Consider the following 121,896-nt stretch of genomic DNA (forward strand, 5'->3'; position numbering starts at 1 on the left):
GTCTGACTTGAGTTAATCATTTGGTAAAACACTGACTGAGCTGTAGGATGTATGATGGTCACGACCTTAGAAGACAGTGATCAAGATTCATGTTGAAGATGGATTAACTATGGATGGATGGAAATTCTCTACACCTCTTCATAAAGCTTCATGTACCAGATGACGCCAGAGTTAAGATTCCAAAACTCTCTATTCTATTTGTAATGCTGACTAAAAAAAACAAAACATTTTTTTGTACTAATTATTTTCTCTTTGTTGCTGTAGAAAGTTTTTCAGGCAGTAAATGAAATTACAATTATAGAACTCAGATAGTTAAAAGAGATAGCGCGCAGTTTTATTCCTACGTTTTTGAATTTAGAAAAACTTAGATAACAAATAGCTTGAATTGTTAAATACATATTTATTGATTGCATTATCGATTCATTCTTTGACAACAGGGCTTGCCAGCAAGTGAGACCCTAAGGGAGAGACAGAACAAACATAGACAGCGGGATACAAAGGAGGATGTTTATGATGAGAAGAATAAAGGACGAGACTCTGCAAATACGTATTTGAATAAATTTGTTTTGTTTGTAAAAATCGATGACATCTACTCAGACCCATTATAAAATTGATAAATAAATAAACAGAAACCTTTTTCTAAATGAGAAAAATGTGTTAAAAATACTGCATAAACTACTTTGTTCTGAGGGTGCAGTGAGTAAACAGCGATGAACCCATAATTTTCACTACCAAACCTACCAAAATCAAAGCTAAACATCCCCTCCTGGATAGAAAATCTATCAATAAAACAGCAGTTTATGATCCTTGTGGTAACCACAACCTCTGATATGCATGTTTAATTTCCAGAAAGACCAACCATTGAATAAAGATAGAGAGCTAAAATAATCCAAACATAAATGCATCGGTTGTTCTTAAGGTTAATTTGATCTGTTTGGCATCAGACATTATCATTCTTGGCTGTGTAGTGCTCTCCAAATAGATTGCCCTCACAAGTTTCCACACTTTAAATGTATTCAATAAAAATCTAATCTCATTTAAATGTCATGGATAGCTAAGAGCATACTTTTTTTTTTCTTTTTTTTTAAGGTATTCACCACCCACGACATTCTCAGTTCTACTTACAAAAGTTCATAACACAGACTCTGTGTAAAACAGCACTGTGCAAAGTATTGAAATGTCTCTTGATAAATGTAAAATCAGGGTTAGTTTCATTTGTTCTCTGGAAAGTTGGACATCTGGATGTGGTCTCCCTGTAGTCCAGGGTTGTAGTAGGCTCCGCCACCAAAGTTCAAGTCCAAAGGCTGGTTGTTGTCTAATCTGAGGACTGAAAATATGAATACATCAGCTGTATAATCGGAACATAGATGGATATTTACACAGATTTTACTGACTGTTTATCTACAGCTCATCACCTCGCTGAAGGCTGATAATGAATGAAGTCATTGTACAATATTTCACATTTATTCAGGCATCATGGAAAATACCTTATTTATTATGGTACAAAGCAAAATCTTTAGATAATGAATTGGGAGTCTGATACTTAACTGACTGGGGGGCCAGTAGGTCTGGTTGAGATAGGGCCACATGTTGGTGGGGTTTGTATTGTGAAGGACTTACTGTATATTTCAGGCCTTTTAGGATTTTTGTGTTGTGACATTTTTTATTTCGAAAATAAAGTTCTGTCTTATTGGTTTTGATTTTTTTTTTTATAGGCTATAGCATTTTTATAGCAAGTTCTATCAATAAGTAACTTAAAACAACCTGAGTTTTTTTTTTATGTTATTTTGAAATCTGCAATCTAATCTTCTTATACAATTGTTCAGCTATTTAAATCTCTAAAATGAGGAAAAAGTAAGCGATTTTTTTTAAAGGTCAAGGGCGTTTTCTTAACCACTGCTTAGCCGTTCGGAATTCCCCTTAAAACTGGTTAAACATTAGCACCAACGTCATAACCTAAGAATGCTTATAAAATCATTTACGACCTTATCTACCTTCAAAATCTCAAAGAAAAACAATTGTATGTGGTATAGAAAGAGATTAACATTATTAAAATAATAGTGATATGAAGAGAATACTCGAAATAAATGGTCACCAAATTATAAATACACATGGTGCTTCCAGCCCATTAGATGTCTCATGGACATACATGTGTGATATTGAACACACCTGGATCTGAGGGAAACTCTTCGACCAGTTTCCTGTGGGAGAAACCGGTTTGATGCCTCCTCTTCAGAATAGCGTACGCCACGAGTCCAACGACTGCCACAGCCACTCCTATCCCCAACACGGCTCCCCAGGCACCGTTCCGTTTGCTCTTGGAATCCACATCTTCTGTAGGGAGACAAAAGGATCAAACAATTATCAATGATTGATTCTCCTTGATGGCCATTATTCTCATTTGTCAGTGAAAACGTTTCTATGGACTTTCCTACCTCTTCACATGTGTACAGTTTAACATTATGGTCTGTCCTGATGAATATTGTTTACATTAGTATCTTACAATGTAAAGGAACACAATCAAATGTTATGATGGTTGGATTATTGTTTTTGAGTACTAAATAACACATACGGTATATAATTATTATTTTATTTTTTTCTCTAGAACGACATTTTTCTTTGATTCACCTTAGAATTTATGTTAAAAAAACTGATACCATTTGTTAATGTTTTTGGCCTCAAACTATCCTAATAAACTGTTATTCTTAATGGTAATTCTACCTCACATCATGTTCACAAGATGTTGACTTTTTTTCAGATAATCACAGAAAATTTCAATTCTATTTTTTCAGCTTATCTAATATAACCTGAATACACTAACAAACTACTGATGGGCTGATGTAATGAAGCCGTGTATGTACAGTACTACAGAGCCACTTGAAGGCACTATGTGCTCTAAAATCTATTGGTTTGAAATGCTTTTTTATTGAAACTACAGATCGAACTGAGGGCGCCACCTACTGAGCTATGAAAAGAAAATGGTACACAGCATCGTGGAGCTTCATGAGAATACAACTCTAGAATGCAGGAGGTTTTAAATGATTAAAATGTGTATTTCTTTTTCTTACCTATAAATAAAATTTAACAAATACCCATAGTTGTTAAATCCAACAGTTAAATCTATTAAATGTCCTGTCATATTCTACAATAACAAGATTAGTCTCACACTTGTGCTCAAAGGCAATACAAGTACCGCGAGGCTGACAGTGGTTTTGAGGGATTTTCCCACTGATACAACAGTGCATTGTCCTGTTGAGAAGGTGATTGTAATCGACCCGGCCACTCAGCGCTGCCACATAGATAGGAGTTGAAACCTTAGCTTAACCTTTTCCCTTCTGAAGAAGAACAGTCAGTCTCTTCACAATGGGAATATATTTACAAGTGGGTCAAATGGCGAATTGAACCAACCTTTGAGGAAAAATGTTAAAGTTGAAAAAAGGCAAATTTAACAAAGAAAATGTATTATTAGCAGAGTCATTTTTGTCAAACAAAAGTCAAAAGGGATTATTATTTAAAAAAATAATAACTTTACCTCTCTCCGAGCTGCTACCTGCTACCGCATTCTTATCAGTCAGGTTTGATGTTTTCGGGTGGATTGATGTTTTCAGAATGCCAGCTGTAGTTGGTTCTGTATTTGCAGGTGTTGTCAATAAAGCTGTGACAATTGACTTCAAGGTTGTGGCGCCTGCTGTGGTTTTGACACCCGGGTCCCCGTGACTAGTGTTGCTCTGTAGTCGTGTATTGTTTTCCGGCTTGGAAACAGTCGAGTTGGTGACGTCTGGAGGAGAAGTTGTCGACGAGTGCGGGTTGTTTGGAGGGCTGGTTGAGTTGACCAACTCCGTATGAGTGGATGCATTTCTGCGCGTTAAAGTCGTGTCTTCGTTCAACTCTGTGGAGTTTTGACCTGATTCCGTTGAATTCTGATGCACGACTGACGGCGTTGAGGTTTCGTCCTCAGTCGATGTTGAATCAACTCTTCCTGAATTGGAGTTGTTAACGTTTTTCACAGTGGTGGTCATCAGAGGTCGGTGTGTGGTGGTCATGTTCTTCTCCTCCCATGTCGTTTCTTCTTCCGCATTGGTGTCGCCTTCAGATATGGACATGGATCCAGACGCTGCCCCACTGGCACCCTCTGAGTTTGTCACCATATTGCTTTCATTGCCACCGTCATGCCTGAGCATGTCTTCCATATTAAGACCTGGGATACCATTTTCAGGACCAACTGTTGTATCTTGAAGCTCTGCCAATGGGAAGCCTTGAAGTAAGACCAAGAGCGTGAGAATGATGACCCTGTGATCCATTATTCCTCCAATGTAACCTGTAACAAGGAGAGACAATTTATTTTCACACATTGTTTGATATGAAACACACAATAAGTTGTTCATATCTTAGAATTGAAATTTGTATCCAGAACCTTTAGTTCTGAAGTACCCGTCATTGCCCTGGCCATTTTACGATACAAAACTGGAGAAAATATTGTCACAACCAAAAAATGTGGTTGGTCAAGACTTAAGTGCTGTTTATAGATATATATTTTGGATTCTTCTGTACAAAATATCAGCTAGTCTTTGAAACCTAGACGGCCATATTGAAAGTTAAATATAGTTTAATGCGTCTACACATATCTATTATATCATTAACCCGTATTGCTTATTATTAATTATTTATTACATAAATCTCTATACTTAGAAAAAGAAAATTATTTCACAGCATGATCTGGAGTTTATAATCTATGCGTTTGTGTCTTCTCGTTTAGACTATTGTAATAGTTTATTTTCATATCTAAAAAAGAAGGAGCTGTGTCTCCTGCAGCCGTCACTGGCTGCCAGTTTCTTTCTGGATCAATTTTAAAATTCTTTTTTATACTTTCAGAGCTATTCATGGTCAGGCTCCTCCTTACATCAGTGATCTGATCCAGCCTTACACCCCAGCTCGGGCTCTGAGGTCTGTGGATCAGAATCTACTTATGGTTCCTGAACACGCTTCAGGACCAGAGGGGAGAAATCCTTCCAGGCTGTTGCTCTTAAGCTTTGGAACGATCTTCTTCTCCCTCTGTGTTTGATGGATCTACTGACTCCTTCAAGAAACATCTTAAGACCTTTTTATTTGTGCAGGCTTTTCCCGGATTTTCTGGGACTCCTGTGTTGGTCTTATGTGTCTTGGCCTTATACGGTATATATGTTAGCTGTATATTGTTTATGATTGTTAAAGCGCTTTGTGACCCTGGTCTAGAAAGGTGCTCTAAAAATAACCTTTACTTACTTACTTACTATTGCCTTCTATTGTATGACAAATATATTAAATTCTTCAGAAGTACAAAAGGTCTGGTAGCATCAGGAATTATTCCCATTGTGGTATTGCTAAGTAACCAATAGAAAGGGTTTTGAATGTGTATCCAATTGTGACAGAACCATCATCTTGAGATAAATCTTCCATCTACTTCATAAAGAGTAAAAAAGTGTTCAAAAATGATTTTAACAGCTGTAATGTCCTGTGTCATAGTTAAAAATCCTAAAATTCCACACTTCTCTGTTACGACACTCCATTGATGGCACTGTGACAGCAATTGTTTTCTCCAACACAGATTTTTGTACACAAAAGAGATGTTGCCTGCAGCAGGACACACATTTAGATAACCTGCTTTTCTGGTTTGACCTACAGTGAAGCTTCACTTAGTATTCACTTGTTTACTTTTTTTTTCTTGTATATATTTTGATTGGATTATCAACAATATGTTCAGATTGTGTGTATCCTCACACAATTTAAGTGTTATTGTATTGAACAATAAATATACTTTTAAATATATGTTCCCGTTTATTATCATCTCTGATGTAAGTACGCTGTAGTTTAGGCTTTTGGAGACCTTGTCATCTTATTATGGTACTAAAGCATATCTAAGTCAGGCGGGACTAAAATAATTCCATAGGACATCTTTTAAAAAGAGCTTTCAAAAATATTTCTTAGATGTAACTGTTGCCCTGGGTAACTTGACCCAAATGAGTTCTTGAGGTGTCAAATTCAAACTCAAAGGCAATGACTAAATTTCTTTTGTTTATCAGGATAAAATGTAAGTGACTATCAGGAATACACATTTAATATCAGTCTTCGATACTTTGACAAGAATTCAACTATTGTGGTGCATTATGGGACTTGTGGACATCTTCTTGGCAGCCTAGACTTGAGGTCGCAAAAGCCCAAAACGTTCATCTCCCACAAACGTCAGCCCACATTACCTGTTAATTCTAAATGTATGCCAATGTGCGAGCCACTCAACTGAGCAACCGTTTGGCTGTCGGTCTCCTGCTAACAAGTCTGTGAAAGAGGCCGAGAAGTTCGGCTCTGACCTTTAACTCTCAGTGAGCAAGAGTTCTCACCCGACTGCTTACGTCAGTGTCTGGACCTGATATCGTGTCAACAGCTCCGTCAGCCTTGACTTCGCAAACACACTTCAACTCAGGCTTGAACAAAAAAAACACAACAGACGTGGAATTTTAGCTTAGGAGTCACAGTTCTAGATAATGATCCATTTTCATTACACACTTTCATTCAAAACGCTATATTGAATAATACTGTATTAATTAACTTTTAAGGCAAATTATGCACATCGCCATGTTTTTTGTCTGGATGAGCAGATTAAAAATAGTCTAGAGGGAGTTCTAAAGAAATTATTTTTAATAAAGCAAATTTAGACGCAGTATTACCTGAGGAGCGCTGTTGAGTGGGACAATGATCAACCAGCCTTTTCTTTCCATAAGTGGAAATGCAGTTCAAGTATTTATTTATTTTGTGATGGAAACGAGGATATGACACTTTAGATCAGTGCGGCCCTTTTGACTTTATTTATGTAGCCCTCATGAGGTCAAAGATCATGTAGAAACCAACTATTTTATTTTGTTTTCCTTTCTATTTTTAATAGTGTCTAAATGTGATGTATATGTTTTTTTAGGACTTTTGTCTTTATATTTTGTCATTATTTATTAAGTAAATATAAAAATATATTTTAGGAGGAAAATGTGTTGTTTTTTTTTGGGTTCTCTGAAATGTAATAAAATTGTAATTTTAGCCGAGTTTTATTACTTGGATTTACACTTTTTGCTTAATCATTTGTTATTTTTATGGCCCATCACATCAGACACCATATAAAATGTGGCCCATAAGGATGATCCACTGATTCATTTTTATTTTTCATAAGAATTTTCTTCTTGTTTCACAAAACCAACGTATAATGTTAAAATAAAGCTGTGATACATTTGTAGACCTTTTTTTCTTCTTCTTTTTTTAAATGTGTTGAAGGGGTAAAGTAAGTCTAAAGTTGTTTTAATGTAATCTTGTTGTTGTGAGAATATCTACAGAATTAAAAATGTTTTTGCTTTAATGACTGTTTTATGTTTTAGAAAGAAAATACAAGGGGTTTGTTATGCTTCAGAAAAGTTTGAATATAATATACAGATTTTTACTTGGAATACATCTGCCTGTAGTTTATCCATGAAAGAAATAAACAAGAACTAATAAACCCAAACACGCCCTTGTTATCCTGAAAACATCAATGTGATGTTGGCCTCGAGGATTGTGCGCTTCAATCATCCTTTTATGTTTGAAAACATCACGTCTGTTCGCTATTTCCTTTCGCTTGTTTCTAATAACATTGAGCTCAAGAGGGTCTGGGTTAAGGCCAATTTCTGAGTAAGCCTTTCTGATCATCCTATTGATCGTGTTTTCATCCTCTGCAGTGATGCAGTCCGCCCGCTGCATTAAAGAGGACAGCGCAAAGACTCCCTGCAGAGAAAACGCGAGGGTGATTCTCACTGATATGAGAAAATTGAAGCTCCCCGGGGAAAGTGGTCTTGTGATTTCAATCAATGCAGCACCATCTCATATGAAGTTCTTTATTTCAAAGTTAAACCAATTATGGTTGCTATCTATCCTTTTAAATGAACTACAGTCATGACTGTGACGCCTCCCTCTTTACATCAAACGTCTTCACACATACCAGAAATACTTGTTACTCCTTAAAAACAAAATCTTGTTGACCTCACCACCTTGACATTGAATCATTCAACACTGGGTGAAACACGGTTTCTGTTCGTGTTTATAGTACAGTCAAAATTATTGATAGACTATGAAATAGTGGTGTAGGTTTCGTATTTTTCTTCCCAGGATTCATGAACAACATCCTGCCTTTTATTGATTAGTTGGAAGTTCTTCACTCTCGGGAATATTGGGAGCCAGGTATTTTTGCTCACGTACTCGATAAATCATCCACAACCTTTTTTCTATTGTATAAAAAAAGAAAAACCTTCTTCTCATACTAACTTAAGTTATGTAGGGAGCCTATTATTCCTTGAACTGTTTCTTTCAGTATCAATTCAGACATTTTTAAGATAATTATTTCCTGGTGCTTTTGATAAATGTGTCAATTGTAATGTCTCATAATCCAAAAATAGTTCTAAATAAGATGATTCACGATGATGACACACGTCTGTTATGTTTGACATGTGACCGTCACTAGAACACAATAGCACTGATAAATGTTGTAAAGCTGATATTGTCGGCATCAACACAAATAATATAAAAATAACCATATTTCAAACATGTTTTGAATAACATCCATATTATTAGATTAAAAGCCACAATTGGATGATCAATTTTAGAAACCTGTAATCATTACTTTATTTAATAATTTTTTATTTAACTATAGTTTTCGTTCATAACCTATTGACTAGCCTACTAAAGAAACATAAAACTATACATTGAAGGATAACTATGGAACGAATGAGTCAAAAACGAGCTTAAACAATCATCATTTAACTAAAGGGAAGAAAGAAAAAGAAGAAAAACTACAAAGAAACACTTTAAAGTACCTTAAATACCCTAGATCAGAAATGTGTTCAAATATTTTAGAAGCAAAAGTTTCCATCGGTGTAATGTCTTACCTTACTCTTGAGCTAAATCAGTTGTGAACAGGTGCACAGGCAATACAATCTCTTCACCTTCCTGCCAACGTATTAGGATGAATCAGCAATCAGCCCCGGAGAGAGGAGGAGGGAGGAGGGCTCGGACTCAGCCACATTCAGGAAGCAACCTGCCCGACCTGCTCGCACACCTGCCAAATACTTCAACACACCCTCAATTCCATCCGCCAGCGTTCTAATCGAGCTGACAAGAACTTGCTCTGGATGACAGAATATTCATTTCTAAGCCATCAGTGACATCTATTATTCACTTTTAATCTTGTTTTGTAAGGTTGCCAGGTTAGACATGTGAGGTTCCCTAGGTAGGCGGAGTTTCACACACAGGTCGCTCCCATGGGTCTTCTTTTTTTTTTTTGTTGCCTTCCACTGTTGTCGCCATGGCAACACAAAAGAGAACAGCAAGCTCGAGTTACACCCACACCTTTGTCTACTATGTCAGGCTGCCGGATGACGCTGGCGTGCGTCAAATGAGGCCGGTTTGTTGTTTCCCTCCTATGCTTGGAATGATATACCATAAAGAAGTGAGTTGTTTTTAATCCGAGGTCATAATAACAAGGACATTTAAACAGCCCCAAAGATCTTGAATGGCATAACTTTCTTGAACCAGTTTCTGAGGAAAGAAAAGGAGATTGATGACATCATGTTGGGTGTAACTCCAAGTGTCTGAATATTGAGACAATAGAAATCTGAAAAGAATCCGAGCTTAGGAAGGTCAACAAATGGATACTTTTGAAATGGATCTGAAGGAAACAGGTTGAGGTTCTCAGTGTCTGGGAATCAATTGTAACATCATTAATAACATATATTGAATAGACTGACAACTGTTTTACATTTTTTTATGCTGTAAATTTAACAAATATATTCAGCAATGTAAGTAAAGTAACTCTTTAATTGAAGGCACATGAACTTAAACATCTTAAAATGAGGTAAACAAAGATGTTTGACACATTTTTTTTATCATTATTCAGTCATGCCCACAACTTATTGCTGATCAATACATGACAAAAAAACAGAAAAGAGACAATTACTTCATGTGTATTTACTTGCGCTTGTATTTCAGTAAAAGTCAGGGCAGCTAGTTTACAGTGGAACCAACCAATAAAAACAAGTTTTAATGAAAGGTGAAAAAATCTATTTAATTGGTGGTCCAGAAAGTCCCAAAACTTTAGTCAAGCATGTTACAACGTTTTTTTGTTGTGAATAAGAAGTTTAAAAATATTGGAGTGAATAAACAATATAAAATTATATAGATAAACTCTCAAAAAATACTATTCAAACTCTCTCAAAAAAAGTAATTGAGTCAAAACTCATTAATTATAATTATATTAATATATATATATATATAATTACATGGAAATTACTGTACAAATAAAAATCTATTTTTGGTTTTCTCACCAAAGAAACAGCATTTTATTTTATTTTTTGTTGTCTTTATGTTTGCTGAACAGTGTCTGTTTGGTCAATCCGTGGCTAATGTTGTCAGAAACGTAAAGTATATCCATGTGTTATTCTCTTTGGATGCTTCATCTAATCTTCTAATGATGAATTCATCTGAAAGCGAAACAAGGAAGTTTTGGCTTGTGTAATGGCCAAGCCCATTTCTTTCAACCTGTATAGTCAGTGTTTACTCACCACAGTTTTGTATTCATACACGACATTATTGCTCTGCGTTACAATCCGGAAACTAAATGTGAAAAACATGCAGGAGCGACTGCTATAATCAGAACACAGATAATGACAAGAATACACATTAAAATTTAACGCATTCTGCACTTCCTCTCACTTATCATCAGCACTCGGATCCAGGGAGTCGACACAATCGATCAGGTCCCGCTTGAAAACATCATTTTTATTTGAATCGGTCGTAATAAATGTGTGAATATATGGTGAGGCACCAAGTAGAATACATAAAAGACTGACACAGAGCTTCAGGAAACACACTTTTATCTCTGACCATGTATCACTCACAGAAGTATTTGAATCAGAAAGTTTTTATTTCACAAACATAAAACATAAATATTGATTTCAGACAAACGGAAGAAGGATCTTATCCATGCACTCATGAAGTTGCACTCGTGTTGAACTTATTACCTTCTATCACGACTTGTCTGTGGGTAAAAATAAAAATAAAATTCCTGATGTTTGTCTATATTTTGTAATATTCGTCTGTGTAGAAAACTGTAGAAATAAATCACGTTGTTCTATTTGAACCCTGCTTCCCCTCATCACACTGTCAATTAACTTATTCTGATGAACAGAGAACACAACTAACTCCTAATCATCACAGCAAGAAACTAATGAATATGCAGTTTGGGGGCTTGACAATCACTTGAGCGTGCACACAGAGGATCAGGTGAAAATGAATAAATCTGCGTCATCAAGCCTTTTATTTGACTAATGAATGTGCGTTTTTACAATCAGTGTGACTTATTAAATTATTTAATTCCTATGATAAACACAAAACTTTTGTGGATAAACACTGTGAGGACCATTAGAGTCGAAGTGTTGAACTCTCTCAGTGCCAATGGTGTGTAGAAGCATCTGTTTATTAACACAAAGTGAAGACGTTGCAAAAGTGCAAAAAAAGCTGCAGTTCCGTGAGTGACCACTTGATTCTGGCTGCAGAAAGCCTGGCAGTTCTTCTGTCACACACTGTAAGGGTGGGGTTTTTATTTACATTTACCTATGATAAAATTCCCATGTATCAATTTTTCCAACATTTGTACAGTAACACCAGATGATGTCACAGATGCCACGTCTAGACTATGGCTACGTTCAAACAGAAGTTACAAGACACCTGAATGTTTTCTCTTATATATATAACCCATATCGGATTTGCTTTTCAAAGCATTTATCCATACAGTCCTACGTTGACAGTTGCCATTGCTGTGTGATCTGTGAACAGCCAAACAAAGAGTCTGATTTGAGCGATAAATCAGAAGTTTGTATCAACATCTACAGTACAAAATGAATATGTTTGCATGACCAACTTATTGAACCTTTTTTGTCCTAGTTACATTTGTAATAGTGAGGATAGATAACCGACCAATGTAATATATTAATGTTAATGGATAACACTGACCATACAACCTTGAAAAATATGGGAAAAGGGGGAAAAATATTGACTTTATCGCGAGAGAGAGTCAGGGGAAGCTGCTGGAAACAAGCTATAAACTGTAACTTTTAATTTCCCTGATCTGTTTGGGGAATTTTTTAGATCAAAGCGAGATGGACAGAAAAGTTCTGATGTGATTGAGCTCATGGTCTGAAATCAACGGTATGTCTGTTTCTTTTCTGGAATCTTTCATCAAACCATTTAATTTATCTAGTTCCAGTGTAATGAGGACTGAATTTGGCTTTCTACGCTGTCGTCCTCGGCTGCCTCTTGTCCTGTCGGCTTAGAAATCTATAGCTCCACACAACCTTGTACACCTGAATTACGCGAGCAGGCTGTTCGGTCAATAAAACCATTCATAAGATGGACAGAAATCAGTTTTTATAGATGAATATAATTAAGAACTGATTCCACAATTGAAGTCTAGAAAAAACTCAAAAGCAAATAACAAATAAGTATTGGATATTAAAAATGTTTTTTTCTATCTGTTTAGTCTTTAGTCTTAAGCATTTTTTAGGTACATGGTAGTAGAAAAAGGTGTAGAAATGAACCTAAGATACATTAACAAATATTAAGTAGCAAGTGTGAAACAGAAATTCATACTTTATTTGTGTTAACTTGTTATAGCCAAAAGGATTGAAGAATTTGCTCTGATCCTTTGATCCGGTGTTTTCAGAGAAGATTTAAGGATAATTCCGAATCTAATAACAATATATTTCTTAAGGTGTTTATAAAACTAAAAAAAAAAACCTCGAACAATCAAATGAAGCTGATAAATACAAGTTAATTGATTATAAAATGGAATTGATATAAAAAGTCTTGTTTGCATTGAGATCAAAGTACAATGCTGATGCACAGTAAATAATAAAACAAATCTGACTTCTTCTTGGGTTCAATATTGTGTTTTGCGGATACTTTAGTGAGATGGGAAAGGCAAAATAACTTAATGGAAGTCTACTTTCGAATCTTTGAAGCCTCTTTTCAGTCATTATTTGCTGGGATGAGTCATAAACAGTTGGAGAGCCAGTCATACAGTAAATGCAGAATCTTTCTTTTGTTCTGAGCCGAATGTGGCGTCAATATAGCGATGCAAACAGTTTCGGATAATGTTGTCTTCTTTTCTCCCACAAACATGAAGCTTTCAGATGCTTCTGAGCTGAATTATAAATTCATGAGTGTTTTCCTTGTTCAAAGGATTATGTGCCTCAGTTAGCCCAAAAATCATGTTGCAAATCTTCAGAGAGGTGCGATAAAAACACTAAACACTGCAATTTTTCCTTTCTTTTTTACTTGATTTGAAAAGAGCTGTCAACAGAACGTCTCTTTCTGGGTTTGTTGAAGTCGGCGAACATTTAATTTAGCTGTTAGTGCTCTTGTAAGACACATTCACTCTGGAAAAAGTAAATACTGGATGTACTTGTTTTTTCATTCATCCTCTATCCTTTCTTTGCATATACATTTTATCCATTAAAATGTATAATAAGGCCCTGGTCTATCTAAAGCGGGGGGGTCAAACACAACTGTTCAGGGGGCAACAGGCTGTTTTTGTATCGCTAGATATTTAATCCATGTACAATTTATACTTTCCTGTTTAATGTGTCATGGCTTTTCGTGTGAGTTTACTGAAAATGTGGAGTGAAATGAATGTATTTTTTTAATCTTGTGAAATTAGTATCTCGATTTACTTTATAAGTATCCCGAGACCAGATACTGGAATCGTAGGATATTAGCAAGTACCAAGAAACACTTAAGAGATTAGTAAATACCACCCGCTTTATGTAAAGGTAATATTATGGGATGTGAGTTTATTATCAGCATTTTTGTGGCACCCTGTACACTTTCTGTACATTTTTTAGTCATAAATATTTGTTATACATTGTCTACTTAAACATAATTATTCATTTTCGCCAGTATTTGGCAGTAATGAGGTGGACAGGGAAGAATCACTTTGTTGAGAGAAGACGACTTAAAGGGCAACTAGTTTGTTATTTCAAGGTTTGTCACTGTGCGTCATCAATCACAGGAGTCTTCACCTCAAAGGGACTCGTTGTATAAACAAAGCAGGGTGTGATTACAGCTGGTTGGAGTAGGAGTGAAGCCAGTATTACGTCATGATGGACGCAGCTCTCGTAACCTCTCGTTCGCCAAGATTTCAGACAGGACAGAACTTTATAAAGTAAGTGAGTAGGTAATTTATCATGATGAGGAGAGGAAGACTTCAACATTTGAATTTATCAGGAGAGTTGGGTTTTCACATTAGCTGTCCTTTAAACAGCAGTAAAGACTAGCAGAGCGTTCTATAATTAACAAATATAAGATATGATTATAACATAGGTTTTGACATCTGAATTACAGTTGTGGTCATTGAAATAAGGGCAACACTTTCTTTCATTTAAGTACGAAAGAGAGCTCGACCTTGACCTCTTCCCGAGCCAAAATGAACAGATGCAAATAATTAATGAATCCACCTAGTGGCTGAAGTAAAGAATTACAGTTATGAACTGTATGTTCTTAGACGTGTCCTAAGTCTGAACTAAGTCACTAAAATTAAAAGTTTTGCCCATCACTACATCACATGTCCGGTTAACCTTAAGGGTGGTAAACTGGTGAGTCAAAACAACACAGGATACAAATATCACAAGACACTAATTAATTCATTAATAAATAATTCACCGAGTATAAAGTGCATGTCAAGCATGAGGGAGAGATCTGTTGTAGTTGACGTCTGAAACATTGGTCTACAGATGTTTTGCTGAAATGCGTGAGTGATTTGGTCAAGCTTGTTCGTAGCCTCTGATTGAAGAGGTTTTCGTGGCAGTTCCGACAGCTCAGCAGTGCTTCATCAACAGTGACAGAGAACTCTGCAGTGTCTCCCAGGAGAGCCACAAGGCAGATCCAAAACGCACTGAGCAGAACCAAGCCGAGTCGTGACTCGGGTGGAGAGCACAGCCGGAGCGAAGCAAGAGGCATGACTTTGTGAGAGAGAGGACCAGCCGAGAGGAAGCTTCTGACACACTGAAAGCTGCTTTAATCACACTCAAGTTGGACAAAGCTGTCTTGGCTAGAGGTCACTGGACTCAGCGGGTCACTCGGACTCCGACAGGTTTACCGTGGACCAGGAGAACACTGTGCAGTCAGTGGTGCTGTGAGGAAAGTTGTTTGTGACCAAGATTTATTTTCACCATCGATTTCTTCTACTATAAGTTACAAACTCAATAACACAAAAAAGGAACTGACTTTTTAAATTGAATTTTTGTGCAAATATTGTTTTTATTCATCAAGGAGTTTCCTAATGGCTCAACATAACGCATTTTAAATGTTGAAATCTTGTTGCATTTCTTGTAGAATAAACTAATGTTCTCTATTCACCATGCAGAACAATTTCCCCAGTTTAGCACACATTGTATATGCTCTTGTTTTTGTACATTTGAGCTGGAAATGTGATGATGTTTAACATCAGTTTTTGTCGGGATTTTAGTTTGTTAAAAATGATTCTATTATTTTATAAAATATGATGATCATTGTAAGGAGAGTTTATTTAAATTGATTAATTCATGAATTTATCAAGGATGCAACTGATTTAATTAGAACGCTGGATCTAACTGTATTAGATACAAACTGATTAGTTACAAAAATAATCATTTTCCCAAAAAAAAGCAAAATCATATTAATATTAAGTTGAACGTTTAAATGATTGTTATTTTTTATACATTTATTTCCAACCATCTTATTAAATTGAGTGTTATAAATATTATGACATGATACGACATTATATGTATTATGTGTCTGGACCACCTAATTAAGAGTTCTGTGCCTGCCTGTCTGCCTGTCTGTCTGCCTGCCTGTCTGCCTGCCTGTCTGCCTGCCTGCCTGCCTGCCTGCCTGCCTGCCTGCCTGCCTGCCTGCCTGCCTGCCTGTCTGTCTGCCTGTCTGTCTGTCTGCCTGTCTGCCTGTCTGTCTGCCTGTCTGTCTGCCTGTCTGCCTGTCTCTCTGCCTGTCTGTCTGCCTGTCTGCCTGCCTGCCTGCCTGCCTGCCTGTCTGTCTGCCTGTCTGTCTGCCTGTCTCTCTGTCTGCCTGTCTGCCTGCCTGCCTGCCTGCCTGCCTGCCTGCCTGCCTGCCTGCCTGCCTGCCTGCCTGCCTGCCTACCTACCTACCTGCCTGTCTGCCTGTCTGTCTGCCTGTCTGCCTGTCTGTCTGCCTGTCTGCCTGTCTGCCTGTCTGCCTGTCTGTCTGCCTGTCTGCCTGCCTGTCTGCCTGTCTGCCTGTCTGCCTGCCTAATCTACCTACCTACCTACCTGCCTGTCTGCCTGTCTGTCTGCCTGTCTGTCTGCCTGCCTGCCTGCCTGCCTAATCTACCTACCTACCTACCTACCTATCTGCCTCTCTCACAGCTATTTTTCTAGAAATGTTCAGGTACGGTGGGAGGAAACAGGTGTGACTAAAGAAAACCCCCACAAACTCAGAGAGACACTCACGTCCACACAGGTTACTGTGAGACTGTGGCATGCATATAGATTTCTTCATTATTTCCTCATTTCCACATTCATTTCACTTTCCAATATGAATGTTTTTATTTGGAATCCTTTTCCCACAATTATTTCAATGTTTATTCGCCTATTCAACGTGTAGCCTTTATTTATTTGTGTTAAAAAAGTAAATCATTAAAATGTATTTTATCATTGCTGACACATGTGCTTCCACAAAGGATTTTTTTTCTGTGGGCTGGAATGTGTATCAGGGTTTATATACATGAGGGAACTGGAGAAGGGCAAGACGTATAGGTGTTCACAGGATTCACTACCCAACTGTCAAAGCTGAATTATCTTCCACAGGTCAATGTCTGTGAGTGGAGCCCGGAGGGCACAAAGACAGATGAGTGTTTCAACCTTGATGTTGTTGGGGAGCTTTTTCTTCTCAATGTACACAATTTTACATTTCCTCTTGTTCACGCTGATCTGGTTTATATCCTTACTCCGGGAAAAGAGTCCATAACATCTGATCGACCCGGATGGATTCATTGTTTGAACGATGGGACTTTTTACTTCATCGGTGTTGTCTCTCCACTAATTGCCGCATCAAAGGTTTCCCACAAGCTGTCTTTATTTTCTTTCCTGTTGTTTTAGATATGGTTTATTTTCAGTTTCTAAGGAGGGGAATTAGCGTATCTGCAGGCAGGTAAACATTCTGGTTGGCAGAGAAAGCTCTGCTCTTTTCATCCCTCTTCTGCTATTAAAAGGATATTAGCAAGCTGCTATACGAGGCCTCTTTTACAACCAACACTATATTACCATAATATTGGTCCTGGATCTCCCCGAAAAGAGATTTTGCTCATGATAATGTTTGCTGTGACTTTGATGTTGCAAAACAGGATCAAACTTCGTTTGGTTGTCAGGTATGATTTTCAAACCGAAACAGATATCAGATGGTGATGACGTTCAAGATCTTTAAACCCAATGTACCGTAATTTCCAGACTATAGAGGGCACCTTAATATAAGATGCATTTACGTTTATGATACGTTTCGTTTTTAAGGATTGTGACCTTGTGCGCCAAGCACCAAGGCAGCCATTCTGCAGCGCCAATGCTGTGTGAATTTGTGATTTTCATTTTTATTTTGTCCTCATCGAGGTTCCTTTAAAGACCTAAGGCGTAACAGAGCTTGTGGAAACAGCCTACCAGGAAAAGCCATCATCCTACTGAGGCCATTTACCTGTCATTTCCTTTGAAAGATTTGGTTGTCTTTTTTTTTATTGAGATAGCTCTTTACGCTGCCGTCTCCAACATCTCACTATCGTTTCATTGAAGTTAAGCTTACATGAAGGATACTAATTTCCTTCTTCAACACCTTTAACTTAAAAACTGCATATTTCTGTCTGTGTCTGCGATCATTAGGAATCAATAGCCTTCAACACAGTATCTTTCACTTTCCGCTAGAGCGCCTCCTGGAGGCCAGTAAAAGAAAGGAATTTCTGAATGATTGAACTGATTTAAAAGGAGTTCAACATTAGTGTACATTTGTATATTAAAAGGTCTTCTTGATGAGAACGTTTATCTGCCTGCTAGTGCGATTAATATTTAACTGTGACCTGATGCCTGTTGTGAGTGTTGCAATCATTTGTGGAATCTGAACTTCAACTCCATATATACTGCAGGTTATTCCAGAAAATACTTTCACGGCATCAGAGGTAGAGAAAGACTTGTCTTGGTCATACATATACGTTTCAGCTTAGCCTGTAGGACATGATAAGTGCATTCCTTGTGCACTTAGCAGGTTCGAGAAGTCCATGAGAGTGTTCATTGAACTGAAGAGCTTAGCCACAAATAACACGCAAAATAAGTATTCCAGTAACACATTGCTAATGTTACCAATAGCATTTAGCTCAACACAATATTCAGCTATTTTTCCCAAAAACACTGTTTTTACATATATATATATATATATAAAAACAGTATATATATATATATATATATATATATATATATATAATTTATTTTGTTTGTTGAGAGTATTTAAAGCAAGTAGCTCCTTTTACACTAGTCCTGTTCCTATTAGTAATGATATAATAATATTATTATTGTTGCTGTTGTTGTTGTTGTTGTTGTTGTTGTTGTTGTATAAATAAGCATGTATGTGTTTAACCAATAAAACCACCTGTAATCCCAACATTTTATCCCAATTTGAACCTAGCTCAAAAACATAACTTAATAATTAATCTTTCATTATAGCAATAGCAAAATGACTGAGAAATAAGATATTGTTTTAATCAGTTTTGCGTCATTTCCTCATATCACACTATCTTTTATAAATAACCTAATCCAATACATTCAACAGTTAGAAGTTTATTGGCATTGCTACTTTATTAGTTTGATGCTTGGATTTTGGTTGCGGTACACTTTAAAGACAACAACATGTCAAATATATTATGAGGATTTTCCTGAGAAACCGTCACTTTAACTAAATGGCGTTTAAATAATTCATGGTGTCGTCTATGCACCACAGCTCAAGAGCAAACCAAGGTTGCTGAATATTTCAAGAGGTGACTCTGTGAGAGGTAATCATTTATCTCTGGAGTATTTGGGAGGCCACTGAGGCTGGGAGATGGAAGAGAAAGAACGGTGAGCACGTTGATTGTCAATTCATTAATTGTAAACACACAGATATATATTTCATTATTCACGTCAGTAACGGTGTGAGACGGCTGGTGATGATTTCTCCACTAGATGTCAGTATCACTCAATACCCTTCTGCACGTCCGGCGCTGTAATGAAGTGAAGATTAATGATGAATTACTTTCTGTTGTATGTGTTTATTATAAATATAAAAACAGGAATAAACTGTTATTAACATGTAGTGTTTTACTTAGAAAGAAGATGACTCATAAAATCAACAGCTCACATGTTTCGTAGGGAGGGTTACATAGTATATTTAAGTCAAGCATAACTGCTATCTTGATCTCTCCATGGTTGCTGAATATGCTTTAAAAAAACAGTGGAAAAACATTTTACAAAAGGTTTGATGTGTTGAATAGAAAAGTAATTTGTGGTGAAGAAGAAAGTGCAGACATCCGGTGAAGTGGAGAAGCAGCAAACAGCAAAGCGTTAAAGGGAAAGAAGTAGAACATGCTTTTATGTTTAGTTCAGAGCAGATCAGATCCCCTCTTTAATATCATTTTATGGAGTGTTTATAAAGGATGTTATACTAAAATAAATATTTTCTAAGATCCATTTGCTTCATATCGTTTTTTTTCTCTTTTTAAAAAATCCTCTTAATAATCATTTAAAGGAGTATTCAAAAAGTGAGCTATTTTTTGTATGTTTTAAAGGTAATAATACACAATAGATTTAAATATACTTAATTTAGCGTTTCCTTTTTTCCTTAATTCTAGAAGTGAAGAGATCAAGATGAAAAAAGCCTTTTAAAATGAGCGATCATGGTGGACAAGATGAAAAATGAGAATATCAGACGGAAATCTCATTTGGAAAAGTTTGGAGAAAAAGTGAAGGAGGCTATACTCAGATGGTTTGGACAAATAAAGAATGTTTTGCAGTTTAGACTTAATTGGTTCCTTGACTAATTTGTTTTGGACCGGGTTTCCTCTGTGAGCGATTGTCTTATCTTTTCCTGGATGTCCATTCTTAATTACATTCAATTATGTTAACCTGGATTCCTCTGTGGCTTTGTGGACAGAAGGTGAATACATTTTTAATGAAGTAATGCCTGATGCTGTCTCCCTCTCATGTTTAAGTGACCAGATTTTAATGTATTTACCACAACTGTACATTTAAAGGGCTCTTTGGAGATTAAAACGAATGATGGTGCTCCCTTAATGATCTAGTGCTGAACTTAAGGAATACATAAAAGACACTTTGTTCCTGAAACACAAGAGTTATCTGAACAATATTGTTGTTCGAAATGTGACTGGGAAAAGAAATTGACGGATTAATTGACGGATTAATCAATCTTTATCAACCTCCTGAGCATCTACTCAAGGTGTAGTTAGTTTAGAGCAGAAGTTTTTCTTGTCTTTTGACTGTTTAAAAGTCCCATAGTGACGTTCATTACATCAACAACTACATCCACAGTGAAGGTAGAGTTTTGAAACAAAAAGTAGAATTAAAAGCAAACAATAATAATGATAAGGTAAATACTTTCAATGTATTCCTAACCTTTCCTGTTCTTTGTGTACAAAACAATTTTGTATTTAGAAGCCTTTTGCTTTAAAAAAAAAAACGTCCCTTTTAAAAATAATGAGTATTTACTTTGTTTGTTGTTGCTCTACTTGAGAAACTGCCAATAAATACACCGGACAGTTCGGTATGAGCAGATCATGACAAAAAAAATAGCTGAAATCACACCCGTGGACCCTTTGGAGGCTGGTATTAGTCTGCTTGTTTTCCAGACAGTCCGAGGAGAGTAGAAGCCATGAGTTATTGCGACGATATCCAAGCACCGATCCCCTCTACCTAGGGTCCTAATTTAAGTTGATTTCTGAGCAACATGAAAGATTTTTTTTTCCAATTCACCGGTGGATAGGTATTCATGACGGTAGTGAGGACAAAACATCGATGACACCTGGTTGTTGTTTCCTTGGTCTACTGGGGGCAAAAATATATTGTTGGAAAAATCTGAAAGGCTTTAGTAAGTCTGAGTTTTGCACATTTAGAAACCCAATAATCTAATACAGCATTGATTTCTGGATAAATATACTTTTTTTTTGTATACATTTTATTCTGTGAGCATGTTTCTTTTCAGCATCTCTTAAAAAAATCAACCTAAAATGTTGTTTCTGGGTCCCCTAGTGCCTAAACACCGTGACTGCAATGGCCTTAAATAGCTTTACTCGATTTCCTTAAGTGCATTTATTCACTAAATTATAGGGCAACTAATGTGAAAACAACTTTCCTGACTCCTGAGAACAGTCCATTATTACGTAATAATGGTCTTCACTCCGTCCTTTGAAGTAGAGACTTTCTGGATTGATGACGCTGACTGACAAACCTCAATTCTTGTTGAGTGTTTTTGGTGGGTGGGGCTGAAGCACATTTTCTAATGTAAATATTTCAATGAAAAGAGTGTTTTGAACACACTACATCAGGCAAATAAAAAAAAAGGGTCTGACCAACAGTAGTTTGGTGGTCACCTGACACTCAAAGACTAGTAGTAATAGAGTTCATGACTGTTTGAAATTAAAGAAATTATTACAAAAAATAAGAATATGATTTTTATTCTTTTAATTCTTCTTTGTTTTTGTGAACAAAGAGACCTCCACTGCTCTGGTATACCGTTTACTTTAATGTATGCTTGATATAATAATTCATGACATAAAAGTAGAAAGAAATTGGTTCATGCCAATGAATATGAATTTCTAAGGATTCCTATCTGATGCACGATGTAATTCTGCAACAATCACTGTCTATTCTGGTTGTGTCTTCCCATGGGGCAAGGACCATCAGACAGAGAAACCACGCCGACATCAAAAGAAAAACAAAAGATACACCTAGGGACTAAATAATGTTTTGAAAACGACATGGAATGTCAGTGCCTTTTAAACACAACACACCTCCACTGGGAATTTTAATGTAGTGTAGGCTGACACCTTTATAAAGAGAATAAATGGAACCCTATCAACTGCTGACAGTTGCAGTCCTCCTAATGTTTCCATCACTGAACTAATATCGGAGACGAAAACATTTTACATTTCCCAGGCGTGTTCTGAACATCACGGTACCTAATTAGACTTGATTTATGTGTGTGACCAGAGGAGATATAAAGATACATATGGCGACCAAAAGGATTCTCACCATTTAGTTTCACACCTATAACAATGTAACATAGTTGTAGCTGTTATGTCATATAAAGCTCTGCCCTTGTCGGTCACCATTTGAATAGATTTAAACTCTTATGACATTTGAAGGAGACTGCTTTGTTTGTTTGCACGTATGTATATTAGCCATCATTTAATCTTCACCTTCAGGGTCCAAAAAGCTTGGCCAAGTGGAAAGGAGAAGAGAAGAAAAACAGCTTTTAATGTCTCCTTCAAGGATGGCTTCCACAGTGATGATATCACTTCCTTGCTCACAGATTCAGACACTCAGACACTCAGACAGACCAGGAATGAACAGGGGAAAAGAAAACGTTAAAAAAAAAATCAACCAGTGGGAGAGTTTGTTCTGAGAAAGTTTGAAAGCATTGAGTTAAAACGTTGATTGCATCTCACACGAGAGGAATAAATAAAAGTCCTCCAACAATTATGCTTCGCTTTTCTTCCAAAATGTCACTGATTGCAAAAGCTATGCAGAATAGAGAAGTTACTGCTCATTATAACACTTAAGTGGGCGGTTTTTCCTTCGCCTGTTTTGCTGTCACTCTCCACTTGTGAAGGGTTTTGTGTCTTCCATCAGCAGTGTTTGTTGTAAGAATGTAAGAGATGCAGACACCAGTAAACATATTCACAGTTGCCGTAGAGGGAAACCTGAAAAGATTTTGTGTGAACGGGGAGGATGAGTTATGTTAGAGGAGGTTGACTTGCTGACAGGAAATTCTGAAAGATGGAGAGAGATTGTTTATCAGTAAGAGTTGAGGCTCAATTTATCCACAACCTCTTGAATTGTACATCTGATGAGATGAGTTTGATGATGAAGCTTCATGAAGCAGTGTCCTATTTTATAAAGCTCACTAGGTGGCGCCATCAGCTTTAATTGAATATATTATATAAGCAATTGTCAAATTATTGAAGATATCATCTTAGAGACTGCCATCTTCTCATATTGATAGCCCATATTTTTGGACTATTTTAAGATTATGTCTGTAGTTATATTAAGATTTATTTATTGATGCTCTCCATATTCTATGGTTCCTTTATCCTACACACAAGCTTCATTAGCTGTTTTATTTCTCGTCTCTGTCAGGAGAGGCAAGAAACTATTGTGTTCCACCGGATGTGAACTCAGGATATTGGAAAAGAACCGGCTGCATTTCATTTGGGACAAGGCAGTGCAGCTTTATCAAAAAATATGTTGCTGGGGCATCACTGACTCCTTAAACACTTGCCCTGGCTCTCACCCTGGAGAGGTCACCTTGATGGTATGCCTTCTATGACTCTGTGTGTTTATAGGTTTTTACACTATAACTTTTATTACATTTTCAAATTGAATTGATTGTTAGACATTACAGCATTGTTTTTAAAGATTCCAAACATTTGGAAAGATATTCTTTACAAATATTTCTTAATAATACATTATTTGATGGTATTTCTTTGCATAACATCTTTGAATTTTGTGAAATTTGCTATTGTGACTTAACCGGAACTAACACAGGTCAGTGTAACAAGACTTAACACAACAATTTAGGTTATCAAATCAAAGGCTTCCCTGAACCATGAAAAAACACAAACAAAAAACTGTGGGTTAAACCAGAAACCATAGCCCATAACCTTAAATTAGTTAAATCACAAAATATACAAATACAACACTCACAATAAAAAACATGAAAAAAATGACAGTGAACAAAACATTAGAGGAGAAAACAGTAAGTGTGTGGAGGCTTTAAATCTTGAATTTTTAAAGGCACCACAGAAAAACATGCGAGAGAAATGGAAAAAGTAAGAGGGGTCAACTTGAGTTGGTAAGATTTGACACCACGTACTGGAACCAAGAAGCTAACAATAAGTAGCAGCAGTTGGTGTTGGTTACCTTTGCGTTCAAGCCGGATGTTGCTTACTTGCCGAGAACACATAGGGGGGGATGAGACACAGAAAGAATAACTCAAAATATGTGTTTCGATATCTGTAAATTTGAAGATGAAGTGGTGAAGACACATGTATGTAACCTGCTCCGAGGTAATGTCACCGTCTGATAGACGCGAGTCAGATCTCAGCTTCAATCCATCTTTAAGAGTATGAATGTTCTGACTTATTTAGTTGTCTGTCACTCCGTCAACGTTGCACTGATCCTTAGCATGTGATTAAATATGAAGTGTTACTGACAAAGCAGAGAAGTTGTACAGCACTGTCAAAAAAACAAAGGTTTGTCAGGTCCCCGACATGTCACACAGATCCGTCTGTTCCCCACTGTTTGAATACATTTCCTCGAAATGCTTCGACGCTTCATTTGAGACACTCTAGACTCTCACTAACTAACACCATTGATGTAAAATCATCAATTATTCATGAGAATATCTTTTTGTATGAGTTTGGGGGTTCTTCAAATGTCCTTACATTTCCTGTCTGACTCCATTGCCCTTGAAGGGAAGTGCGGAATGAGAAGCAGTGTTATGAGGAGTTTCAGGAAACTACTTCAGAAAATAAAATCCTGCTCTGAATTTGCTGGAAGCGTTTAATCAAGCAGGTTTTTATTGTTGGCTCCACTCTTCGGCAGGTGATACGAACTTCATCCTGTTTAAAAGTCCCTGGGGTAAACCCTAAAATCGAGTTTTCCCATGTTCTGCTTGTATGATACACATTTATATTAAGCATTTTACTGGATGAGAAGAAGACTTTTGAATAATGTTCAATTGCTATCATTGAATGATTTTGCAATGACTTTCCAGGAACATCCAAAATGTCATTTATATTAACATTGAACGTGAAATTCACTTGACAAACAAACATGTACAATACTTAATCCACAAAACTATTCACTAAAAGGAATTCAACGTTTTTAACAATCATCTTTGTACTTCAAGCCACTACTTACACAAATGCTTTAAAACGTGTAACTTAAAAAGCTGTAGGTGGCAGTAATGCAACAAAAGCTGGATGCCAACAACCGATAAGCAACAAATAGAAGTAGGATTATAGAATGAATTTGTTTTTAAAAATGCTTTCGAAATCATGCACACAACCTGGTGACGGAGAAGACATGAATAAATGCAACTTTTAATTTAAAGGTCGTTCATCTGGCTGTTGAAGAATTGATGGTGAAACAGTGGAGACGGCAGCGTAAAGAACTGAGTGTAAATCATAAAGAAAATGACATAAAAACAGATGGCTGGTTCTTTTTTCGATCAGGCTTGTAATTGCTGTTTTATTGCTGTGTTGGAAGCAATTGAAAAGGCTTGAAAAAAAGCCAGTGTATATACTGTATATCGGGCAGCTTGTGAAGAAGATCAGCCTGTAACGGAATCAATAATTTGATTATTAGTTTTTAAAATTGATTTGGTGTTTGATATATTATGGTGAGCTTTGTAGTCCAGAAATTCCTGTAAACGCCTGGTGAGATAGATTTGCTATCATTACAATAATAGGTCTTGGAATCTGAGCCTCACAAAGGGAAGTAAAACAGTAGTTAATACTATTTTACAGTTGCTTTCTTTGAAGATGTTCCTAGTCTAACCACATGTTTAACAATAGTTAGTAAGTTGATATTTCTACCTCAACCAAATTTAAATTTTAGTTTATGACCTATTCCTGATTTTTTTTCAATAAATTGGGAATTTTGTGAAATCCTTATCTGCAGTAGTTATTATTGTTACTGTTACTGTAAGGATATAATTGAATATCTCAAATATAGACATAATTATAATTTCTAGACACATGATTTTGCTTCGGATTAAACATGATAATTAAATGAGTACAATAAAATGAAAGCCAGACAATGAACAGTCAATGGCACATACATTATAACAATGAAAAACACCAATAGCAGTAAAAAAAAAGGTCAACCTCCCCTCCCTCACCACTCTGCTGTCACCCTGATTTACAGCCTTTCCTCTCCTTTGTCTTGAAATCCTTGTGTTTGGTGTCCCTTTGAAAGTCCTCAACAAACTTTACAACACAAAAGCCATCCATCTATTTGGAGATGTTCCTTTTAGCAGCAGCTCCGCTGGTTGCCAATCAATTCACATCCTGGTATGAGATACAACAACTCAACCTAACCTCCATATCGCCTCCGCCTCAGATCCTCCTCATAACTGTCTCCTGCGCTCCTCCTGTGATGAAGGGCTTTGAAATTCACAGCCCTCTGAACTAAATGGTGTGCATCTGTATGTTACAGGCTGATGACGATAAATTCATCTCGCCTATGAAAAATGACACCTGTGGAAGGATAATATTATGAGATTGATGCGATTGCGAAATATCCTTTTACATGTTTCTTAACTAACGTGAATTCATTTAAAACTCATCCTTTTTTAAAATGAATCACATTTTTCTCTCATGGAGTTGTGCTCAAATTACTCCAATTGCCAATTATCAGAATGATATGGAATGTGATCTGCCAGGCAATTTAATTAAAAAAAGAAAAAAAATACAGTAGTTGATCGTGTGCAAATTCAAGTCACCGTTGAACACGTCGACAAAAGGAGTTAATATGACAGTGGACATGCAACCGTGAACAGGCGAGGAGATGAAGGCGTAGTTGAAGCTATTGAAACGGCTCTGCGTAGAACCAAAAGAAGTGCCTTTAGTGCTAGAGAAGAAACAATCTGGACCTATTTGGGATTTAAAAAAGAACGTACAGCACAAAGTAAGACATTGCGCTATAGCTGCCTCGCTAACGTATCAACATGTACGACGCTGGCCTTGCTACAAACAAACCCAGCTCATAAGTTTTGTTTGGTTCACTGTTTGTTCTCCCTCTCTCTACCGACCGTAGCCGCACGCACACACAGATTGTACAGAAATTCCAACATTACATATTTCATTCCTACAATCATTGTTTTCTCACTGTTTTGTTGACATCACTTTGCTAGTTGCTAAGTTTCTTCTTTGTTTTTATTTATTTACATTTAGTCCCGCAGCACCTTCTCTTGATTATGCCTGGCGCCACCATGTAGAGGTTGAAGAATTGACTCTGTGAATCACAATTTCATCAGAATCTGGAAAAGCTTTTTGTTTTTTGTTCAAATATCGACAATTAGCGCTGTGTAAAACTGGTCCAGAGAAGGTGCAGGTTTTTGTTCCAACCCCCTAAGGTTGATTGTATCAAATGTTTTGTTGGTCATTCTATACAATGATGTATTGTGTTATTAGTGAATAATACCAAACAAAGATTAACATAGAATAGAAGTTCTTTGTATCCTTGTCTATGTGTTTTTTCCTTTGAATTATGTTCTTCATATTTGCACTTTGTCATCCCTCGCACTTTATTTGCACTTTGTTCTTGTTTTTTTACGAAACTATCATCTGCTGTGGAACTGGATTGATAGAGTCTGTCCATCCATCCATCCATCCATCCATCCATTCATCCATCCATCCATCCATCCAAACATCCATCCATCGAACCATCCATCCATCTATGATTAATGCAGAATCTAATAGATTTCACGGACACCCTTCCCAAAATTGCTATTTTGTTTTTTTATAGCAATTACATTTTTTGAATGGTTTAACCCTACTTCTATGTAGTGATGGGCTGATGAAGCTTCATGAAGCAGTATCCTATTTTTGTTTTACCAGCAGGGGGCGCACTTAGTTTAAAAATAATGTGAATGTGTCAATAAAATAGCTGTTTAAAGCAATAAAATATAGTGCAAATAGTGCCATCAAGTGGGCTCTAAAGATGAAGACTCCGCTTCATTAAGCCTCATAAACACATCACTTCTTCTATGTGTCCTTAAGTAGCTTCCGTCTGCTCAACTTCATGATCCATAGTTGACCAGAAGTCATACTTGCTTTGTTTAAAAGAGAGTGAAATATATGTGAGTCATTAATTTAAAAGGATAATCAGATTGCATTTAGAGGTAACTACATACTTATTTATGTATTGCCCATCAACAACTCTTACAAGCTTGATGGCTGTAGTACTTCATAGTACACAATTCTACATGTGTTTTTCGTTTACAAATACCTGATGATGGTAATGGTGTTAATAATTTAAGTGGGTTAAACTGCATGCTGTCTTTTTCCTTTTCAATGTTCATGCCTTTAAATGCTTGTCCTCACTTTGTGTTGGGTTAAGGGATAGCATTATCAGCAGTGTTCTCTCTGTTAAATCACTGCAGAAGGGTGACAACGACGGCCACCACAGTCTGTAATCTGTCTACATTTCAAGTTCTTTTCCAGGAATATTTACCCGCTGATTAGATCATTGTGTCTAAATGTCTTCCTGACTTGCTGAGCAGCTACGTGCCCAGGAAATGTCTCCTGGGCTCCAATTCACACTGGTGACAAATGGAAAGAGTTATATAACCAGCATTTTTTTTTTCAGCCTCACTGTGGGAGACAGAATTGTTCCATGACACCAAAAACCAAAGCACTTACCTCATTCACCGTTTTTTATGGATTCCTTGAAGGTATTGTTGCTGCACTGTTCACATAAGAGACAATCACTGACAGTTTATAACCAATTTCATTCACTTCTTCCGTGAGCAAAAGCGGGGAAATCACCCACTTTAAAATAAATCTCACACAATAAAATGTAAGCCTTAAACACAACCCCAATGTAAATAAAACAGCCATATAGCCTATAAAACGTTCCCATAAAAAAGGTTCAGATAAAAATCAGTGGGGTGAGGCCAAAGATCTGAAATCAAATGACTAAATGTCAGTAAATAAAAACTTTATGGGAACTCTGGGCTCATTTTGAAGATCTGCCAACAAACTTTATAAAGCTTTTATTGAATTAGAGCGTTAAACCTCCAAAGCTCCGTGACATGCCAAAATACATTGTCAGTATACATACAAAGTCAGTTGTGAGTGTCAAAAATTCCAAATATACTTGTGATTTTTGGTGCATTTTAGTGGATAATAAAAACACATATACACTATATATTGGACTTCTAAGATGATATTATTATATACTGTATATTGTATATCATAGAAGCTCAAAGTAGAGCCACATATTATTGATATGAATAAAAGAGCAAGAGTTTTTCTTGTTATGACCATTTTAAACTTTGACCTTGACTTTGTTAAATTCTTGGTTAACAATATAATGGACAGTATTTCTTCAAGGCTCTTGTTTTAGCACAGGTTTCTATTACTATATGATAGTAGTGATTCTAGGCATAACATTGTAATACTTTTGAGAGTGATGATTCTTTATGACTTTTTATTTGACAATATTTAAACACATAGTAGTGATGAAAATAAATGACGAGCTGATCAAGCTTTGTGAAATAGTGTACTTCACCTTTTTAGATATTCTCCACTCTATTATATTTTTGAAAAAATGTTATATAGTTTTATATATATATATATATATATATATATATATATATATATAAGTTGGTTAACAAATGAAGGGAATCATGCATTGAATTAGGTATTTTTAAGATACTATAACCGGGCAATACATACAAATGACTTCGTAGAAAGCAGCATTTAACACTGTCAGTCTTATAGTGTTTGATTTACAACGTGCTATAAGATCTAACAACACCATTTATATTTGTAATCTCATTCATTCTAAACACATTATTTTCCCTAAAGACGAGAGCAACAGATGAGCTTTCTCATATTTCTCCTGGTGTAGCGTTCCATAAACATAACAATGCACCCTCTTGTGTCTTATTGCTCAGTTTCCATATAATTTAGCAGCTCAGTAAGTCCAAACATATGTCGAGTCAGATTTGCAAAGAGGGAAATTGGGTATGGGTGGCTTCTGTCTGTGTTTATTTGAGAAATATATATAACTGCATTGCAAGAAGTTATTGCAAGCCACAGTAAAGAACCACAATATTCCACAGATGATGCAGATATATTCGGCTCTAAACAGGCAGAGTTTGTCTGATTTAAGCAATATTTTTCCACAATAATTACAACAACCTTTGAATCGAAAATGATTAATTACTTAAATTCTGGAAGTAATGTATTAAGTCTAGTCTTAAAAATGATGAATTATGAATCCGCTGGTTATGCAAGCACTGAGCTGTTTAAGATGCATAAATGATGACCACACGGTCCTGTTGCGGACTCCGAGCTCGGATTCTTCGCTGATTTCTGGATCGGGGCTTATGTCTGAACGAGTTCAGCACCATCAAAGTTCCGAGTCATGTGGAACAGCAGGAAACAGAGGGAATGCTCAAGTAGGGAGCAAAGCTAAGCCTCAAGTTTGGGTTTCTTAGCAACTTATTGAGCAATGTGACGAGAAATTTTGACGAAACAGAGTTGGATGTCTCACACTGAGAAATAAGAAGTAAATGTTAACTCCCAGGCTTTTCTTCATGAGAATAGCCTGGTTATCCTAAAGTTATCTCACTTGGAGATAGGGTGAGAAGTTCAGTCGTCAACTACGTTTCAATTTTTTTAAATTGTTACGGTAATGTCTTGCAAAAGTTGTCTTGAGTCCTTGATAACAAAAAGTAACTATCATTTGCCAGTTGAACATGCGCTGAGTCGCTGACAGACAGACGTTTCATGGGAGCGCAGCTTGTGTTGCAGACTGGCACTCGGGCAGACAGACAGGATACTTACAGAGCCGCAGCCACCCTTCGTGTAGCAGCACCATCCAAGAAAAATGACCACACGCTGTCTTGCCAGACGCCGCAAATGTTTACGACATGTGGAAAGCATGCAAGTTAAAATTAGGGACTGAATGGTGGAGTTTCAGGAGAGAATCAACGGCTCTACTGTGAGTGAAGTTGAGCCCTGTTGACGGCTCCCATGACATTAATAATTATCTTTCAGCACTGACTCAACTTTGTTCGTCCGACAACTATATCCACATTTTTTTAACTGAAGTCCGGGGTGTCAATTCTGGCCATCCAACTTATTTTACACAACACTAAATACTTAAATATATATAGTTAGTAGTATAGTATAGCATAATTTATTATGCTGGTCTATTACATGAAAGGGAGGTTTTGAAGATATTAAATGGCCAAAAATAATCTAAAAACTTTCCGAAATCAATGCAAATGCAGGGAGATTATGTAATAGATTATAACACAGATCTGCTTTAAGTAGAAAAAAGGAGTATAATATCAAGTTCTGTTTAGACTTCCAGTTAAGATGAATAGGCCTCTTGTTTGTGCCCCTTGTGTGCCTGAGCTTGAGACTCCTGGTCCTAGAGGTCCAAATACATTGGTTGGTTGTTCTTAATGGAGAAACATACGATTATGACACACTCAATACCTTTGTGATGATTATCAAGGAGTCTTAGTCAACTAATGTAAAAACCCAACTCCCCTGACTTACTCACATGTTTCATATCTTCCTCTCCAAGATGCAGTAAGTCCCTCATTATGACCATGTTTTAAAGTTATAACTTTATAAAGCTCTCCCACTTCTGAAGTCTCTGCAAATGAGAGGTTACAAGAGCAGAGTTCATTATGACATTAAAAAGGTCTTCACTCCTCCTCCAGCCAGTTGTAATCACACGCAGCTTTGTTTATACATCAAGTCCCTTGGAGGAGGTGAATTCTGTGATTGATGACAGGCTGTGACAAACCTTGATGATTGACCAATCACAGCAGAGTGGGTGTGGTTATGGTAAACAAGATTTAATCTCCAGAAACCTAAAGTTTTTTCAGTGAGCAGGGTTTGAGCACATTTTCTAATGTAAATATTTCAGTTAAAAGTGTCACATTCCCCTTCCTTGGGCTATTATTTTGTATAGTCTTTTCCTGGCTTCCTGTGTTTTCGTTGCTGTCTTCACAGTCGTGAGTGCGGTGCTTGGCAAGATCCACGTCTGTCGACTTTTAGTCCAGACAGTGGTGCTGCATAAAGAGTCTGCTCCTGGCCTGAGTCGGCGCCAGCACGTTTTCTCTGGACCATCGGTAAACCTCTCAATAGTTCGCCTGAACCTTTTTGCCTACCCTTGATTAAGTTTTCTTGGACTTGAGGTTTTTAAAGTGGAAACTTGTAAAGACTAAGATTTGGACTCTGAGACTTTGTCGCCATCTTGTAGACATTTTGTGCGTTACATTGTATTTTTGTGGGTTTATTAAACTGTCTTTCGTAAACCTCTAGCTTTGCTAGTTAATTCGTTAAAAAAACAGAGTTTTGTACAAACAGACACATACTGATGAGAACAATAGAGAAGATCTATTTAAGAGACACTTTGATCCACACATTAGAGACCCTAAAAAAATAAATATTTTGATACAATTATGGCCATTAGAAAAGGACATTGTTGGAGAAACAAAAAATGAATGATCCAAACTTGAATCGCCTTGTAAGGTAAGTTAAGGTAAAGTAAAACTTTATTGATCCCTCAGGAGGTCTCCTTCGGGAAATAGTTTTTTTCCAATAGCCACAGAAAATACAGCAATTTTTCATAAAAAATAATAAATCAAAATAAAAAAAAAACAAGAATATAAAGAGAAAGAACAATCTAAGTCTAAAGATAAAGATAAAGAACATAGATCAAAGAAAAATAACAAAGACAAAGGATACAAAGACTAACATAGAACAGAACATTGTTAATGTCGTGAAAAAAATGGATTACAAGACAAAAAAAAGTAAATAGTAACTTCTTCCCAGACAAATAAAGCATACACGCATTTTTCCTTCGATTTCCTTCACAGCCTTATTCCATGTTTCTCTGTAGCAGTGCTGGTCCACACATCTGCACCTCCTCTCAGTATTAGTCATCACATCATGTTCTGCTTTTGATCTTACAATGTGAGTTCACCACTAACTTTCTCATCCTATTTGCCCACCATGAGTCGATTTTGACTCATGTCCTGCCGTCCAACGGCACAGATGGTGGCCATTGTAAAGTCTGACTACTGCCCATTCTGTATGAGGCCCTTTTTTCTGAGTCATATATTTGATTTGGCACTGCTTTCATGCTTGATGTTCTGCCTGACGCAACCATTAAACCACTCATGGAACCATCAATTAGACTTCTATGAGACCGACAGTAAAGCTTTGAAGTTTACTTTTTTTTTTTGTATTTTACCAGTTAAAATCATATTAAATAAACTGGTTTTCCAATTTTAACTATTTCACATTCTTTTATTGTTTTTTCAATTATAAAAGATTTTAATTATATCATTTTTAGACATATTTTTGAGCAGTGGTGTTAGAAAATATTGATATGGTTATATATATTGTGATATTATTTGCCATTAAACTGTATACATATTCGACAGCAAGGTATATCCATTATTAAAAAATATAATAATGTATATGATCATTATGTTTTATAGTTTAATAAGATGAGTAAAAAGATAAGTAAAAAAAAATTCTATTTTTTACAATAAACATGCAAATTTCATGCCATTGAACTTCCGGCCGCTAGATGGCAGCAGTCATTCTGTCTGGCGATGACTGAGGACGAGAGGATACATTCGACTCCAGCAAATTTGAAAGCAATGTATTGTATTGTTTCCCTGTATAATCATAAGTATCGTATCGCCAGATTCTTGCCAATAGACAGCGTGTGTTTGATGCTTAAAAATAGAAATAGTTGTTTTTTTTCTTGAAAAACTTTTCGTTACATGAAGCATAATATAATGATCAATGCTGTTGTTGTTGTTGTTCAGTGAAGTTTTCAAAATCATTACTGTACATACGTAAATAGAAGATTTCCTTAAAAAGTCTAAATTTGCACACGATTGGCTTAAAAAACTGTATTCATTTTTTAAGTAAAAAAAAAATATATATATATATATATATTTTAGTGTTAAAATAGTGGAACTGCAAATCTTTTACTGCATGTACATTTGATTACAAAACTCGATAAAGACTCTTGTGTCAATTACTCGTTTTATCTTCGAGGTACAGAAAATGTTAACCAATAATAATAATGTAAAAATATTGGGTTTTTTTGCTTTAAAGGTTTAGAATTTGACATGTTTGTTGATGGGTTTTTGGTGATTCATTCCAGTGGGCAGTGGTATGGAAGCGAAAAGAATCTCATTGTGCTCGAAGACTAAAGCCCGATAAACACTATAAATGAAAAGATTTGTCTTCTTTCTTTCATTTCCTCAGATGTCAATTAGCAAACGTAGGCCACAGACTTGCTCCCTCGCACAGAAGTTAACGAGTCAGAGGGGCAGCAGTTAATTTTAAGCTCTTCACACAGACTCCTGCCGTGACCTTTTCCGGGGGCTAATAAGCGTTCTGGTGTAATTACACACTGCAGACCATGCACCGCTGCAATAAAAGCACAGGCTTCATTACAGGCCGGCCATGGTTTGTTTCGGTGGGCTTTCAGTAGTGACATGACTGTGCCCCTTGTTCCATTAATACGGTGGAGATAACAAGTCCTTTGACAGTAGCCACAGTCTCGTTTGTGACAACATTTAATTTAAAGAACAATGGCCAGTAATTATGCTAAATATTTCACACAAAGATTAGGATGCTGTTGACTCAATTTAACTGGTGAGTTACATAACCACATTTTTTATTCTACTTTTTAAAGCGGCAGCCAAATGGATTCTTTATAACATGCTAGTTATTTGATATGTTGTTGACATTCCAAAATGGAAAATGTTTTAATTATGCCATTAATATTATTTATATATATATATATATATATATATATATATATATATATATATTTATATACACATTTTAAAATAATAATAATCTTCCCATAATAATAAATAAAAATGTGATTGAATAATCCAAATTACCTTTAAAAAAATTACATAAAAGTAGTTATGGAAAATTGAAAGTTTTTGTAAGTTCATTATATTAAAATTGTTCATTGGCCTGATGTTCGTTTATCTACACATAAAAATGAGTTGTTTTTTCTTTTGCTTTAATTTATTTGTATTATTCCTTATAATTCACTTTACTTTTACTTTCAACCAAGGAAGCACTCGAGGAGCAAAGACTTCTGACAAGCAGCTCATTTACATCCATATTTTGATTGTCACTCAATTTTATTGTCTTACATTTATTAGATCTCCATAGTTAAATCCATTTAATTAGGATTTGTAAATCGTTACCAGAATCAGAAAACATTTATTGTCAGCATTGTTAATACAACACAGGAACATTCCTGTTAATATTCTTTTTTTTCAGCACCCAAATTGCTTTCCACTAAGTTACACATTCCCCCATTTTCACACACAATCACTCAGTAATGGGAGTAGGCTGCGACCCAGCTTGCCAGCTCTTCTCGGGCCACAAGCCAACCACTCCATCACCTGAGCTATGACACAGAACCAGAGTAAGAAAGCCTGATCCAGATGGTTTTGGACTCCTTTAAAGTATAATCATATGTTCTTTGTCTCATCATTTGGATTTCCAGGAGATTTTACAAAGATTTGAGAAAGTTAAATGTGTCTTACTAGAGGCCAGACCGACAAATCCTGATAAACACATTGTTAGCTAGTTCATTTAAACAAAGCACCAATGGTAGAAGGATAAATCTGGCCTAATACAATATGCTGTCGACATAAACAAACCCAGCGTCCCTGTGAAAGTGTTTTGTCTCGCAATGACCCTGCGACACTGAGGACGCGCATTAATCACATACAAGGTTTTCCACATGCTGAATTAATGAGCGTTTGTCTGCAACAGATGCACCGGCCAGTGAATGAAAAGAAAGCCAAGTGCGAGATCGCAGGTGAGCATCGAGGGCATCTGGCAGTCTTGTAGCTGCTCGGAAAAAACAACATAACGGTGAGAGAAACATGTGGTCGGCAACAAAACCGGGAACAACAGATGAACCGATGCCCAGTAATGACTGGAGCTATGTGAGAGAGTATTTTTTTTATTGGATCTGGAACATTTAAGGGAGAACTTGTAGGGGAATGAGAGAGAGACTTTAGAGCGTAAGAGTCTCCATCCAGGTCATGGTGTGACCAGAGGCCGTGTGAAGTTCTTTGGCAGCCGCTGTCAAGACCCGTCGTTCTCACTGTCCAAGAAGAAATAATGATGAGACAAACAAGACCACGGTTTGTCTCTTTGTTCAAATTAAACATCAATTAGTTTCATCTATTTTTGTCATTTATTCTTGTTTTTTGCTGGGTCTCATAAAAAAAAAATAATAATAATAACTATAAGTAAAGCCTTATTTTCTCTCTTTTTAATTCCTTAAATTCAATTTCCAGAAAAATGCACTTAGGTTTGTGGGGAAATTATTTATTAAAAAGTTTTCTTAAAACCCCTTTATCTCCGGGTCAAGGTGACCCTGAGGCAACAAAAGGAATACAACAAACACATTTGTATCTGGGCCTTTGGGTCACCTTGACCCTGAGATAAAACAAGTTTAAGGTAGTAATGTTTTTTTAGGTCAATAATAAATCAGTTTCTTGTCTAAAATCGTTTAATGCATGCATGAATAAATTATCGATAAAACTAATCACCTTTAAATAAGTTTGTTTTACTCTTTTGCAATCAAAAAGACATGTTTAGGGGAGCAATTATGCATTCAGATCAATTCACTTAATCAGGATTGTTACTCAGGATTCAACAAACACATTGATCTGTTATTTGCAAGTGAATGACTGAGGGAAATGAGTCCCTATTATTAGAGTTTGTCGAAATACTAGTTAAGTCTTGAACAAAGGTTCTTAGACGAGACAAACAACAAGTGAATAATGCTTCTCTATACCTGTTTACTTTAATTTAGTTTAGTATCAATTTTAATATGAAGTCATATTTTATTTTTAAACGAAGATATTTATTTCATGTTACAAATCATTATCAAACACGCCAACCACTATTTCATCTACTGTTTTGGTTCCCCATTCCTTAAATGTAATTATTTTTTTCCTGAGTAGGAATCAAACCCACAATGTCAAACCCACACAGTGTGTTTTCCACTAGAGCACCAGTTTCATTATCCAGTTTTAAAAACTCCCATCATTTCTTCGTCCTAAAAAAATATTTTGCAACTAAAGTCACATGTAAGTATGACCGAAAATATTTTTAGTTTCTATTAGTTCTCCACTGTGCACGGCACATGAGCAGCGTCACGTACAAACGGATGAAGAATTCTTCATAAGTCTAGATAGAACTATTTAAATCTACCATCAATTTCTGAAAGTTTCATCGTTTCATCCAGTTTTTAACAATATATTAACAGATGATTATGAAACTTCATCGGCTAGAAAAATATATTTAAAGTTTATTAACACTATTCTAAAACGTATTCACAAAATTAAGTAATTATTAATGTGCTGGTCTTCATTGTTGTAGGTGTCTTGGATGATTTGGGAGTGAAATAAAAACAGAACAAACCCTATGGAAATACTCTTTCATTTCTGCATTGAGGGGGTGTAGTTGAGGGATTTGCCTTCTCCAAATTGGAAAGAGACAAAAAAATACAGAGAAGCAAACCAAGCAATGTCGCATCTTTGAATCACAGACATATTTTTACAGGCTAGCGTGGCAGTTTGATGGCGTATATAGTGGGACATTAGAACAAAAAAATACATAAAGGCTACTCCCACAGATTGTTCCATACCAACCATGGAGGAAAACCAGAAACTGTGATAGATCATTTCTCAGTCAAAGCATAAGAATGCACACAACACACACACATTTGTAGAAATGAGCAAAGACTGACAGTAACTGAGATGAATCATTGGAACAACAGACTCACTCTGGCTTTGTCGTGTGAGGGGGGAAGAAGCTTGTAAAGAGATACACTTGATGAGTCATAAGCTGTCTTCTTGGTTTTTTGGGGGTCTACATTCCAGATCAATAACTATAAACTGCACAACATAATCTTTATGTAGGTATACCTGTAGTTCTGGTGTCAGTTTTTAAGTAATTAAAGTTGGAGCCTAAGATGAGGTCAAAAGTTGAACCCTTAAATTAAACTTTTGCATCTGACAGATCTCAATCAACCATTCAATGGTTCAATGTTTGATAAATTGTTACAAACCACTTGTGACATGTAAAGAGCTTTAAGGTGGCAAACTAAGTGAATAAATGGTTAATAAAACAGATCAGATCAGACAGATCCTGTTCATGATGTAAAAAAACAAAACAAAAGTCGACTTCTCTTGCGATGTGACGCTCTTAAGCGACGACATGACGCTATTGAATTCAACTACTTTGAAGCTGGGGAAAATAAAGCTAAGTGCTTTTCAATGTCTTGTTCTCAGATAAAGCCTTGTTCCCTACCTGGAATGAGTGTCACTTTGCTCTCCACTCTTCAGATATAAAGCCATTACCTGAGCAGTTGCAGATGAAAATCCACAAAGACTGAACAATCCGTACAATAGCATGTTGAAGTCAAGCCGACCCGTAAAAGGATCTCGGGCTCAGCACAACCCTGGAAAAAAAAAACGAATAGATCTGAAGTCCCACTTGTATAACTCCCGCTCTCGGATGTAAAGAGATTGTATTACCAATAACAAGAATGAACTGAATCTGCATTGTTTGATCTTAATGGCACTTCTGGCAAATACCTGGAGAAAACCTGGCAATAAATCTAACGTGTCCACATGTAGGCATTTATAAAGCAGCTGAGAGCTACTGTTGTTTATCTTCAGGTAGCCACACAAATTCAAAACCTCTATCAATTGATACACAGGCCTAATAAAAAATACAATAGAACAATTCCATTTGGAAAACCTTGTGTGCAAAACAAAAACCCCACAGCGGTCAAATGTGGCTCTTGAGACTCGCAGCGTACTGTTTCTGAATTAAAGTGCATCTTGAAATTGAGCTCTGCGAAACAATTACGCTGCTGTGTGCTTATTTTCCAGATACCATTTGCTATGAATGCAAAAAAAAAGAGTTATTTACGCTTCCCAAGTCAAAAATCCCACAAAGTCCCAGCAGTCATTATCTGCTGAACATACCAGATGACGTAGACTCTGCCTGCATATGCAAAACATCATTTAATGATTATGGCTCCCCCGACATCAGGCCTTGGGTTTGAGATGGAAAGACATTTATCCGGTTTATCTTTGCGTTGAGATCCGTTGGGAGTTTAATTTCTTATTGCTATGTTTATTGTGTTCTGCTGCAGCATCCCTTAAGTCAGTCCTGTGTAATAATGTTTCAATTACTTAAATTTATGTGAAAGTAAAGAATGCTTTCACTACACCCTTCCTGGACAATATTATCAATGTTAAGAGACATGTTTAAACCACTGAAGACCAAAGACCTATTCAAGCATGACTATAATTACTGCTTGACTTCTTAGACCGGGTCCCTTAATGGTTTGGTTTTTTACACACAACATATTTCCTTCAGGATTTCTATGTTAAAGTAACTGCTCTAGAGTAGTGGTCTCTAACCACCAGTCCGTGAGGCGGAAAATCCTTTATTTGATTTCTGTTGTATTATTAATTACTGGTTGAAAGGTATGCAGTGTTTTTTTCCCCCCAATGTCATATCAGCCTTTGACTTATGAAACGTATTGTTGCTTTTCCGGCTAAAAAAACATGACTGTGTATATAAATTACTTACTTAGTAGTAAAAATAAGTTAAACTGAAATTATATATGGGACCATACAACTGACATGTTTGTTCTTTGTTTTGATTTGTTAGTCATTGTCACTACAAGATCAGGAAAATCAGTCGCCAAATATTCTATGTTTTTATAGCAACCCAACAAAAAACTGAGTAATATTATTATAAATTAAGCGATAATGTCTTTTGAGCCTCATCCATCTTTTAAACCGAAGTAGTAAAGTAATAATCGGGTCTATACCATCTGGTAGTTAAAATGGATAAAACCGTTAAGACATTCTAGGGAATGTTTTTTGTTGGCCAGCCGGACGGTTTAGAGAAATACAGGCTGAGCTTCGCAGTTGTGAGTCTTTGTCGAGCATCGTAACAAAAGCGTTTGTCACTGCCAAACGACGGCTCTTCTTGGAAGCTCCCGGTACATACCAGGCAAATAATTGTGTCTACTGTACGCAGTAGAAGACCAAACATCAGGCTTTTCCTTGATTTTCTGGAACTCCTGTTGTGTTATCAGTTTTATCTTGATCTTTAAAGTATATACTTTATTGAGCATTGTTTTGATTGTTTAAGCGCTTTGTGACCCTGGTCTGGAAAAGCGCGATACAAATAAAAATGACTTACTTACTTACTTACTTAATGACAAACCATTAAGAAGACCTCTCTTTCATAAAGGTTTTGCTTGGAGAATAAAAAGATTACATTCTCAGCTATAAACATAAAGTTTATTGTTGTTTTTTAATGTTGTTGATTTCCCAGATCATGTACTGGTACTGCTAATATACTCTGTTTTTTTTTGTTTTTTTTATCCAAATGGCTTTGCTTTAAAAATGCTTTCCCAGATCAGGCAAATTTCCCAGAACATTTTCTGACACAACGTTTTTTTTTTTTTTGTGTGTGTGTGTGGTGCTTTTAACCCGAATTCCAATTGACAAGGTTGGTCCGGGTACATATTGACAACTTTAAACAGACCCAGGAGCTAAATCCAGCATTTAAAAATCACTTCAATACAAAGAGTTGGCCAATTTAAAATGCAGCCAAACTGATGTGTCGATTCCATGATCTAACCATCACATTCAAAATTAACAATTTCTCTTCTATTTAAACGATTCAAAGAAATGATAGATGATGTTTTCCTGCTAACAGCATTTTAAATCCCCTTTACAGACCTTGCACAAATCTCAAACAAGGAGAAGAGTGGGGGTAATAAACACCTGAAAAATAACCTGAAACATTAGAATATGTATTGCTTCGCTCCATTATAGTGTTATTTTCTTAGCTGGGATAGAAGCAATGGGGGAAAAGTAAGCAAATCAATGGTTTCCTGGTCTTCAGGCGCGGTTTCCTGGGCGAGCCTAAAGTTTTTTTATTTTTTCATTTTAAACAGTAGCTTGTCTGCTTAGATTGTTGGTATATCATTCTTATTTTGGCTGCTAGCTTGACACAGCTGCTCAAGTGTATTATTGAAACAGATTTCCCAAAAGTCACAAGAGCTAAGAACATAATAGAAACAGACTGGAGCACGAAAACTCTATGTTTCATTCATGCACTTTCAACATCTTGAGCCAATCTGTCTATAATATTCTGTGTAGGAACTTTTATTTTAAAAACAAAGATTTGTTATTTTCATCTTTTCACTCAAATATATTTTGTATGTAGAGGGATTTTTTTAACTTCTAAATGGGAACTTATTTCCCATTTAAATGTCACATGTGCCTTATAACAAAGCATAAATGAATCATTCCACATCAGATGTTCTTTTAGATGAAATAACATGGAACGTTTTAAATGGAATAATGGATGAAACAGACGTGGACTGTAATTTGGTTTAATATTTACGGACATCAATTTGTGAAGCTGAAGTGCAACATAATTGCTTGTTCTGAATCACAATGTTAATGGAAAAGATGGGCTTTAATGGAATTCTTTATACCGGATGTTGCTGGGAACAAGAAAATAATTGCTGGATGGAATCATTTGTCTAAAATCAAAACAGAATCTTCATGAAATGTGTTTTATTAATACAATGCTAATGAGGGGGAAACAACGATGAGATGATTCAAAGAAAGTTCATTGTGTTACTAACAAGATATATCACCTTTGACAGTTTGTTCGTGAGGCAGAAGAAACTTTCGCTTTTATTAATTGCAAGTCCGCTGAAGTGTAGAGAAGGTAATATAATTGCAAAGGTCTTCTCTTATTGTAGCTGCATCATCATATATAGTTTTACAGGTATAAAAACAGAACTAATGAGCTTTCTTTATGGAATATTGTTTCTACGAATCTTGTTGGTTTTTAACTGACTCACACTTTTCATTTCATACGCACTAGTTTTGTTCTCTGGAGCCAAGGTCATTTGAGGGTTTTTTGTGGAGTTTTGTGTCTCTGGAAGATCACTCAAGCCATGCATATGCTTGGACTCAACACATGTTCGTGCTTCTGTCTTCTTTCACCGGGTCAGTCAAGCTGAGCTGAGTCATCTGGAGTCCAACAGTGGTTGAAGGCCGTGACGCAGAACAGATCACGACAGAGAATTCTGAATATAAAATTATAGACGATGGACAATAAAAAACCCAACATGTTCTGTTTTTAGTAGTTAAAATGAATTGTTATTTTCAACTACAGGTAAGATCAGATAATAACATTAACTCAAATGTACAGTAATTAAGAAAATTCTCTTTTTTAAAGTAAGATTTAGAAGCCAACTACAAGCTAATCTCTACGTACCCTCTGTCCTGTCAGAAGCCAAACAGTAGGTGTATTCTTTGCCGAAGTTAGATAAAAAATATATAATATTGACTTTGTTGCAGCCTTGGCAGCAACCAAAAGTCTCAGAGAAATTTTTTGCTACTGAAACCCCTCTTTTTATCCCTCAATGTTGAGCAGTTTTGAAAACATTCCTATAGGTATACGTAATTTGCAGTGGAACTAAAAAGACGTATCGGCTTTAAGGTCTAAATCTGGTGTTGGAGAGGCAAAGAAAAGCTTACAAAGTTCTTCTTTAGAATTGGGAGGGTTGCTATGGAATGATGTTTCTCTCTTTCATCATAATCCCTTAAAATCAGCAACAATGTTTCTCAGGTTACACTGCGGATGGATGAAGCCCAAGTAGAGTTTTTTTCTAAACTAACTGCACCAAGAGGATTTAGATAAGTCTACCAGACTTGGTATCATGTCTTGGTTTCCTTATTTAAACATTCAAAGCACTATGGTCTCTCTACATACGCCGCATTAGCTGAACAGAGTAGATCTTTATGAGGAAACTGGGCTTGAAAATAAGGAATTGTGTTGCTTTATTTTTTTGTTGTTGAAGCAAGAGTGTCTTGTTTTTTGGGCTTGTTCTTCAGATGTTTTCTTCTATACTTTTGATCCACTGAAGAAATGTCATCTATAGACAGCAGCTTCCTCCCAGGTATCCAGGCCTATATCTACATTTTTTTTATGTGTCTCTTTGAAGCATAGTCTCTGTCCTACTTGCTTCTTCCTTCTTTCAGTGAGCTCTTCATACAGAACAGCTTTGGGGAGTCTGGTATCAGGCATACCTCAGGCATGTTCAAACCAACGTAGCCGTGGTGTAGACGATTATGTCAGTGTCATCAGCATAAAGGAGATCTCCGGCCTTTTTCAAAAGCCTTGAGTCGTGCAAGATTGAAAAGTCTGCCATCCAACCTTGTTCTAATGAAGATACCTTTGAGATTGAGAACCAATAAAAGGTTGTTGGGTTAATTCATACCATTTGACCTTTTTATACTCATGACAGATAAAGTGGTGAATTCTTCAACACTCCCTCTGTTCTATTTGTCTTTCCTACAGACTTGCTCATTACCGTCATCCTTCTCCTTGTTCTCTCTAATTATTGTGTATTTGTAGCTGCCCCTAGACGAAGTGAAGTCACGGCACACCTGGCTGTACTGCTGTTTATGCTGTCATGTAATGTCAACATAAGACAAATGCAGCTGACATCTGCACGAGATGCTAATGCAGAACTGAGATGGACTTTATTATCGTTTTGTGTGCAGAAAGCAAAAAGAATAAGGTGCTAGTAATTACAGATTAATATTTAAACAGTGTCGTAAAACTTTACAAGTAAGGAAAATTATCAAATGAATAATTCAACAAGATAAATAGATACATTAAAAAAGAGCTAAGTCACAGCATAATATATGTTGAAGTATAATTTAAGTTGCACGTATTTACTAACCACACAAGGGAGGAAAGGAAAAGATCAAGGGGGTGAATGTGATGAGATTTCAAGCAGATTGATTACAGTAGTTTTCTTTGGAATGGTAGAGGTGTGTTTTTTTTTAAAGACACTTAATTGGATAAAGATTGTAGGTAAAGTCGCCGATCCACAGTTTTAATTAAACGTCTCATTCAAACAACCCACGGTCGATAGAGTGAGCAACATAAAACTGTTGTTTGGGGTCAGAAAGTACATCAAAAGCAAAAATAAACGTATTAAGCAAAATTTGAATTTATTCTTATTATTGTGAGTCCTCCCAAGTCACTCCTATATTTTTCATATCCCTTCAAACTACAAAATATAATAGTATGCTCGAAAATGTGAATGAAATTATGTCTTACTTGGCTTATTCCACACTCTTTTAAGGTGTTAACTACTCCAAGTGTATACAATCGTTATGAGAACTGAGAGTACTCTGTTAAACAGCCTTTTAACACACCACAGGGGATAGTAAGTAACCTGTACAATAAAAACAACAACCATGCCTTCGTAAGTCTGGTCAGAATCAAACATTTATGACTATTTTAAACACATTTGTCATTCCAGTTGAAATCCTCGCTCCTAAAACTCTAGGGGACAATTAGAAGAAACATAATTACGAGCACAGTAAAAGAGAATTACCCAGTTGTAAAGACCCAGTTGCAACACAGCTCTTGTAACCCAACAGCTGAATATGCCAAGTATGTTCAAGTGAGCACAACTTGTCATTTGATCTCTGACGGCACTAAATAAGCAGCTGGTCGTATTGTGTTTGAAGAAAAACACCCCACCAGACTGGTTTAGTTCTCTGAGGTTCAGGCCTGGTATACAAATCTATTATGTATCTAAGAGAAGAGATGTATTCATAGTCATAGTTATCTATGAAGCGATGCTAGTAGCTTTACAGCAGTGGTTCTCAACTGGTGGCTGGGGATCCAAAAGTGGGTCTTGAGACATCTTCAGTGTGTCGAGAGCCTTCACGATTCATGATTTTAAGTTTCATTTACTTTATTACCTTAATTTGGGCAGCTCTGAAGACCAATATTTATTGACATTTAAAGGGATAGTTCCCCCCAAATTCCAATTTAACTCATTTTTTTTACTCCCATGTCCACTAAGTGATGGGAGAAGTTCACGGCTATGTTAGTGTCATTGTTTGTTTTTATTATTTTGTGCATTATCTTATTTCTTATTATTTATATTTAATTTGTGTGTTATCTTATTTCTTCTTTTATTCTGTTCTGCCACCGCAAAAAAAATAATCCTATCTTATGTTTACAACACTGGCAATAAAAGTTTCTGATTCTGAAACTGAATACCTAAAAATAATAATAATAATAATAATAATTTCCCGAAGGAGACCTCCTGAGGGATCAATAAAGTTCTACCTACCTACATGCATATATCATTTGTGTTTGTTAAATGCTAATAAATAATTATAATAATGACTTAATAGTACATGTTTTTTTTTGCTAAAAATGTTTTTTTATTTTGTGATCGTTTTAAAAGAAAATCCATTGTTTTGTATGACAGTTTCAGAAATGACAAAGGTTTTTCCATAAGTCAATAATAATAATAAATCACAATTTAAAACAAAATCTATTTTATCGTCAGAAACGTCCTATCTTGTTAAACGTACAGTTCTGTTTTCCTCAATTGGATTCGATGCAAAAACGAAACTACGGTCCCTTTAAATGACTTTAGTATTTGAATAACAAATTCATCTTTACAAAGTTTAAAAAAAATGATTCACATTTAAAAATGTTTGGTGAGATTCAGCTCGGGTCTGTGGTCCAGCCTGGATCCAGCCTTCAGGAGTGACGGGGGTGTAACATGAGAGCAGAAGGTATTCTTAGACCCTCAGCCCTGCACTCATCCAGATGTTGCGTTCGCTGCGCCGAGCGGAGTCTGGAGATTTTCTACTTTCCGCGCTGAAGCAACAAACTTTTTAACATTTGTTCCCCGTCGAAAAAAAAGTTGATGGGAAAGTTAACCCGCTTGGCTTATAGAACAACTTTTTTTGTTTTGGATGTTGAGATGAGTCCGCGGAGATTTGTGAGTCTGTGACGCCTTCACTGAAACAAAGAGGCAAAAAGTTTCATTCAGTTTTTCCTCCCTGGACAACTGGACACAATGTCGTCGCTTTACTTTCTGGTTTGCGCCGCCGTGCTGCTTCTGAAACCCTGTTGCGCTTTTTACCGCGGACCCCTGCACCCGGAGATGTCCAACGGGACCTTCCACCATTACTTCGTGCCGGACGGGGACTACGAGGACAACGACGACCCGGAGAAGTGTCAGATGTTGTTCAAGATGACGGACGAGCGCAAGTGCGGTCTGGACGAGGACCAGGACTCCGTGATCCGGGACGACTTCACCATCATCCGGCGGCAGATCGAGGACTCGGCCCGGGTCCTGGAGGGCATCGGGAAGAGCATCTCCTACGACCTGGACGGGGAGGACAGCTACGGGAGGTACCTGAGGAGAGAGACCTCTCAGATCGGCGAGGCCTTCACCAACTCGGAGAAGTCTCTGCTGGAGCTGGAGGTGAAGTTCAAGCAGAGCCAGGAGAGCGAGCTGAAGGAGGAGCACCGTCTGAACGACGACTTCCTCACCATGGTGGTCCACACCAGGGACAGCCTGAAGGGGACCCTGGACATCAGTGCTGGGCTGAAGGACAAGCACGAGCTGCTGTCCCTGATCATCCGGAGCCACGGGACCAGGCTGAGCAGACTGAAGAACGAGTACCTGAAGTTCTGACCCCCCCAAAATCCTGGGTCATGAAGTCCATCTAGAAGAGACATCAGGGATCAAAGTTGTCACTCTTATTTTAGTGTTGTGTTCTTCAGTGATGCATTTAAAGGTTCATATTTATGGAAATCCAATCGCTTTCAGTCATCTTAAGCAATACTTGTCATTTTATTTACCAAAATATATGAATATACACATTTTTTGTGTTGTTATTTATATAATTTAACACAACTGCCACCAATTTCTGTTTCAGAGCAACATATTTTCTTGTTTATAATGATAGTTTACTCATGTTGTTCTCACCCTCATGTCGATTAAGGGTTGACTTTCAGAAAAATACTTTCCTTTTTAGAGTTATGGGCAAAAATGCAAGTCCACTTTAATGCTCAGCTGTCTTCGTCTTCATTTTCGATCAAAATGAGACACTTAAAAACATCCAAATATGGTTCTCTTCTCTAACGTCCATCTTGTATTGAAGCTTCAACATGAGAAATTGTTCCAGAAAACCTTAACAATTCTATTTTTTAAGTTTGTTTTTAGCGGACGCCGCTAATCCAAAATCCTACACATACAGGAAGAATGGGTAAATATCGCGAGTGCTTCTGGTGTAGTAAGTAGACTGGAACCGATTTCTCTGAAAATAATCCCAACCCTTAGTGGAAATGAGGGTAGAGTAGAAAAGTTTGGTTAACCAACCCTAATAGAATACAATCTTGTATAAAATCACATTTTTTAATTGACTTCATTACTAGAAATTTGATGATATTTTTCCAATGCAACAAAAGTATATTTGAAGAATAATTGTGACAAGTCTAATTGTTAAACAGCGATTGACGCAAAAAATATTCAAAAACATTGAATGTCCGTTTTGTACGCTCCAATGTATTAGGTGAAGATACATTTTTGAAGTAGTTTCCTTAGAAAAACCACCTCTTAGTGGGTTGAAATATTGTATATGGATCCCTGAGCTTTTAGATTTGTATTTGTATTTCTCAAGGCCTTTGCATTATTTTATTTACAATGGGTTTTAAAAGCACAATGCCAAACTTCTGTTTTATTCCCAACTGCCTTACTTGTCCTTAAGCGGTGATGTTAAGTGAGAAAAATAGCATCCAACAATCTCAAGATAAGGGCGTTTAGATATGTGTACTAACTGTTTCTAAATAGTATTTCAGGATCAGATATTTTGTACATTGGGGAATTCAATAATAGTATTTACTATCTGATATGAGCCAAATGTATTTCCAGTACAAGATTACAGCACCAAAGGCATTTAGTCTGGCTTTAGTTTACCTCCGTGTGGATGTCTGAGTGGAAGAGCAGATTTTGCACAGTCGCTTTAACTTTCAAATGCTTAACGTTGTAGCGTGGTTTATAATCAAGTTTTACATGTATATTTCTGAATAGGCAATGCTGTGATCATAAATATCTATACTATCAAGCATCTTAAAATGTATTCAGTCTGTATAAACTGTCCAAATACGTTTAAATGTTGATGTACAATATGTGGCATTAATCTGTTTTTAAGATAAGACTGCTGGCAGCATTTGTGGACTTGTCAACCATCGTTTTGTGTGACATTCATTAAGTATTTAAGCAGTTTTGGAATCTTAAATAAACTATTTTAGTCTATAATTGATTTGTGTTTTGGAGTTTATGATCCTTTGGTCTGGAAGAAAGCTAACAATGTCTGTTTCACATCAAGAGGCCAGACTGAAAACCTCCTTGTCAAGTTTTGATTGTTTATATTTTTCATAATTGTTTCAAATTCAATTAATTAATGTGTCAGATCATTGAAAAGTTAACTCAAGACACTTTAGAGTTTAACAACTCTATATTAGAGTGTTATTACAGTTGAATAACACTATATAAGAGAATAAATTATTATTGAGATAAATGGATCCGTTTCAGGCAGCAACAGGATTGGATAAGGGTTAGATGACGTTGCTACACTCAATAATACTTATAAACTAACGTAACGTCAATTTTTCCTTTTCACCTTGAGAAGCTGAGAGGTTGATACCCTAATGTATGTTTTGTTTTATATACAGTTAAACATAATCCTTTTTCTGGTAGATTTATTCAGCCTTTAAGTACTGTTCTAACTATAGCAGATTGTCATTTTTAGTTAATGTTTTCAATCTATTATTTATCATGATTTGAGGATCATAGAAACAAAATTCATTTGGATTATTGGATCCTGTCTGTATGAGCACCATTTTTGATTTATATATGAATGTTTACCTTCTTTTGTGTCCCGGGAATGGAAATTTAATAGACCCAATAGCACACACAGTCCCAAAAACAACTTTTGTCCAAATAGTCGCTGTCTTTAATAGCTAAAAATACACAACCGTTTTATCCAAAACATGCGCCAACTTGCGTGAAAACCAGATCCAAAAACGGGAAAAGCAGGAGACAGGGGCACGGCTGGAGAGGGGACTGGAGAGAAACGGAAAAATGTATTAATTCACAAGCCTCGATCAACTGGCGATTTCTTCCCGCTTTGAAACTTCTTTCAAAGTTAATAAAACTGCCACACAATAAATAATCTAAGTATTACGCACAAAAAAAAGGAGGGAGATCTGGAATGTAGACCTGGAGAGATGGAGAAACCTCAAGGTACACCTAGATGAGACTGACCATCTTCTTGACCTCAAAGGGTCCCATAAAGCTAGGAGCTTGTTTCCAGGTCTCTATTGATAGGGGTTAGTCGAGGGCCAGACCATATATCCAGGAGAATATAAGGGAGCCAGTAGCTATTTCCGGGCTGTAGTGGGGGATAGGGTGGCCCTGGTGTGGGACCAGACTGTGTAGAAGCTGCCGGTGTGGGCTCAGACTGACCGGACTCTCTCTCTCTTCAGAGGGAAAGAGCAGTGATAACCGAAAGGCTGCCATGAAGGGAAACATGATGGTGGCAGGAACAGATCAAAGAATTGTGTGCGTTCTCTACCCATAAGGAATGAAAGCACCAAGAGGCAAGGAGATGGGCTAACACACAACGTCGAGCCGTCCAAAGGTCTTGATCAGCGCTTTTGGCCCGTCTTTGATTCTGTGTGTAGTAACCTGAGAAAAGACTTGCCGAGGACCCCAGAGCTTTACAAAAGACTTTCCAGACACTTGAGAAGAACAAGGTAGGGGTAGGTGATAATTACTACTGGCATCCCGTGAAGCTGGAAGACAAGGTGAACAAGGAGATCTATACAGAACTGACAGCAACTTTAGATAAAGTGGAGGATCTTTGGAACATAGTCAACAATATTTAATATTAAAGTCATTTCTACTGAAGGCTCGTGAGACCGTTGGTGACAAGGGACGAGGAGTGCCTTCAGTAGACCAGCAGGAGTACTACAGGCAAACCCCATAACATGTTTGGGCGAATGAATGAAGATCACCAGAACTTCTGACTGACGAAACTCAGTGATCGTGTTATTTTATGTAACCTTGCTGTTGTCGCCACGCTGCAGGGAACGAGGAGCCAGTCCGTAGGTCCAGGGTGCATCTCTAGAGCATGGAGAACAACTTGTTCTAAATCCCAAAGACGGTGTCATCACAGGGTAGGTCAGACTGTCCAGAGAGGGCGTCTGGGTTGATATTGTTACTGCCTAGAGAAATTGAATCCTCCCCAAAACAATGCCAGGACACTCTAGTAACTTGAGATTTCTTCTTGCTTTGGAGCGCCTTCAGAAGGGCAGGAAACCGCCACACAATCATCTCAGTCGTGCAACTGACTCCTAACTACAAGCTAACACACATGTTATAAACAAAATACTGTAAAATATTTCACAACTTGGATTAAAAACAGAACATATACTGAGAGCAGCACTGAAATGCGTCATGAGAATTAAAGGATTTAAATGCGACTGGAATTGAAGATTTAGAAGAGTGAACTGGAGAAGCATTTTGGAAACCGATATCTGAGTCTGGATGCCTCATTTAAATCTTTGAACTCAATCTGACCAAGTAAGAACATCACTGATTATAATGACAGACTGTATCTTTCTTTCACTGCTAAGGCTGCTTAGTAAAGTCATATTTAAATATGAGAGTTAAGACATTCAACTTACTCTAAAAGATGGCAGGTGAGGCATGCTCTCTCACTGTGATATATCCCAGCCTCGGAGCTTTTCGAAATCATTCTTTTTACATAAAATTGAACGCTTAACTTGAAAATTTCATAAATATACTCCATTTAGTGGCAGTAGCTCCTCTATGGGTATCTCTCAGCTCACTGCCTTCTAGAAAGCTTCTTACTAGTTGTTATTAAACCACCATCTCTTGTTGGTTCAAGTCATCCATTTTTAAAAACTTTGACATATGACTTTTATCATTTTTTTCAGAATGGTACACAAAAAGAAATAGGAAAGGCAAGACAACGATAAATCCTTGAGGTTGGACAAAATACATTTGATCACATTTCACCGTGGTTGAGCGAAAAGCATTTATTTGTGTGGTCTAAAGATACATTTCCAGACACAGTGCAAACCTTTAATAGGTTTTTGCTGCTTACATGTGAGAGAGGACATGCTCTAGAAAATTACATCATTCCCCTCCGTGTTTACTTAACAGGGATTTGAGGTCTGCTTTGAATTAAAGGCACAGACAGCGCCGCCTAATTATGAGTGGTTCGGAGGAAGAAGAAGCTTTCAACATCAAGAGATGTAAGGATTTTGTGTTGATGATGTGGTCGGCCTCACAAACAGCACGCTCCAGTCTGCTGTGCACTTCCTGGAGATATATAAGGTTGTAAAAAGAGTCGAGATAAAAGGACCAGGAATTCAAAATAAAATAAGGTTTTAATGAGTGCAATGGTAAGTAGGTTTAATTGAGGAGTAGAGCTATGTGACATTTAAGGTACTCCTTAGACTAAGTATGTTTAAATATTCTTTAACATCACTTCTCTTTTTTCCTTGAGGCCAATATTCTGCGATAATAGTCAGACACAATTAAATGCTGCTTCTTGTTTGACTTAATACAAAAAAAAGTTGCTTTAATGGCGAATTATTTTAATCAAGTTAATTAAAATCTTGCAATGCCAGGACGAGCAGTAAACAATGAACGTCTATATGTGGTTATAACTGCTCTCTAGACAACACAGTCCTGGAGTTTCTGAGGCAGCCTGTTGATTCACACTTAAGAAATGCGTTTGTGGCATGGTATGACTTTTTTCTGCTTTTCTTCAGAAACATTAACATGAATCTGTTGAATTTGCACAACAAAACAAGGACCTCATTATCCAAGATAATATTTGCCTTTCATCATTTTCTATTAAGATTAAGGCCACAACATGTCAACAACCTTGAATTATCTTTCACAATCACTCTATTCACACCTGTTCTTTCACCCGGTAGCTTTTTTTGAAATTGAAGGATAAATTGAGTTATTCTGAAAATACTTCCCATCATTCAAATATTGAATATCAACTTAAAAAAAACCTCATTGTAACAGGGTTACATGCACAAATCTGTTTGAAAACAGTAAATTGATAAGTCATGAAATGTTTCAAAACTCTTTTCAAATCCTTATCATGGTGTCATACGTGTCAGAAAATGTTGGCTTCTTGACTTGTTGCAAAGATTATTGATGACCTCACATGGTCTTTGGAACCATATGCTACATCACCTATTCCAAGTCAATAGTTACCTCTGCCAAGGAGTTGCAAGGATTATCTTTTGTTTGGTTTTTGGTAAAATGCTTTACTCAATTAAAATTTGTTGGTGCTCTGTAGCGCAATTTCAAATATTTTTGTCTTTGATTCATTATTTTGCCATAATGCTTTACATTTCTTGAAATAATCATTGGATTTTTGACAATTGTATGTCATTTTTTAATAATGCCATTTGAAATGCGCTCATTGGTTTTCTAGTTGTATATTCAATTAATCTTATTAAAGTTGCTAAAACATACTTGAAGTTTGACATTATATTCTTCTGAAACACATGATCTAGCTCAGGTCAAAACACATTAGTAAGGGAGTCATATTCACACTCAATTCAATTTTATTCAATTTTATTTAAAGTGTCTTATCATAACAAAGTTATCTCAAGACACTTTACAGTTGAAGTAAGACTATAGTGGAGAAAGGAAAAACAGATCCCAGCAATTCAAATATTGAATATTAATAATTCAAAAACCTCATTGTTCCATTATAAATAATGTTGTTGTTGTTTTTTAAATGTGTTCCATGTGCCAATATTTACAATAATATAGTATATAAGTTTAAAATGGAGAACTCAACTACACTATACACATACGTTTAATGCGTATTAACAAGATAACATTGTTTTATTCAGTTGAGTTTTATCATAAATAAATAGTCCTTTTACATAAGAGGCGTGTTCCATGTTATCTTTTGAGCGTAACGTTACAACACAACAGGCTCAGTCACCCGTGCTGTCGTCACAGCTTGTCTGACGACCTTTCCCCCACTTTCTGCAGCCGGCATCCGTGACAGCGGACGCGAGAAAGTGTCATCTAAATATAACAGGTATTTCATTTCTATCCACTCGCTTTGTGTTTAATCCACTTTCTGGTGACACGTACTCTCTAAAAGTTGCACGAACGTGTCCTGAAAGCTCTGTTGTTTACCGCCTAACCGAAAGTAGGAAGTGACAACTAGCTAGCTAGCAGATGGAGCTTTCAAATTAAAGCTAAACAACACACTTCTATTCGAAAAATGTTTCGTTTACAAGCCGAGTGGTCGTTTAATATTTGCGTTTGCAAATTATTTTTATTACTATTTATAAGGAACTTTCCTGTGGTTTTACTGTAAAGATAACTTTTGTCTCTCTGCTGAAAGGTACAATACAATAACAACGTGTATCCAAACAACTGCTGACATGCAAGTAAAACATTCCTATTATTATTTAATGTAATAAGTTATTTATCCTGATACAACCAGTGTGTTATAATAATAATAATAACCTAATACTTGTAATATTATTAAGTCGACAGGAGTTGGTACGTTGACCAAATATGTGAACATTTTATTTTGTTTTCACTCCTCTAGAAAAATGTGTTTTGTTCATGTTGCGCCTTATACACCTTGTTAAAGTGAGAGTTCACCCAAAATTCATACTTTCCCCCCAAAACCCACTTAAAAACATCCTCTTGCCGAGGCTTCGATACAACATGGACATTACAGACGAGCGCCATGTGTTTTTTGTTTCGAAGTATGTCTTTTTGGATGAAGATGAAAACGACGACACCATTCGCTACATTTAAATGAACATACATTTTTGTCTTTAACTCAAAAAAGGAACGCATTTGAAAATTAGCCCAACGCTTATTCAACATGAGGGTGAGACAAAAACTGGGCAAACATGTCAAACTCTTATTTGAATGCTTAACAATGTAATACAAAATACATATTTGAGATAAGGTGCGCTGAGAGGAAGTAAAAAACAACAACAACCTTGGTTTACAGACATTCTTGGATACAGAACACTCTACTTGATTTGACCTTTAAATCATCAGGTAAGTTGTCAAAGTAGCAGGGTTAAGACTCTTTTTTGGACTTTGTCTTAGATTAAAGCCCAAAGATCTAGAGTGGGTGGTTGTCAGTGTGCATTAAATATATAAATTAAATCAGATATGGCTGCAAACAATATAGTTTTAAGTCCAACATAAAAATCACCATGATATAACCTCAAATGTAATGCATTATTTCTGATACAAGAAGTTGTTTTTACAGGGGTCGTTTACACACATTAAGTCATGATATACTAATATACTAATATACTAGTAAGTCATTTATAGTTGTAGAGTGCTTTTTTCAGACCAGGGTCAAAAGTGCTTAAACAATCACTGTGCAAAAGTTTTAGGCAGCTGTAAATTAAGAAAAAAATGAATTTTAAAAATGGAATTGTTAAGTTTATTTTCAACAAAAAAACAAAATGCAGTGAATAGACAGAAGATACATTTAAATCAAATCAGTATTTGGTGTGACCACCCTTTGCCTTCAAAACAGCATCAATTCTTCTAGGTACGTTTGCACACAGTTTTTGAAGGAACTTGGCTGGTATGTGGTCGTTGCAGAAATGCAGCCCCAAATTTGCAAGGAACCACCACCATGTTGCACTGTTGCCTGTAGACACTCATTATTGTAGCGCTCTCCAGCCCTTCTGCGAACAAACTGCCTTCTGCTTCAAATGTTTCAAATTCTGATTCATCAGTCCAGATGACCTGCTGCCATTTTTCTGCATGCCAGTTCCTATGCTTTCTTGTATAGTTGAGTCGCTTGGCCTTGTTTCCATGTCAGAGGAATGGCTTTTAGGCTGCAACTCTTCCACGAAAACTGGGTCCCACTGGTTTCTGCCAGTTCTGAGGTGATGGCACGGCTGGACATCTTCGGATTTCGAAGGGAAATAAGCTTGATGTGTCTTTCATCTGCTGCACTAAGTTTCCTTGGCCGACCACTGCGTCTACGATCCTCAACAATACCCCTTTCTTTGTTCTTCTTCAAAGGAGCTTGAAAAGCACATCTTGAAATCTTGAAATGCTTTGAAATCTTAATCTGGGAGAAACCTATCTGATCCAGTATAACTAGTTGTTGCTGGGGTGTATGACCTGTGACATGAAACTGTCTTCCAAAGTTTGGCTGTTCCTCACCCAGTTTTAAGCTCCTACACAGCTGTATCTTTTTACTTAATGACTGTGTTTCAACCTACTTATGAAATTGATGATCATTAGCACCTGTTTGGTATAATTGGTTGATCATACACCTCACTATAATCCTCCAAAACCCCTGACTTTGTGCAAATGTACCTATAAGAGTTGATGCTAGTTTGAAGGCAAAGTTTAGTAACAACACATATTGATTTAGTTTAGATTTCTCTTTTGTTCTCTCAATTTGCATTTTGTAAATTGTCAAAAATAAACAATTATTATTTATATTTTTGAAAAAGCATTCTTAGTTTACATCATTTTTTCACACCTGCCTAAAACTTGTTATCTGAAGCCTACACAATAGTTTAGGTTCACTCTGTCTACAATAGTGAGTACATGTCAGTTAAGTTAAGTTTAGGTAAGTGACTGCACCTAGTTGTTGATCTATATATTTACGGGTAAAAGCTAGGTAAGTTCCTGCAGCTACTTGGGTCTGATACTGTTTCACACCGACTTTCTTGGCTCTGGTAATGTTAATGTTGAAAGAGTCCACGTATGTTTTCTTTTGAATAAGAAACCGTAATCAAGTGACACCTAAATTCCACTCATAATATTGCAACACTGCAAATAGACAAACCAATGTTTAATTTATCACATTAGATCAACTTATTAAACTTTTATACTATAACGATGTAGAAAGTTCTCCTTGTTGACTGTGGCTGCCTCAAGAGAAAAGTTTATAAAGGTGAACTTTTTGCTTTTAATTCCAGTGTTGGTAGGCCAATTTAATGGCTATGGGAACACAGTTGGACTTGAAACCTCGGCTGCAGCTGTGTTTTACTTAAGATAAATGATCTAAAATGTAATCAAAACATTTTCCTGGTTATGCAGAAGCAAAACAAGGAGTATATTTGGCTTTACACTCTTTTATCCATACATTTATATCCCTCCACTTACCCTATACCAGGCCTTGACAGATGTGTTCAACTATCACCAAAGATGATTACAGTTATCGGGGTGTGCTTCTGAAGGCTACTTCACTGAGTGATAACATTGCTTTATCGACTTCAATAGTAATGTTGAAGATGTTGAGGAAACAGGAAATGAACTGAGGAGGTATTACGCAACAGCAGAGCAGCCTTGGTTTCCTTTTTAACTTTTTTTAACAGAAATAAAATAAAACACCATGAAAGTAATTTTATAGACTGAAGGATGAGTTTTTTCCCAACCAAAGAAAAGCACAGTCAACTTTCTGTTCATTTTATATTTTAGTTTTCCTTCCAACGCATTTGTCACTTTAAAAACCAAATGAAACAATGTCACGTCTTGGTTGCATATAGAATAAATGCCTTTAATATTTGACTGTTCAACCTTTGTAGTGTGGTTGGCTTGTGGCTAAGAAGTTTCAGCTTCAATCCTAGCTTTTGATATTATCATGTCCCTGAGCAAGACCCTGAATGCTGTTCGCTCCTGATTGGGAGCTGGTACGCTGCGTCGCAGCCTACTCCCATCAGTGTGTGATTGTGTTTGTGAGGGGCTGACTTGAATGCTGAAAAGGCTCTAAAGCTCTATAATTAGTAAATATAGGAACGATTTACCATTTAAGAATTCTGTCCCAAAAATGTAAGTTACCTACAAATAGGGCTGGGTTGATCGAAAATATTTGATACCGGTACTGATACCAATACCGTCACTACTTGTTCCTGAACAATACTGTTTTCCATACCGAAAATGAAATTACACAGTAAAATAATTAAATAAATACTTTCCAAATAAAAGAGAACTTAAAGGTGACAACTTAATTTCAGTTTTTCTCCACACAAATTCAAAGATTATCAGATTTTGATTATGCTTGGGTACCGAAATGTTATGATACTGGTGAACGTTATCGCACAACTGAAGCATCAGTCAGTGCCACAAAAGAACCGTTTGATCCCCAACTCTGGCTACAAAGTTTGAGAGCAGCCAGCAATATGTTTAAAATTGCTGAAGGCAAATGTCCTTATCTCCTTATCTGTTTTTTTAGACAGAGTTCAGCGCAGTTGGATCTGAAGATACATTGGCTGAGAGAAGTGTTCAAAGATGATGAGAAACGCCTTGGGTCAATTTGCCCAACCTCTAATGCAGCTATGCAAGACTTCTATCACATGTCAAGTTGGAAGAACTTATCAAAGACTAGGACAGGCTTCATGCCGAAAACCCGCTCTCACGTGCCTACAACAGAGACGTGGCCACCAAACGATGGATTCTGCATCACTTTCTGTTTCTCACCAGCCGGTGAAATATGTGCGGGCATTGGAGGAAGAGAGGCTTGTTGAGGTGGAGTGGGAGGATGGAGGCCACAGTCATTATCCTTTCACCTGGCTGAGGGACAACTGCCAGTGTCCAGAGTGCACGTTGCACTCAGCTCAGGCACGCAAACTACTCTTGTCTGACTTGGACATCAATACAGGTGTCAATAATGTGGAAGTGACAGATGAATCCAAGGTAAGTTTCTGACTCTTGTATGCACATTTTCCCTGTTAATGTTAATAATATGAATTTGTCTAATACAACCTCAAAAAGATCGAGTTTGTATTATTTGTCTTCCCAAAGTCATCCCTCTTCTCTTCTTTTTGACCTAATTCATAACTTTTAAATAGTCACAATGAAAACCAACTGTAGTGCTTGAAGCAGAATGAGGGCAGTGTTGGCAAGTGTACCAATGTCAAATACTGTTGTGACTCAAGCAAAACAAACAAAGCAGGCTTCCCGGCACACCTTGTTATTTGATTACAGTGACAGACTTGCCAAAAACATCAATGACCATCAATAATGCTCTCATCAACTGAAGGTCTCTGCCCTTACATTGCACCCTTCAAAAATCATACTTGTCAAAACTCATGTGTCGGAATTTAAAGTCATCGGTTACTTATTAAGTATTGTGTATGAAAAGAATGTACATAAATAGTTTGATTAATACAGATATAAGTACATATTAATGAAGTAATAAGTTATTTACCGAAACACCGCACCGCCTGAAAAGAAACATTACTTATAACTAGACTCACAACTGACCAGCAACATACAGTGGGAAGATTGAGTTAACACTCTATCCCGGAAAGTAAAAGTCATCAAGATTGTAAATGATTTTAAGCACTTTTATTAAATGACATTCCTGTAGGACTAATTGCCTTCTTGGATTTAGTTGGCTTTGAAACTTGATTTGGTTTGACATTTTAAAAGGCCCTCTTTGTATCCTCCTCTATGATGGATGTTCTGCTAAAATATACTGCTGATGTGTTCAACTGCTGCTAAGGAAATCACTAATCCCCCTCTTTTTGTTTATTGTTCTCTCAATTTAGTTTTTGACAATTCAAATGACAATATGCGTTGAAAGAAGTAATTGCTTACTATGTTGTTAAGCTCCAGCTAAATATTTCTCGACTGCTGTTAGACCTTTCATGATTCATTTACAGAAATTAAATATACCAGCGTCAAACAAATAGGATGATGCTAACAGTCTTGACACGAAAAGTAAATATTTAAAAAGTATAAAATCATCTGCAGTTTGGGTTTGGAGTGAGGTAAAACAAATTATCTGATGTATTCAGTTACATCACTAACATTCAGCTATCTATTTTTTTTCATTATTTCTTTCGTAAATGTTCATTAGTTTATGGATGGATTTATATCTTCCAGGTGTCTATTGTGTGGCCAGATCAACACGCAAGTGTCTTTGATGCCGACTGGCTGAAAAAACGCTGTTTTTCTTCTTCTGCAAGAAAAGCAACACAAGAAGAACTGTTTCTCAACGGTAAGTTTCATCTTGTCAATGCTCTAAACTTAGGAAAATGATGTCACAACACAATCTGGAGCTTATAACCCATGCGTTTGTGTCTTCTCGTTTAGACTATTGTAACAGTTTATTTTCGTGTCTAAACAAGAAAGAGCTGTCTCGCCTGCAGTTAATACAGGCTGTTGCTCCTAAGCTTTGGAACGATCTTCCTCTCCCTCTGTGTTTGATGGAGTCTATTGACTCCTTCAAGAAACATCTCAATTGTGCAGGCTTTTCCATGATTTTCTGGGATTCTTGTGTTTGTCTTATGTGTCTTGACTGTTTAATTGTTAAATCCCTTTGTTGACCTGGTCTAGAAAGGCGCTTTACAAATAACCTTTACTTACTTACTTACTTAAAATGTGTATATAGGGCATAAGCAGGATACTTGCTAATTTAATTGGACATGGCTCAGATCATTTCATTATCCAAACGCCATCAGAAATTTGTGGATGAGCCAGTCCAAACTCTTTCTGAAAAAGCTCAATATTTGCTGAACAAAAACATGGAAACTGGACAGTTTGCACTTGGCTAACTAACTTGAAGTTAAACCACTCTGAAGATAATTGCTGACTCTGAACTCCTGAGACACTTTTCATGGAGGAGAAAGTCTTATTTTATGTGTATCTCTGTAATCCACTGACTTGCTGCTCTGTGACATTTTGCTGCTACAACTGGTCCGCAGAAAAAACTCTTCGAAGAAGAAAAAAGGATTGTCTCCTGTGAGTTTCATTGAAAATATACACTTGAATTGTGCTGATTTGTGGAAACACTGCTGCTGCAAGAAAAGTCTTAAGGTCTCTGGTTATGCTTGGAACATCTTCAAATGCATACAATTAACTAAGATGTCATACATTTTTTGGAAAGAAATGAGAAAAGACTATTGTTGGGGTTCATATTGTGACTCTAGAGGAAATCTAAAAGTACTCCCATGCCTGCATCCCATACTTTAACTACCTTGAAAGGTGTTTTGAAAAGATTGGAAAAAGAACGAGTGTTGCGGTGTGTTTATAGTAACCCATTACACTTTATAGCAAGCCGAGACAGCCAAAGGAGGAAGTTCAGCTGTGGAGCAAGGTAGTGGGTTTTAAGTGGAGCGGGGGTGAGAGCTGAGTTGGTTTATGTACACAGACAAGGTCCTGCAGGACCACAGGGCTCAGTGGTGGCTGCTCTGTTCCTGTTCCAGACTGATTAGGATGGTGTGAGTGAGGCAGCGTGCCCCTCATACATGTTGAATGTAAATAGATCCCTCTTATTACCTTACTCCCAGTCAATTTGTTCTTCACGATTTTTTTAAACCAACGGCTCTCCAGAAGGGCACGTCTTAGCTTGAGGCATTTCTCCAGCGGTTTAATGATTTCTCCCCAGAAGGGATATATTCCGAAGTGTTCTTTTGAAGTAGATGACGATAACCTTTTTTTTTTTTACTTACAAAACAAATTGTATGAATCTCAGTTTACAGAGTACTAACAGCTGAGAATCCTGTTTTTAGGCGTAGAAGTGCGTTGCACGTACAAAACGGCAAGGTCAATGTGATAATGGCAGCTCTGGGGCTTTTACTCAGCTTTTATGCTACCTCTGGTTTTATGTCTGCAGAATCTCTTGTTCCATTTCCATGTTATTCCCGTTTCTATGGAGTCGAGGAACACAGACGGTGTATGTGGTTCAGTCGCAACACTTTCTGGTGGGATACTTAAATTCTTGCTTCAAGGAGGGAACAATTATGTAAGCAAGATTTTTCGTTATTTTAGAATTGATTAGACACTTAAGAGAGAGAATAATCAGCTTGAGGTTGAAGTGACAGCTCAACAGCTGTGGCTTTCTCTTCACACTCCAGGGCCTTTTCTCAAAATCTCTCAAATTTTATGACAATAAATTAGTTATTCAAGTTTTGTGTAAAGGATAAAAAAAAACATTGGATGCGTTAAAAGGGCGAGGTACATGTTTTTACAGCCCTTTAGAAACCTTTTCTAACATCTTGAGTGCAAACAGAAGACATGTTAGTTCCTCAAGATGATCTTTCCATGTTGAATAAATGAATGTTCATTAGGGAATATGAGGTGCAAGATTCTATTTAAATAAATGTGAGTGAGCAGCAAAAATAAGAACCTAAAATAGTGGTGTCAGCAGAAATAGCAAGGAAGCAATAGATTTCTTTAGACCCCCTGTGTCTGAACCACATGGAAAATCTATTAGGATGCTCAAAAAAATAAGATTGATGTGTTCTTCTGAGAGAAAAACTCCCTGCTTTTCTACCAGTCCAGTCAAGAAATCCCAAATGTAGCATCAAGCATTATTTAAAAAGGGAAATACTCTGACATGTTCTTATAACTGTTCAGCCCAATCAAAAAAGAGAGCATTGTATACCCAAGAATGTTCTATTCTTAAGTATATCTTCTTGGAAATTCTCTTTGCTTATGTGATTGGATACATGACCTTTAGCATACATGTGGAGTTTACGTGTTGGCAGATGCACTTTAAACTTGCAGTAAAGAGGGTGTTGATGAATAACACAAACATATCATTCATTGCTTTATAAGACACTGAGGAAATAAATCTGTCAATGATTTATTCACTCATTTGACAGATCCCGTTATTAATGTTTTTTTCTAAAGTGCTACATTTTTCTGACTGACCCATTGCTCAACAGGCTTACAGCTAAGTAAACATTTAGGTTTTCTCCACTCAACTTCTGTAAATTTATCCCGCTTGTATTTATATGATTCACTAAATTGTTTTTACGGCTTCAATGGTGGAGGTATAATTACGAGTAATCTTTCAACACAGATGTGTCATCTTGTATCAACAGAGACATCCTGCTTCTTTATACCAAAATCACTTTCGATTTTATAACATAATCCTTTCAGGGGATTTTGACTACAGATATTCTATTTGTAGAATATTCTTACACTAAAACTAAAATAGCAGCAGTCCACAAACTTTTTGTAAGTATGTCGTAAGATATTATCAACCTGCTTAGACTTGACTACAATTGAATTTACAATTATAGCTACAGCATGGATGGAACAAAAGCAGGGATCTGAAGGTATTTTATTCAAAACTAACTAAATATTTTGTCTGAAAAGACAGTTGAGTAAAAGCCGATCCCCAAAAATGATCTGTGTATCACTCTTGTAGTGTATTTGCATATTTGACAGCAGCATATCCTCCAGCCATTTATAATAATACATCCAAATAAAGCTTTAACCTTGGACACCTGCTTATCTTTATGACCAAATTCAAAAAAAGTATTAAAAAAAAAACAATTTCCCTTTAAATCAAGACACAATAGCAGATTCTGACGCATCCAGCAATATAATATTTACAACTATTAAGAAATGTGCGCTTTAAAAATTCCCAGAATCTCCAACTTTCTCTCCTGTGAGTTCAAGTGAAACATCAAGTTCTTTGTACAAGAGAGGAATGTGAACTAATCTGACGAGAAGTTAAGCCCCATTTCAGGGTTGCCTGGAAAAAAAGGTATGTTTCCAAAACTGCATATTGAAACAAAGCAGAGATTTTCCATATCTTAGTCAGTAGAAATTTGTCAAATGGATTTTTAATGTCTAATGGAAAACAGTCTTAAACTGTATCTCGGCATCTGTTAATGATTATCTGTTGAACATCTGTTGACACTGATTATTGCCAAACATTTAGAATCCATTACTTTCAGATGAAAGCTTCTGGAAAGAAATCATATCAGTTTAAATATGTAATTCTATGCCATTATGTAATTTATTGTTTTCAACTTTGTGTAGATATTAAATGGGTCTCTAATGTTAGACTTTGACATGGTAAATCGTATTGGTGATGTTAGCGGCATCAGCTGAATCACCATCGAATGCTACGACTCTTAGAGAATTTAAACAAGTACTAAGAGTTTGGAAACATATTACATAATGATGGCGTTTGGATAATGAAAATTTGAGGAATTAAACTGAAGATTTTTAATGAGTCATAAATAGGAAGCAGCATTAATTGTAACACTTTACTTGAGATGTGTTTACAATATAATTCATTTGAATACATCCTAAGCTGTTTGTTTGAACAAATGTAAAAAATAGCTATGTGTAAATGCTTCATAAATTAGGCTGCGATTGTAAATTAGCTTATTTTCACTTTCACTTTAGGTCTTAATTAAAATACTTTTTGTTATTTGCATCTTTGAAAGAGAAAAACTAACTGAACTGGTTGTACATTTTTTCATCTGTAAGTCATATTTTGGCTGAAAATTTTTATTTTTTTTACAGATTAGTTAGTTTGAATAAAGAATTTGATTTATATTGGAGGATGAATGGGCCCTCGACCTGTCTTCTAACTAGCTGGGCCATGCTCAGGCCCACAATGACCACAATATGGAGATATGCAATAGAAAATGAATCTGAATTTGAATTAATTTTTGTCATTTAACTACCCTGACAGAGGAGAGACCTACTCATCAACTTGCAAGTTTGTCTGTTGCTCCGTGATCTCTGGGCTTCTTTGACGTGATCAATTAAGGCCTATACTATCGCTTTTAAACGATCACTAAAATAATAATCCATTGTAGCTCAAGTACAGTGCCTTGCGAAAGTATAAGTATTTGATAGTCTCAGGGTTCTGTTTAAAGCGCAGAGAGAACCATGAAGACAAAGGAACACACCAGGCAGGTCCGAGATACTGTTGTGGAGAAGTTTAAAGCCGGATTTGGATACAAAAAGATTTCCCAAGCTTTAAACATCTCAAGGAGCACTGTGCAAGCAATTCTATTGAAATGGAAGGAGTATCAGACCACTGCAAATCTACCAAGACCCGGCCGTCCCTCCAAACTTTCATCTCAAACAAGGAGAAGACTGATCAGAGATGCAGCCAAGAGGCCCATGATCACTCTGGATGAACTGCAGATAACTACAGCTGAGGTGGGAGAGTCTGTCCATAGGACAACAATCAGTCGTGCACTGCACACATCTGGCCTTTATGGAAGAGTGGCAAGAAGAAAGCCATTTCTCAAAGATATCCATAAAAAGTCTCGTTTAAAGTTTGCCACAAGCCACCTGGGAGACACACCAAACATGTGGAAGAAGGTGCTCTGGTCAGATGAAACCAAAATCGAACTTTTTGGCCACAATGCAAAATGATATGTTTGGCGTAAAAGCAACACAGCTCATCACCCTGAACACACCATCCCCACTGTCAAACATGGTAGTGGCAGCATCATGGTTTGGGCCTGCTTTTCTTCAGCAGGGACAGGGAAGATGGCTAAAATTGATGGGAAGATGGATGGAGCCAAATACAGGACCATTCTGGAAGAAAACCTGTTGGAGTCTGCAAAAGACCTGAGACTGGGACGGAGATTTATCTTCCAACAGGACAATGATCCAAAACATAAAGCCAAATCTACAATGGAATGGTTCACAAATAGACGTATCTAGGTGTTAGAATGGCCAAGTAAAAGTCCAGACCTGAATCCAATCGAGAATCTGTGGAAAGAGCTGAAGACTGCTGTTCACAAACGCTCTCCATCCAACCTCACTGAGCTCGAGCTGTTTTGCAAGGAAGAATGGGCAAGAATTCCAGTCTCTCGATGTGCAAAACTGATAGACATACCCCAAGCGACTTGCAGCTGTAATTGCAGCAAAAGGTGGCCCTACAAAGTATTAGCGCAAGGGGGCCGAATAATATTGCACGCCCCACTTTTCAGTTTTTTATTTGTTAAAAAAGTTTAAATTATCCAATAAATTTCGTTCCACTTCACGATTGTGTCCCACTTGTTGTTGATGACAAAAAATTAAAATGTTATATCTTTATGTTTGAAGCCTGAAATGTGGCGAAATGTTGAAAGGTTCAAGGGGGCCGAATACTTTCGCAAGGCACTGTAAGTATCGAAGCAGCCAAAGTAAGATCACCTCATTGAACATATTTAGAAGCTTAAATAGTCAAGCTTTTGCAAAATTCTGTTTTTACCGAGTAATTAATGCACTTTCGGTTTGTATTTAAGGGTTGCCTCGCTCTCATGTTGTTACACAGGCTGTGAGTGATACCGCTGTCATTTTTAAAAGAGGCAAACGTCTTTAACGAAGCCAACCAAGGCTGATTTGCCGGGACTCATGTCTGGCTTGTGTTTGCACCATCTGGACTGGATTTAGTTATGTATATCATCACTTGTCAGTCGACTCCTGGAAACCAAGCAGTGGAGGTCCATCAGTGGAAAAACTGTATTCCCAAATGTAGCTGTCAGTTTAAATGCCATCTTTAACATGAGCAAGACCCACCCCCCAAATCCCCCCTGCCAGCCCCCCCCCCCCCCCCCTTAACCACGAGCTCTTGTACACATATGTTCAAGCGGAAAATCATTTCTGGAATCCACTGTCTGCACATCACATGAGCAAAGTGTTTACTTTTGTTTTTCCACATAGTAGACACACAAACTGTTTGACTTAGGATAAGGTATCATTTTTTGTGTTCTTCTCTTGCTTAGAGCTTCATCCCCCTGCTATTTACTCAAGATACAATCAGGTTAAAGTGCACAAATTGCAGGGTTAGATTAACTGCTTCCCTTGCAATCTAGGAGGCTTGTTTAATAGTAGAAGTATGCCCCAAGGATAAGCTAGCAATATGAAATTAATTTGACAATAAATAACTCAAGGCTCTGAGGAGTTCTAGGAACATACATTTGTTTATGGAGATGTTTGGATGGTGGCTTGTGGCCTGGAGTGCCTTCAGCTCTCCAGTGAGAAAACAGTTCGCACAGTGTCTCCCCAAAAGCTGCGGCAACAGAGGGCAACTGGCTCATCATCCTCAGCTTCCCATGAATAAAGATGTGTTTGTCAAACGATGTGCTGCTTCCAAGACAAACACACAGATCTGGACCCACGGAAAACACTGATGCACATTGTTGAAGGACGAATGACTATAGAAACCTGTATAGACGCTAAGAAGCACAGAAACAACACTTCAGTGGTAATTCTTGGATGTCCTGAAGTAGGGTACTACAGCACAGTAGTAACATGCCGTCAGAGCTGCTTTATTAAATATTCACCACACAGCTGGCATTGAACCTGAGAACTCACTAGAGACGGCACTGCAGCCGATCTACAACATCAATGTTGAAGTCAAGGATATGATAAAAGTCACTTTGGTTATTGACCTTGAATACTAATCACATTACTTGCTGCCTCTTCATCACTCGTTCTCTCACTTTAACAGAATAAAGTGAGAGAAGTTTAGTTTGAGCACAGATGATGTGGACGTGATCCACTGAGATGTGACAGACTTTACCACAACTTCATGACTAATAATGTGATTTAATGTCACAGAGATAATAACAGCCGGTCAGGGTCTTCTGTAAGTAGAAGACACAATCTTTGAACTATATCAATACGGCAATATATTGCAATTATTTTTTCCACAATACTTTATCGATAGATTTTAATTTATATGTTTTTGGCTTTTAAATCATGTTTCATTTTTTGTTTTGTTTAAAGTAAAACGATTCATTTTTTTAAATGTATAATTAAAATGTAAATATTAATGCCGTTTTTTTAATTTCTTTGTTGTTATTAAACTCCCAGACACTAGATGGCTGCAAGATCCCAGAAATGACTGAGGACGAGAGGACACATTCGACTCAAATAGCTTTTAAAGTTGATTTTTGGACATATTTTGTGTTCAAAACAAATGAAAGCAGTTACGACCTTGTCAAGAGTCATGTGGTCTGTAAACTCTGCAACACCAGAGTCAAGTACTGGAATACTAGAAATATTTCCTTACAATATATCTTATTGTTATTACTGTATCATGATACTTATCATAATCATTGCTGATCTTTCAGTGAGTTATTATTATATTCAGAAACTTGGCGAAACTAGACCAGTCTACTTATTTTTATAATGGCTCCTCCTTTGTACATACATGTCAAGGTGATCTGAAATAAATGTTTATAATCTTCAAGCTCAACCGGTTCCCGACTTCTACGCCTCCCTCAAACATTCAGCATCTGTTATTCCGAAATAAACTTAGCGAAAGGGCAAAAGTACCTTAACGGTGAAAAGTCCTGGATAGTCTACAATGAACTTTTATGAAGCTTGTAAATAGTTTTTTGTCCATTATTTCTTGACATTGTCTAATTTCTCTTTTTTTTGTTCCTTATTTATTTATAGTGTTTTTATATTGGTGCCAGCATCATGGCTAAGCTAAACCATTTCTAACTCAATCAACACAGAAATGTTTACTGCCCATTACCGTGTTAATGACGCCTTATAAAACAGTGTCTTAAAGAGGTGACACTATAAGAATAATAATATATTTTATTCATTTTGGACTTTACATTTGCACACAAATCTACAAAGTGCAGTAGAAACAAGATTAAGACATTTTAAAATCACAACGGTATAAGGCTAGCTAATGAGATTAAAAATTTGTTCTCAAAGCAAAACTTGTTGTGCAACAACGATGAACAGGATTAAGAAATTTAAAAACACAACTGTAAAAGTACAAATTTGATCTCAAGACAAATGTAAGAGTACTGCTGGTACGTATGTACAGTATGTATAGAGTAGAAGTTTCATGAAGCACTGTCCTTATTGTCAGAGACCACTAGATTACTTTGATCTGCTATTATATTGAAACTTACCATCATTTTAAACTGAGAGCGCCACCTACTATGCTCTAAGAAAACAGGATATCACATCATGAAGCTTTATCAAGCCATTACTAATTTAAAGCACTAGATTAAAGGGCACTCCTGGAATAAGGACACTGCTTCATGAAGCTTCATCAGCACATCCATATCATAATGGTTGAATTGTACTACCTTGAGTCAGCATCTGAAGCTTTCAGCCCAAAAACTCTTCAAATTAAATCTACAAAATGGAAGTGTGATAAAAGCTGCTGCTCCTATTAATGACCAAAAATATTTCTTTTTCAGTGATAGATGGGAGGAAACAAGGTGACTCAGAGCTCTAGCTCCCAAACGTCGGTTTAATTTTCAACAACAAGTCGTTCCCTGATTTATCTGCACACTAATGAAGCGACTGCTGTTTCTCAGGTTCCTTATTAAGCAGGTGTCCAGAGAGAGGAGCAGACTTGCTTTGCTAACATGTGCTAATGCACACACACTTCAACCAAAGAGGGAGTCACTGGTTTGCCTTTAAAAAAAAAGGTGTCGGCTTGATTAAAAATGAATGATTCTCAGATAATCCTGAACTGATTGATGTAAAAAAATCCACTCAACGATTTCAATCTTTCATTTTTAATCAAGACAATCTCATCCGTGAGCTCGTCTGACTGGAGCCCTCCGGAGTGCATTCCTCTGCTCTGAGCTGATGGCGGCTCTGTGATAAAACTTAACCAAGTCAAAACAAAGCTCAGGACGACTGCTGTGATTCAAGCGTGGCTTTCAGGGCCCTCACAGCTGCAGACGAGGTGACGCTTCCCTGCAAGCTTAACCAGAGCACAATATTGGGGGCAGAGCCAAACTGCCTGACAGCCACTGGAGCCTCAACTTCAGGTTTTCTCATCTGGAAAAGCCAATGTAGCAGACCAAGACCGCGGGGAGAACAGAGGATTATGCACATACACTATCTTGTCAGGCTGTCGTTTGTGTACCTTCCAGCTCGCACCAGGCCAGTCCTGCTCGTGAAACCCGCAGCCAAAATCTCAAAGCTGTCTCTGTTCCACGTGCAGACGCTTAAAAAAAACACACATGCCGTCGTATCTGCACTGACCACAGTTGGAAACTATGTCGAAGAGTGTAAGATGAAGGGTAAAAAAGCAGCATGGAGTTTTGATGAAAAGCAGTGTGTAGGCGACCATCGGACCATAAGAAAACCCACTGCTTTACCGCTCAAAAGTGTCTGAAGCAAAGTGACCTGCTGATTGAGTAGATGCGATCACTCTACAGTCACATAACGCCATTTGTACCATTTTATGTTTTATTAGGATGTACAAAGAGAAAAACACCATAAGAATTTGAACAGATTCTGCCAACAAGCAGCAAAAATGTATTAAAGATAGAAAAATAATGTCATAATAAATTATACTGATAAAATCTTATTTTATCAGGGATATTTAGCTAATGAAGGGTCGATGTACTCATATCCTATCCGATAATTTGATCTACTTTGTCAAAAAAGATTGAGATTCCAAATAAATATGAATTTATACGAACATTTTTGCAACACAAACATAATTTCATATTTCAACCATATTTACATGATATTTCTAGAATTTAGACCATAGCAGCTAAAGACATATGCAAGTCCAGTTTCAAATAAATTGTAACCATATTATACTATTATAATTATATTACTATTACATGCTAAGTAAGTGCATCCTTTTATTTATTGTCGGGGGGGGGGAAAGGAGGACAAAAGAGCCCCATTAAAATAGAAAAAAGTAAATTTTCAATGTAATTGCTACCAGATTTAATACGTATGAATAAGAAAGATTCCAATAATCAAAAAGGCAAATAATCAGCCGGATTTCACCCCTACAGTTTTATAGGTAACCATAGGATTCACTATATAGATATATACATGTATACAAGATAACATTAATGAACATTAATGACAGTATGAACACAATATTGTGTGTGTTGAGTGCAACACACTCAAGGTTGTGTAAAGTTTCTGCAGTGAAATCTTTCTCATATATTCTGAATGTTTTCCCAAAGAGGAGAAAGTAAAAAGTTCTCTCCTTCGTATTTCAGATCTTCATCTCGTGATCCGAGAATTTATTTGGCCCTTGTCCTCTGAGGTGAACTTTGACATCTGCAGTCCTGATCTATTTTCAAATGAGCTGTAAACAGAACGGTGGTCTGAGTCCAACATGCTCACGTTGACCGGGGCTGACCACGGATGCTGCATAAGACTCTGTGTTTCACCAGAGTAATTGTAGCCTTCAGGTTTGACCTTTGGCACAGTTCTTTGGGTTCTTAGCCTTTGTCTGCTTCTGCTATTCTGACAAGTTTGCACGAGCAGGGAGTCTCTGACCCTCTGAACTGTGCAGCCAGAAACGGATTGTTTGTGACAACAGCCTGCGGGGAGGTCTGCAGGCCCCCATCATCGCCGTTTATGGCGGATCCTGCATCTCTGCTTCTGCAGGTCTGCCATCTGGGTGGACTCCAGGTCAGGGTCTGATGACCTCTGAGGGTCAAGCTGGAAACATTGTGCTCCCTGTGGCTGAGCCAAGAAGAAGTAGAAGTATCACCGATCTGACTTATTGTCTGTAGCTAATATGCAGGCTTCATAAAAAGTTCATAAAAATGATGGAGGATGACAAGGGAAGTGACGCCTGTCGCGTCTTCATGGACTACAGCAGGTGTTACTTTATCAGCAGGCATGGTGGAGACGTCCTGCAGTGGTGCTCGTGACACATTTTCCAGCCATCTTCAAAACGCCAACCCTTTGCGTGTCGAGCCCCCTCTGTTTTGAGGGAGTAGCTCATATAAGTTTACTGAACAGAGTATGTATCAAACATGCAGTTGAAGACGTCCCTCTTATTTCAGGAGAATTGGCCTCTGAGCCAATATGAAGTCATTTATGAAATCAACTGTTCTCCAAGACAACAACGTCAACTAAAAAAAAAACGGTGGATTCAGTCATTTTCAATTCATCTTTTAATCAATCGTATAAACTTTAAAACTTCAATTTGTTTTTCTAACCTTCACAATAAAGTACAAAAATATTAAACGACACATTGAAAATCTAGTGGATTCTCATTCAAATAAAAATGATTGTATCCATAGTTGATCAATAATACAAAAAAGCAAGGAGGCAGTGAACCAAAACTCAATTGAATAAGTGTGTGAAGGCTGGGAAAAGTATAATATATCTTTTACTAAACCAATTTTGGCAGAACCAGCTATTTAACTCTTACATTTGAAAAATATAATTTGTTGTTTTCAATCACTCAAAATCATAACTGAAAAAGAGTATTTTACAACATTCTGGCTGCAACAAAAAAAAGACAGAAAATGGCCGGCTTCACAAGAACCCACCCACAGCTGCCCTCCTTATTAGTGTGGTCAACCACATCCTGCCTTTCTAAACCATGACCTTCACGCTACAACTTTAGAAAAAGGGAAGAAAAGGACCTTTTGGAAAAAAAACTGACTTTATCTGCTCAAAACTTACAGAACATTTATCCACATTTTTTTTTTATTCTCTGTAATGATATACATGTTTGAAGTGTTGCTGCCAGACCTCCTTTCTTTACTTTCACCACTGCTTTCTGTTCATAAATATTCATGCCAGTACAATAACTGCTCCATTTTTGATGTCATCACTGGCTCCACAAATTTGATAAGATGGTCATCTTTATTATATTTATTTTTGCATAAGCATAATTCTAGGATGCTCAAAATTAGAATTTTAACACTCAAATCTTGCATAAAACCATCAATCCTTTTAAAAATGATGCTAAAAAGTGTTGTGGAGATGGTGCGGTGAAACAAAAGGTAACATTTTCTGGTGCGTCTTCAAGAGCGGTGCAACAGTCATGACGCCTGTGTTTCCATCACTTTGCCCTTGCAATCTATTTGTGACTTAGTGGAACGGAACGTTTTTTCTCTTTCCAAAAATCAGTGGGTGCTGAAAAGCAACACAAACATCAGACAGGTACACGATCTCCTCAGTTCAGCTCCCCTGCTCCCACAAATGTACTTAGCAGCTGCTTCTCTCAAAGTCACCGGAGTGAAGCTGGATGGAAAAAACCCGGCGAGCCAGCTGGGCGGAGAGAAGGGGGAGGACTTTTTTTTTCATTTCATGTCCGTCTGTCCATCCGATGGAGACATTTCCGAGGTACTGAATCCGAGGACTTTGGAGAAGAAGATCTTTAAGTTATTGATGCGTCCATCTTCTGTCTGAGGCTCCTGACACATCCACACGTGAAATGTCAAAACGGGTTTCTTGTGCTCAGTTGCGTCACAGACCCCGAGACGTTGATGTGTTGCAGTTGTGTAACACTTGTCTGTGCGTCAACGTGTGTGGAAAAGATCCACCAAGTTTGTCTGACGACCCTGAACTCTCTTCTCCTCTCAGAGCAACAACACTGGGACAGCGGTCTTCGTATCCCTGTCGCCGACTTCCAGGAGGTCCTGCGCGACGATAAGGCGGCGCTGGACTGGCTGCTGGCCCTGAGACGCGTTGGCATCGTGTACCTGAAGGGGGCGCCGGCGGAGCTGGGCCAAGTGTCCAGACTGGCCGAGAGGATTGGTTTTCTGAGGTTGACCTTCTACGGGTGAGTGTGGATCTCATTCACACACACTGCAACCAGGGCAGGTTCTTTTTAAGAAACTCTGGATCATGTGACCAGTTGTTCTTCTTCACAAAACCCTCTTAAAGAGAATCTCAGAGCCGATCATTTCAGTTTTCCACCCCACAACGTCATAAATCATAAATGTGACATTGGAAATATCGAAGAGAATGTAAATTTGAGATGTTCACTTAAATGCAGCTAGCACTGTTAGCCACTTGCTAAGCTGGCAAGCGTTTTGTTCAGTTTAACTTCACAGTTATTGACTAAACTTGTGTTACGGGTTGTTCTGGTTAAAGCTTTTTTAATCCACAGAAAATAGGAAATAAATCATATTGGATTGGGTTGGAACTCGTCTGCTTGAGGCCCTGGCTCCTGCAAAGGTTTGAGTGATGTTATCTGCTGTCTGTGATGTCACTTAAAGAAACAGGGTTTTTGTAATAGCATAATGTAGTGGTAAGTTAAATTGCGGTGTGGACATCCCTATGTTGACCGTAGGTAAGAGTGTGTGCGTGTGAATGTTTGTGTGTCTTTGTGTGCCCTGCGACAGACTGGCGTCCTGTCCAGGGTGTCCCCCCGCCTCACGCCTGCCTCACGCCCTAAGAAACTGGGATAGGCTCCAGCCCCCCCGTGAAAGAAAATGTATGAATGATACTTAATTTCTAATCAATTACTAAAATATCAAGGTTATACATTGATACGACATATTGTGTTTCATCTTTCAAGGTCTCGCAGATTTTTTACATGTTGTTGGCAGTTTGTTCTGCGTATTTAAATATATTGTAGAAAAACCATAAACAGTGAACTCCCATGATGCCCTCCTACACACTGCTCTATTTAGTAACAACCGATTGTTAGCTACAAATATTGTATTTATATTCCATGTCCATGTAGCTACGTCATCACTGATCAACAGTTGTGATCGGTTGGCTGGGCGGCAAAGCATTATGGGATTCTGGTCACCGTTACTTAGAGAGTTGCTGAGAGGGAAACCCACACATGTTCAAATTAGATTCAAATGATTGACTTAAATCAAAGTTAATTTAAAAGAAGTTCAACGATCAATACTTTGAAGATTCCCAATGAAGTTTGATGTCAATTTGGCTAAAAAAATATACATTTAAATGTCAAACGACATTGAAACATTATTAATATAATTCACGCCAATTGAACGTTTTGATCCTCAAAAGTTTCAAAAACTTCTGGGAGCTCATCACATCCACAACACAAAAAGGTTGTGTACTTAGACGCGCATCACCTCTTTGATACATGGCCGGTATAATTATGGGATGCTCAAGGGATCAGACACTCGCAGCACCGCAGAAGTCTTGAGGGCAAGAGGACAACTGAAGGTCTTTCCTCCTTAAGCCACCGGAATTACCTGGTGCACTCAGTTCGAACGGCTCTGCCTCGGTCCGAGGCTGGAGCTCTGCTGGAGCTGAGGACTGCAGTCCGGGGTAAAAACAGTTTCACAAGCGGAACATGCAGACAGAACATGTGAGGTGACGGAGGATCATTAGCGCTCGACTCCTGCTGCATCTCAATGAAGGCTTCAGAGACCCTGTCTGATACCGTCTGCAGTGTGTTGTGCAGTGTGTTGTGCAGGTGAACATGAGGTGTGTTTGCAGGCACACGTGGCAGGTGCAGGACAAGAAGGAGGCCAACAACGTGGCCTACACTTCAGGGAAGCTCAGCCTTCACACCGACTACCCGGCGCTACACTTCGCACCAGGAGTGAGTCGTCACTCGGAAAAAAAAGTCGTGCCGTCGTGCTGCAGGTGTTCATGTGTGCGTCTGGTGTGCAGGTGCAGTTCCTGCACTGCATCTCGCCGGCCTCGGAGGGAGGCGAGAGCGAGGTGGTGGACGGATTCCACGCGGCCATGCAGCTGCAGAGAGAAGACCCCGAGGCCTTCAACACCCTGACGTCGCTCCTGGTGGACTTCATCGACATAGGGAGGGACTACTGCGACTTCATGCTGCAGTCCAAGAAATGCATCATCGAGTGAGACTCCCTGTTGCTAATGTTCACTCGAGACAAGTTGGAGTTGTGGCAGACGATTCAAGGTGCAACAGTGCCCTCTGTCGGTCACATGAAAACAAGAAAAATAGAATTAAATACGAAACTAAAGTAGGTGTTTTTACTGAACATTCTGGTTATTATTTGTTGATGTTTGCAGTGCTGATAAGAAAGGTCGTGTATTGAGGATCAACTTCAACAACGCCACCCGGGACTCGGTGCTGGACCTCCCGCTCCACCAGGTCCAACCTTTCTACCGAGCCCTGAAGGCCTTCGTGGACGTCATGAACCGGCCGGAGAACGTGGTCACCTACAGGATGGAGGCAGGTCAGTGACGGCAGCAGGTCCTCGAGAAGCTTCTTCAAACGTGGGTTTTTAACCTCAGACTCTCACCTTCAGGCGACATGGTGACCTTCGACAACTGGCGTCTGCTGCACGGACGCAGGAGCTACGCCTGGAGTCCCGACGCCTCGCGCCACCTCGAGGGCGCCTACCTGGACTGGGACGAGGTCATGTCCCGACTTCGCATCCTGCGCAGGTCGGTCGAGGGCGACCTCTGAGCGAGCAAATATTTACTTCTTTACTCAAAACGTACAAGAATCAATTCCTGCTAAATTGTCTTGAACATTTTGGTGACTTTAATAATTGTAAAATCTCTGGGAATCAGTCGCCATAACTTTTAAGATTCACTAACATGAACTACACTAAACTCATGCCACCAGGGGGCGCTCGTGTCATCCTTGAACAATTATTTTTGATAAACTTTTATTGGATCAAGAAAAATAATGTGCCTTCGTTCTCTCGGCTGTTTTTCGTGTGAAACACTGCCCTCTACTGTCAGCATTGTCATCATACACACACGTGTTTTTAGAGTGAACTTCATGTTCTGAACCATGAACCATCGTCTCCTTGTCAATCAGTTTCTGTGACACTTTTAGAACAATGTTTACAAACCTTCCTTCAAGTCTGGAGGATACTTTTAAAATGGTGACTGGCTTCTTCCCTCAGTATGAAGGATCCAGTAATGGCTGGTGGAGCAAATGTCTTAAATAATGCAGATGACAATTAAACTTCAAGCACCAGAGTCAGTGAAGCTGTGGTGGTTTCTGGCTTCTTGTTTCCTCCCAGTGGAAGCTTGTCTGTGATTCTTGACGCCATTAAATGGTGTGAAGGGACTTTTTAGGGATAAAAGAGAATCAGTTATTTCTGTTTGATGCACTTTTCAAACAATAAACATTTTCAAAACCTTCTTTTTGTTGCTAGTTTTGTCTTCGTCTCTTGATGCAACTGTGACGAGCTCAGAATGTATTGGATAAGATCGGATAGTGATGTGTTGATGAAGCTTCATGAAGCGGTGTCTTTACCTTCAGAGCCCACTAGATGGCACTATCTGCTCTACATTCTATTGCTTTAAAGCGATATTTAATCAATACTTTCAACTTTTCTTTAAACTAAGGGCGCCACCTGCTGGTAGATGGAGATACTGCTGCATGAAGCTTCATCAGCCCATCACTACTAAACGAGTGTCAGCGAAACATTATAAACTGATACACACTTAAAAAAAACACAGAACAAAAATGCTAAACACACGTCGAGTCATTTCCACCAGCATGAGGTGATCTTTATTTATCGGAACTGCATCTTAACCGACACGTTCACACAGTTCAATGACTAGAAATACACACTTGACCAAAATAAAACACCTTCTAGTGACAAAACTGCACTGATATATTGCTGATCCTGACTGTCCACCACATGAAGGTACTGACACACACACACACACACACACACACACACACACACACACACACACACACACACACACACACACACACACACACACACACACACACACACACACACACACACACACACACACACACACACACACACACACACACACACACACACACACACACACACACACTCTCGGGGAAGTACACGGTTCACACTATAGTCATTCAGCCAAAACCTCGTCACATGATGAAAAACTGGCGACTGAATCAGATTTTTTTTTTTTTCTTCCCATGATTCATCAGTTCATCCTCTGATTAAACGAACGACTCAAAGCAAAATATTTACATCTTTGTTCATCACTATCGGGCTTTGAATTCATCTTTACGTAGAACGGACTCAAATACATGGGGCTTCATGAAGCTTCATGACGGGAACCCACTGGTGTCATGTGGTCGTTGTCAAGTTTCTGTTAAATTCAAGATGGATGTGGTGAAGAAAATAAAAGAATGTAGGTGGCGCTGATGGCGACGGATGGACTGAACAGTGACGTCGGCGCAGTTTTCCGTCATGTTTGAGTTTCAAAAGACAAACAGAAAAGTCATGTGACGCTTTAAAAACAAAAATAAACTTGGTACATTCATCCCTGTGAAGGTCAGTGAACTCTGACGATGGCTAAACTACTTCATATTGCACATCTAGCAAATGTTGTCAAAGAAATGTACAGGTAAATATCTGCTTATATATTAAATAAATACTATATATAGAAATATATATATAATATTTATTAGTCACATGCATTTGTTAAACAGCAGAACACGGACCAGGGATGGACAACTGAAGCCTTGACATGCAGCGCTGTACCAGAAGGGGGCGTCCTGCACAAGGTCTTTGAACCACAAACACAGTTAGGAGGGGGGCGGGGGGTCGGTGGGGTGTTAGGGGGGTCGGTGCACGAGACCTGCATGCACTCTCATGTTAGAACCCGCCGGCCGCTCCGACATCATCACACGACTGTAAGACACTCGGAACATTGAACCAGAGACGACGATATGTACACGACATCACATGACGGGGGGAGAGAGGACGTATGTACAGGGGGAGGCGGCGGCTTTTGTGTGCTTAAGTTAAGGGATTGTCAGAAGTCTGTGGGTGAGGAGAGAGAGAGTCGGGGGGGCGGGGGGTCTAGATAGGAAGAGGTCTCGGTGACAGGATCTTGGCTTTTCCTTCCGCCTCCTTCCCCTTCACCGCCGCCACGTAAGAGAAGAGGCAGAGGACGGAGTAACAGATCTGATGAGCCTGCAGAGCCAGAGGAACAAAGTCACTGCATGGTGTGGAGCAGAAAGTCCCCTCACTCTAGAACCAACGCACAACCTTCGCAGGCACATTTGTTTGCTCACTAGTTATTGTACCACCATGAATTGATTTTAATAAGTAGACAAATGCATAAATCAGGAATCCTAGAGGTTTATTTAAGACTTAAATGTAATGTCAAATGGTAAAAAGCTTAATAAATAAAATGTATTAAATAAACTTATTGTTTTTAGACTCAAGAGTTTATTGCATTTTAAGATTATTTTAAGGAGCAGGGAGGAAGTTAAATCATAGCAACAAACTACCTTTCACAATAAAACAAACTTTTTCAAATAAGCAAATATTCCTAGAGTTAAAAAGCCACAATACGCTAGTTTGAAAATGTAGTTTCTGGCGACCCCACCTGTCAGAAAGGTGCAACTGCATTGTAACAGCATTTGTTCACAAAATAAGACAATTCATCTTGTTTTTCAGTTTCTGGTTTTTATCTTCATGGACAGTTAAAAAAGTCTTGCTGTACTTCGTATGAAAATACCGTCTCTGACCCACTGAACAGTTCTCTGTCACATGACTCTTCATCTTAAGATTGATTTCAGTAACTTTTTAACAAGTGAAGGAATTTGTTGAAATTTGACTTTACATGTTTCAACAAACTCATCGTCAGCAGAACAGCTCTTAGATCACAAGAAGATTTAATGCAAACTCAATACTGCCACCCACTGGTGAAATAAATCATTCAAACGGAGTGCCTCTTCTTCGCCTCCCTTCATCTATCAATCACTCTGAAGATCAGCCCTCGACCACCTGCGTCTACCTGTGTCACCGTATAGTCTTTATAAATTATAATTACTTATTGACTTCAATAGCAGATGAGTTCATGAAGATAAGAACAACCTTGAAGCAACAACAATACAGTCAACATACAAACAATAACAAGAACATAGCAGAGATGCAAGGGTTTAAAACCAGAGTTATTTTGTGCTTTTCACGCTTGAATCCCCGTTAAAAAGGAGCTGGTTTGACACATGCATCAGGTGACACAGAAACGATGCTCCCTACGGTGACTTCCACTCGTGTTCTCTCTTCCCTGATTTATTCTGGGGTTGACCTCATTTGGAAAACTGCTGACTCAGCATCCCGGGGACCCGTGTGAACATTACAAGAGATGCATTCGCTTTCCAGAGCCGACGTTTGAACATGATCCGGACACATTTTAAACCTTCTTAACAACCATGGGAAAATTGAAGAAAATTATTGAAGTCACTATTAAGAGATTATTTTACGGGAAAAAAATATAAATATTGTATTGGCAAATATAGGTTTACTTCTATTTTTCTTTACTTTTCTTACGTTTTCCATTATATATTTTTTCTCTTTTGGCTTGACGGCCCCTCAACAGTCACAGTAATTAAAGTGAGGAAATGTAATTGATCTCCGCTGCTCTAAAATGATATCAGTTTCTTTTCTTGTAGTTCAAACTTTAAAAAAAAATGTAAACCCATCAAATGTCTTTAGGTGCGTCCAGCTTCCAGGCCACGGGGGGGCGACGTGCATGACTATGACCTTGATGACAGACGTCTTATGACTCACCATGGGCGTCTTGTACTTGTGGATCACCACTTCTTTAGTTTCAGGAACTATTACCATGCAAGAGACAAAACACAAGATTCAAAGGCAGCAGGAACATCAGTGTGTTGAGTTGTCTGGGGGGTCAGGGGGGGTTGAAGGGGGTCGGTTTAGGGTCAGACAGGTGGACTCACAGGGAGGATGAGACGGGGCAAAGAAAAGTCCCACAAACACACATCATTAGTTTGAGATCCGAGCCGCGGGGACGGCTGTTGGAGCCCGAGAGGAAGGACGGGCGGAGCCGTTTTTTACAACGACCCCCGTGAAGAAGAAACAAAAAGAACCGTCGCAAGAACCTTCAAGAACTGAGAGTAAAAAGGCGTCACAGGGAGCAGGCGGCGTGGACCACGTCTCTCCATCCTTGAGGACCAGTGGACTGGACAGTGGATTAGTGAACTGTGCACCCGGAATGTACTGGAAGTGTGACACACACACACACACACACACACACACACACACACACCCTCACGCCCAGAACCGTCCAGGAGCGGACGGAGCTCGGAAATGAGAAGCGAGTGATGGAGGAAGCGAGAGGACGACTCGAGGGAGGAGGGGAGGGGGAGAGGAAGAGGAGGAGGAGCAGTGGATGAGTGGAAGGATGACGTGTGTGTGCAGAAGAAGTCTGAGTAAGAAAGGTGACAAAGACTTTACCTGCTGGAGAATGAAGGTTTTCATAGTGGCAAAGATGAGGGCAACATTACAAAAGCAGCACAGAGACACGACAGTAACCCAGCTCCAGCTTCTGCTGACACTCATCACATACTCTACACTTTAAACGGCTGAAAAGTACATTTTTCATAAAATTAGGTGCTTGTATTACTTGATTATATACCACTCATGATGTAGCTCACACCAGTGAATGAGATCTAAGCTAATGAACGATAGTTTTGATCCCTTTTTTTCAATAAACATAAATCAGAAATGAAGCGACACCACAGTTCCCTAATAAACCGACAGAGCCGAGTTATTGCTATGAAGCTATAAGACATACCGACGGTTATTGAACTGAACAATAATGAAAAGCATTTCTGTGTTTATAATCTTGAATAACCTAAATTTTATTTGAAAATTCACCTTCAAGAGCAGCCATGGAAGCTCAAGAAAATTCTTTTTTTGTTTGTTTGTTTAACCGAAAAAGTGATTTTGAGCAAAAATGAAATTTAAGAACGAGTGTGAATCAACTTTTCTATCACAAGGTGGCTGCTACACTTCAGTAACAGTCGCTTTAAATGCTAAATTAAAATGTTTATTTTTCAGCTTGATCATGCTATCAAGAGTCTGGTGGATCATATCACTGGTGACGTCTATTACACCTGAACCCTGCAGTTAAAACTGACCTCCCTGTGTTACCGTTAAATAAAATATGATTTATAAAGCGTTAAGGACGGTGGGTTTCATGTCTATCGTCTCCGGGAAGCTGAGTTACTGTTGTGCCGAGTACAGGCCGAGAATCAGTAGATGGTGTAATTACCAAATTCCTCCAGGACAAAGACTCCCTTCACTGTATTGCACTTTTTAATGTGACTCAGCTCTATGAAAACCTAAAAACAAACAAAACAAACAAACAAAAACAAGACAGAACATTATTAACTCAACAACACTGGATGAAAGTTAACACTTCATAGTCAAAAATGTTAAACTTGTTCTAGTCATCATGAGGAAAAGAACAAAAAAAGAAGAAGGACTAGCACATGGGTTGCAAGCTTTCAACATCTACAAAAAAAAAAAGAAAAGGAAAAGAAAAAGAGACTGCGAAGTTTCCATGAGCAGAGGCAGACATGGGCGGCTAGTCCGGGATGTTTTTGTGCGTCAATAAAAAGTATCGAAATAACAATTCTAGTCGGTGAGTACGGCCCATAGAATGCGTACATGGAAGTTTCATACACGAATGTGGACAAAGACAGAAAAGTAGAATTGCTGCGACAGTCAAAAGAAAAAAGGACAAAAAGAAACCCAAGAAGATGTCACTGCTAACAAAGCAAACACAGCAGAGGTTGTGTACCTTCCGCTCCTTGCAGGGGGAGAGAGCATGGGAGAGAAATGGTTTGGATTATTATCGGACAGAAGAGCACAAACACTCAACGACACTCGGAGCGGGCGCTAGCGGGCGGGAGGTCCCGGCACGAGAATCGCGTCTGGCTGCCACACCTGTCGGCCTCGAGGGGGTTAAGAAGTTGTGGACTAGAGTGGGTTCACCTTTTGAGTTCCTGGACTTTAACCATGTCAGAGCCCTCCATGCCTCCTCCTCCAGCAACAAGGGGCCGGCACCAACGCCGCTCGCTCACACAGCAGCACAGACACATGACGGCGAGCTCACAGACGGACACTGAGCTCCGGCTACACTGAGGGACGCAGGCCCGGCTACACACCGGCTACGATGTTACACACTGATCCCACCGCGGGCTGCAGGACGGGCCTCCAGTGGATTGAAACAAAAATCATAGGAAACACAACAAAAACTTTGTCGTACTAAAACTAAAAAAAAAATGTATCGTTTAGAATAAATATATTATTTCCTTAATGCTGCTGTGACAATCAAAGTTTCATCTGTGTAGATATCTTAAATTAATTTAGATTAGATGAGTAATGATTTCTCATTTTCTAAAGAAAACAAGTAATAAAAGCGTGAATTAAAGTTTAAAAAAGAAGGGAATCATTTTTAATCCCCCTTTAATGGTTGAAGTTCAATGGAAGCGATACTTGACAAGAAGTCATAATAATAAAAAAGTTTTAGTAGTAGTAATAAATTCCTTGTTTAAATTAAAAAAAAATGTAAGTATAAACATCTCATTGAAAATGAAAAGATGACGTTATTCTATGTTAATCTTTTTATCCTTTTCGTTGTCATTTCCTTTGATTAATGTTCTTTATGTTTACACTTTGTCATCTCTTTGCACTTTTTATTTGCACTTTCTTATTGCTTTTATGAAACTATCGTCTGCTGTGAACTGGAAACCCAATTTCCTGATGGAGATCTGTAGAGGGATTAATAAAGTCTATAATAATAATAATAATAATAATAATCTAAAATATATCTATCATTTTTACAGCGTTCCAAAATATTCTACGTAAAAAAAGGTATTAAATTATTGTTATTACCATTTTCTTCTCTTCATTGTTGTCTTTATAAAATCATTAAATAAATAACATAAAAAACCCATAGTAATAGAATTAAGTAAATAAATAAAATGTGAGTCAGTAAAATAAGGTATTTACCTCGCCTAGATGTTGATGTTTTCAAAATAAACAATTCAAAATTGGACATTTAAATTGATAGTTTAATAGTAATAGTAATAGAAGATAGTAAAATTGTCACTATTTTTCTCCTCACCCTCACGTCGACTAAGGGTTGGGATTATTTTCAGAGTGATCGGAGGCAGAAATGTCCATATGACAGTTGTGACCGAAGCTAACTTTTCCTAGTCCAAAAAAGACATTTTAAAACGATCAGTGTAAATCTCACGATCCTTATATCGAGGCTTCAAAATTATAGGCACATTATAGACGAGCAGTATGAAGGTATTTGGATGTATTTAAGTGAGTCTTTTTTGTACGAAAAAGGAGAGGGTAAGGTTTTGCGACAAGGAACAGATTACACTGAAAATAACCCCAAAGTTAACCTTTAGTCAACATGAGGGTGAGTAGAAAATGAGTGACTATCACTATCAACTATCGCTTTGACCATTAAATCTGCCAGAAAAAGAAACTCTGAAGGTTAAAGATCTCTCAGAAACACTTTCTGAATTTAACACTGCACTCCATCTATTACCACCTCTCACTCTTCAGATCAACATGCTTCAGCTCTAGGCAGTGATGTAAACAGGAATTCTGAAATTATCATAGATTATTCATGAAGCTCCTTCGCACACAAACACACACACACACAACACAACACAACGCAAGGTTCGAGGAGCACAGACGCTTGAAAATATAGAACAAATGTCTCAATAGTCACATTTGTAGCAAACACACAACTTAAAACAGAAAAGGCAAATCGAAAAAAAAGCAAAAGCACAAACAAGACTTCTCTGTTTACGGGGGAGAATGAGGTGATGTTCTGGACTAGTCACTGATTTGAAAATGACGGTGAGAAATGAAATGACACAAACAGGAAGGACGAGCAGGAAGGATGACGTCTGAGCCATGATGGGTGATTTTTGGTTTCCATGCCCTGGTGAGAGAAGAGGAGGCAGCAACTTCTCACCTGGCTGTGCATAAACTTGAGGTTGATTCCCTCCAGTGTGACCTGCAGAAGCCCCCCCTCACCACTCTTCATGTCCTGTACTGGGAATTCACCACCCAGTTCTGGACCTGCAGGAGGAACACGCCATGTTAAACCATGTTTCAGGACATTATGGTGAGTCATGAAACATTTTCATAAACATCCATGTTTTTGCTTAGATTGTTCTTAAATGTTAAGTCGTTTGATTTGTTAAAATAACATTTTTTTCTTCATTTGTTGCTTGAATTGTTTGTCATTTCTCATATTTAAAACCTTTATGTCAACATTATTTCTTTTTTGTTGTTGTGTGTTTTTAAGGCCTCTTACAATGACGGGAAAACAATTTCAATCAATCAATAAAGTTCTACCTACAACAAAAAACAGCACAATATTGACGCTTATTATTTTAGAGTTGCCGAAATTTTACCAATGCTCTAACTACAAGTCCCATAATGCAATGGAAAAGTGGAAGCTCTGTTATAAGGGAAGTGGAATTATGGGATTTATTGTGATTAGTTTATCAGAGTGATCACTTCTTTGATATGAAGTATCGGGGTGAAAACGGTAACAGTAACAACCTGAAGGGAAAATTGATTGGTCTTGTGAATCTTATATTAAAACCCTATAAATGATGTTTTATTTTATTTCCAAATGATTTAGACTAAAGAACAGCACAACATTCGTGTAACAAATACATCACCATGTAAAGAACTAAAGCTGTATCTTTTCAAAACAATACATTTTTCTTTATACTAAATATAAACTTTATAATAAATATAATATCCGTTGATTTGACAGACTCATAAATTTAAGGTAAAAAAAAACCTACCTGGTTTGATGCTTTGTTGTCGGGCTGCAGCTTTTTCCATGCTGTCTTTGACACAGTAGTACAGTTCACGACACTAGAAAATTGATTAAAAGACTGTTTTAATAACAATATAACAAGTAAAACCAAAACTATATCAACAAATTCTTCTCAGACCTTTTTGGTATAAAACTTGTTGAGTTGCGTCTCCTGGCCGTTGCGCCTCCACAGACACAGGACCTTGGTTTTGGGACAGTAGGTCATGTTGATGAGCTTCTCGTACCACCAGCGCTCGTACACTGTGCCGATGTTGCTGCGCAGGACGATGCAGTCGTCGCACACCTGAGATCACAGCGAGTCACTCACGGCTTCACGCGCACCAGAGAAGAAGAAGTCTCGGTCGAACATCTACCTCCATGAAGAAGATGTCTCCTGTGGTATCCGTCCCGGCGTGGACGACAAATGTTTGCTTTTTGATGTGACGACTCCCACAGGGCCGGATGGAGAGCTCGCGTCCGTTCTACAAGTAGAGTCATGACTTTAACTCTTCGCTGCCAGTTAAAAAATCAGGTAAAAATAAGTACCAAATTATTCAATTTATCCAACAGTTCGTTGATCTCTTGGCTGTAAGTGAGGCCGATGTGCGACTTTCCCATCAGACGCCTGACTTTTTTCCTCACGTCGTTTTTCGTCACCTGAAGAAAAGTGTGTGAGCGGGTGTGCAAGACATGTAACATGACATCAAAAAGAGCCTCTTACTTTCATCATGAGCATGTAAGCTACCATGTTGTGCAGCAGTGTAGCCAGCAGCTTGTCCTCATCATCCTCCAGACGTTTGCGGTCATGATCTCCCAACGACAGATACCTGTCATGGTTTAACAGAAGATATTAGCATGTATTTCAACCACATGTGAGCTCACCTGCCAGCACTACCTTTCGATCATCTCCTGTGGGCCCTGGTCCATCCCCATCCCCTCTCGCTCCAACATGACAGCATCCAAGTAGGCATCCTCCCAGAACTGAACCTGGTCCCACAACGTTGAGCGCTCCTTACCTGAAGAGGCAAACAAAGAGGATGAGGTCAAGAAGAAGAGACAGAAACAGACAAACAACTCATTCAAAGGTTTCACATGCTTTTGAAATACATGCTGACATAAAAAGGAAGTTCATTATATGTTTAAGGAACACACAAAAACATTTTATTCCTATTATAAATTCAATATCATATTGAGACTAGCGACATACTAATATCTAATGAAAATGATCAAAACAATTGATCATTGTCAAATAAATGTCTTCACCGAGAAGTGCAACCCTGTTTCCCAGCAAGCTCTTTGATCATGTCCATAAAAAAGAAAACGCTTAATATTAAAAAAGTGTTGACATGCAGCTCATTGACAAAACGGAAAAAGGATAAATCCAAAGATGGCACAACCAAGACATAAGGCCTACTTAGAGAAAAGGTTTCCATGGCAGCATCTTCTAGTTGATCCCAGACGGAGCTCTTATCGCGGCCTGGAAGAATTCCCCGGGAGAAGCAGCAGGAGGAGAAGCAGTGAAAGCAGTAGGTGGTTAGAGGCAGAGAAGTGAGTGGAATTAACAACGTTCAAATTAGAAAAGGCCCCACGAGAGATTAAGGAGGACAAACAAAACGTGTCACAAACATAGATACTGCCCCATTTATTAGAGACAAACACACACAACTCTTGACGCAAACACCAACAATAGTAACTTTGCAAACGATGAGAGCATTTCTCGTGAAGAGGGATGAATTTTTCCCCTCATAAACGTGTCAACACCTGGATAAGCAGGTTAGATTCGTCCACCACTGCGTAATGTCTTAATACTCGAATTATGCTCAATATTTACCTCTGTTAATATTTACTTTGAAAATGAAGGAATGGATTAAAGACAAATGGTACTAGAAAAACATTATTCATTTTGTAGTTTTCCACAACCATCTGGATCTACAAATCGGTTGAAGGATTTGTCAGTGTGTTACAGCTGCAGCACAAGCTCCACTAACTTTCTTCCTTGTTGTGAAAGCATGTTCCACTACCCTACTGCCACCTTCTTATTTAAGTCGACTAGGGCTACAATGAGCTTCGAAAGACAGAAAGAGAATCCAATGTCTACAAATGATTTTTCCAATCAGTGCCCAGTTACACGGCTAGAAAATAAAAATATATATATACATCCTAACAGAACTGTTTTCATAAGAGCCATCTGCTAACATCTTTGGCCTTCCTTTTTACACATCTTCAACAACCAACCATTGTAATTCTAAGCTTACGTACAGCATCTCCATTTCCTAATTTTACAGTCAGGTGAGTCACCTTTAACCTAAAAGCTGCTTCATATGCATTCCTTTGTGTTATTTCCATCGTAAGGGTGTACATGATGTGCTCTTCAGACTTGCTCTTGTACTCCCTGCACAAGCGCCTCCTGGAGGCTGCAAAGATTAGCCACGTTGTTCTATAAGCCACAGGGTTTAAAGCGTGTGAAAGACGGTGGTGCCTTAAGTCCAGAAATGACAACGTATGCATGAATTCAAATTAGTATATGGGTATAAATTGGTGGCTAGACGAAGTCTGCGTTCATTCAAGCAAAAAATGATTTTATTTAAAAAATTTTTAGAATCCCTTATTAGTCCCGCGAGGGGAAATTCAACCATTCACACATACTGATGTGATTAGGCATGCACACTTTAATGATTCATTTATTTTTATTTATTTAATTGTTATGCTTTTTTTTTTTAATCTTCAATCAAATTTGACAAACTGTTTTGTTCTGAAAGCTGTTTTATGCTACAACAAGTCATTTAAGACCGCAATGCATGCAACATGCAGTTCTATAACGTACTAATCTTCACTGTGTGTTTTCTTACAGTAGTTGTCAAACTTTTACTTTACTTTTCATTGACTTGACATGTTGCAGCACGTTCTTAAGAGAATAAAATGTTAATGTGTAGTGTACAAATTGGTGTGTGTGTGTGTATACCTTGCACAAGAACCACCAGCTATCTAACGCCCACCCAAAGCCATCTACTTTCCCTCGAGATCTCTCTATTTTACCGCCTCCACGCTTTTTGGGGTTTAGTTATGCAACAGCAAGCCACCTGCTGCTACTATGATCCCACTCAGTTTCTCATTTTTATTCCATAATCATTTTCACCGTTTTCAATACTAAATTCTACTTCCTCGTCTATGAAAACAATATTATTTACTTCACTAAAATACAAGAAGAGGACACCGTACCCAGGAGGCCTTCACAAAGATAGATTCTCATGCTGAGATCCTCCAGCGGCTGAGAAGGAGGCCCCTTCGCCATCGCAGGTACATTTTCTTTCAAGCCTGGTTTCCGAGTGTGAGTCTTCCCCTGTGGATGAATATGATGAATATTAACCATGACCTTTTCTGTCTCGCTAATTTAGCTCCACACATGAGGCTGACAGCTCCTCTATAACAGATAACGCTTCACTTTCAGTGTCTTGTTAATCTTCAGCATCTTAATTGTTCAAATATTCTAATCCATTTACATTTTCTGCTAGTTAAAAGTCCAAAAACGTGATACTGAGAATACTGCCAAACAAAAGCTAAAAATGTAAACAATACTTAAAGATTAATGGCTACAAACATTTGAAAATCGATGGAAAGTGAATGTATGATGATTGCTGACTTGGCTACAACAGGCTTCAAATAAAATTGATAGTCAAATGTATTGTAATAAATCAAATGAACTTACAAAAACTGCGCTGGTGGCTGGATTGGTTTCAATCTCACTGTCTGACAGTGTCCCTCTTGACAAGTTCAGATGAGCAAGTTGTCTTCCACCGAGTCCGTCTCCTGCAGTACTGCTCAGATCACTGTCAGCACCCAGAGTTTCTCCTGAACTATTGCTTATCTGAAGGGGTAAAACCGAAAACATTCAAAAAATTTAAAACATCAAATACCCTCTTTTCGTTTAAACTTTTACCTTGATCGCCAACTTATTATCGGAAATCTTGTTTCCCTTATTAAAGTGCTTTTATGCATTAAGTATAATGTTTTTTTATTTTTTCATGCATGAATAATTTCCATTAAAAAAAATAAGGATAAAACCGGTCTACTCTTGAATTGTGTTTAATTGCATCATACCATTAAAAAACATACTTTCAAATATGAATTTATGAGTCATTAAATACGATCTCAGAGTTGGTCGTGCCCTACCACTGTGCTGGCCTCTGAATCCTGGCTGGTACTCCTCGTCAGGATCGGAGGCTCTGAGCTCGTCACAGACTCTGTGTCGCTCTTCTGTGAAGACACCGGATTTATCGATTCATTTGAGATGTTTTCCATACATCATCGTTAACAAACACATGATCAAAATCATGAACACACCTGAGATCCACTCACGCTGAGGCCACTGTCAGAGCTGATCTGGGACTTCTTCTCCTCTGCATCCGTCACTTGGGGGCGCTGCTGCTTTGCTCCGTCAGACCCTGAAGAACAAAACAACTCTCAGTTCTGTTTCCCCCTTTCTTGATGTTCTCTTACCTTTTCCCAGAGTCTCTAGATTCGAGAGCCACCAGCCCATAGCAACAAGGACAGTGCGTCATCTTAATATATATATAATATAACCCACAAATGAAGCAGAACTGTGTAGAATGTATCCCTTGATCCAACATTACTTCTCACTCAAATTATGTTGGCCTCATAAGAAAGGATGCCTATCGTCTTCTCTTCATTTTTTTTTAACCGTTTCCGATGCTTACACATTGATAAGTGGACAATCAAATAGCTTTCGAAATAGCAGACATGTACATAGAGAAGGGGCAAGCACACAGTGCAGAATACATCAGAAATAAATTAAAAATCATAACAAAATTGCAGCGCTGGACATCAAATCTCAGCCAATGTGGCTCAGTTCCATTAGAGACAGACAGACACAGGCAGTTAGGCATGCAGACAAACTGATGGACAGTTAAGAGGCACTTCCTTTATATTCGAAGAGATTTTCTTTTTTTTAACAGTTGTAACCAGCAAATTGTTTTGGTTTTTCAAAGGAATCAATAACTAAATAAATTAAAGAAGACTGCATTCAATATTTATGGTGTTTATACTGAGATTTGAATACAATCTCAGTAAAACCCATCTAATTATCCTTATTCTAAAAATATATATAAATAAAGTATTATTTAGAACAACTCTATCAAAGCTCACTAAATAAAGATGCAAAAGCACTTAAAAAAAAAAGTTTTTGCAATAATCCAAGTGAAAAATGATCACCGAGAGGGATAAAATATCTTAGTCAAGGTAATGAAGGTTGCATCTTAAGTTCACATCAACAATTGAAGAAAAGGTTGTTTTTAATTTAGGGTTCCCCTAAACAACCTTCAATCATTTTTCTCCTTGTAAAATGTTACCTTATGTTGTATAATATATCGTTCACGAGTTCTTTCATATTTCTGAAGAGAGAATGTTCAGAAGCATCTCTTTAAACTGAGCTCAAGAGATAAGGGAAACAGTCGAACACCCTATCTTTCGTATTTCCATTCTCCATGTGTGTAGTCTCTTACTCTGTGGTTTTTCCATAGCTTTTTGCTTATCCTGGTGCTTGCTCCACAATTCTACCCAAGATGCATTGCAAGCAAGGAGAGAAAGACAGAGAGAGTCAGAGAGCAGATTGAAAAGGCATGTATGGTGGATGAGCATTGAAATCATAAAAAAACAAAACATTTGAAACTGTTATTTAAGAGTGGTTTGTAACGTTAGCATGTAGCTTGTATGGTATCGTTGCTACTGCAACATTACAACATGTGGAAGACTACGGAGCCCTGGAGAGCCACATGCTGACTTCAGATCACTGAAAGCTGGCTCTCAGGAGCAGTAGGGGTGCTTAAAGGGGATTATTCTTAAAGAAGCATGGGATGTGGTTGAGTGGCTCCCTAGCCAGCAGTTGAAATGGAGCAGTCGCAGAAGCTGGGATGCACGTCTCACAGCATTCTGTAGAATTGAGTGTGCAACTTGTAGGAGAAAGAAATGCAAGTAGGAGTCAGAGTGGTTCACCGCACAATTCCCCCGTATACAGAGCCAGCAGAAATCACAGAGTAGTTTCAATATGTTATTGTGTTGGTTCTTTTATTAAGAGAAGAAACCAAACGCTGTGCTGTGAACTTGTTTTGCTCACTGGGACTGTATACAGGGGAGTGATGAATCCCCCCTCCATGCTGAGAGCAAAAGGGAACTGCAATAATCTAAAGCGAGCCTCGGAGAAACCTGCAGTAAAGGCACAGATGAGGACCAATTTAATTCACGTGCTTCTTATTTTCCCTCGTCCACTACTGCAGATTTAGAAATCACTGTAGAAGACAAACAGGAACATGCATCTATGGTGCCCGGAGGTTTGACAGCAAGACTCCAAAAAACAGGGCAACAGAGGATTAAGAAAAGCCAAGACAAGCACAATCATGCTGGGATCAAGGGGAAATATTCCAAACATTTAAATATATACTTTGCAGTCAAATCCAGTATTTCTACTGATGGAATATATGGTCAGAATCTTTTATGCAAAATATTCGTGTTATGTAATAGGATTTTTTGTGCTTATTGCTGAGTGTGTGGAATATTTGTCTAGTAATGCCTAGATGAAAGGGGGGTCGGGGGGGTTCGTGGGTCTATGAGCTTTCACAGGATCACACGGTGCGCATGCAACCAAGGCAGGGGGTGGTGTACACACCGATCGAAGCAATAAAGTTTTCTTCATTCAGACTGCGGGTGTCAAAATGGCGAGTGCCTCTGCCCGTATTGTGGTGGGGTAGCTGTAGATGGGGAACGTTCAGAAGTCCCTGGGGTCGGGGGGGCTCAGTGCGACCCGTAGGACTCTCCTTACTTCCTGGACTGCCGGTACTGTCAGTTGGACTTCGCTTGCGTTTTTCGGGGTCTTACAATTCAACAAATCAGTGTAAAAAAATAATTCAACAAAAAACAGGAAGAGAGAAAAAAGGGTGTTAAGAGTTTCTCAGCATGCAGTTAAAAGACAAACAGAAAACAGAAGTTGGATTTTTTTTTTTTTTTCAATTATAGGCAACAAAGCTATAAACGTCTAGTTGGATGGATTTTCTTTCCTTATTTTTGATTGCACCAAAATGTACCTTTTGTTTGATAGTGAGTCCGTGCTATCTCCAATAAGCTGAAGACACTGGCCATTCCTCCCAGGCCGGCGTTAGTGTAGGAATGCTCCAAGCTTGACACTGTGCACTTCAAGATGTCCAACATTCCTTTGTACACCTTCCTGTTAACCTCCTGAAAACAAATAGAAAACAATTACAAACAAGCCACTGCTGGTACCTCTTTGGCAGAGGTGTCTTATTTGTAGCCCTGCTTTTTATGAGGAGGAAAATCAAGGGCGAAATGTAAAGAGAGTAACCAAGAGTTATCTCATTCAGAACTTGCAAATAGCAGCTTCTATATCTTCAACAAGACAATGTTTAGGAATTAGCATTGACACCTATCACGTCATAAAAATGTCATCAATTATATATATATATATATATATATATATATATTTAAGGTTTACAAATATATTACATTTGCTCAAAGGCTACAAATTAGGAATCATAGTTAAGACAATTATTATGGTGAAAGCTTAAAAATCACTTTCCGTACTCAAATAGGAATTCTTGATTAAGAATCTCACCACATCGCGTATAATCTCCTGTCGGGCATCCTCTTCTGACTGCACAGCTCGGTTCAGCTTACTCAGAACAAAAACGCGGAGCTGCTCGTTCTCAAGCAGGCGGCGCACTTTTTTCATGTTAAGCCAGCCGACTCCTTGTCCGTCAAGAACGCTCTGCACCACCTCTTTCAAAAACTGTTGGTTTTCACTACATCAAAAATAAAAAAGGATAGAAATTATTAAAATTATTGTCATGAACACAGTTTTGACAATGTTTTTTACCTGGTGTTGTTGACGCGACCTTGAGGGGACGGGGATTCTCTCTTCACAGTTTGACTGTGTTTGATCACGGAGGACTTTTGGTCTACAAGTGCTCGAGGCGCACGAGCTCCTGGCGGAAAAAGCCCAAAGCATGAAAAAGTGGGAGACGAAAGACGGTCTGAAAGTATGTCACTCGGGAGACAACTTGATGTGTGGAGGAAAGTTTAGGTTTTTATAAAAGTGCTTGAGTTATTGTTAAAGGGGTGTACAAACTTGGACTCTTTTTTATTATTGCAACTACAAGGGAATAGGACAAACTGAGGACATAATGAAAGACACACGCACACACACACACACACACATACACAAGGTGCTTTATAAGGTGGCTTCGTACATCAGTGAAAACTGTGTAGTGAAAAAGTGGCAGCAAACAATAACGTAATGCTGTATGGCTGAACGCTGATATGAAATAATTAAGTTTCACTGTCCATCACATCCACAGTTTCACCTTAAATCAGCAGTTTTCATATTTTGACCTTACAGATTTCTGAAAGTTAATATAGAATCGACATTTTGCTGCAAAAAGTCATCTATCTTGAAGCAAAGACCCCAAAAAAGGAGAAGAGAAATGAATATCTTTTACACAAAGAACTAATATTTATTACATTTTAAAGAGTTTGCTCATTCAAAGATATAGTGGGGGCTGGAACATTGCGAGTAGTTTTCTGTGCATGAAAATACTAAGAAAAACTCAAAATGAAGGCAAATAATACATATTGCAAACAAAAAAAGGGATGAAAATAATTTTAGTAAAAAAACTTGAAAAAAAACTATGAAAATGTAAAAATATTTTTTATTGTTAACTGGAGAATCTTTTATAGTTTAATAATGTTAATACATTAAAATAAATAATAAATAAAGGCTCTTTGCGTCTATAAATTATTTAATTGGTACATCCGTTACCCTGAATTCAAACTAAAAGCCAATGATAAAATCCCACTTAACAAAAGGAGACAACACAGTGAGCTGCACAACAGTGAATACTATTGGCTGTGAAATGACAAATGATAGAGTCAATGAGGAAATGATTGTGGATGATGTAGTCAGCTGGCTTTGAGAAGCATGCAGCTCACTCGACAAAAGGGCAGAACCCACCTTCTCCACTCCCCGGTCCGGCTTCAGTTATAATATCCATTAGAGAATTTAGACCAAATACTGCACACAAAACCCAGAATTAGTGCCGTGCAAAGAGTGGACAGAGAAGGGGACACCGGCCCAGACGCAACCAGTCTGAACATCAACCCCCCCAAAAGAAAAACAAGCATGCAAACTCAACAACCAAATTAAGGAATAAATGAAGAAAAACAAAAGTAAAGTGAGCAGCCAAAAGCATAATCTGTGGGTATTTTGGTTCAGGATTGTCAGTCAAAATAGTATTGCTGGACGAGATTAATAAAAGAACCCACCATGTAAAGTGTGTTTTATCTAAAATGTTTAGGAATGGAAAAGGAAAGGCGGTACACAACAAACAAGGAGGTCAAAGCACTCATGAGAAGAGATACGTTTGAAAGGGATTTAGTTTCACATTTTAGGCTGATAAAGGGGGGACACTTATTCTTCTTAGACAACTAGAAATGCAATCAGATGTAGCAAGAAACTTCTTATGGCGACACAGTTAGGGGTGGGGAAAACAAACCGACTTTTCTAGAGGAAATTATGGTTATATATTAATTCCTATTGTTGCTGCCAGATATAATCAAGCTTTAGTCAGGGGAATAAGGGAGAAAGGACAAGTGCCACATCAGACATAACATACCCGGGCTGTCGGGAGAATCTGAACAACAAAGACAAAAAACATATTGAAAGGAACAGAATATGTTTCTATGGCAACTATTCCACAAGAAGTGGAGTTATTGAGTAAGATTTCCATGCTTTACTCGTTTTTGCTCTCAGTTTAGTCAAATCCAACTCAAAGTTTGTTAGAAATAAATATAAAATACGTGTTTTTTTCAGTTATGGACAAATTATTCCCGAAGAAAATCATTTCAGTGTCAACGTTTACTAGTGGTTTTGCTCATACATACAAATGGTCACACAGAGGAGAAAGACTTCCTTTGAAAGCAAGCGTCACTAATGCTGTAAAACACACCATAATAATTTCCTTCACCACTACGAAAATAGAAAAAAGCTTTTAGGATTTTTTTGTATTTCATTACAAGAACTCGCCAAGTAAGTTATGAGATTATTCAACTATTGAATTGTTGAACTAAATAAAAAACGTTTATATGAAATGATTTTATTTCATTTTATTTATTTTAAATGATATGACAAAATGTGAAATCTATTTTTTTTCTAAAGAGTTATACCTCTTCTAGCCCTTCTGCAAGGCTCTTTAGAGAGACATAGTCCCTCAAAAGTGTCCATAAGTTTGAGAACGTTTTATTTAGAGAGTGCATTTAAATTAAATATTGTTTTGGTGGATTTTCCTCTGAGAGAAAAACTTAGATTTTAGCCTCAATATTCTCCTTAAATAGTGCCATATTTTTAATTTGGCAGGCCAGAAGTCAGGGGAAATAAAGCCAGGCTTCAAACTCAGTTTTACACACCTGCTTGCTCCATCTCTTCCTCAATATCAATATTAAAATATTCTTTCACACAAATAAGTATTTGGAGAAAAAACAAAAAGCAGAGGGGAAAAAAAAAAGAGTAAATATATATTTTTTAGAGCTTTGAAGTATTTGGAATTACTATATTATAAACAGTAATATAAATGTATACTATTAACTACTAAATGACTGTAATTTACTAAACTATTTATACAAGGTGTCAGCATCAAGCACTATTATGATTTTGTGTTATTTATATTTTCTGTACCAAGTAGTACACTATGTCAGTGTGTTTCATGTCATCCATCATACCTTTGAGACTAGGGAAGGGTGTAGCTTTGTCCCTCGCTGCTTTGTTGGGAAGAGCCAAATTGGAGAGACTGAAACTGGTTCCATGGTTCTTGTAAAGATTACCTAATGGCAGAGACAGGAGACGGCAGCTTTTAAGATTCAACAAAAAAAAAATAATAATAATAATAATACAAAATAAAAAATAAATCGATGTTGCAAACAGATTACCAGAAAAAATAAAAGGTAATCATCATCAACATGAATGTATAATGCAGTCTCTCTATGTATCTGTGTAATATATATAATATATATATAATATATATATACACACACACACACACACACACACACATTTGTCATGAAAGAAAAAATTAAAAATTAAAAGCTCATACTAGCAAAGGACATGAGTCCACCAAATCCATCGTTGCTGCTGTTGGAAATCGTAGAGTTTGGTGAGCTGTTGCGAGAATCTCCCTCTCCATCCGACTCCCCGGGAAGCCTCAGACTGTTGGGACGCAACGGACGAGACACCCTTGAAGACAAGGACACAATATTGAAAAAAGGGGGTTTAAAGCAACAATACATCTTTTCCAGCAACATGAGGAAATCATTCAGGCAACAACAGAACATCACACCACCAGAGATTCAAGACCACCATGAAAGACTGGAGAAGTAGGATCATGCTGAGGGATGTTAGTGAGCACGGGTGGTCAGAGAGCCCATTTGAATGATGATGATACATTCATTCAAGTGATGAACAAGTTGAACACACTTGTTGCCATTGAGGTTCTGGTTGAATCGAGGGGTGTATGACTCCACTTGCTCTTCTGCATCAGGGTCATCCTCGGAGGGGAAGCCATACTGAGGCTCAAAGTAGGGGTTGTCATACTCCTGTTTTTTACTGTCCACAAGGCCAGCATCAGGCGTCTGTCTGAGAGGAGGCTGGATGTTCAGTCCTGGGATCTGAGGTTTCTCAGCAGCAGTGGCCTCAACTTCAGTTGTGTCTCCTTGATCCTAAAACAAATAAATGAATGGAGTGCCTCTTTTAAGATCATATTCAACAGGCACTTGGGGTTAGCCCCCCACGTGAGTAAAGGGTCTTGTGTCAGAAAAACACCTACATTGTTCACTCCCTGGATAATTGTACTGGGACTGGAGCTTGCAGTTGTGCTAGAGCTGGATCGTAGAGGTTGGCCATCCGCTAACTCGCCAGCACCGTCACCAATGGGTCGCCCGTCTAAGGCAGTATCTTCCCTGAATTCCTGAAAGTCTTGAATTTCAACCTCACTTGCATCTCCAAGAGCAGCATGACAGGGAGGCTCCAGGCCTAGACGGTGAAGGTAAAAACACACCATTAGAATCATCCATTTAGACCCAAAACCCCCAAAGGAATTACCAATGGATTTGTCAGACAAACTTACTTGGCGTGTCCCCCTGGATGTCTCCTTGAATCATTTCACTAACAAGATCTCCAAGGGAGGAATATGAGGAACTAGAGTCGTCATACGCTTCACTGTCACTGCCGCTGAAACAAACATTTGTGAACATTGTAATAACAATGGTTTCAAAATTAAATTGACAAATAAGTAATAAAATAATATACGTTCATAATCTTTTAATATTTAAAATTGTTTTCACTAAAACTATAATCCCTGTATTTATTCAAGTTTATCTCATTTAAACGGGTGACCTAAGATCTCATAGCCTTAAAATTACCTGTCTGTTGGATCCGAATCATTGCCCTCTTCATCCAAAGGCCCGGCCATGGCTTCCACCAACTGAGAACTTCCATCATAGACTCTGTAATGCACTGGCTGCAGCTGGTGATTATACCACTTGGGTTTGTCACCAATTAAGGATGGGTCGAACACGTCTGGAAATTAAAATGTGTGAGAAAGAGTTTTACGACAAATAAAAAAACAAGGAAAAAAATAACTGCATTACTATTGTGTATCCTCTGAAAGGCGAGATTGGTGGGATTAAGAGCCCACTCTCCATAAAACTCCACAGCCTGGGTGTGGGAGAGTTTATCAGCAAAACTAGATCGTCTGGGCCGTGAAGCAAGAAACGATGAGGCCTGGAATGCGACAACAGGGCGAGGGAAGAGACGCAACGTCCGAGTGTGCATCTGGAACCCTTGCAGGACATTTGGAGAGTTGAAGAACCGCACCATGGCAACCCTGAAGAAAAGAACAGTCAGGCCATCTGTGATAACTTCAGCAGCGTCAGACATTTGCTTCAGGCTTGCCTGGTCGCGACGTCTACAGAATCAATGTCGTTGCCATAGATCAAGGGGTTGAACTCTGTTGAGGAGGGTGACGCTTTTTCTCGTCCTGGAGGGAGTAGAGGCATCTCTTGACCCTCCTGGAACTTTTCCAGATTCAAGATAGGTTGGGTGTTCAAGCTCATACTGGCCAAAGCCTAAAAAAAGTTACAGATTGAATTTACATTCCAAGCAGAAGATCAAGAAAGGCTCAACATTGTAAATGAACCACCACACCATTAGCAACAATGTTTTATGAGCTAGCTTATTAACGGTTAGTCTCCAGAGGAACACATGACAAAGTTCCTTTTCAAATAATATTATATCCCAAATGACAAGTTTAATAGCTAAAATAACCAGAAAGAAAGAAATATGACCTTTCTTTTGCTATGAAAAATAATCATTAATAACCTATTCAATATTTTCTATCTGGCACTGACCCAAAGTGACTGAACAAAAGTATCAGAGGTTTTCTTTGCTATTTTAATAGCAAATTACTTTGGACCGCCTAATACAAATGCAAGTACAGTAGAAATCGTGTTTATTTAATGACTCAAGCTGTCAGTACAACAGTAGCCTGGATATTGTTGCCTTTGGTGGGTGTGTCATTGAAGACAAACTGAGCCAGGGTCAAGGGAAGGATGTTAATATGCATGGCTTGCTTCAAGTAAACTGCTGTAGGATCAAGGACCAGAGGTCAGCTTTGCATTATAAAGCATTTAGTTGCCAGGGCAGAATGGACGTTAATTATCAAGAGTTAAAATCGATCATACTCGTTTTGGTTATGAGGACACACACACTCAACTGATGCCAAGTTCATTGCACATACATTCAGTCATGCTCAAGCCAGAGCTAAGCAGTGTATCGAAGTATGGCCTGCAGCATTCTGGGACACTTCTGTGCACTTTTTTTTTTTTTTTTAAACAAACCTTAGAATAGTAAAGTAGTAGTAACAAGCAGAGGGAATGTGAGAAAAACATATTCGTGCAGGGGCATTACACATTCCACACGAGAACTGGGTAACCTTATTTTCAGATGAGAAGATCTGCTTTTGGGTGATCACTGTCAACCTGACCAGACACTGGGAAGGGCGTAGGAAATGCCAGGAGAATCACATAAAGAAAGCTTGAGATGAAACTACGAGACTGACAGTGGAACAGCATAAATAAATACAAAAATAAATACATAGCCTTTCTTTTTATTTTCTGTATCTCCTTTAAACAGCTTCAACCCCATTAGGGTACAATAAATACATGTATAAACTGCTATAAAATTCTTTAAATTTACTGAATAAAGGAGAGAAGAAAATTTGTGGAATTTTAGAAAGGTTTTATGAAACAATGTGAAAAAATAAGGAAACATAGAGATGAAAAACAAATGGGACAAACTTGGAAATGGAGTAGTACATATGAAAGAGCAGATCTTTTAATAGTATGGATTAAATACTTGCACATGTAAAAGAAAAGACACAAGTCAACCTTGTCATTACAATTAATAGGTGAAATAAATCGGGTCTAAACAAAATGTATAAAGATGGACAACATGAGATAGTGTTTAATTCATTTAAGAATGAATTGATATAAACACCATTTTAAGTGGGATTACATATTGTTCAACTTTATAAACACTTGTTTATTGAACCAATTTATTTCCAACATTAAGTGCAAGTATTTTAATGGCCTTCATGTTAACATCAAATTGCTTTTATCTTCCAGACTCAAAACCACAATGAAAACATCTCCAATATGATCGTCACTCGAAGGATGTTAAATGTAAGCCCTCTTTTCTAAAGTTTTGGCAAAAGTGAGACTTAAGAGACACACACACACTCGCCAGCATCCAAGAAACACAGTAAAGGGTAAATACTTCAAACACCGTGCACACAACACTAGCTTGCTTTTCACTTTCGTTTGAATTTCATTGTAGTAAATCAAAATCAAAATATATAAAAGCATATGCAACTAGTTTATGAATAAAGAGCCTCAAAAAGGATATACAATATATAAAAAATAAGATGAAATTAATTATGAGGTTTAATAACCTTTTTATTCGATACATTTCAGTTTTTAATATGAGAGCCAATTATATTCATATATAAAAAGTTAGTGTTGTGTAACTGAACAAAATAAATACATTTTCCACTTTACCCATTTTGTGAGGAAAGCAGTTAATGAGCCCATTAAAACCAAGTGATTTTTGGGTGCGCCTAAAAAATAATTTGATTGTCAGTAAGACAGTGTAAAACCAACAACATATTTTTTATATTTAAAATAAATAGCAACTACAATATGGCATTGGAGACACTCATTTTGAACTTTCTCTGAAGATTTTAAAGGTGATTAAACTGTTCATGGCTTGTGTTTCACTGAATTATTACTGGTAATTGTTGTTCAACGATTAAATTATACTTGAATCTACCATTTTACAAAACTTAAAAAGGGCTTTGGTGGAATAACAAGGATGGACAATTCAACATCTACAGTTCCATCTTTGCCAACAAGCACAACATCAATCATTAGAAGTACATGATCAGCTCTACAGGAAAGATGAATAATCACTAAGAACATACAGAAGCGAGGAAAGAAAGGGAATTTATAACAATCAGAAGCCGTTTCTGATATTGAGTTAAAGTTTTGAGTGGGTGAGGAGAAACACGCCAGCCACCACTTCTTCAACAGCAAAACCTTACATAGTCATTTTCTACAGTTTCATTTTACCTCCAACAGCTAAAGCATGCAAGAGAAAGAGGAAAGGAAAGAAACATTTTTTTCTGGTTAGTGCACTTCAAAACTTGCCAAATCTGACACACCATCTACAGTACATACAACTTTCTGGTGGGAGAAAGTGTCTACTCTTCAACGCTGAAAGAGAGGTTTTACATGTTTCCAAATTAATAAATTATTTCTTGGAAAATAATGGATTTATGCAAAAAGGCAGAAATCTACATCAATTAATAATAAGAAAACATTTCTTTAAAAAGCGTTGATCTGATACCTGTTTCAAGTGTTTCTTGAGTTCAAGTGCTTCTGGTTCTGGAAGAGGAGGCAAAATCTCTGCATTTGTGGGTGCGATAACCTGGACGGTGACAGACAAGAAGAATGTTTAAATATGATGAAAAAAAGTCACATTATTCAGATCAAATATTGGAATTGGAATAACCATGAGGTCAAATACCAACCTTACTGCTGTCCAGGTCAACAAGCCAAATGTCATCTGGCATTTTGAAGTCATGCTTATAAAGGAAGAAGCTTGCAGGGACACCTATGATATACGGTGTGGGTGCTAACAGCAGCTAGGATTAAAAAAAAAAAAAAAGTTTGATCACAAGTGAATTACAAAATGTACCATCTAATGCACTAATTGTCGAACTGTTCAAATGATATATTGTTTAACTATCATTTAATGTATTCATAAAATGTATAAAAATCCGTACCTGTTCTGCAGAAGCCATGCATGTCGGCAGTAGAGGGATGACCGGGAACATGTATTCCAGTGGGTAGATCATAGCTACAAAGGCCATGACACTCATTGACAATGCATTGTAATCTCTAGATTGAAGAATAACCTGCAAATACATTAAATAAATATCAGGTAATGACAACACAGCACACAGACAATGACACAGCATGTAACAATTGATTCTTGGAAGTGTCAATTATTTTAATTAAAGCAGATGTGACCTTGCATGGGTACCAAAGGCAGTCCCATTCAACATGGAAAAAAGAAAAAGGTATGTAATTTCACCTTCAGTTATAAAAGATTTAATGACCACTTTTCATTATTAGGTCCTTCTTAGGACATTGTAGATGAAGGTCACTTTGCTTCATTCCATAATGCCCTTGAAATTATGGATCTTTTTCCGGCCATCTATTGTTCATGCAAACTGCTTGATAAATATATTATGAATAAAGGGAGTTAGTGATTAATATACTGCAATAAGCTCCAATAACTCTCAAAACCTTATATTTATGAGTAAGTGGTAAAAATAAATAAAGACGTGTAAAATCTATTCATTTGATATTTTTGATCAGCTTAATTCTTGTGTGTCAATCTCAAAGCACAGAGGTCAAATCCTGCACACCAAGTCATTTCATCTGGCCAGAGTTTCTACATGAAAGTAAAACTGATGAATTTAAAAGGGAGGAATTTGATTGTGTGTGTTCTCCTGCACCACACACTCTAGAGATATGATTGAGTCACAAGACTTGTGACCACACTCGTACTTCCAGAAATGTACATTTCGTTTAGCCACGGGATTTGGATTATGACTTCAGTCGGTAGAGGACTTTGACACCTCTGACATAGAAAGTGACATTCCAACACTATACAGTAATTCTTGAGTACAATCTTCTCACCTTGTGCTCTAGCAGTACACAGCTGAGGACCTGAAGACAGGCGTCCACACCCAGCAGCTCCAAAGGCAAGTGCAATGGAAAGTCTACCATTGAAAAGCGGGAGTTGTCAGGCAGAGCGAAGGTGAGGGATAGTTTCAGTTCAGAAGGTAGAACTTCAACATCCACGCGTCTTTGTCCAGGGATGGGAACCGGTGAACGCAACAACCTATACACCCAGGACTCGATCTCTCGCAAGTCCGCCAGAAGTTGACTGCCTTTCTCCTCTTCAGACAGTGCACCTGTGAAGATTCGCCACATGGTGTCCCTGAAGAAGTTGAAAGAAAAGTTCAAATTACACAGTGTTTTCATCAATAAGGTATGTTTAGTTATTTTGGTTACACCTTGCAATTCCATTAATAAAGGATATTAAGTGGAAGTGTTCACTTAGTAATGGGTTCAGCTGCTCCATAAAATATTTATTGTCTGTGGAATTGTGACATCACCTGATATGTTGTGCATATGAAGTCAAACTGAAAAAATATGTGATAATTGATTAATTTATGTTTTGAAATTGTATTTATTAAATCCATCAAGTGTCCATCCATCCATCACCATTAATTCACCTTCTACCACCAATCAGAGTTGCAGGGTAGCAACAGCGAAAATAGACTTTCCTCATCCAGTAACATCTTCCAGATCTTTTCTCCAAAGATTTTAGAAGTTCCAAGATTAAGGGTAGACATAGTCTCTCTCCAATGTGTCTTATCAAAGGTTTCCTCCCATTTGGAAAAGACAAGAACACCTTCCGAGAAAGGCATCTTGGAGGCATCCTAAAAAAGTGTTTGAGCTGCCTCAACTTGCTTCTCTTAAAGCTTAAACCACCAACAGTTCTACTTTGAGCCTCTCGCAAATGACAGAGTTCATCAGCTTATGAGGGAGGATCCAGACACCAAGCGAATTTCGTGTTCATACTTGAGAAAAAACATTGATTGCGTGATTGGAAAGGAATTTCTCCCTGATTTCACCATGAAAAGATCTGAAGGAGATCTTATGACCAAGAATGCTGCACTGATCCTGCCCGCTGATCTCACATTTCCCTCACTCATGACAAAATCCTGAGATACTTGAAATCCATTGAAAAGTTCTCATTAATAAATAAATACAACCCTGATCTGCATGTTAACATTTTTTACGTTTCTCTTGATTTGTTGACTATTTTATTCACTTTGGACAATTTTGAATCCACAGCCATCTTTCCATCTATCTAGAATTAGATTATATCAAGGCAATTCGCCATGATGCCATTATCGGGTAATAAAAGAAGCAATGAAAAAATAGAAACAGATCATTTGATTTTTATAAAATTAAATATCAAAAACATTTGAATTGATATAAATACACTAATTGATATGGCTATTGTATTTTAAGAATGCCTGTTTATATATAAGCCATTAATATACTATGAAAAGGCCTCAATATCATATAATGTTATCAGTAGTAAGATAAGTAAACGAGATTAACATATAATTTAATCACAGTACCACATGCAGGTACATATTAATGTGTACAGAACAATGTTATGCTCACACATGTGTACACAGTGAATGCAATCAGGAACCAAGATAAACAATGTAGGCCTTCATCCCTCCCACCAAATGGTCACTTACCCAGAAAGGACATTAGATCTCAATCTAGGCAGCAAAATAATATGTTTCCACTATTCTCTACATTAAAATGAATGCTCATAGTTGCATATCTAGAGATAGTTATTGAAAATAATGATGGTATTAAAAGCAATGCAACAAACATGAAAATTAAATTAAATAAATGACTCAAATAGGGTGAACTGTTCATTTCAGTAAACAATTTCGTAAGTAAGTAAGTAATATTTATTTATATAGCGCTTTTCAAGACCAGGGTCACAAAGCGCTTAGACAATCAAAACAATACTCAAAAAAGTACATACTTTAAAGATCAAGATAATACTGAGAACAACACAGGAGTTCGAGAAATTCAAGGAAAAGCCTGAACAAATAGAAACGTCTTAAGGTGTTTCTTAAAGGATTCAGTAGACTCCATCAAGCGCAAAGAGAGAGGAAGATCGTTCCAAAGCTTAGGAGCAACAGCCTGAAAAGATTTCTCTCCTCTGGTCCTGAGCCGTGTGCGTGGAACCATAAGTAGATTCTGATCCACAGACCTCAGAGCCCGAGCTGGGGTGTAAGGCTGGAAGTATTAACAGACTACATAAAAATAATATTGCAACTATCACCACAGTGTGCATACACAGTGAAGACAACGTTATCAGCACCCTTTTAAATCAACTATGAAAAGCAAATAGCAAGGCGAAACAAACCTACAAAGAAAAACTTCAGGGACTCCTCTGGTCCAGACAGGCTGAATAACTCCTGTGCATGGTTTGAACAACAACAAGAACCAGAGAGAGCTCTGACTGCCATCCTTCACCTGTAGGCCAAGACTTCACCCTCGTATCACGGAGGCCCAAAATACCACGGAAATCAATGTGTCTGCAAAACATCCTGCGCCGTGTGCTCAAATACTACATGGACAATCTGGCATATAATGACCGATATATTCAACTCAACCCTAGATATGACATTGGCCAAACATCATTGTTCAAGAGGCTCTGTTGCACTGAAGCCAATTGTGACATTTTTGAGCTACTCATCAAATCACAGATCACAGCTAGCATCTTCATTTGCTGGATCTCCCCCAATTTACTTATCGCCCCAACTGCTCCACAGAAGGTGCAATATCCACCATCACTCACTCAGTCATCACCCATCTGGACAGCAAAGACGCTTGCGCCAGAATCCTGTACATTGACTTGCACTCAGCATTTAACACCCAGAGAGAGATGAACCATAAGACAAGGAACTCATCAGCAACCAATTTATGTTTCCCACAGAGGCCAATGGGGATGAAGGAGAGGCAACTAATTCCTTGACATACACTTCAAAACCTGTATCTGGACCCTGGACTCTCGATACACCGTTGTTAACACACTACTGTGCAGCAACACGAGAGGAAAAAGATCTAGATTTTTAAGTACGCGGACGACAACACAGTACTGGGACTCATCTGCAGAAATGATGAATCGATGTACAGGAGCAAAGCGAAATATCTAGAAGGCTGGTGCAGAGAGAATAACCTGCTGCCCAACTTGGACAAAACCAAGGAGGAGACCATTGTCTTATGTGCAGCAATTATTAGAGGAGTCACTTTTGAAATAAAATGTGGTCTGTAAGTCAAATTATATTTAAAAGTCACATGAACATAACGAATACAATTGTCCTGTATCAATTGGATATCTTCCGGACTTGAGTCTGTGAATAATACCTTTTAATGATGAATTTAATTTGTATATTTGACCCAACTCATCATAGCAGTCAAGCGAAAAAGTAAAATTTGCAGTCCATTTATACAAGGACACAGTCGCTAAAGGGTCGATAACTATGAATCCCTTATCCAAGGTTTTGGACAATAATTCTTTGTATATTTGGTAATTCAATGTTAACAATATACAGTATATAAATAAAATGATTTAAATTTCAAGAATTAGGCCACTAACCTCTGGGTGGCACGAGGGAGCCCAGCACGTTGTGTTAGCCGCTGACTGCAACAGTCTACAAATCTCTTGAGAATATATAGGCATTCTCTAAAAGTGGAGATGAAGGGATAGTGGCTTAAAATGCACAGTGACGTCAGTGTGCTGTTGCGATTCCTGGCGGCCATCTTGGCAGCACTGCGTCTGTGCTGCAGAGACTTTCCGCTGTTTGATTCTGGTGCAGATTGTACACTTCCTTCTCCGGAAGCAGGCTGTTGCTGCGTTGATTCTGCATTCGTTGGTGGCGATAAAGTGGCGGCCGGTCCTCCACTACCGTTTTCAGAACCCACACTAATGGTGTCACCTCCTTGTGTTGATGCTTCATTCTGTCCACTCTTGTCTGCCCGGGGCCTGTGGTGTCCACGCTGGAACGACCGGTAGAAGTTGACACAGATTCCATAGCGAGTGATTCCAGAGTCTTTGTCGGTCAAGGTGAAAACGAACGAGGAGTCGTCACGGAGGCTAACCCGTCGTTGCCTTATGCTAAGGCATCCTTCTGGTTGGCAGAAGAACACCACGTCCGGTGGGAGTGGGAAATCAGGATGGTCTTCAAGGGGGTACCGTCGGAGAAGCTGAGGCGTCTGAGCCACACTTTCATTACTTGGTTGCCTAAAATGAACACAGAAAATTCAAGAAATGTTGATTTTTTTTTCATTTTTAAAAGGTATTGCTTAAGATATTTCTCTTTACTCATACATTATTTAGAATCAACTCTATTTAAGAACTAGACTTCAAATTTTACTCATTTTCTCCCTCTCCACTTCCCCCCATGTCGACCAAGGGTCTGGATTGCTTTCAGAGTAATCCGTTCCTTTCTGGAGTTAAAGTCAAAAATGTAAGTCAATTTTAATGTAGCCACCGGCACTCACTGGTCTTCATCTTCATCCAAAAAGACACACTTAAAATCATCCAAATACGTCTGTGGTGCTCGTCTTTAACGTCCATAGTGCATTTAAGCCTCGAAAAGAGGGACGTTACAAACAAGCAGTATGGAGGTATTGTTTTTTTGGTATTTTTGGATGAAGACGAAGACAAGTGAGCTTCAGTGGCTACATTATTATGACATCGATTTTGGCCTATACCTCTAGAAACTAGAAAATAATACCAACCCTTGGTTGAATTGAAGGTGAGAAGAAAATGAGTGACATTTGCATTTAAACTACCAATTTAAATTTCTTTACAAAAACTATTTTATTCCAGCAGTGAATCAATATACACAGTGCCACTTTAACTGTTGTACATTGTGTATTGTTAATCGTTACCTGGCTCCAACCACCACCAAGTAGTCCAGCAGGCGTGGGCACTGTTTCTTTTTCTCCATGTTGAGTTGACCAGTTCCTCTGTGTCAGGTCATTCAGGATAAATGTTGCCTAAGAGGTCAGCGATGTTTCTCCATCACGGATGAAAGGATTTAATAGAGGGGTTGAAACGCAGCTCTTTGCTCATCATCATGAGGTCTGAAAGAAGAGTGAAAAAAATATTTAGCTCATAATTCAGCCTCTTTGACAGACAAATTGATGACCTTCATGAAATCAAATCATTTGCTTGACACATCAGATTAGACCAAAGAAAAATAAAGAAGAAAACAGAGGACATTATATACAGAATAACGGTTTTTATTTTTTAACACAAATTGGATTGCATTTTTATAAGCACATTTTAGCTGTGTGACCAACTAACTATTGTAAGCAGCTTAGTGGCCTTTGTGCAGTAAACTCAAACGTCAATGCTTGTGCGACTGCCTTGACACCCTAAGGGCTGATGAGAAGCAGACCCAACTCACATGTCAGGATCGTTTTCGAGCGTCCATTTTCAAGCCTCAATTAAACATCCTAGCCAGAAAAGCAAAGTCCACTTTTGAACAGATGTTCTCGGCTCTTAACTAAGAAATTGGATAAAGAATGCAGGAAAACAGTCGTTCTAATTAGTTTTTTTTTATGAATTTACCAATTTACTGATTAAATTACAAGAATGTATCAAAGATCCACAAGCTTGGGTGTTGAATTCTGGTAAGCTGTGCACTTTGGACATCTGGCTAAGATCAATAATATGACATTTTTAACCCATTGTGGAATCAAACAGCATGTAAATCAAATGGAATGTACTATAAATATGTTTTTCAAATAGTGATTGACAGTGATGACTGCGTTTGTGTGTAGTTGCACAGAGAAGAAGTCTTTAATAATAAAAATGTATTAATAGTCTTGTTAGAAAACCTTTGTAATTCAATTTTTTCTTTTCAAAATTTAAAATTCCAAATACATTATTATTAAAGTTTTTTATATTAAAACACGAGAAGAAACATGTTATTAACTTGGTGCAACATTCAAATTAGTCAAAAGTCAAACTTTGGAAGAATAATTCATGCAGTGCCTGGGTTTTAATACACAAATGTTTGATTTGTGGACTGTAGATAATACACAGTGGCATAGCCTAGTTTCCCAGATTACTACTCGCTACACAAAACCTCCACCCTGAAAGACAAACAGTCTCGCACAGGAGCTGTTTGGAAAGCATAAAGGTAATCCAGAGCAGGAAACAGGAAACCACAGCAGTATTTGGTTTGCATTTAGTGAATACTTCAAACTTACATTTATAATGATACAAATATATTTGTTTAAATATTTCATTCTGAATGATATATTAAATAACATTAATATTCCAAAAACCAGATTGATAAAACACAATGCAAAAATAAGATTACTACTCTATTACTAATAAAAACACTTCTTAATATATATACTTATATTTTGGGTGAAAATGCCTTGTAAATCATTTTTAAATTGGAAAGAAAGCAATAATGAAGTTTATAGGAAAATTCAATTTAACAAAATGAATTATAACTGCAACATTTTTGTCAAAGATACACACTCATGTGACATGGTTTGTCTCTTACTCAATTGTCTCTAACTCAATACGAGTTCACCAGATTGAAAATGGTCATGTTTGAAACAAGCTAACCTCCGTCACATACAATGTCAATGTGAAAAGCCACAGAAAAAGGAAAGAAGGTAAACATGGTGATAGGTTTATTTGCACTTTAAGAAACATCTTAAGACGTTTCTATTTGTTCAGGCTTTTCCTTGATTTTCTGGAACTCCTGTTGTATTATCAGTTGTATCTTGATCTTTAAAATATATACTTTATTGAATATTGATTTGATTTTTTAAGCGCTTTGTGACCTTGGTCTGGAAAAGCGCTATATAAATAAAAATGACTTACTTACATTTCTGTGACTTTGTATTCATTGTCCAAACAAGGCTTCATAACAAAGAAACTCCTCCCTGATCCTTGTAAGAAATATCTCTGCATCACTTGCTTTTGCATTCTTAGAATATAAAGTATCCCAGGTGCAAAAAGATTTATCTGTGGTCATTCTGATTAATCCGTTAATTAATTAATTGATTAATTAAGTATCAGCCGGTACAACAATACGTTTTCTTTTGTTGAAACCAATGACTAGTATCAATCTATTTAATTTCAAGTTCAGAATAGTACAAAAACAACATCAAAATCAAAAATGTACAGTTCTACAAAGATTTCAACATTTCAATTATATTTTGGAAAGCATTGCAAAGACCAGCCAGTGTGCTCATTTCCTAAACTGAAACACTTGAAACACAATTGCTTGCGACTTCGCTGGAACTGTGGCACAACAACTGCCATTAAAAGAAAGATATTGATGTCGAACGTGCATTTTGTTTAAAACAACGTAAATGCAGATGTACGGAAAAGCAGATGAAAGATTTCAACACAACTAGCTCATACTGTGAACATAATTAGTGAGTAGAAAATCACTTCAGCTGGTCATTATACCGCAGCATCTGAGGTTTCCATGGATATAATTGTGTGCAATGTTTTCTGTCGGACTGCGTCTGTTAGCTGGTGCTGCCTGCAAGCTGGTTGAAAACCTGCTTCCTACAACAAGGCAGATATTACTCTCTTCTTCATGCTGTGGAGTGAAAAAAGAGACTTCTAGAGAGTATATATACGCCTTATCTTGTAAGTCGTATGCTCTGTTAGTTCCTCTAGCAGCTGCAGTCCACTTTACAGTCTCCAGATTTAGAAAGTAAATGACAAACATTTGGAGAGTGAATCACCCACCAGTGCCTCCCCCATGTGTTACGTAGAGAAGCTCATGAAAGCACTTTGATGATCAACACCGTTTATCCTGTTTTGCCTTGAGAATACCAAAAAAAGCTGCACAATTCCAAACACAATGGTAATAATAAAGTGGTGCTAGGCTTGGCTTCTTAGCAAAATACATCTTCATCTTATAGCACAACTTTTAAATCATGAAAATAGCTCCATTATAGGAGATTGTGGTGGGTATACGATTAGGTGTAGCTTTTTAACATAAGGATGAAGATGGATGGTAAAGTAACAGAGTAATACTTTTCTGAAAGATGTTTCAGGGTTTTTCCGATCGAATGGGCTTGAAATTTACTAGTCATGCTCCAACCACATGGATGAAACAAATCACAGATCTACTTCACAGCCATGACGATGATGCCCGAAGAATCGTGGCTTAGTGGTCTGCAGGCGGCACTCACTGCTGCTTGTATAAGCATGGAGAAGAAATCTAATTGTCACATCTTTCATAGCCTACTTTTATCAGAAATAAGTACTTTCTATGAATCTTCATAAGACTCTCTTTTTGGTTTACTTATGATATGCATTTTCAAATATTAATTTATATGTATTGAATAAATTACATTATTGTTGCGCATAACAATATAAAGAAGCAAGTAATTTTCTCCTGAAATTATTTTTGAACCAAAGCAGATGACGATAATTATAGTAAATAACAAGTAGCTGTTTTGAATTGTTAAATGTTCCATTTTTGTCACATGGAAACAGCCTGTTGCAAAACGCTGAGGTAAATTTATTAAAAAAGAATTATAAAACGTACCGACGTAAGAGATTTATGAAAGCAATCCAATTACAACAGAGAATATCCATCACGAACACATGCCAGAGAGTTCAACACTGGCTTGTGTCATAATGGTCTTGGGTTGTGGTCATGTGTTTTATTGTAGCGGTCACATGCAGGCAAAGCTTTCACTGACAAAAACCACAGACACAACACCCATTTATCCAAGGTATAACTAATTTGTAGAGTTTGTTTGTTTGTTATACAAATCTATGGTATGTCATTTTGCTGCAATCTTACGGTGCATTGCAATGTAATTATTTTTAAAAAAGACAAAGGATGGAGAAGACAGAATTAAATAACTGACCCTTTTAATATTATGAGTCAAACCCTTTTACATCACATTGACTAGAGATTGTTTTTCGTTTTAATATGATGCTACTACGCAGATTTCCATCGCTTGAGTTTCCTCCCTAAAACACAAGCACATTTTGTTTATACTATTTTAAACTTGTATAACCCTATCAGAAAATGTTCAACCTAAAATATACAAAGTCTATCCATACTGTGGTGGGTCACAAGGGTAAAGGGTTAACGTGTGTTTGTAACGGGGTGTAGCGTCATCACAGATGCTCTGCCTGTCAACTTAAATGGGATTAAATTAAAAGGGCGCAGAAAATGGAAGGCAGTCGGTTGCGACAATTTTAATCGATAGATAGCAATATGACGTGATGTTTATTGTCGTAAAAAAGTATAACCTACCAGGCCCAGATTCGTCCTACATCCACCCCTGCGATGCAAACCCTCACCTCCTCTATGCTAGCTTTATACGTCATTAGCTAGCATGCTAACAAGCTACCATTAGCTTCACAAATGCTACGAGAATAAATAGAATTATTGTCACATTAAAAAAATGTGACATTCCGACCGTAACAATAAGACGTTTTGTTGCATTTACACTAGAGGCATGTCACTGAAATGCGTTGGAAACGCGCGCTTTTAAAAAATAATGACATCCGTACCTGCTTACGTTAGCATCTTAGCCGCTAACGCTAGCGACCACAGCAGCAGCTGCTGATGACGGCCTGGACGGAGAGTGTCTTCCTCGGTCACAGGCTGGAGCCTGACAGCGGCGGCTCCCTCCAGTCACTTCCTGCTCACCGCCTCACAAGATCATCGATGGCGAAACACTCGGGACCACATGAGTAACAAAAATAATAAATGCCCTCAGAGATGGTCGTGCAGCATAATAAATAGATGCGATGTGCGTGACCGAGTGTTTGCTCGATGGTCCGCTTGTACCTGCCTTCACTACATCCTCCTCCTCCTCCTTCTTTCCACCACCATCATCATCATCATCATCCTCGGTCTGCAGGGAGTTCCGCATACTGCGAGCACATCGATGCGGAAACGAATATCAATTCTTTAACAAACAATTACCGTAAATTATTGAATACAAAGGGTTGTCTCTTTTTGAATAAACCCAATGGGATTATTATTTGTTATCTATTTTATTTTTCATAAGGAAATGTATAGTTGCAGACTTACAATTAAAAAAAAATACTGTTAGTCAAAATTAGATTTATTTGCAAAGAAAACTTTTTCTTTAGTTCGTCAGTGGATTCTCCCATTCCAGTCATTTTTCTCGCAATCCACTTTGGAATGTCCACTCGTTTTTATTCAATTATATAAGCATGAAAAACAAAAATGTGACCCATTGACTAACAATAACCCCCCCCCAGGCTGGTCTACCAGTTCAGATTGTCCCCTGCCTCTTACCCGAAATAGCTGGGATAGACTCCAGTTCTCGTGACTGCATTTGGGAACTAACATAATTGTTTTTATGAATTAATGTTTATAATTAAAAATGATTGAAGAGACATGTATAATGCTATTGAATTGTGTAGATGGAAATTTTATTTGGAAAAAATATATATTTTAGTTTATTATCATATACTACTGAATGGAATCCTAGTTCTTGCACTGGAATTTATTTTATTCAAGTTCTAGTTACGACATCAAATTATTGATACAAGTCAGACAGCGAATTGAAAAGTATTTATATCTTTATATCATTTCCACATGTTTGCCATTCAAATATAAATGATTTTAATGTTTTTTTTATATAAATATATAATATAAAAAGCTAGCACCAAGTGGCATAATGAAGAGGAAAGACAATTATACAGCAAAATATATTATACATGACTCTTCAAATACAGCCGAGGGTGTGTGAAGAAAACAGAATAAGTCCAGGAACACACCAGACAGGCCAAGGATCAAGTTGTTAAAGGTTACATTCATGAAGCCAGGTACAATTGATTTAGTAGATCAGTCAAAAATTATAAAGTAGAGAGTGCCATCTAGTGGCCAAATTGAAATGAAGACACTGCATCATGATACATCCTCAGCTGTTTCATGAGGCTTTATCAACCCAACATGAGACATATCCCAAAAGACTTGTATCTTACATGCGCGCAAAATGTGGTTCCATTAAGTATTAACTCAACATTTCTCAATATGCTTTCCTCTTCAACATGGTGTGCTACTTTGTGTTGATCTTTTAGATAAGATAAATGTGTGTTTGTGCTCATAATGTTGTGCAAAATTTAAACGGGTGTGAATTGTTTCGCAATGCACTGTGGTTATTTCAATGCTGAGAAACTGTGGGAGTTTTGAAAAATAGTGTTGAAATTAAGGCAATCCTTTTAAGAATTCACAATAAATACGTATTTTATTATCCTTATTAGCTTTATGGGATATTCAATCGTCATAAAGGTGTAAATTAGGTTTTGGAAATTCCCCCTGACAGTTCCCTGGAATTCAATAAGGCTTCCTAAGTTCTAAATGAAACAAAGTAAATGTGATCCATACAAAGCATTACAATGACATTATCTTTTGAAAATGCAACATATCAGTTTTTTAATGATTTGAAAGGAACATCACATTTTTGTAGTTCAATTATTAAAGCAGAGCATTTCTCGTTTACATGGACTCATCAATACCATAATATGTAAGAAAGCTGGTCTAGGTTTTCCTTTAAGTTAACAACAGCAATTCTGTCAATGATCACGCCAACTCAAACTACCACCCACTTTGTTAGAATGTGACCTTTCTATGTTGTACAATCATCTGAATAGTTGCACACTTATATATTTGAAAATAAATATACAATTTACATAAATCTTTGTGGGCATCTATAAATGACCAAAAGGGTCCCTTATGCACTTGGAAAAAGAATTAAGTGATCTAAAAAAAAAAAAAAAAAAAAAAATGCCTCTGATTCCCCAGAGGTTGGCTTCACACATCAGTTCACCTGAGCAGCTACAACAAAACTGATTACTGCAAAAACAAACATTAAGTTAAGATATGATGATCAGCCAAATGACAACCGTTCATTTTAGCAACGAATGGCAGATGTGTTCCAGTCCAAAAAAGTTCTAGTCTAGTCAATGTCATTTCGGATACCTCTCCCATAAGTTAACTGGTACGTGCGGCAGATATTTGAAACAACTAAGACCTGCTCAGAGCTTTTGACTTGTTAAAAGGTGCACTAAAACTCAACCGTCAACAAATACAAAACAGGACCTAAATGGATGAATTTCATTTTCATCCTTGCCTGTTAAATCATTCAAAAGTCTCACAGATACCAAAGCACGATGAGGTTCTCCTATAAAAACAATCCCAAAGGAAACCAATCCAGGAAGTAAATGCTATTTGTGTCTCAAAAAAGACAGAAGCGTATGGATTGCAGTCACTCGTTGACGTCCCAGATCTCCGAAAGCAGTGGGGGAAGCTTCTTGTCCTGGAGGCGAAGAGCAAAGACCTGCTCCGAGTGGACGCTGCTTAGTGTTCGAAGACTCACCAGCTTCATCAGCATCCGAGGAAACATCAAGTGGTCCTGAGAAGTAAAAGCAGTACTTAAACAACAGAAAAAGTTGATTATATTTCTTATTATTTTCCAGATATATTTGGTGGAGAGAATGTCTGAGCTTGTTCTGTTGGTCGAGTTCTGTTGCAGATCCTCCTTTTGGTGAACATTCAGGGTTTACCTGTTCTATTTTAAGCCCAACATGTTTTGGGAATTAGCATAATTCCCTGTGAAGGTATAAAGTTGAAGACTTCAGGCCCTTCTTCTCATCAGCACGGCTTAAAGTTAAACTGAGCTGTGAAACGTCGGCTTGTTGTGACACATCAAATGGGACACGTCAAAATTTCCCCCCGACAAAAGCACTTCTTTGTTGCGCAACCATTTTCAGATCAAAATCAAACATCAAGAAGAGAAAGAGCGCCTCTTACTCAGCAGTTAGATAAACGCCAACGTCACATTGATGTGATTTGAATTATATAATTTTTCCATTTGTTTCGTAATAATTACGACATGGGGGAAATATGTGTATGTTGGAACACAGTAAGGTAAGAAGGTTCAGCTGAATTACTTGGACATAAATGAAAAGTAAAAAAAAAAAAAAAAGAAATGAGGTTCAGCTCTTTTTTGAAAAAACAATCCTGCATGTGGCGGGTCTTCAGCAAACACTGACAACTGTGAAACCACAACCTCTGACCCAATGTGCTTGTTTTGATGACGACACTTAGGTTATGCTGACATTCCTTCGTTTGAAGAGAGGTTGTGTAAAATGGTGTTGACTTACATTTGGTCTTTTTATCATGATGTACGCGCGCAGAGCGTCCACATACGGCTGCTGGAGTCTCTCCACGAGTTCATGATCCTGCACATTAGGACGATCTGGACACAGATTTACCATTTAGTGAAATTATGGAGGATAATCAACTAAATTTAGTTGCATTAAATTTCAATATTAAAAAAAAAAAAAAAAAAAAAATTCTGACCTGCAGAGAATATGTTGATGGCGATGAGCAAGGCATACTCAGCCTCATCCAGTTGCAAATCATTCATTCCTTTTGAAAACTCAAAGATAGGGTTTATAAATTCAAACTGGAGTCCTGTGGGGGATAACAGAAAGAAATAGTTAAAAAACACACAGTAGTTTGAAGTATTCATGTTTGAGAACTTTTTTTAATTTCTTTTATACAATGTAATTTCTTAAATGTTATTTATCAAAAAACTGTGCATGGATTAGAACTTAAAATAATGACCGACTTCTACCACTTCAAACTTACCGGCTTTTGCAAAGTCATCTTTATTATAGCTAAAATCCTTCAGAAATGTTATACTATCTATTGCAGGGTTGTATCTCCGAGACGTCTCCAATAACATGATCTGGTAAAACAAAAAAAAAGCATGAGGACGGAAAATTAAAAATCAGGAAAAGTTCATGAGTATAACAAAAAAAATACATCACGTTTTTAGATTCAGTTTTTAATCAAAAGTCAAACTGCAGATATAAAACCAACAAAGTGGTCAGTCTGGGGCAGGGTTGTCAAAATTAAGGGGTAAGCTCTTGTCCAAAATGGTTTGTGGGCTTGGAGGGTCTTTCAGCTGTTTATTCTGCATGTCATTGTTCCAAAAAACATATTTTGTTGTTGAAGTTTTGTGTGGTTTCACTGTGAATCTGAGTCACTTTTATCAAGCTTGGTACGTTTTCTCTTTTCTTTAACAAATCTTTTTTATCGATACATCTTTACTATTTACTCAAAGTTATACAAATCATAAGATGTGATATTATGATTTGTATTACCTTGTCTAGGGTTTTAAAATTGATCAAAAAGATCATCGACCTCTGAATCCATAAAGGTGGATGACGAGAGGCTTACAAGGAGTGTGTACTTCAGGGGTCTGAGGTAATGAACCATCAGTTCAGTGGAGCTGAAATGTCTTGTTAGCATTAAAGAGGATCAAGAACAGAGAACGAACGACATTGCATTACTTTACCCTTGACTATATGGCTGTTAAAATACTGAATTATCTTTGTCATGGTAAGTAATCCAGGGAGGAAGAAGGTGAGTCGGGAGTGCTTATTGAGAAATCCTGCAAAGATGATCCCCGACCACCTTCCTTAGGGTGTATTTAAACTACAACTGGAAATAAACACAAGACTGACCCAGACCAAAGGAGGGTCACTAATCCCATTTGCATCTCTGGAGTCCTTATTTAAAGCTGGTAGAGACCCTTTCCCGCTCGAAAGTATAAGGCCTGTGAGAAACAGAAGCTAAAGATACAGTGAATATATATTTATATTATTTATATTATTTAATATGACAAATTGGCAAACATTTTAAATTAGGGAACACATTTTATTATAAATAAACTACTCCATATTCACATGAATATAAACTGCAAATCCTCCAGTTATTGATCAAGTGCTTATAATTATTTTGTTATTATGACTAAAATCTACCCTTCAATACATAGATACATATTACAAAGTGCTGCTTTAAGGGTAAATTGCAAAGTCGTTTAAGTTCCAGGTAATACCTTCTTTTTTTTTTAAAACACTTATTATACACGATAACTCACTTCTATGGTTGATGTTTTCAACAGAGCGATCTGGTCCTCCCTGGTGAGCTCTAGAAATCCAGGCAGTTGCTTTGCAAAATCCACGATCTCTTGAACCGACATGATTGCAAGTTCCGTGAAGTGGGCAAAGCGCTGCTGTCGCACTTCTCTGTTCTGGAGGTCCTGGTTCTGTGGCCACGGCTGTTAGAAAATGGAAACACAAATCAGTTTAGATGAAATACTTTAACACTGATTTCTTTTTAAATGTAATATTTAAACTAGACAAAAAAGTATGGAACATAGACCTCATTGGATAGTTTTATATTTATTTTTCAAAAAGGTTTTTTTAAAAACTATATTATGTCTATCATGACCACATCATTCATTGTTTGGCGTTTATCTGAATACGTACATTGCTTTTTATAATCCATCCTACTTTAATAATTAGCAGTAAGCCACTAAATCTCTGATTATTAAAAAAACAAAAAAATAAAACTTCCGATGAAAACTATTTTTATTCTCTGTATACATCGAATTAAAAGTCTGTGTAGGTTCATTTAGTGGTGAACGCAGAAAGAATTCCCTTACTGTAACTTTTGGCCGGTCCAGAAAGGATCTTTTGTTGCATTGTTTCTGCATGGAAACCAGTTTCTCAATCATCTCCTGCTGTTGAGGATCCAGCGCAGCTGCTTCTGGAGGAGGGGTTGGAGTGACCACAGTGGATGTTCGAGCCGTTTCCTCCTCCTGCTTTTTCATTTTTTTCACTTTGATTTGCTCTTCGGAAAGAACACCTGTACGTTTGGGAGGGGAAAAACCACAAACAGTCAACATAGTAGATTTCAGCTAAATTGTGAGATTACAACAGTAAGCCAAAGTAATACATTGTAATGTCTCTGAAATACTCACATTGCTCCAGCATTCCTGCCTCCCTGCATTTGCGTAGACGGCACTGCTGGCACTTGCGACGCATGTACATGTCCATTTCACAGTGCCCATTGTTCTTGCATGAATACTGGGCACTTTTGATGACGCTACGTCGAAAGAAGCCCTTGCAGCCCTCACAGCTTAAGACGTTGTAGTGAAAACCCGACGCTTTGTCACCACATACACTGCAAACCTCGTTTCCCAACATCTTCGGGGCAGGCCCCTTTTTCCTCTTAACCGGCTGGCCATCTAGAAGAATGATCAAAAAAGTTTAGATTAGATTAAACAGACTTTATTAATCCCCTGGTTTACAGATATTGAAGGCTTTTAATTCTAGGGAAACAGAAAAAACATATGTACATTTCTATCATGCTATGGCTTTTAGTATATATAGTATTTCTATGTTGTTAAAAAATGTTTGAGAGCACTAGATTTCAAGATCAAATGCTAAACAACAGAGAAGTCTGTGTTTTAATACAAAATGTTAACACTAGTCGGTGTAAAAAGATTGAAAAAAAACCCTCCAGTAACTTCTAATCATTTGGTCACCTGTGCTGGCGGATGTGTCGCTGGATGCAGGATCATGCTTAATTCGGTTTGCCTCCAGAGGAGGGCTGCTATACTCAGCGAGTGAAGGACCATTTTGAGGGCCAATGGCGATGTCACTGTTCTGGGAGAGCTCAGACAGCGACTGAACACTTTCTTGCTTCATTGGGACACCGAGACCTCTGTCCTTAACCAGGCTGTCCACCTGCAGCTCAGAAGTCCCACCAAAAACCTTACTTTCATCTGAAAGGAACAGAAAGAAGGTTTAAGAATTTTCCTCTATTTAGGTGAAAATCTAGGAAATTAAAATACATTTATTTTTTTATCTTACCATGACCAACATCTGGAATATCAGTCACTGACAGCGAGGACATCTTCTGCACAGCAGCTTGTCATTACGAAACCCAAATGTCCCTGTTTGGTGGGTGAAACTATAATTAGAGCCAACAAATCATAAATCATAAAGCGCACGAATGCTCCTTCCCAGATGAAAACTAATAGAATGAGGGACTCATTCATTCCTCGGGCTATGAGATTGTACAATTCTGAGTTTGGGGGCAGGAGTGGAGCGAAAGTAAAAAGTATCATGAAATTCTATTCCATTTTAATCTTTGTATCTTTGTATCCTTTGTTTTTGTTATTAGATCCAAGTTCTTTATCTTATACTTAGATTGTGTCATCTTATACTTTCTTTTTATAGAAACTTTGTTATTGTTCTTATTTTCATTTATATTAATTATTGTCTGTATTGCTGTGTATTGCCATTTGGAAAGACAATTTCCCCAAGGAGACCTCCTGAGGGATCAATAAAGTTCTATCTATCCATCTATCCAAACGTGAAAGTTTTAAAACTGCCTTTCAAATGTACTTTAAAAATGATTAAGTTAAAAAAAATTGTTGCATCTTCTCGTCTGGACTATTGCAACAGTTTGTTTTTCTAGTCTTAACAGGAAGGAGCTGTCTCGCCTGCAGTTAATACAGAACTCTACAGCGAGAATTCTGACCAGCTCTAGTAGAAGAACTCACATTTCTCCGATCCTTAAAACTCTTCACTGGCTCACAGTTTCTTTCAGGATCAAAAATTCTGCTATTTACTTTCAGATCTATTCTTGGTCAGGCTCCTCCTTACATCATCGATCTGATCCAGCCTTACACCCCAGCTCGGGCTCTGAGGTCTGTGGATCAGAATCTACTGATGGTTCCTCGCACACAGGACAGAAATCCTTCTATGATGTTGCTCCTAAGCTTTGTAACGATCTTCCTCTCTCTTTGCGCTTGATGGATCTACTGACTCCTTCAAGGAACATCTTAAGACATTTTCTTTTGTGCAGGTTTTTCCTTGATTTTCTGGAACTCCTGTGTTGTTCTCGGTGTTATCTTGACTTTTGAGTATATATTTTTATCGAGTATTTTTTTGATTATTTATCCCTTTGTGACCCTGGTCTGGAAAAGCGCTATATAAATATAAATTACTTACTTAAAATGCAATTCGCTTTCCATCACTGACACCAAATGTGGCGAGCAATTGTTATTATTATGAGTATTACTTACAACACCTGCAATGCCAGTATTTATATTTTATGCCCACTGACATTAAACCAGTTTGTATAGTATGTTGTTGACACAAAGTGCTGTCTGTGCACTCCCTCCAACGGCTACATCATCACTAGATAAAATCATTCCTCCAATAAGAAAATACATTTTGTTTACATATCAAGTTCCCTTGGGGACTGTAACTGTTCCAACTGTTATAACTGTTACCCCTTACAACTGGCCTTGTTCCATGACCGATTAAGATTTGTGGAAGCAGAAGTGAAATCTGTCATGTGTCTTCAAAAGGAAACTGATTCAGCAGGCCTAAATTCTGCACTTTTTATTCAGCATGCCAAAAGAGATAGAAGAGCCCAAAGATGAGAAAATAAACTTCCTCATTTAACAATATTGCATTACCTGAAAACTCATTAAGATTATATTTTTTCTCAAAGGAACAACAATCGAGGTTCTTACCTCATATACATTTAACAATAGTGATTTATCTTTGTCAATACAAGGAAACAAAAACATGATGCCTTCTCCCATCAATTCAAATGTCTTTCCAAAGAATTCTCCATTCACGATAAATACTTAAATGCGACTTCTCTATACCTCTGATGTGTAAAAAGAGGATGTTTCCTGAAGAAAAAACACTAAATAAATTTAAAAATGTCGTTTTTGGTCGAATATCCAAAGGTTTTTACAATTAACCAATATTATTTGTGGATGCTAGATGATTAGCATAATTAATCTCACTTATCTTTGATTCCTGGGACAAACACATGATCTCTGATGTAGAGGAATTATAATTTATATCATTATCAAGGACAGCTGCTGGCAGACAATATACTTTTTGACAATACAATGTTAAATAAAACCGATAACACATGTTGCAATAAATAATGGCACAAAGGAATATTATCCAAATTATCAAAGTAATAATTTAAATTAACATCTTAAATTATGGCGAGTCAACCACAGGCAGATTTGGATTTTCCAAAAACATCCAACCTGTCTTACTGTAAAACTTTCTAGCATCTCAGTTCTACACAGCTGATTTTTGTTGGACTAGATTTGCCTTTCATGTTAGCAAACCAGACAGACGCCTTGGTATATTTACCAGACAAACAAAAGAGTAACTTATTGAAAGAAAACGGTACGTCGTTGAAAAGTATATATATATATATTGATTGCATCCAACGTCGTCTAATGCTGGACCATCTTGTTTGAAATGCACAACAACATGTGTAAAGCTACTAAAGCTGTAAACATTTTCTGAACATTAAAATCAAAGATTAAAAACTACCAGCAAATCACCCTAACAAACTTCAACATGTTAGAAAGGGAAAATGACTAAATATGCATTAACAAAACTTTCTGTGTAACAGTGACTTTTATGAGTGACTTCTCTTACCTCAGACAGTGATGTTGTATTTATCGCATTTTCACTGAGTCCATGTGTGTTCGCTTCAGTATGTGGTTATCCTTCAACAGTAGATTTCCTCCACAGATGAACCTGCTTTCTTTCCACTAAGGCACCAAGACTTCTGGAGCAGACAAGCTGGATGTTTGATGACTCAATGTCGTGGGGACAGCTTGTTGGAAAGAAGTCTCTTTCTACAATCCCAAAAGGAGACAAGGAAGAAAACAGAGAGTAACAAGGGTGAAAGGGAAAAGAGAGTGAGACATGGAGAGGGAGGGGGCATAGTGAAAGAGGGAAGAGAGGAGGTTACTATGGGTCATAATGAATTGATGTTCAATCCCCACTGGGCAGCAGTTGTTCAGCACTTTTTTTGAGAGGCAAAGAAAAAAGTGTACAATAAATGAAACCTAGTTTCTTATCAAGAAAAACTAATATTAATAGGTTTGTGACAATAGTTTAAAGTTGTGGGATAAATTATATGTTGCAGAATGTGCTTGACAAACATGTACATTAAATCATCATTACACCATTACTACGCAATGTTTTATTCTATGAATACAATTATTTTTACGCACTTTGCAAGATACGTAATAATGCCTTCTCTTTGTGGTGCAAGTCCAATGTCCCTGTGGTCTTATCAGTCAGTCACCTTTGTCATGTTTTCATAGTTTGATGGAATTGAATTGAGAACATCGCCAAAATCAATAGGGCACTGAACCAACAAGAGTGGCATAATACTCCCACCAGAGCATTCAACCGTCCATTCATCTTTCGATGAATAGACTTGGAGATTCCCTGCATGTATGTTTTAACTATTCATAAACGTGTTTAAATAATAGCAGTTTAAACTGCTTACAAAAAAACTGATTACCATCCTGTTTTTTGTTTTTGTCAAAAAGAGTGCACCACAAAAAAAGCGGATAGAAACCTCAAACTCCCGACCATTAACCACTACAACAAGTTGCCATCATCTTCTTTACCTGTTGAGAATTAGCAGCTACA

General features: G+C 37.6%; 5 protein-coding genes across 16 annotated transcripts; 2 read left to right on the forward strand and 3 right to left on the reverse strand.

The window, feature by feature from the left end:
- Positions 1 to 380: 380 nt before the first annotated feature.
- On the reverse strand, positions 381 to 9,074 carry LOC148077725 (uncharacterized). 2 transcript variants are annotated; one of them, XM_087794436.1, is made up of 4 exons: positions 8,934 to 9,074; positions 3,533 to 4,318; positions 2,170 to 2,331; positions 381 to 1,327 (listed from the first exon to the last, which is right to left on the reverse strand). In XM_087794436.1, the coding sequence occupies exons 2-4, from the start codon at positions 4,299 to 4,301 to the stop codon at positions 1,212 to 1,214; spliced, it is 1,047 nt and encodes a 348-aa protein (XP_087650562.1). In that variant the 5' UTR covers positions 4,302 to 4,318; positions 8,934 to 9,074; the 3' UTR covers positions 381 to 1,211. The 2 variants fall into 2 exon arrangements, with proteins under 2 accessions (XP_087650562.1, XP_087650561.1); XM_087794435.1 differs by having other exon boundaries at positions 2,170 to 2,334.
- Positions 9,075 to 45,803: 36,729 nt separating this feature from the next.
- Positions 45,804 to 48,401, forward strand: fibinb (fin bud initiation factor b). The gene has a single exon (XM_087794438.1). It carries the CDS (start codon positions 46,152 to 46,154, stop codon positions 46,773 to 46,775), a length of 624 nt encoding a protein of 207 aa, XP_087650564.1. The 5' UTR covers positions 45,804 to 46,151; the 3' UTR covers positions 46,776 to 48,401.
- Positions 48,402 to 53,139: 4,738 nt separating this feature from the next.
- On the forward strand, positions 53,140 to 75,689 carry bbox1 (gamma-butyrobetaine hydroxylase 1). Of its 4 annotated transcripts, none has more exons than XM_087794461.1 (9): positions 53,183 to 53,253; positions 53,566 to 53,611; positions 57,400 to 57,860; positions 59,055 to 59,169; positions 72,210 to 72,408; positions 74,052 to 74,157; positions 74,229 to 74,425; positions 74,601 to 74,767; positions 74,840 to 75,689. In XM_087794461.1, exons 3-9 carry the CDS (start codon positions 57,456 to 57,458, stop codon positions 74,998 to 75,000), a joined length of 1,350 nt encoding a protein of 449 aa, XP_087650587.1. In that variant the 5' UTR covers positions 53,183 to 53,253; positions 53,566 to 53,611; positions 57,400 to 57,455; the 3' UTR covers positions 75,001 to 75,689. The 4 variants fall into 4 exon arrangements, with proteins under 4 accessions (XP_087650586.1, XP_087650587.1, XP_087650588.1 ...); XM_087794462.1 differs by having other exon boundaries at positions 57,404 to 57,860; XM_087794460.1 differs by lacking the exon at positions 53,566 to 53,611 and having other exon boundaries at positions 53,140 to 53,253.
- A 347-nt stretch (positions 75,690 to 76,036) lies between these two features.
- Positions 76,037 to 111,354, reverse strand: madd (MAP-kinase activating death domain). 8 transcript variants are annotated; one of them, XM_087794440.1, is made up of 38 exons: positions 111,073 to 111,354; positions 106,440 to 106,634; positions 105,142 to 105,786; positions 101,574 to 101,877; positions 100,652 to 100,783; positions 100,397 to 100,510; positions 100,213 to 100,293; positions 98,243 to 98,299; positions 97,204 to 97,376; positions 96,900 to 97,135; positions 96,672 to 96,828; positions 96,377 to 96,480; positions 96,077 to 96,282; positions 95,728 to 95,969; positions 95,348 to 95,487; positions 94,977 to 95,078; positions 93,875 to 93,892; positions 93,214 to 93,273; positions 92,080 to 92,188; positions 91,819 to 92,005; positions 91,274 to 91,424; positions 90,859 to 91,062; positions 89,699 to 89,749; positions 88,521 to 88,621; positions 88,350 to 88,433; positions 87,886 to 88,044; positions 87,399 to 87,519; positions 85,594 to 85,656; positions 85,075 to 85,195; positions 84,901 to 85,006; positions 84,726 to 84,836; positions 84,554 to 84,661; positions 84,319 to 84,483; positions 84,166 to 84,238; positions 83,319 to 83,425; positions 80,586 to 80,655; positions 79,079 to 79,125; positions 76,037 to 77,473 (listed from the first exon to the last, which is right to left on the reverse strand). In XM_087794440.1, exons 2-38 carry the CDS (start codon positions 106,496 to 106,498, stop codon positions 77,360 to 77,362), a joined length of 5,082 nt encoding a protein of 1,693 aa, XP_087650566.1. In that variant the 5' UTR covers positions 106,499 to 106,634; positions 111,073 to 111,354; the 3' UTR covers positions 76,037 to 77,359. The 8 variants fall into 8 exon arrangements, with proteins under 8 accessions (XP_087650566.1, XP_087650567.1, XP_087650570.1 ...); XM_087794441.1 differs by lacking the exon at positions 93,214 to 93,273; XM_087794444.1 differs by lacking the exons at positions 80,586 to 80,655; positions 93,875 to 93,892 and adding an exon at positions 94,665 to 94,706.
- A 1,587-nt stretch (positions 111,355 to 112,941) lies between these two features.
- nr1h3 (nuclear receptor subfamily 1, group H, member 3) lies at positions 112,942 to 120,951 on the reverse strand. The gene is made up of 10 exons (XM_087794459.1): positions 120,886 to 120,951; positions 118,270 to 118,352; positions 117,942 to 118,181; positions 117,375 to 117,641; positions 117,057 to 117,259; positions 116,490 to 116,669; positions 115,193 to 115,292; positions 114,902 to 115,015; positions 114,703 to 114,797; positions 112,942 to 113,951 (listed from the first exon to the last, which is right to left on the reverse strand). The coding sequence occupies exons 2-10, from the start codon at positions 118,310 to 118,312 to the stop codon at positions 113,805 to 113,807; spliced, it is 1,389 nt and encodes a 462-aa protein (XP_087650585.1). The 5' UTR covers positions 118,313 to 118,352; positions 120,886 to 120,951; the 3' UTR covers positions 112,942 to 113,804.
- Between the last annotated feature and the right edge of the window lie 945 nt (positions 120,952 to 121,896).

Source organism: Callionymus lyra, chromosome 6 (assembly GCF_982586985.1).
Source record: "Callionymus lyra chromosome 6, fCalLyr1.hap1.1, whole genome shotgun sequence".
NCBI classification, from domain to species: domain Eukaryota; kingdom Metazoa; phylum Chordata; class Actinopteri; order Syngnathiformes; family Callionymidae; genus Callionymus; species Callionymus lyra.

Coding starts and splice junctions, on each gene's coding strand:
- LOC148077725 (XM_087794435.1), bottom strand. CDS start 4,301: ATGGATCACAGGGTCATCATTCTCACGCTCTTGGTCTTACTTCAAGGC. Junction 2,335..3,532: donor AGGTAGCAGCTCGGAGAGAG/GTAAAGTTATTA, acceptor GTCTCCCTACAG/AAGATGTGGATTCCAAGAGC. Junction 1,328..2,169: donor AGAGTTTCCCTCAGATCCAG/GTGTGTTCAATA, acceptor TCATATTTTCAG/TCCTCAGATTAGACAACAAC.
- bbox1 (XM_087794460.1), top strand. CDS start 57,456: ATGATGAGAAACGCCTTGGGTCAATTTGCCCAACCTCTAATGCAGCTA. Junction 59,170..72,209: donor AGAAGAACTGTTTCTCAACG/GTAAGTTTCATC, acceptor TTCTCCTCTCAG/AGCAACAACACTGGGACAGC. Junction 74,768..74,839: donor CACCTACAGGATGGAGGCAG/GTCAGTGACGGC, acceptor TCTCACCTTCAG/GCGACATGGTGACCTTCGAC.
- madd (XM_087794440.1), bottom strand. CDS start 106,498: ATGGAGAAAAAGAAACAGTGCCCACGCCTGCTGGACTACTTGGTGGTG. Junction 100,784..101,573: donor GTGTACTGCTAGAGCACAAG/GTGAGAAGATTG, acceptor ATGTATTTGCAG/GTTATTCTTCAATCTAGAGA. Junction 95,079..95,347: donor TGGACTCATGTCCTTTGCTA/GTATGAGCTTTT, acceptor CTCTGCCATTAG/GTAATCTTTACAAGAACCAT.
- nr1h3 (XM_087794459.1), bottom strand. CDS start 118,312: ATGTCCTCGCTGTCAGTGACTGATATTCCAGATGTTGGTCATG. Junction 116,670..117,056: donor TGGACCGGCCAAAAGTTACA/GTAAGGGAATTC, acceptor ATTTTCTAACAG/CCGTGGCCACAGAACCAGGA. Junction 113,952..114,702: donor TCATGATAAAAAGACCAAAT/GTAAGTCAACAC, acceptor TTTACTTCTCAG/GACCACTTGATGTTTCCTCG.
- fibinb (XM_087794438.1), top strand. CDS start 46,152: ATGTCGTCGCTTTACTTTCTGGTTTGCGCCGCCGTGCTGCTTCTGAAA.